Source organism: Pseudopodoces humilis, chromosome 10 (genome assembly GCF_049639895.1).
Source record: "Pseudopodoces humilis isolate 2021_Gansu_Grassland_sample_001 chromosome 10, ASM4963989v1, whole genome shotgun sequence".
NCBI classification, from domain to species: Eukaryota; Metazoa; Chordata; class Aves; order Passeriformes; family Paridae; genus Pseudopodoces; species Pseudopodoces humilis.
Window position 1 is genome coordinate 5,302,694 of NC_142209.1, and position 144,179 is coordinate 5,446,872.

A 144,179-nucleotide genomic window follows, 5' to 3' on the forward strand; every position below is an offset into this window, starting at 1 on the left:
GTATCTTTCATTTTTACATGTGAACTAGTATCTGCAGTAAAGTTTGAAATATTTGAGATTGTTCTTTGCATTTGCATTCTTATTTTAAAAATTATAAAATTCTTTTTTAAAGAAAAATTAGCACAGTAAAATGTGCTGAATTGGAAGGATCCATGAGGATGATATGTTCTCATATGTCCCATATGAATGGGACTGATGACAGTCCCCATTCAGACACCATCTTTAACCTTGGCAAGTGCCTTAGCTCCAGTCCAACAACTCCATTCTCAGTGATCTGTTTTCTGTCCCTGCCTCAGAACCCTTGTGTTGTGCAAACAATCTCAATGTAAATCCAAACCTAAGACAGGAAACTACACAACTGTGATTGAAGTCTGCAGTTGTTCAGCAAAGGAAGCAGAACTGCCACCTCTCAAAAAAATCCATTCGGTTACAAATAAACAACTCAGGGTATGACATTTGGAGATTCCAGTTCATGGTCCATTTTTTCACACATTAGCTGAACTGTAACCTACTTGGCCAGCAGTTTCTTCAGGCAGGGATTTTAATTTTTAATTAACACATTGCTCTAATAAAGTACTTGGCATTAGTTAGGGCTTTTGAACTAAAATGCATTCATGACATTAAATTTTAAAACCACTAAGCCATTAATTTTGATCCCTTTTTTTTTTTTTTTTCTGGTATAGTGTTTGCAAGAATTGGCAACTAAGTGCATATTTCACCAGCAAAAGAATAAAGGCTGTACTAATAAAACTTACTTTTGCCTGTCCCTGTAGAGAATGGCAATATTTTATACACCGACTGCACAGCAAATGAAAGTCAAAAACAAATTTGCTGTTCCAAATTTGCTGTCTAATATAACAGTTTAATGTATGATGAAAGGCAACTTTGCACACAATTTGCTATCTAAATTTTCTTCTGAATTCAGACATAAAAAGGTTTACAGCATTGCAGAATAGTTCCATAAATTGTCTAGCTCAAGCACTGACTTTAGTACCTATTTGTAAAACCATCTTCCTACAAAATTTTCTAGGTAATAGCTACATAACTGAGCCTACTCAGCTGAGGATGCTGATCTGCAATTTCTTCAGGATGCAAGTCCCTGCAGTTGCCCTACTTTACCTTACAAAAAAATTCCCCTTTTGTCTGCTTTGCTCAGACTAACATTCAAAAGCTCAAATAGTATAAATCACAGGTATTTTCTTAATATAAAATAATGACTTCAGGTACAACTACTGGCCCCACCAATCCTGTTACTAAAAGCAATAATCACATGCTGACTCTATGTGAGCCCAATAACAGACTTCAAACCAGTTCTCAACTTACCATGCTTCATCTCATTCATCTGGTAGTTATGAAACAGTGCAGTTATGACACTGAAGGTATAAAATAGGAACAGCCAATCTGATACCTGATTCTCATGCTCGTGTCATTCTATTGTTAATAAACTGCAGTCAGGGGAGTAGCTTAGCTATAGCTGTACATTTTAATTGAATACAATTTGCACACTTTATACACCTCTAAGTAGTGCGTAGAATTTGCTTAGCAATAAGAAAGCAGCTCAGTAAAACAGATGTCTGCTCCTCCAGCTTCCCCACTTCTTAGTATCAGTTTTCTTTATTATTCTACATTAACACGTAGATAAATTAAGCATAAGTGTCTAAAATTCCGCCTGTGTTGCAAAATGCTGCTGCAAGGCTAAATTTTTAAGTCCAAGTAGTTTCATAATCTATATGCAGTTATTTATAAAGGCAGCAGTAATGTTATTCTAACAACCTAACTAAACTTCCAATAATGTCAGCAGGAATCTGATTGCAAAATAGCTCATTTTATAAACATCACTACTTTTATGACTAACAGAAATATATACAATCAGGTGCCAGCTCTTTCACAAATACATACTGTATAACTTGGGTCACAAACTGCTTGCCAGGACAAAATTTTAAAATGTTAAAGGTTTGTCCTCAACCCATAAAAACCAACACAGGTCACACAAAGATTTCATGGATGCTGCTTTTCTGCGCATTCCACATCTGTGTAACTTCAGTAGTTTCAGAGGAGTTAACTGCCAATAAATACATAAATCTACATCTAAATCAAGCCATCTCCTTTCTACAGTACTGGATCTGGGATTACACCTGAAACTTGTGTTGAAAACACAAGTGAAGTGCAGGACATGGAAAAGATAACTGACCCTTGCCTATTGCAAACCTGCTCTGTGGTCTGCATATCACACTGCATGCAAAGCACACACTTCTCAAAGATTTGCTTTTCAAGTTGACTGCCTAGAAGTCTCTTTAAAACAGCATAGGCCATGATGTACTTACTGAGTCTGAAAAAATGACATTTCTAATTGGAAATGTTGAAGTTTAAAAAAGTATACGTGATATCTCACTAAAAGCAGAAATGAACTGTGAATTGAACCATTTGCTTATGGTAGCAGCTGCTGTATTGGAAGAAGCCATTACAGCTTTGCTCCATACAGTACAGGTTAAAACCAAGTACTCAGTGTTTCAGCCAGCTCTAGTATGACATGGACACATTTCTAATAAGCTTAAATACAGGGAAAACATGGTAACTGCACAACTGCCCACACAAACAGGAGACATCCCAGTAGTTCTGTAGAGCCCACTCTCCCCAGTCACCATGCTGAATTCATTCCAAAATCCAGGGTCAGTTGCTTCTAATCTTGGGATTTATGGGGGGTTGTTTTGGTGGTTTGAGTTTTTACATTTCCATTAAGATAATTTGAAAATACAGTCTCAATATAGAAGGGATGGAAGCAAACAAAAGTCAGGCCTCACAGCCCTCATAAACTTAAGACGTAGTTTTAAAAACCTCTTAAGGATATGTGACTTTGGGTTTTATTAAAAATGAAGTAAACATCAAATAAAAACCAAAACAGAATAGGTAGAACACTTTATTTTTTGTCAAACCTTAAATGAAAAGTATATTAAAAAAACATGGTTTTGAATTTTAAGAACAGGAATATAAACATGTATTTCCTATCCAAGAAAAAAATCATGCAGGTGTTACAGTATTTGATCATTCTCTACATTCACTGGTATGCAACATCAACTTAATGTTATTCCATAGATACAGAGATGGTGTAAATACAGCATTTGGTACAAATACCAGGATCTTCTGGCCTCACACTACAGATGAAGCAAATCTGTTCTTTGGTAATTGGAGAAGGCTGATTTTCCATTCCAATGCAGGACTCTTAAGAGGCCATATTAGCCACTCTGCTCAGACAATTACAACTCCTGGAGACAAATATGGGCCACTTTTGTCAAGAGAAAATAGTATTAGAGGTATAAATGCAAAGAAGTTAAAATTATTCGTTCCTTGTGGTGGCTGTTCCAGGAAGAAAAAAATTCCGATTCTCTCCTCCTCTATTCATCATTTAATCTAGGTAACATTTAGACTCATATGAAAAGGTATTTGCTAGATGGGAATGTACACATGCATGCTTTCAGTTTAAAGAAAGAGATGTGTGGTGAATGGCAATTTAAAGTTAACATAACTTGAAGGTACACCTATAATAAAGTTTAAAGATTTAGTAAACTGGGACATTACAAATAAAAAAGAGTGATAATAGATTTTCTGATCTTCCCTTTTTCAACAAAGACTGACAGAATATACATATACAGGCTGACATTTTGATTTATGGAAAACAACTTTCATTTTCCTCAGTTTGCAAGTCCTATTGACTAAAATGTAGTATCATTCACAACAAAATATTTTCAGTAAGTCAAACATTAAGCAAAGAAACCCCAAACTAAGCTGAGAAGCTAAGTGGTTTAGAAAGCCTGGAAATATCTATGTGTATGTCAGTGTGTCTATAACTTTTTTGTACACTATATCTATAGACACACCCACACATTTATTTACACGCATCCATGCACACACGCACACACACATGGGGAACCTGCCGTGGAGATCCAGCTATCATCTATTCAGGAACAAAACACATTATTTAAAAATGTGGCTGATTTAAAACAGAGAAGAAACTGCTGCTATCAAAATATACAATTTGGATTGCAGACTAGAAGGCTAACAACATTAAAAAAATAGTTTTAAGCAAAACCCCTTTGCTTCTGAATAACAGGTATCAACCTGCCACAGCATGAATCATCCAAATAAGATTTTATAAAAAAGTTTAAACTGTGACCCTTCCTCATTTGTAAAGTTCTTGACATATACAGTGCGAGTTCTGGTTTCCAAAGTGGAGCCCCTTCCATTTTTTTCCATCTGTACTTCAGGAAATGAATGGCAGCTGAAGGATTCAGAATCTCAAGTGAGATTTGTGCTTTACCATATACCTGAAAAAAAATTAACAGAAGACAGCATTACTACCCTTGTGGCATTTATAGGAATTTTACTCACAGGTGGAAAATGCACAGGCATTGTTAAAAGAATTCTTAGGGAATTAGAAAGTTGACAAAGAGATGCAATGTGTTATGCACAGGATTTGTCCCACTAAGTAACAGCTGGCTACAGCCTTGCCTAAAAAAAACATGTTTTCCAAGGCATTTCATGAACTCTCACATTGAAAGACTGTTGTAAAGACAGCTAGTTCATTCTGGGAGTTCAGATAGGGTCTGAACCTGGGAGATTGTTCATCTGAGACTTTTAAATAGAAAGCCATGGAAGTTTGGTGATTGGTATTATTTTGACAATTCCTACAGCATTGTTCTTTTTCATTCAATCATTTAAGCAGTTTGCTGTGAATCAACATGAAAAAATTAAACATTCATGAAATGCATGGGCTTCTCCCCTCCCTCAATATTTCTTCAATTGCTTCATGATAATAGTTTCTTCTCTACAATGTGAACAAGGTATTGCAGTGAACTTCCCCTTCAGGAGGGTTCTGTCCCAGAGAATCAGTCAGAAGGTGGGGAATCATGAGACTAATAAATGATTAATGGTAACTACACTTCCTTTAAACCCACACTTTGGAGATTACTTACAGTCTGTAAACATATACCACTACATTTAATTAACTGTATCGTCAGAGAAAATCAAAACAAGCAGTATTTCCAAGCTAAAACATTGTTCAAATGTCTAAGTTGTAAACAATTCCCTGGTTGACGGAACTTCTAATTCCCACCAAAACCATGCAAGCAAGAACATCAAGGACTTTAAGCAGGAAACATACCTGTCCAAAGTTTCCCAGAAGCGTAGGAATACTGGCCTGTCCAAGTGTCTTTTGTGGTAGCTGAGTTCTAATACTGTTACATCCCATTTCTGTACATTGGGATCCAGGCGCACTTCATCATATTTGAGATGAAAAGCTTTAACTACAGCAAACAGGAAAGCATTTGGTACAAACATGAAGACTTTAGTGTTTTTTTATTGGTTAAAGAAAATTCTCCCCCCCTCCCCCCCTTCCTTTTTCAGAATGAAGCCTGAGAGTAAAATTAACAAGCCCATAACCCAAAGAAGTCAACTATTCCACTAAAGGGCACAGTTACATATAGAGGTCAATGGCTCTCAGGCTATTCCAGGGTGAAGGGAAAGGGCAGCCTCTGCTTTTAGATGCACAGATTCCAAAGGAACAGCAGAAAAGCACTGCCAATTCAAGTACATTCTCTTTGAGAAACAAAGTTCTTTCTGAAAATCTCTGAACTGTCAAAGAATTAAAAATAATAATAATAATAAAGGTATTTCTGAGACCTTTGAGTAGGAAGCCTGTCTATCTCCTAAAAGAATCTGAAGAAGACTGATAATAGAATGCCAGTGTAACCCCCAAATGTTACCTAAAACATTCTGAGAAATCTAGTAACTGCCAATTTCCACTGATCTAGTACTCAGGTAAAAATGGCAAAATATTAATGGTAATTTTTCTCTTGGGAACTATTGCCACATATGAATTAGGTAAAGCCTAAGCATTTACACAGTGAACATTAAAACCAACATATTTAAGCCTTGTAAAATTCCTATCTCATAACCCAACCTCCTCATGATTTTAGTATTGGAAAAGTAAAAAAAGCCATCAGTCTTGTGGAAACTCATTATTTTTCATTATATGAGTTGTATCTGCTTCAGATACCACACTCTTAATTTTGTCTTCCACAAAATCAGTTCTCTTTTCCAGATCCATCTGGGAACTTCCTAGAAGGCTGGTATGTGAAATTAGCATTGTTTTTGCTGATAAACTAAAGAAATTATCATCTGACTTGAATCTCTGCCCAATAAATTTCCAAGCTTTGTGATTAAGAATACATATACATTATCTCTGCTATACATTGCTGCATGTATTCACATAACTTCAGAAGAAACAAAGATATACCAAGGCCATGCATTTATAGAAAAGTCCATCAACACCTGACATTCTCTGCATTCAAGTTAAATGTTATTAAGTACAAGAGGGTAGACTTCTGCGCCTGAAACAAATCACTGTTAAAGCTCACTGATGTCCTGTGAGAGGAACACCTTTAAAATGGTAGTCAAAATTAAGTATTTGTTCATGAAACTGACAGCATCCAAAACTTCATTACAAACATTCACTTGTAAATGTGAAATTAGGCTGGTTTGGTACATGAATATGAAACAGTCAGGAGGCCATGCATAAGGAAAACTAAGAAGCACACTTTCAGAGACTCAGCTAAGGAAATGTTCGGTGACAAAGCAATTGATCAAATAACACCAGTTTGGCAGGCTCTGGCTCAGTACACATTTTATTGAGGAGTTCCTTCTGGTAAGCTACCTGCTTCTTTGCCAACAGGACAGTGACAAGCCTGGAATACTTGGTAACCACAACAGACCCAGAGACATAGACATTTCTTCTTTCTAAGAAGAAATGCAAACTGCAGATGAAACAATGAACAGTTGCAAATCCTAGAAACCACATTTGTGAAGACTACTGAGCACTATAAATATGGCAAAACAATAGTTTCAGATAAAAATAGATACATAAAACCAGACTGATACTGTCTGTGCTCCCTTCATTTACATGTTTTCATTTGTGGGGTGAGTAAAGTCATTAGGGAAAGTTCTAGAAACACACTTCATCAGGAAAATATTTTAAAAATATCATGCTTTGAAGGAATGGGATGCATTTCTAAATTGAAGCTCCACTTCAGTGTATGAATTAAGACCAGATATCCCTCTTTCACTTGAAAAACTTATGCCTTCAGCCTGAGCTCGGCAGGCTGATTGTGATCTTTTGGCATGTAGAGACCAAGAAGGTGAAAGCAAGTCAGAACAATTCCTACAGCCCTCCATACATCTATATATAAAAATGATAAAATTAATAGGAAGCAGCATGTAACTGCTAGCTAGACCATCAATATTTAATTTCATTTTTCTTGGCTTTGCTTTTCACAACTGTCACTTTCTCAGTATCTTTATCTTGAAGTTCTATCTCCTTCTTTCATAAGTCTCTTTTGTTCAACTCTCCTGTGGCATAGTTTTACTTTCACAAAGACTTTCAGGCTCTTTCTCTCTTTCCCTGCTCATTCTCAATCCCCCCTTTAAGTAATTCATTCTATTTTCTTGTTCACAGACCCATCCTTAGCTTTTCTGTCCCACCCTTGAGTTTTTTCCTTGCTGTTCACCAAAGCAGCATTCTCTTTCCAGATTCTCTGTCATATACCAAAGAGGGGGATACACAAAACCTGATCAAATCTGTTTCCTCATCACATTGAGTGCATGATGACAGAACTGAACTGAGGTGGGTTTGGGTCTGTTGCCTTTTTTTTTTTTTTTTTTTTTTTTTTGTGTGTGTGTGTGTGTGTGTGTGTGTGTTGGTTTGGTGTTTCTTAAAACAATCTGAAACCACAGGAATCCATCAAAAGGCCTGTTTTCTAAGGCAACTCCAAACTGAAGCAGCTGAGAAGCTGATGGATTCCTTAGGTATTATGATTCACCCCTCTGTCAGAGGGGTGAACTGTGCCAGAGAAGTGCCTCAGAGCACCACAGTTGCGGTGATTCAAAAAACCTATCCAGATATATATACAATGCTAACATCTAGCTCACTTGAAACTAAACTTTTAAAAACTTAAAAGTTTTTGTCGGACACCAGAACATGTTTTCAACGCTTTCTTTGTGGCACACTAGGTGATTAATCCTCTCTTCAAAATACCACTGGAATGTGAAGACAGCCTGTGAACCTTGCTACCTATGAATTGCTGGAATACGCATTGTCTGTTCACCATTTTTTTAGAAGACTCGAAAGCAGATTTGTACACCAGCTATTTGTGACTCTTGCAGCTGACAGCTCTGAGAAGATTTCCATGAGCTTTCACAGATCAGAGCAGAACAACCACAAAGGGCACGGGAATATTTGCCATTGTGAGGAGACTAAAGCCCAAAGTCTTTTCAGCCACCCATGCCAAACGGCACTTTGGCAGCACTGTCATGAGCATAAACACCCTACAAGAAATCCCAAACACAACAGTGAACCCCAAACCAAGGAACAAAATAAAGGCCTTACTTTTTGCAAAGATATCAACAGGAGATCCATCTGGCAGGAGCCAAGGCCAGCCCTTGAACTGCCAAGCGGGCCCTTGGACAAACACGGCCACCACACGGTCCCTGGAACACACAAGAGTGATGGACATGGGCATGGCCTGGAACATTTCAATGACCTGCTGTCCTAAACAGGCAGTGTGCCTTATTGTAGCTGCTTCTTTTATAGAGCAGGACAGCACATTTAACAACCACACCTCCAGCACAATTGCTTTTCCTCTTGAAACAGAAAAAAAAAAAAAATTCCTGTGATTCCTCTGGGCTTTCAGCCCTGTCCCTTTGCAGAAGGCAGCTCAGTTTCTCAGGTTACAATTTTATAAGTCAGGGTTTATTTGTGGTCATCATTACTTTGCTTTTGAAAAGTGCTCCAACATTTTCAGAGACAATCTTCTGCAAATGGCGCTTGAAACTGAGATGTGCAGATTTAAAAGCCTTTATTCTCAACACTGCTGACTTCCAGGCTGAAAATTAATGAGAAGTAACAGCTACTAAATTTCTGCAAAGTGAAATTTCAGATATTTCAGCTATTTTAAGAGTACACAACCATTACCTGTAGTCTAAGAAAATAAATTTGTGATTAAAATTTGCATTTGTAAAATTCTAAAAATCCCACCTTTGAGAATAAATGACCTCCCCACATATGGTCTATCCTTCTCTTAAACATTTACATCATCCAACCACAGTTCCTATCTACCACAACAAATAATTACCTCTCTAATCTAATCCCCAAATTTAATTTATCATTAAATCCACTAAATCCCAAATGAAAAACAATAATCAAGGTGAAGTTTTGTGGCCTGGTTTTTGTTTGGTTTTTTTTTCAGGTTTTATAATGGCTTCCTTGGGTAAAACCAAGATGAAAAAACACACCATTTCATGTCTTCAGTCTGAAGTACTTTAGAAAGTAGTTAAGATGGTTCTTAAAGGTTTGATCATTCAACATTTTAAGTGGTATTTAATATTCAGAATTTAAATCCACTGATTTCTGATTAATTCAAGTTCTAAATACAGAGAATAACTGATTTAGGAACAGAACCTTTTTAAAGTATTCTTATCCATTAAAATCTAATTTGGAAATTACAAAATGACTAAATAACCAAATAACAAATATGTCATTGTCCATGTGCCAGATCTCACTTGTGAGGAAGAAGTAGAAATGCTGCATAATGCACATCCATCAAATTAAAAAAAAGATGTCGAACAACAATCAAAATGCTTCTCCAAAGTTTTTCTGTTCAAAGAGAGCTATTTTTTATAGCCTTGAAGACTGGGCTACAGACCAAATAATCAATTTCCAGCTTTCTCATAAAAGTAAAAACTATCTACGATTCCATTTCTGCAACTAGGGCTTTTCCTTCAGAAGTAAAATTCTAATAGTTCCAATACTGGAATCACAGTTCAGTCTTTACTGTCTGATGAGTCTTTACTGTCTGATGTGTTCTCTTTCTTTAACTATTAAAAAGTTGGAATGTCAGATGCTGACGGCCTGATGGAAGAACTTATTTTCCCAACAGACTGTCCCTCAGAAAGCAGACAGGAGAGGAGGGGTTTTCTTGCAGATCACAGTTCAGTGACTTGCATGTTACACTACCACAAACCAGATCAGTAATACAAACATTTCCCTTGGAATTTCTGGCAAGCCCAATATTAACTGTGCTTCTCACACTGTTAAAATATGAAGTGTTGCAAGCTTTAAAGATCTTCTAGATTAATTTAGTTTCATATTATTTTCAGCTGAAGACTCCTACACAGTTAATAAAATCCCTCCTTATAACTCTATCTTCACTTTTCAGTAGATTTCAGAGCATTTTATTGTTCCCTTCCAAATTCTGCATTATCCTGGGTAAGAAATTGTGTAAAGAAGTGTTCTTACCAGTCTTGTGGCATAAGTTTCAGAGGTTGGTCTACAACTCGGTAAGGGACAGTGACGCTGACTGTGGTTCCCCCTGGCTGCATCTGGTCCTTCCTCCTCTGTATTAGAGTCTCATTCTCTCGTTGACAGCCCTGCTTCTTCTTCTCATCTGATGGTACAAACCTTAGGGAATAACAAACCCGTCAGTAGACAAGGGCAATTTACTTGATGGAATCAGCAGGAAAAGTAACAGCTTTATCAGAACTTGGCATTATTGACAGCAGTCACTGAAGCCACCTCATTCTCACAATGCCAAGTCTCCATCACTACTCATTCAGAACACCAACACTTACAAAAAAACATAAGAATATTCCAGAAGCCCTCTTGATAAAAACAGTCACACTAAAAGGTCTTCTGTGCCTCAAAAATACAGCCTGACCTGTTTTCAGACATTTGGGGCCTTACACAATACATTTGCAAATAAGAAGCCAGACCACAACCTGCAAAGTGACTACAACTCTTCTTTTTAGTGACCAAGGGTAACCTGGGCATTAAAGCAATTGCTTCCTGGAGCAAATTTTAAGAGCTCTTAGAGCCATTAGAATTATGACCAATTAGAATTTTCTCAAGAATGCTGGGATTTTTGGTCAAAAATGGTTTTGATTAAGGTTTTATTGTTTTGGAGGATGGTGATTTTACATTATCAGTGATTCATGTGATTACTATGATGCATGACACTACAGTTCTTTTGTGTTTTTTCCTAAATAGACTCTGTGATGGAATAAGTACTTGTAAAATCCAGATAATGTGGTCCTCATGTCATATATAACCTCCATATGACAAAAATAAATGCTAAGGTGTGACACAGCTTTCCTCCCTTCAATTAATTACAGATCCTTAATCTTTCAGCCCCATCACCTTAAAAAACAAATGCAATTGCATTTCAAGGCCCTCTTCTTTATGGTAATAATACCCAGAACAGGTGTCAAAATTGGAATCATAAATGTGAGAGTAGTGTGGGCCTTTTTACTGATAAATCTCAGTGGATTTTGAGATAGATAAAAGAAAGGTAACAGAGTCATGGCTTTCACAGAACTAGAAGTGTGTCATGGAAAGGGAAGTTGATGTGACCAGCAGCACCTTCCAGGCCAGCACAAGAACAGAGTTCAGGCCTGTGTTCTCCTCATATTCTATTCAGAACCACCCAGCTGCACTACAACCCTATCTGCCACTGACATTTCATTTCCAAAGCTTCTGATAAATATAGAACTGTTCCCCTTAACTGCAGTAGTTAGCAGGAGGATTTGTGGTACATTTTAAAAGCACAGTACATAGTTGGTAACATTTCTCTCCATTACACTGCACATGGTGCTTTTGAGCATTTTACTACATTTTTTTTGATTGCACCATTTCTATTTGTTCTCTTCAATTTATTTCTATTTGAATACTAAAAAACAAATTTGAATGTGCTTTAAGAGGCAGACTGCACTTCCTACTGTTGGATAAACAGGAAAAAAGAATGCAAGATTGAGTATGAGGAAAAGTTTATTATTCAGTCAACTTAAAAACACTAGTCTTCACTACATATCCAATGAGAAAATGGCATTTTTGGGGGCGGGCGGGGGGGAAACCAACAAAAAACCAAGCAAGCACCAGGTGAAAATTGTCAATAAACCTCCAAAACTGTCTACTTTCCCAATGTAAATTAACAGACGATGTCCCCTCATACTCCTCATGATTTAACAGTGTTTCAGAAACAGAAAGTCACGCACAATTTCTGAAATGTGTGTCCAAATGCATTCACTTGATAAAACTGCACTGGAAAGTTTATGAAAGCCCAACACCTGCAAATAACTATGAATGGTCCATTTAAGCTGACTAGTACTGCAAACACAGAAAAAGCATCACAGGTGTTAAATGAGGAGCTATAAATTAAATTATGCTTGTCTGTCTAGTACATGTGAAACACCATCACATTCTAGAAGAAATACAGACAAAAAAGCTGTACAGGACATTGGGAGAAAAGTACACATTGGCCACCTAGAATATATTTTTTTTTAAGTTAAGATAATATTTTCCCTAACAATTAAAGTAATTAGCAAACAGTTAATATTTACATACATTTTATCTATCACAACAGACTGACACATACAATTGCATGCTACACAGAGGCATTCAGCTGAGTTCTGCACTGGAAAAAGCCACCCAATGTGACACCAGAATTTAAGTATTTCTCATCAAATTGCTAATTTAATCCAAAGTGAGGCACACTTTTATCATGAGCACTCCTAATGGCCTGTCCTGCCAAACTGTCAAAGGCTCTGCTTTGCCAATAATTACTGATAGAAAACTCTAACCTAAAATAAGGATTTGCTTGGTGGTCCTTCAGCTTTTAAGAAAACTACTAATGAGTCTCTCATCACCCATTAGAACTAAAGGAATCTGGGCTATAAAGAATGAAGATAAATTAAAAAAAAATAAAAATTAGATAAACAAGCCCTCAAATACCTTTTATCCAACTAGAAGGGTATATAGGAAAAGCCAGGGTCACCCAAAATGGTGGGCAGTTTGAGAATAATTTTGTTATTCTTTGTTTCCTATACTAAACAAGAATAAACTCTTATGGAATATGTAAATAAAAACACATTACAGTGATAATCAAGTATTCATCTGAACAGGGATCTAAAAGGTCACATTTTAAATTAAATTTGTAAATGTGAGGAAGCAAACACATTTTATATGGAAACAGGAAAGCAAAGCAGCCCTGCCAGATGAGAGTACAGTCAATATTGCTGTGCTACAGAGCAACAACTTCACTCAGACTTCTCACATTCTCTGCTTTAAATGTTTCTGTGTTTAAGAATTCATTACAACACCAATTTTTGGCAGTTTCTGCCCATTTTGGCTAGAAACTGTGTTACAGCCATTGAGGCACCATTCACTTGTGCCTCAGTTATGTTCCTTCTAGACAATGGCCTCAGTTATGTTCCTTCTAGACAATGGCCTCAGTTTTATTTCCTGGAAAAAAATCTGAGTTTCTGAGTGCAATTCTCTAGGACACAACACAAAGATACCTTGTTAAGGAAAAACTATCAATGACCAGATTCAAATGGCACAGCAGAGAAGACAAAGCAAGCATTGAAACAAGAACTTACATACAAACAGATGTACTGGAATGCTACAGATAAACACACAGAGTACAGGAATAAAGGACAGCTTACAAAAAGTTTATGGAATATATGCCTGCATTTATGGGAATCATTGACTCAGTAAGCACAGCAAAAGTCATATGCTTAAGAACTGAGAATCAATAGAAATTACTGTATGATTATAAATATATATGGCCAGTGTCATAATTACTCAGACATAAAACACAAGCGTAAGAAAACTGAGTATTAAACACCAAAAATCCCATCTCCTCTTGAAGATTATTTATAATATTACTGTATAATACTATAGCCAGTGGTTTAACTACACATTTGTACTTGACAGCTTTTTATACACCAGAAATGGGTTCTGAAACCTTAGTGTGCAGGAGCTCACAGTTTCTTGCTGCTTCTTGAGATCACTATTCCCTATTTTAAAAAACAAAACAAACAAACAAAAAACACCAAAAAAACCCATATCCACTTAGAATGCGCTTTTATACCCCTAGTAGGGGTAAGAAATTATTAGCTCTCACTGTTAATCGCCAAAATCATTATTCACATGAAAAATGGTGTGTTCTCACTTTGCAAATGCAGCAGGTCCCTTCCTAAGGTAACAAGCAAGCAACTGAACACCATCAGATTGTGGAAGGTAACTGGTAAGACACCATCCACTGAACTGCCTGAGCTACTCCTGCCTCAGCTCTAAACTCACATCCACTGGCAGCAGTGCCTTTAAAACCCTTTCACTGAGGTCAGATCAGCACTTTCTGGCCCCCAGCTCAGGCACACTGAAAAAGGCATGACAGGAGAATAAGGCAACTTACTGAGACCGTCACAATACACATTTGATTGTGTTCAGAACTGGAGACTTATTTTTACCACCCTCTCAGTATTTCTGTTAAATTATAGTCCCAAAAGCTTTAGACACATTTTTGCAAGAGAAGAAAGCGTTTTAGGACTACATCATGCCTGAATCTATCCCAGATACTTTAGTCAGTATCAGAGCTGGATAAATCTCCAGTGAGTTGCCTGGCCACAATTTCGTTAAATGTATCACAAACAAGAGCATCATCATAAAAAAAATAAATAATCACCATTTAATCATTCTCATTCTGCCTGACAGAATTCCTCCTTTGCTTTGGCTCCATGTAAAGCAGAAGCCTTGCCTCTGAAAAGCCTGACTTCAGGTATTCTCAAATACTGAGTCACAATTTCATATAGTAATTGTGATATCCAGTGTTACATTCAGATAGTAAGAATAAAATGTATTATATAAAATACTTTAAAGAAGTATCACAACATATGAGAACGTACTGCAGTTCTGATTATAAATTACATTTTATGTTTTTACTGTTTTAGAAGCTCTTCACTTTATGTTGTACTTGGCTCCTTAGAAAAGTAACCTTTCAAAAAAATGTAGCAAGAATATTTGCATATCATTTAGCAGGTGAATTGTATATATTACAATTACATACAGAAATGGCTTCCTTCAAAATCTAAGTTGCAACAAATACATAGACTAGAAAAATTAGATATCTTAAAAATAAAATCTGAAACCAGTGCCATGCTTTGGGTTTGTCATATATATTTCCTTCTACAAATAATATTTTTCCTGCTTTCCATATTCTCTACCTTAAAAGAGAGCCTTACATAAGTGATAAAGTAAGATGCTAAGCATCTTACAAATGTCAGCCAAGCTTGGTATGAAAACTAATATACTACAGAGCTATGAAAAGGCTTAATAAAAATATTGGTATAATTAATAGGTTTCTCTCAGTTCTTGGGAATTCAATTTAAGTTCTACCACAGAACTGAATGAAGAATCTCCTGTTTATTTTACAACCACCAACCTAAAATATCTGGCAATGGTACCACAAATAATTTTTCTCATATCCAAAGTGACAATGCATTGCAGTCCAGTTCCCAAAAAAAAAAAAAATTAAAAAAATCCAGGACTGTAGACAAAAACTATCCTAAAAGCCAGATTCCCAGCTACGATTGTAAGTTTTCATCTCTGGTTTTGATCTCTATTTTTGATCTTTAATTTCAGCTGAATTTTTTTTTTTTGTTTTAAGAAACATTTAAATGAACAGAATCACAAAAGTTGATTTATGAAACCCAAATTCTCATTCTTTATGATCACACACTTCACAGATTCAGGGATATCCATATCCCAACCACCACGGGGCATCATCCTCTGAGGCTTTTCCTACATTTCTTCACAGTCTCTCCTACAATGGCTCTTAACCCTTACAGCTCAAAAAATGTCTCCTGCTGTATCACCAATCCCCTCTGATGGCAAATACAAGCAGGCTATTTCTAGAAATACAAGAAATGCAAATCTACCTCCATCTTGCAAGGGTAAGGGAAGGAGGATTAATTTAGGTGTCTTTTCTACCTGGACAAAATTTCTTTATCCCGAAACTTGTGGCAATGAAAGGAGTCTCTGAAATCTCTGCTCTTCTGTCAAATTCAACTGCAAGTGGGGAGTGAGTTAAAGAAGGCGCTGACTTAGAGGCAGAAATTAGCTAAGTCTTCTTTCCTTGGAAAATCATCACATATCTATCAATCACACTTTACATCAAGGCTATTCCTACACTCTGCATACCTTAATAGTAAAAACAAACCCTGAAGCCATTCCTAAACAAAGTACTTCCATAAATCTGAATGCAAATACAAGCCAGGTGGCATATTTTCCAGAAGAGTGCTAGACCTGTCATTGTTAAATTAATATTTCACTCTTCTGAATTCTGCTATTGCACTTCTGATTCATTAACATACCTTGCTTCTCCCCTTTCTTTTCCAAGTAGGCTAACCATAAAGTGTCATCCTTTGAAACCTTAAGCTTCCTTTCAGTTTGTTCTGGATCATGTTCATTGCACTCTAAATATGAGCATCCTCTTGGGACAGGCCTTGTCAAGTTGACTGCGACTCTGCCCCAGTGAAGCTGAGAACAGCTGAAAACTCTGACTCCTGACACAGATTCACTTAGACATGACAGACCGACTGTCCCGGATTTGCCTTAATGGTATTTTTGGTGAGGAGGAAAAAGGGTCAGCCACAGAAGTAACTTTCCCCTGTGACAAACTTACAGTTTCCTTTAGCTGACAGAACCAATAGCTATCTGGCTCTGAAAACTGATACACTGCTAAGTCAATTAGAGAAGCTGGACACCCCTCTATAAATCATATTTAAGAAGGAAAAAACCGCGGAAAGCTCTCTCTTGCTTCCCGCTTCCTACAGCAGAGAAGGCCCCACCCCCGGCGCGGCTGCAGGGCTGGGGGAGGGGAAGCCACTGGGCCCAGCGCCGCCGCCGAGATTTCTGCTCCCGGAAAATCATCCTGGCGCCGCAGGACACCATGCAGCTAGGACCGGGAGCTGCCCTAGAACAGAGCCGGCAGGGTGCCGACGGAGACCACATGATTAGCAGCGAGAAGCACAGTAATAATGCGACCAAGATCAACACTAAGAGTAGCTCCTCGTAACCAACAGCGAGAGGAAATTCCCTGATGCAGGGCCCGGGCGAGATTAAGCTTTTCAGCGCTGAAAAATTCCATTTGAGAACAAATAAATCTGTGGACACCAGTCTTCTCCCAAGTCAGAGAAAAGGAAAGGTGAAGGCAGGTGAAGAAAACAACAGCGTGACACCAACGTCATTGAAGAAGGAGGGGCCGAAGCCCAGAGGAAAGAAGGAGAGGAGATGCTCAGGTTTCAGAGCTGAAAACCTTTTGCAAGCCAAGGTGAGAATATAATACACCAAACTATTTCCCTGCAATTCATAAAGTGCATGGGAGGATGCAGCGTTCATCCACAGCTCAGACGAGAACTGGGGAATATAGATGTTGAACAAAGCTTTGATCTGACTTGAACAGAGAGAGCCTTTGCTTCCAGAGACAGAACCTTTGCTTCTATACTAGAACAGCTCATCCTTAAAAAATTGCACTCCATAAGCCAATGACCCATGGAGGCAGTTGTGAGAAGACTGCCAAAACGTGGGAGGGACTTCACGGTTTCAGATTTCTGGGCAGGCTGCTGTTCCTGAAAATTAAAACCACGAGAAATTGTTTCCTGTGGCATGGCAGGAGAGACTCCTCTCCCTAAGCAAAATGAAGAAACATTTATTTTTAGAAGTGCTAAACTGACTCAGAATCCCAGGTTTTGTCTCTTTACATTGTTGGTGAGAAATAGAAAGAACCTTCTAAAAAGAAGGGAGGATGAAAGGTGTTCTAAAGGTTTATTTTAGTTCTTATAATTTCCCTTTTAATTCTGTTAATAAAGTTATCTTTACACCCTTTAAAGTTTTGAGCCTGTTTTTCCCCTAAAGAAGTTTAACTTAATCCTTTTCTCAACCCCAGGAGCTTAAGTTTGCCTGGTTATTTTCACCTCTGTTCCAATTATAACAGAGGAAGATGAGTAGATGATTTTTTGTGAGCGCACTGTCGTTTGGCCAGCAACCCACTGCACAGATGCTTCATTCCTTTCTGGGTACACCTGTGCCAGGGAGTCACAAATTACACAGCTGTAAAAGCCAGGGCTTGTTGTGAGGTTTTTTCCTAAATATAAAAACCCACATAAACAAACAACATCCTCTGTCAACCCAATTAGATCAGTGCTCTAATAGCTTGCATATTAAGTAATATTAAAAACCTGCCTTCTCTCAAAGTATTTCAGGAGGGACACCAAGAGTCCAGTACACTCACTGCATCTTTGATGGCCTGTGGTAGTAAGATAGGAACTGGAACTAGCTGCAGATCAGAAGGCACCTAGTATCCCAGAGCACAGTTTTAAACAGTTCTAGGGCAACTCTAGCAGAAGCTATACCACCACAAAAACCTGGTTTGGACAAAAAGCAGTCTAACAGTGTCACAAAAGATGAGTACTGGAGGTGATAAAAAGATGACCCCCTCCATTTTTTGGACATACCATTGTAGACAACCTACAACAGTGTATTTCTCTGTGAAAATGACTGTTTCCAAAAAATTACCTGATATTTATTGATAGGCAAGTCTAAAAAGCATGATCTGTTGGACAAGCAGAAAGATTCATTCACCCATAATGAATTAAACCTTAGAATGAGATGTGTGATGTGATTAACAAATTTTAGCAACTCACTGAAATTTCCCTGGATGCATTTGCATCAATACTTAATGACAATATGTGAACTTAAGAAAAAATTCTTTATTTGCACAACCAGCTGAGATGCTTGGCTGATAGAGTGCAATACAACCCATCTGGTCACCTTTTCCTTTATAATAGTTGTGGTCCCTTCCCGAAATCTTTTCTGAGCTCCATGAGCTCCCTTGGTCAGCTTATGTCAGCCTTCTTCCATGGGAAGGGTTCACTTGCACATGACTGCACAGATGTTACATCAAAGAAAAGCACTGCACACATTCCAGCTGCTACTGCAAGAGTTTCCTAAATCTGCCCACAGGTCACAATTGAGCCAAAACTGTGAATTAGGTTTTTGCTTTTTTCCTACTGGTCAAGAAGAATTAATTTTATACTCTGGTCTGCAAAACTAGCTTGTCACAAGACAGTAAATGAACCCACTTGCTTAATTACTAATTAGGTGGTAGTATAACTTTATGTCTGAAAACAATTTGTTATACAGTATGTTCTAATCAGCTACTTACTTCAGATCTTGCAAAAGGTCCTTTGCATTAAGCATTGTTATTAAAGAGGTCGTGGCTGCTGGAATAATGATTATGGGAGTTCGAGATCCTGTAGAGATAATAAAGTTAGACTTGCCTGGAGGGGTTTTTTGGTTGTGTTCTGGTTGTTGTTTCCTCCCCTCCCCCCTTTTTACATTAAAGGAACTGTACATAACAAAACTCTTGCTTAAAAGGTCCCAATCATGAAAAAATAGTTAAGGAAAATAGTAGTAAAGCTTTTCTAAAGTCAGGATTTTCATTTACCAAAAAAGCAGATCTCTATGAGTCTCCCAACATGTGGAGGACCCATACATAGCAAAACAGAATGCTGTTATGCTATACAGAATACATGCTATATACTCCACTGCTTGTTTATACTGTTGCTTGTAGTGTCAGAAAAAAATAAAAAAAGGAAAAGTGGGCACAATTCACACAAAAATGATCATGTAACTAAACTTGACTCACCTTTTTTCTGGTTTGGAGGTGGTCTTGCTTGAGAAACTGAGGAAAAAAAACCAAAAAAATACACCAGAATGACTAGGACATATATCCAAATGTCATTGCAAGGCATCAGTTTAACTGCAGGAGTGAATAGGGAAGAGTTACACTACAGTCATTAGATCATTTTTACAGATGCAAGACACTAAGATGAAGAAGGGATTTATAATTTGGGTTTGAGTATTCAGAAAACAAACAGCTTTTGACCAGCTTGAAGCAGATGTTAGGAGAGTTGAGTCAATCTCTCCCAGTTTTACTGAAGCTACTCATCTCCCCTCTATCCTCCAAAAAAGGGCAGGACACAACATCATGGAAAAAAATTCCCAGCAATCTTGAAAAAAGCTGCTTGTATATCTTCAGTAGTGCTGAACCAACAGGAAAGCCTTCACAGCAAACTGATCTCTACACCTCATCTTTTCATTAGTAGTTATTATTGCACATGACATCCATGAGACTTAGCTATCGTAAACATATATAGAACTTTCTACAATCAAAACCTGAATTTCAGGCTTACTCAGGTTAATTGTGGATTGGATTGCAGTTTGAGTTACATGAGGTCTTCCTTCAGGAGCCAGAAACAGTCAAGCTTGACACTCAAGGGGAAAACCACCCAAGCAACCAAAAAAAAAAAAAAAAGAGAGAGCGAGAGAAAAAATTTAAAAAACCAACCCACCCCCAAACAAAATTACCCTCAACCACCAAAGAAACCTGCAAAACCACTGTTGGACTGATAGCAACCAAAGAGCTGCCCCCCACCTCTCCAGTAATATGCTTCACCTTCAGTCTTCTAAGTTGAGACCACCTCAGTACGGGAGACACTGCATTCCAAGAGTGGAAAAGCATCTTTGTTTCTTCACTTTGGTGCTATTACTGACCTGCCTGGCATCCCCAAATCAACATTTCATAATTCAGTTTTCAGAAGCCCTAACTTTAGGAGAGAAGTGTAGCATTTGATAATCATCATCATCCATGTTTATCCTAATTCAGAAAATGGTGAGCAGTAGACAGATTGATGTAGACTAACTCAAGTCTCAACTGCTACTGTGCAGGACAAATTTCATTAATTGACTACCAATTGCTTAGCACCAACTTGCTCTTGTTTATTTATGACGAACTGTTTCAGAAACTTCCTTGAAAAGTATAAATATTCACAGCACATACTTGCCATTATTGAAATATTGAGACCATTTCCTTAATTATCTTTTCCTGACACTGTCAAATGCACAGATATAATTGGCAATGCTATATTGAACTACATTAATTTTACCTACCTATGTTTTTTAATTATTTTTTTTTTAATCTAGGTATCTCCTTGAAGTAAAAATATTCTTGACATTATGGGCAGAGCCAGCTGTCTTAAGGCGAAAAACAACAAAACAAAAAGGGGAGGGAGAATAAGCATCTGTAAGAAATTTAATAGCTGTACAAACACAGGTTAGGAGAAAAGTTGGCAATGCAAAATGGTGCCAAAAATAAAATTTAAGAGCACATCTCAATTATTTTATTCAAATCACTACTGTACAACAGTTTAGCCTAATTTAACTAATGATTCCTATGTGCAAAGCAGCATCCTCCTGGAAACAGCAGGGTTTAGTTGCTTTCACTGCTAAGAACAGAATATCAGAATTCTTAAAATATCCAAATATCAAAATAGAAAAATATCCTAGAACAAACAGAAAAAGAAATCTCTTCTGACTACATCTGTCTTCTTTATTCTCTCTTCAATTTCTAATATAAAGGCAAGATAATGGAGGGCCGGCCTTAGAGCAGGGCAGTATCAGTATCACCTGTATAATGTACAAATGCCACACTGCTGGCAGGAAATGCCCAGGAAGTCACAGCAGGGACTGTGACAACTCAGTCACATTTCCGTTCTTGCCACTTCTACCCTTTTCATACTGCTGTCTGTCAACTCCATTTGCATTAGGATGCTTAACAGGCTAGTGAGATAAGTATGACAGGCAGCATGACCTTTCCAGTTCAAAAATAACCAGCAGAAGAATCTGTGCACAACAGCATTTAGGCATGCTGAGAACATTCAATATTAGAATGGATTCTGGTGGAAGAAGCAGCTTTACAATATTAAGTCTTAGCATTAAATCCTGCAAACAAATCTCAAGGAATTAGCAAGGCACACATTAAAAGCATTTAGAGTCTCAACAAGGATACACAGTATTCCAGCAGTACTTCTAGAAAAAGTATATTCATTTTAACTGGTAGCTTTGCTTCCAAGCCCCCCATAATGTCCCCATGACCTTCATAACATCATTTTGTCCTGAAATAGCACCTTTCACGTGAGACCTTCTTCCACCAAACCACTAAACTCTCAAAGGATGTAAACCAGAGACAAATCTGCACATCAGTTTGCAAACACTGTCCCTCTCATGTACTGGTATTACATACTTCTAAAAACTGATCCTAAGGGTTTCTTATTTAAATAAAGTATATTTATCATACATCACTGATTCAAAACTCAAGATTCAATCTGACAGACAAATGGACTTGGTAGCCGAAATCTACTAAACGGGAATTAAAAGCCCAGTTGAGGATTATGGCCCCATTACAAATACCTTATGTGCTAAGAAGTGTAAAGAAATAATGGTATCACAGTCAGAGAACTACTTATTTTTGATATATTAACCCTAGAAGTAATAATATGTCTCTTTTTGAGATTAGCTATTCTGTTTAAGTTGTTTATCCTTGGAGTATGAACCAGCTCTTGTTAGATATCTGAGTGGGAATTTTGTGAAATTTTAATTGGTGACATACCAAGCCCACGACCAAGAAGTCTGTGACTTTAATTTCAGCAGTCCACCCTTTCCATAGGCTAATTGAGCAAGACACTGAAGAGAATGTGCCCAAGTCCCATGATATAGCATTAAACAAAACGCTATGTTTTTTTCCAATATATGTACAGTTAAAGGCCAAATATAAATGACCCATACTTCATTCTTGAGCTATCTACAGTTTTAAATAGAACTTGTTTGAAACTCACGCATATGTGGGACAGGAGCACATGTGACAGTGGGCCACCTTACCTGGTCGTGGCACAGGCTGTGCTGCTGGAGTTTGTGTTTTTCGAGCAGATGCACCTTCCTTGGAAAAGATAGAAGAAGCAACATTATCAGCTGACCTTTGTCTCAGGTATACAAGTTTTTCAAATGAACACAGAGGTACAGAAAATATCATGATAGGGACAGCAGTATGTTTCCACTAAAGAGATGGAAGAAAATAGAGAAAATATTCCAAACTCTTTATAGAGATCCAGCTTTAGGTTTAGGGAAGACAGACAACCTCAAACTTTTAAAGTCTTACATTTTAACCAATCATACATTTTTTTTACGTATACATTCAAAGAAACCTTTCCTATTTATAGTATTGTTTTATTTTACCTACAATCACTTTCACTGAGGGTTAGTAATGTAAATGTAAGCAATTTGCTGTAGAAATTTCCAAACAAGATCTGCTTATGCTTTAGATGGAAAACCAGAACCAAGAAATTGCAATGCATCCCTGACTTGATGAGCTTTAGTGCCCAGAAATAGCACTCTTAGGATAATTAGTTCTGCTCATGCCTTATCTAATTACCTTAATGTAACACAAAAAAGACCCGCACTACTATTTATTCTTTTTAACTCCCCAGAGTCAACACAGCACCAAAGAAAACAGTGAGGTCACACATCTGCTTCCAAAGCAAAACAATTCCTGCAAGAACAAATTCTGCTCTCAATTACTGCTGTGAAACCTCGCTGAACATAAAACATAGCACCAACATGCTAAAAAGCTGCAGTATATTCCAGCCACTTTTATTTGCAGAGCTGACAGGAAAAAAACCTTTTTAGCATGAAACCATAGATTTTATCTGAAAATTACTTAAACACTATGTAAGGCATCCTAGAAGCATGAGACACTGAGAAAGGTCAGAGATCCCACTCAGAGAAAAATCTGTTGGAAAGGACTCCAGTATGGCATTAACAGATTCCTAAGTCCATGCATAAATAACAGCGTGTTTTGTAATGCAAAATAAATGAAAGCTAATGAGAAGGCTCACATTCCATGATTTAAATAACAATTAGAGGAACTGCTTTACTTTTTCATTATGAAAGTTAGAACGCTTTATCTCATGATCTCTGAAGTACAAATAGAAGCTCCCACACAAGCCCATAGAAAACATAAATTTACTCAAAGCCTCTCTTCCCTGATTATTAGTGAAGCCACCCATGATTAGTTACAATAAACTGGAGCTGTCATGTGGTGCAGTGAGCAGCTTTTGTAACTTTTACAAAGTTACAGTTAATGTAATGTAATGCGAGCAACCTCACATTCATCTTTAGTACAAGGATTTAACCGTGCACTGGGTTAATGTAATGGGTCTATCCCAAATTTTGCTGTACTCTTTTCTGGTTATTAAAACACCAAAATTTATGTAAAAGCAGTTGAGTCAGTACCTGTTATTTTAAGACTTATTTATATAGCAGCAGAGAAAAGGTATTTTTGCCAATGTCCTTTCACAATTACTCAGAAAATTATAAAAATGAAAATACCATTACACTCTAGAGGAAGAGCAGCAGGAAAGGCTGAGTACCTTTGAGACAAGCCTTGCAACTGAGAAACAGCATCTTTCTTTTTACTTCCAGTTGCCCAGAAAGCAAAAATAAAACATTTTGCACCTCTTTCCATAGAAGAGTACCACGTTCTGTGTCAAAAGAATGATTCTGTGCTGCACTAGTTACTCATTTTGAAGAAATCAAGAATTCCTTCATAACACTTCCTTAAATTCACAGTACTTGATGAAATGTGAAGAAAATTATCAAGCTAAAGAAACATCAACTCCTGCAATGCCAAGTTTCAAGTTTCCAAATCCAGTTCAGATGCATAACCATTACTGTGTGCTGTCCCACACCTTCATTCCTCCTTCCACCCCTACAGAATCAGCAGTACAGCATTTCTGCCTCCTCTGCCACTCATCCTGTGCTTCCCATGTCTCAAATGTGCCCTACAGTGAAGGGAGGCAACCAGGAGCTGCTGCAGAGAAACTTGTGAAGAATTATAACCAAATAAGAACCCAAGCCAAACCAGTTGTCATGAATAGAATCTCTCAAGAAATCCACCCTGGTTAAAATACTGTGTTTAGTTGTGTACAGTTAATGTTCTTGTCCCATTTGTAAACCTTGTTTGTTGTGCCCCTTGTTTACTCCGATAGTTGCTAGTTATGTTAATTACTTACCAGTTGTTGAAGTGTTTTAAGAGTTCTTAAAAGACATACCTCTACCCCTTTCCCTTACTTCCCTGGTACTATGTAACAAAGCTGCTCTCATGGGGACTGTGCCACGACGTAACAAAGTTACTCCCAGGGAGCTGTGCGCCTGAGTAATATGCAAACTAAGGCATGCGAGACACCAAAACAACGAGCTAACAAAGGAATAAAAGGACAAAGGAACGTATTCTAGCAAGCTATGATGAAAGATCATCTTCCTGCATCACATAAGCCTGCTTAAAAAAAAAAAACAACAACAACAAAAAAAACCCATCATCTTTCATCACCATGACCTAGAGGACTGGTCTGGAAAGACAAGGAGCCAGAACAAGAAGCCTCCTGGCTATTCTCATGAGGACGGAAGCCCCAGCTTTGCAGTGTGTGCTGCAAAGCTGAATTGTGCCTCCTCCTTGGAGCTGCCAGTGCGGGAGCACCAGTGGTGCAAGTGACTCCTTGGGCCCCCACCCCAGAGCTGAGTCCTAATAAAAGCATAAAACAGGAGTCTGTCTCCTGACCAATTTATTTCACAGTGACTTGAGCCTAATGAAGTAATTGGCAAATCATCTGTTTGGGAGTTCTTTACACTCTCCTCTTCCATCTTCCATGCCTATGACCATTCAATTTTTAAGACCAAATTCTGCAAATCAATAAATTATAGAGGTCACAGCTTCTAGTTGTATAAATTGGTACCTTCATCTGTGATCATCTCAGGAATGAATATTCCTCAGCTCACAACTCCTGATATTGAGATATCCTCAAATCTCAGCTGTCACCTGATTGAAGGTGTACCATCAATCCTTTGGAGGTAATTTACACCCCTTCTCTTTTTACAATTTTCAGTGATCTAACCACTACCTCCTATAATGTAAAAGCTGCAGCCAATGTGCAAAAGAAACTGATTAATACTTCTCCCCCAGATTTGTCAGAAGATTTGTAAGAAGAAATGTATACAACTAAGATGAGGATAAGAAGTGCAGAGCTGTGATGGTTGATAAGACCTGCAAGTGGAGAGGAAAACCTGGTGTCAGTAAGGAAGTCATTATCAGGATAATTTTGTTAGTATTTTCCTTCATCCTGCTAAGTTGGAATTTAAAATTAATGCTTTTCAAAAGCATTCAGATGGAGATATAAGCTTTTCCTACGACAACACACTGATTTAAGACAAGCTCTATTCTTAAGGCAGGTATAACCACAGAGAACTCCATTCTAGGATTTCTCCCAGAGAAAAAGAGCATTTATCTGACAAAATAACCTCTGTAGCTGCTTCATCCAGCTACACAAAGGAGATGCTGCTGGTGATTTGTGGCCTCTCAGCTACTCAGAGGCAACTCCTTGTTTGCATACTCTTACTTCCTTCAAGTTCTCTCACTGAGAACAACGGAAGATATTCCAAATCTTCTAATGAAATTTTTAATCTAAAAGTTACTCTTAAGTGACCAGCACACTGCAAATTCAAACTGCAGCTAAGGGAGCTTTTGTTCATGCAGCTGTACCCTAAGCATCACAAGCAGCAGAAATCACTGTCTAGCTATTTAAAGAACATTCATTTCCTCAGAATTTCTGAATACTTAGACAGTTTTGCTCAAAAATGACATACCGAATTCATATGCTGTTTGACACTGTTAAGGAGCATATTATGAATATTCATAAACTGAAACTAATCTAGTAACAAAACCATATAATTTGAAAAATACAAATCTTCTTTAAGACAACCACTTAACATTATTTTTTAATCAAAAACATATTACTTGATTTACTTCTGCCAATTTACCATAAAAGGTTATATATATATATATATATATATATATAGTTTACTTATGATTTACATTTTCACCATTCAGAAGCAATAACCTGACACAGAATGTGGTTGGCTCCATACTTTCCTGAGCCTCACTGCCTCGTTTCCCTATAGTGCTGGATCTGCATCTCTGTGGGACTCATTTTAGTGCTTATGTTCCCTATCATTTTAGACATTTAAAATATCTCTGCTCAACAATGTGTTTGTATTTAGTGTATTCCTTTGTTGCATCTAAAAATCATTGGTATGTCCCAAGAGAAGAATTCACCCTCAGTTAATCCCTACCTGAAAACCCTTTCCCCTTCCCCTATCCCATTGGCTGTAACACCCCTGTATCTCTGACCACCCCGCTCCCCCTAGTATAAGAGATAAGTCCCAGAGCATTTTTGCCTCTTTCTTGCCCCGGATGGACCACATACAATAAACCCAGGAATACTCCAAGCAGGTCTGAGCCTCCTGTGTCTAAGATACTTTTAGTCCATGTTGTATCCACTCCAGGACCCCCCTCCCCGACTGTGCTCTGTGAAGGCTGGCTCTTCTCCACGGGGGGGTAAGAACGGAGGGGTCTCCCGCAGGGATTATAACATTCCTTCTGCTAATTAGCATTGTTGTACTGTCCTGAGGTGACTTTATGATGCTGAATTGTATCCCCATTCATCTGTTTAGCCTAGAAATAAGTTCTGCACCTTTAAGGCTGGTTCCCAGAGCAAAGAGGAGGAGAAGAAACGCACAGTTTTTTTCCTCTGCATTCCTCTCACAGACTGTGTTGTCTGCAGCATGGATGGACAGCAAGACAGAGTTCTCCTTCACTTTTAGTTAGTCCTTAGCTAGCTGAAGCAGAGAAGTTCCCTGGACCGTGTTTTTCCTTTTTTCTTTGAATTGTTTGAGTCTGCTCTGGACTGAAAAGCCAGAAATACACCAACAGGTCACAACCTGGGGCCCACTGGGGCCCGGGATGCAGCATTTTCCAGCACAGGAGTGACTGATAAGAGACTGAGTGAGCCGAGCTACAATCCACAACAAAGACTTTCTAAATTTGCCATCTCTTCAGAACAGCAAGACATTCCACTGTTTAATATTATTCATTTTTCATGATTGAGAATACCTTGCTGGTTAAATAAACAGGTTTTTTGTACTTTTCTCCAAGGAAATCTTTTCCCGAACCACTAGGGGGAGGGGCCACTTGAACCTGCTCTCTAGAGGGACTCCTTTTAGAGGTTTCCTCCCATAATCTGCCCTAAACTAGGACACGTACCTAAACAGCTAAAAATACTGCGTTCACAAACCAATGCATGAGAAAAAAACCAGATCAGTATATGTGGTTGGTACAGCTATGGTCGCGTTTAAGTTTCTTAAGAGTGAGCGTTGGGGGGTTTGTTTGGTTGGTTTTTTTGCACACCTTTTAAAACCTTTTGGAGTGTTTTTTGACCTTTCTAGAAAAAACAATTTTTAAAAACAACAATTATGCATATTAATTAACAAAAATTACCCATTACCAATATTTTTACCTGACACATGCATCAGGACCAAACTATTATATTCCTGAATTTTAAAAAAATGTCTGTGTTTTAGATACTTAGTGTTTTTCTTAGGTCTAAATGAGCATTAACATCCAGTTAGGTTACCTTCATTTCCAAACTGGAATGAAAAATAGCCTGAACAGTAATTCCTGCTACATTTTAGAAAATAAACCCTCCTGTTTAAAACCAAATTATTAATAATATCTTATGGCAGCTTCACAGGTTAAAATAGTGAAAGGAAAAACTATTTCATGGCATAATCCCTTTCCAATCTGGCTTCTAGGTAGAGACTGATAAAGCCTGTAGTATTTTGACTTTTAAAAAAAAACCAAACTATTAAGAGCAAAGGACAGAGTTGATAATTTGATGCCATCTTGTGGCTTTAATTTGGTAAATTTAATTACTATCTTTTTCCTTAATAATATTTAAATTAGTCCCACAATTTCACCCAAAAATCTGAAAATTTTTGGGTAGCTTGCATGCTCCTGCCCAGAACCAGTAGAAGCAAAAAGTAACATTTGATTCTGCAAGCAGTGTTAGCAACTGCTTGCATGTATAACAGCTTCTAGCTTCACCAGCCATTGTGAGAAATCAGGTTGTGATTCGTGTCAATTGAATAGCACCCACGTATATATGTGTGTCTGCAGGCAATGTGCCCAGAGACCATGGGATTATCAGAAAGAAGAATTTTAAGAATCACCTAAAGTAAGGCATGGAAGTAGGGTTTAACAAGGTAACTATATAACAGTAAACTTTTAGCTAACAGTTTGTTTCAACAACAAAATTGTAATTACTTGCAAGTAATTAATATAAGGTTTAAGCTACCTTGTAGTATAAGTTTCAAACTATCCTTTGTACATGCTATAAATTGTGGTGTTTTTGAGTATGGAAGAATTTGTAATCACTTAAAAAGGGGAAGTAGGACTAACATGAGCTGAGAGGCTCTACAAAGGCATTTTGAAACATGCTGACTTTGAGTTTTGTAATAACTGAGGAAGAGGCCCTATGAAGACATTTTTTAGACATGCTAGTTTTAGGTTGTGAAAGGACTGAAAGAAGTCTTTCAAAATGTATGCTGACTAACAGAATATATATGCTTGCTTAGACAAACTGTATAACCGAAAGTAATGCCAGTGGAAAAAAGATATTTTAAAAGAAGAATGGGAGGCTGGAGAGACATCAGAAGACTATCTCAGACCATCTCCCCAAGAGATTTTCAAAGACCACAACTGCTGATTATGAAGAAAAGCAAGTAGAAAATAATTGAAAATCTGAGGAAGTGAAGTGGCTAGAATGGTATAAGAGACTACCATTCGAGACCTGAATTTGTGCGTTGCTTGGGACAGAGACCTCTGCGCACCCAGCACTGTCATTGCTCACCCTTTTATTGAACAAATTAATAAACTGGCTATATTGCTTGATGTATTGGCAAGTCTAGCTTTTCATTTATAAAACCATGACAGAATTCACCCAAAGACAGCTCAGTTTGTGAAGAGGAGCACAGTAAAACTTTGATTCAAAAGAGAAAGAAAATAAGTACATGTGGATAGAAAGCTTGTAAAATTTATCTTTAAGAACAGACTTCAATGTATCTATTTAATTTAGGGTACAAGAGACTGTAAAGACTCACTTTAATTACCACAACTCTGTTATAATTTCCTGACTTAAAGTACTGAACCTTTAAAAATTTTAGTAAAGCCAGCTTAAAGAACTATGAAACAACTGCACAATTAAAAAGAATACAACTTTTCTATAAATTAAATATTGCATATACCAATGTATGAACAAACAGCCAAAACAAAGGGTTGACTTCAAAGAAGGTATCTAAAAACTGGTCCAGATGCCCTACTTGAAGTCTGATAGAAATACCTGTTTCATATAAATTGGATTCAGGAAACATAGAGTTTTGTTCAAAAAATGCCCCTAGAAGCCTCGGAAAAAAATCCAAGCCTTTCAAAGAGTCATGCAAAATAATCTAACTCAATGGCTCTGCCTCTACAGCCTTCCCAATAATTCTCTGGCTTCTGTTTGCATCCAGAAAATTTTTGTGATATTTTAACTAGTGTTTCACATCGTAATTTTATTTATGCATCAAACTGGTATCGTTTATTTTCATACCTCTATGTACACAGAAATCTACATGCAGTCCCTCAAGGCATACTTAAATAATAAATTGCAAGCTTTTAACTCCCTTCCTAATTTTAAACTATACAGTAAAAAATAAAATTTGATAACAGCATCTAACTATTGTGCAAATACTTCTAATACTATACATTAATATATATTATATATTATATAATATTATAGTCACTTTTGCTTCCATTGTTTGCACTATTAATGAAAAGGTAATTTCTACTGATTATATTGTTTCAACTTCCTTATTTCCTGCAAGGGAGAGTGGGAGTTTAAGCAGAAATAAAGATAGTTTTACAGAACAAATTTTAACTGAAGAAAAGAACTCCTATACCAACTACCTAAAGAAAATAACAGCATATATTCACTTTTTTGTACTTGGACAACTAAAAAAAACCTGATGTAACAAGACAAAGAAGAACTGACAAAAAATATATAGAACTTGTTTATTTCAAAATGCAAAACTCATCATAGAAGGCTTCCAATCCTGAAATTCAGTTTCATGCCAGAAAATTCAACATCAATCTCACAAAGGTAATAGAAGCCTCATTATAGTTTCCAAATATTGAAGTACATAATAACAAATTTCACAGGTGTAAGGAAATCAGAATGAGAACAGCACTACAGGGATGGAGGAGAGGGGGAAAGGAGAACCAGGCGAGGGTAGCATAAATAAAACTGCTCGTGCCACCCAGGGACTACCCTGTGATGGCTACAGCTGGTCTGTAAGCTACATGGATAAAATGGGCCATAACAGATCCGTGCCAGACCAGCACAACCATGCCAGATAAGTACATGCCCTGTCAGTGGCTGGTCCTCTGAACTGTGCCAGCTCACTGCAAAGCATGGACTAGGGTCTCCTGCAGTAGCTAGTCTGCTGTGATTTCTAACTGCAGAAGAAGTAACTCCTGATATTAAGCAGCTCTTCAATTGATACATATCCCAGTCCAACATACGGTATTTGAGTCCACCTGACAACGCAAAGCAGAGGAGCAACAACTATGAAACTTAAGACTTTCACAGCAAGATCCATGTTGGAGTCTGAGATAGAGAGTGTGTGCCCTTGTTTCTAATACTGAGTTCTAGTATCCAAAGAAACACTGAATTTCATATAGCATGAAATTCATGAGCATGTTTTCATGGTGATACATGAGAACAAATGTTAAAGTTAGATAGAAAAAGTATAAGTGTGTAGATTAGAAAGTTTCTTAAATCACTGAGTGAAAAAGTAGTTTAGAGAGCAAAAGACAAGATGGAGGATTTAGGGTGTTGTCTCTTGTCTTTCTTCTTTCTTCTTCATGTTCTTCTCCTAGGGGTTTTTGGGTGGTAGTAAGTGATTGGATAAAAAATGCCACAGTGCAGCACACAGGTGTTGAGTCATTGAGTCACTAAGAAAAATAATTTAATAACATCTGCTGCATCTGTTAATTTGGTAAACAGACATATAAAAGACCTTGAAAAGAATCTTCGTTAGCCATTTTACCCCGTTCTATCATAGTGCACATAGCTCCTTGTACCTTGTAATGCTGATAAGGAAAGAATAAACAACTGAGACTGAACAAGAGAAAACTGCCTCCCTCTCGTCAATCTTCAGTTCAAAGGGAAAAAGAACCTAACCCAAAAGTCCTTAATGGGACAATCCACATATTGGGGCAGGGGTTCCTCAGCTCCTAGGATTGCCACCACTGGGAGACCCACAACTCCAAGCACTATAACATCCATTGGTGCTGGCACAAGTAAAAGACTGGGGGATGCAGGCCCTGTTCAAAGTGGCAAACATGGCTAACTTGACCCAAAGATATTCAAAGATCAAACAAGGGGTCAAAGAACCATACCTGCAATTTATAGAAAGACTGCAGGATGCCATAGAAAAGCAAACTGTAATTATTAAGGCTAGAAATCAATTAATATTACAATTGGCATGGGACAATGCTAATGAAGATTGCAGAAAAATCATAGAACTGTTGCCGAATGGAAATCCATCTTCAGATAAAATGATAAATACCTGTTCTAAAGTTGGATCTGAATCCCATAGCATGTCTTTGTTAGCAGATTTTATTGCAGCTGCTGTAAGACTGCCACCCCATTGCTACAGGTGTGGACAGCAAGGCCACATGAAAGTGAACTGTCCCCACAAACATATTCTACTAGGAACATTTCAAGGACAAAGGAATGTAAACGTAATAGGGAACTGCAACTGATGTGGGAGACCTGGCCATGTGGCCAGGCAATGCAAATCCAGAATTCATGCTAATGGACAACTTCTTAAGGACCTGGGAAACTGGAGACTGAGTGCAAGAGGGGGATGCGCACTGACAGAAGCATCTTCCCGCCTTCCTGTGCAAGCTTATGTGACCAACTCACAGGAACAAAAAGAGGATCAGCTGGAATGGATGTTTCCACCTCAATCCCAACTATAAGCACATTAAAGGTACATAAGGCTTCTCTCAAGGCTCAGGGACCCATAGGGAGAAGATTGAGTGCACTGCTGATCGTAAGATCCAGTGCCACTCTACAAGGTATTTTTGTACATCCAGGTGTAACAGACTGATTATACAGGACAAATACATGCTTCGGTATCAACCCCTACTTCTTCCATGACTATCCCTGCTAAAACCCAAATTACTCCACTCATCCCTTTTAATTCTTCTGTCCCCAAAACAGACTCTAGGGTGCAAGGAGACTGAAGCTTCGTGTCAGCAGAACCCCAGGTGTACTGGACTCAGGTCACATGTGATCAAAGACCTAATATGGTTTGTACCATCATGATGCCTCAGGCAAGTCCCTCGCACATAAAGGTCAGTGGAGTGATTGACACTGGGGCAGACGTTACCATCCTTTCTGCCAACATCTGGCCTCCACAGTGACCTAGCATGGCTGTGGGATCTGCTGTTGCTGGTCTCAGAGGGACCACACAGAGCTGCTTGAGTAACAGACCTATATTGGTCAATAATCCAGAGGGTCAGACAGCCATGATTAGGCAATACACCACCATGGCAGCACTTAATCTGTGGGAGAGGGATGTTCTGTCAGCATGGGAAGTCCGGGTGGGGATGGATTTTTAATGGGGGCCAATGTATTGAAGGGCAGAAAACACCCCACAATTGGCACCCTTATTTAACATCCTTAGAGGTGATCCTGAGCTAATTTCTCCCAGAAAATTAACCCCAGTGGCAAAAGCCACTCTCAGAATAGTAAAGCAGGCCATAATAAATAGACAAGTTCCCTGGATATGTCTAGAGGTGTGCATTATTGTATTTATTTTCATCGTTGATTTTCACCCTACCAGTATTATTGGACAGTCTCACCCATTGCACATTTTAGAGTGGATTCTTCTACCTCATCAGCCTAAAGAGACGGCACCTACCATCTTCGAGTTGATTGCACAATTAATCATCAAATACTATCAGAGATGTTTACAATTAAATGCAAGAGATACTTCCAAATTTATTATACCTGTGCCACAAAAACACTTTGAATGGTGCTTTGCCAACAGCACAGCTTTACAAAGGGCCTTGCAAAATTTCTCAGGACAAATTACTACCATCTACCAAGCCATAGATCACTACAGTTGAGTGGGACCACTGCACTATCTCTAAAGCCACTGAATAGTCACACACCCCTAAAAGGCATTACAGTATTCACAGTGGTTCTGGGAAAATGGGGAAAGCCACTGTAACAAGGAAAGAGGAAAGTGGATGGCAAACTGGAAGGTTGTGAGAATGGATCACCTCAGCTGGAGGAGCTACATGCTGTAGCTATGGCTTTCCAATGTTTTCCCCATATTCCTATTAATATTGTGACTGACTCTGCCTACACTGTTGATATTACACAGAGATTAGACCGAGCACTATTAAGAGAAATTGACAATGCACCACTATTTGACTTACTAAAAACCTTGTTGCACACCATCCAGGCCATAACTTGCCCTTATTATATCTTACACATCGAAAGTCATACAAATTTACCAGGTTTAATTGCAGAGGGCAACGCTCAAGCAGATTAGCTAGCTAGCCCTGCTTGGACAGCACCACAGCCAGACATGCTTGTACAAACAAAGGCATCACACACCTTTTTCCATCAAGGTCTTTGAGCCCTACAACAACAGTTCCTGCTGTCAAACACAGAGGGTTGTAATATAGTTAATACCTGTGCTGACTGCCAAGGTCACACTGCACCACTACAGATGGGAGTTAATCCTCGTGGTCTGCAGGCTTTACAGATCTGGCAAACTGATGTCACATATATCCCTGAATTTGGCCATTTAAACTATGTGCATGTATCGATCGATATCTTTTCATTGGCTATATGGGCTTCAGTACGCACAGGGGAAAGGAGTTCAGATACCACTGCACATTGGTGATCAGCCTTTGCTGCTTTAGGTATTCCCCATACCATTAAAACAGACAATGGCCCTGCATACATCTCATAAAATACAAGACAATTCCTACAGCTCTAGGTGTGTTACACCACACTGGTATTCCCCACTCACCAACAGGACAGGCCATTGTGGAACGTGCCCATGGCACTTTAAAATGTATTCTTGATAAGCAGAAAAGGGGAATGTCTAGTGAGACCTCACAGAGTAAAGTGGCTAAAGCTATCTATACCCTAAACCATTTGACAGTATTAGAAAATTTATATATATATCCCAGTCCAATATATGGTATTTGAGTCCACCTGGCGACACAATTTTGAGAAGCAAGAACTATGAAACTTAAGACTTTCACAACAAGATCCACATACTGCGGCAGGGGCAGGGAATCCAGTCATTTTAAATCACTTTTTATCATTACAATCATCCAGTGATGCTCAGTTGCCCAAACCCAAGGTACTGGTGCGAGACATTATCACCAATAAATGGGAAGGTCATTGGGATCTTATTATTGGGGATGTGGGTACGCTTGTATCTCCATGGCTACCGGAACGCAATGGGTACCTGCCAGGTGCATATGCTGTGCTCTACATCCTGCTCAGGACCACAAGCAACATCTTCCTAATGGCCCCTCAGCAGTTGTCATGGAACAGTGATTGAAAACACTTGAGCACCTACTGCATGGAAATCTGAGACTCCTGAGGTGGCAATTTGTTTAAGAATTTTATCTATTTAAAGATATGAAGATTTAAGGATTTTATCCATTTAAGGCCATGAATCCCAAACCCGAACGAAGACAAATTGTTTCTTCTGTTCCTTGTTTTTTCTGATGGTTCTAAAGTTGAATTTTTTTCTTGTTTGTGAACAACAACAACAAAGTTGTAAAATTGTAACTTCTGAGTAATTAGCCTTTGGCATGCCAGCTTGAAAGATTGTATTACTGGTGATCTCACTTGACAACTCCTAGATGTGAGTGTTACAACTCTGATAATACATGGGATACATCACTGACTGGGGGACTAGCCAGTTAGGCAGAAAGCCTTATTCAAACTAGGCTCATCATTTGTGTCATCATGTCATCCTATTTAGAAGGGGTCCTGCAGAAGATGACAAAGAACACTTTGCATTTTTAAACAGAAAAAGGGGGAACTGTGACAGCTACAGGTGGTGTGTAAGCTGCACAGATAAAATTAGTCATAACGGACCCCAACTTGACCAGCCTAGTTCATTAAAGAGAAGTAAATGAGTCCCTGGGTAAGACAATGATAGGTTGGATTAGAACTTAAACAGTGGACCCCAGCAATCCCATTCAAGACTGAAGGCAGACATCTAATTGGCCAGCAAGCTAGCAGTGTTAAGACCCCAACCAATCAAATGTTTAAGTGTGGGAATTTTGAAGCCCCTATATAAGAGGGTATCCATCAATAAACTTTGGCTGTTGTCGCATGAACTCAGTGTGTTCAGTCATGTGTCTGTCTCCAAAACTACGACACTACCCAAACTTTTAACACTTGTTGTACCTACCACACCATGTAAATTAAACTTTCACTTAAAAATCTGGTCCTTTATTAATCCATTACAGAACTAAAACTGACCAGATTATTCAAATTTGGAAACCCTGACACTCTTAAACATGCCATTAACATAAACAGAACTGATGGGTGTTTTCAGTAGCAGGTTAGACCTGGCAATAAATGTCATTGAATGAAAAATATTCACTGCAATTTCTTGTTCATTACTAGGTTAGAAGAAATTCACTTTAAACTTGACTGAATTAACTGGACTAGTTATTGATATCTTAGGAAATATTCTGGTTCTGAAAAGGAAACAAACCAAATCACAACTGAATCTAAACAAACTGTAGTGATTAGTGAGGAACTAGGGACAAAAGCGTATAAAAAAGCTGCAATAATAACAGTAACAAAAATCACTGAAGAGGCTTTTGAAAATAACTAATCAAAGCCACAACTACTGAGATGCTTTAAAACCATTAGCCCCAAAGTTAAGCTATCCAACCCCTCTGAAGAGTCGTCTCAGAAGTGTTCTTCTGAGCTCTTCCCACCTTTATCATATATCAGAATATATATGCACCACAGAAAATCTGTAAAATTAAGAACTTTGTCTTGAACTTACATGTCACAAATTCAAACTGTTGCTATAGAAATAGCAATGTTTGAGCAGAAGAGGGATACTGGTGATGAAGATTAAATATGTAAGGACTTCCATTTTCCTGGGGATAAGCTGCTTTCATTGAAAACAACTCTAAATCCTGAGAACTCCAGAGGACTTTTTTTGTTTGAAAAATAAAAGCTTGTCTATACCTACCTATGTTCATTTTAATGACTCATTTCCTTGAACTGAGTGGAAAGACAAAGGCAATTATCACTAAAACATTTTCGCTTAGAATTCTTTTTCGTTTGGGTTAGTTATCTAAGCCAGCCTCATACATATTACTTGGCAGCCAGGAAGCGTTTTGAGAAGCACAGTTTGAGTATTAAGGGATTGTTTCATCTTTCTCAAAAGCCAGGTGTAAAGTTTCTATACTACTGGTTTTCTGTGTGCCACAGTCAGCCCAGGACACATCAGTTCAATGGAACTGGAATTTGTATCTAATTGTGAATTTACTGCAATTGGCTGAAGTTTGAGTCTCTAACTTAAAACTTCACATATTCTGGACTATCTAGTTCCAATACTGCCTCTAATAACAGGGACTAGTGCCTCACAGGAAATGTTTTTTATCAGAAATATTAGAATAAGGGGCTCAAGCAATCCATTTGCACAACAGCACAACTGGCCTGCAAATTCCAAACATAGAGAGCAGCACTATTGTTTTTGTGTTCAGATTCAGCTTTGGATATGGGATTCCAGGGAACAGTCACATTTATGTTACAGAAAATGCTGCTCAGTACAGAGCAGCAGGAAGACCCCACCTACACCTGCACTCAGTGAGCAATACATGAACAAAGGTCTAAGTGACCTCAGAAAGGTTCCTTTGCAACTTCTGGAAAAACTCATGAAATGCTTTGTGTGAGAAGAATATTTTTAAAAGCTCTGCAGGTGCCTACACAAATACAGATGGATCCTTGACTTCTGTATGAAAATTTCTCCCCAAAAAAATCCCAAAATGAATCAAGACCCAAATGACTGAATAACTTTGTGGGATGCTGTCAAACATCTCAATGCAACAGAAACTGCTGAGGCTTTTTCCAGTCTTCCCCTGCTTATATTGACTCCCATTGCAAGAATATAAGGGACGCTGGATTAGAAGTCTAATACACGAGCAGCTATTAAAGACCTTGGGTTATTTCATGATTGCTTGTTCAACAAATTTATCCACCACCAGTTGTTCCCAGTTGTACTTCATCCTGATGTGATCTTCTCCTTTCTGTTCACTGAGAAGTAATTTTAATATTATTCTTCTGTACCTCACCAGCTTTAGCAATCCCAGCACTATGCTTATGTATTATATTATGTTACAAGAAAACACAATTATCATGGGTGGTCATGGGAAAAGAGATGAAAGCCATTTTCCAAGTAATCATCCGGCAAGACTTAAAATATCTGGGGACAGTCCTGAAACTGAATTCCTTGAGGAGCCAATGTGCAAAGCTGAACAGTAGAGCAATGAACTCCAAGTTGTTTGTGATGCCTAGAAAAAAACACTGCTGAGTTCAAACATATGTTTTTCAGGATCAAAAGCTTTAGCTGCTGCTATAAAAAAATCTAACAAACAAGCCAAGAGATGAGGGCTTGAGTGATGACAGCAATGGATGTGAGCATTCAAGGGACTGAAACCACTTAGATATGGCTATTTTGAAATGCCACAGGCCAGAAAAAGGACTAAAAAATGTTCAAAATGCAGAGTGCCTTGTACTCCAGGCTTCCTTGATGAACAACAGCTCATACGCTATGCAAATTCAGCTGAAAAAGCAAAGATACTTTTTCTTAAACCCCAAAAAGTGATGATTGTGAGATTTGTTGTAACTCTAATAAACTGCTGGTAATACTAAATGACAGGTTTGCAGTCAGCTGAGCAACACAGGTCATGAAACCTGTGCTATCTCAGATTTTCTTCTCAACTCTTCTTGTACTTTTTTACTTTGTGACTTTTACGCAAACACCCCAAGAGATTCTTGTGGGATGCCCACTGCTTCAACAGCTACAGCAAAGTTAAGTGACAGAACAGTAGGTATAGACAAAAAGGAAAAAAAAAAAAGTATATTTGTAGGAATTGTCTATGTCATTTGCAAACAGAGTAGTGCAACCCTAGCATGACATTGGATAAAGCCCTTGGATGAACAAAGTGTCTTGTTCAGACAGAGCAGATTCACTGTCTTCTGCCTATTTCTTTTATCATCATCTGGTGCTGATGATAAAAACTATTGACAAGATACTGAGACACAAGAGAGACCTGTACAACATGTGACAAGCAAGTTAGAGCAGTAATTCTCTGCAGAAATTTCTGAATTTCAGTCCAGCACAAAAGTGTTAATATTTCTAGACTTGCACATGCTGCAATTATCCATACCGTGTAATTCCCCCAGATGGGGAAAAAACTGGATATTTTAATCTGCTTACAAGATATCCAGAATTCTGTCTCTGAATATTTGTCCTGCCCCAGCTGCCTCAGTTCAGAAGTTCAGTTTTAGTTGTCATATGGGGAAAAAGAAGTTAAAATTAACCAAAGGAACACCACAATTCACAGACCCCCTCAGATCCTGTCCTGGTCCTATTCTACAGCTATTATTTATTTAACTCATTTTAAAAAACAAAAAACCAAACCAGACTGAAAGGAAGAAAATATTTTGTCTACCACGAAGACAGAAAGTAAATCAAATCAGGATGCAAGCCGAGTTTTCTTGAGGATAGGGGTGAGAAGACAAGGGTTGAAAATACTTTTTTTGCTTTATAACACTGTAGCTAAGCACTTCCTGATCACAGTGGCAGCAAAAGGTATCATTTCTCCTTGATAAGAACGCAATTTGGTCATTTCCCCTTTTCTCAGATGCTGAACTTCAGCTTTGCATTTACAGCTTGTTCAACTGGAACAGCCTCTGTGAAATGTTTATCAAGCACATACACACAGCATATGCCAGGTTAAAATGCAGGGGAACAGTAACAAAAGCTTCAAACAAAGCTTTCTGCACCAAACCCACCTCCACCTGGGGATTGGACTTCTCCCATACTGCCAGACTAGACTGTGTTCCCCATCTCCTTCCCTCATGTGCAGCCCCAGAACAGTCCTTGTTAACAGGCTGATAATGTGTTCAGAGGAACTGAGCCAAGATCAGATTTTATCACAAGAACCTGGAAAATTTTACCCCGAACACATAGTTACCGGTCATGTTATGAATGAACTTTTATTTCACTAGAAATACTAAATCAGAGAAACCAGCTGTTGTGAACATAATACTTTACATTTCCAATGGCCAGGCTTGCTAAAAGGTGCCCTATGAAAAAGCCTGATTTTGAAAACTATTATGGTCAGAGCTGACATTTGATTGCAATGTTCCTTTCTGCCCCATGACTTTACACATTTGCATCAAGTAAAACAAAAGATCTCAACTCAAAGAAAACACATCTATTTTTAGATTGAAATGTTTATATTCAGATTCCAACAATATAAACATATCTTTGGAAACATTTTCCCACATTTTCAGACGGGACATGGAGGCAATTTGGGATTCAAAAGAATATACACACAAACTTCAAACAAAAAAACCAAGTTTCTAAGCAATGTATGAATAGTACCTCAATCTTAATATTACACTTTAGGAGTTACCTGCAGCGTCCCATAGGTAAGCATAGATATTTAACATAATAAAACATCATTGAAAAAAAAACTTGTGCCTTCAGTGTCCTCAAATGACTACTCCCACCTAGAGTCAACATCATTAACCTGTTTTTCTCAGTACAATATTCTGAAGTTAGCATTTCCAAAATTTGTAGTAATAGCATTCCTCTTGCACCAGCCACAGCAGCTCTGACAAAAACTGCCTTTTAGACTGCTTCTTCTTTTGCTGCAGGATGTAGAAGTTTCATATGCAGCATCATAATCAGACACCCCAAATAAAAATGCAAAGGGTTTGGTGATGTTATGTGCCATTTATCACCCTGTCCTCCAGTTCTCTCTGCCTCCAGCTTTCCCTGTGAGATCCATCCCAACACATACCTTTCATTGCAGAACTCTCATTCCAGAAGTCTGTTTTAATTAAAATATTCTTTTATTTACAATTAGGAAGGAGCACTCAAATTAGACTAAAACATTTATTATTCCCCCTTCTTCAAGAAATTTCCACTGAGAGCAACTGCGTAACTATATATGGCCTGAAGTTTCCCTCCCTGGGTACAGATTTAAACAGATGGAAATGTTAAAGTAGTTTGCAGGTATCACTACTATGGAGCACAAAATCATACTACTGTACATGCCAGCAGAAAGCCACCTGAACCCAAAATTCTGTATTTCCTCAATTAAGCCTTTATACTTATCCTATAGATTCCAAAATTCAAGAAAATAAAACCCAACCTAATAAACCCCCAAACAAAACAACAAATTTAAACCTTCTGGTTTATACCCAGAGAACAAAGACACAATATACATTAAAGTTTCAGTTGTCTCCATTTCAGGAGAAGAAAGCCTGGTTCTTTGCCAAAAGTAATACAGCCTTTGGACATGGATGATTCCCTTCAAAAAGAAATCACATAGGGAGACCAAGCAACAGAATCACAATATTAATCATCACCTAACAAAGTCACCTGGGACAGAAAAGCATTCTAGTCACACATCACAGATTCATATATTGAGGACAAACAATAGAAGAATATATACTGTATTTGCATCACAGCAACAAAGCCTTCTATTTGTGTGCTTCTTGAGAAATAGAGATGTTTAAAGAAGTGTCTTCAAAGTTCTTAGAGCTAGCATGGCTTCAACAGGATCTGTGTATTATTGCTAAAATACCATACACCAGAGAGATTGTGCAAATGGTTGTTAGTATTGGTATCCTGAAGAAACATATCATTCATACTACCCTGCTGGAGCATATAAAAGCTGATGATACACGCCCATATTAAAAACTAACTAGTAGCAATAAATCATGCATTAAGTTAAAATACAGGAAGGCTTCTGGCTATATCACACAAGAGGAATTTTTCCATTTGGCCTTCTGCCTCTACTTTCAGTTTCATTTGGCATTATATCTAAATTCCCCATTATTCTTCTCTCTTTAGTAAAGAAGATTAAATTAAGCCCTTCTCAAAGCACTAAGATGACAGCATTCAACTTTAATTTTTTTTCATTTTACACACAATCCATACACTAGAGAGACTAATCTCCAAGCTTCTAGCATTGCATTAGGAGAACTGGTTTATCACACAACTGTTCTCAGCTATATTTTTGGTAGTGTAGAAATGCATCCTTTTAAATAAAGGTCAACTGACAAGGTCTCACATAGTCTGGGGCCATCCTATTCAAGATGAGGACAGGATAAGGGATCTACAAAACCAACAGATTTTAGGATCTTTCTATTATGCATCAGGCTTCATCCATCGCTGCAAAAACATGCTTCATCCATCACTGCAAAAAAATAACCTGACTAAATGAGCAGACTCAAAAATGCATTGCAAAATGGGTTCTGAAAGTTTTCAAATGGCTGTGCCCTCTTGCTCTGTAAACACACACATGCACAAATTCATCTTTAAGAACCTCCCACTGTGAATAACCACCAAAGATGACAGACTGCCACTCAGCACATTCACAGGTGAGGTTCACTACAACCACTATTTCTGCTCCTCAAGTGTTAGCAACCATCAGTCATCCATGATGATCCTGGGGATTTCACAGTTTATCTGAAGGAAATTTGCCATAAGCAGCAAGACCTCCTCAGCTCTCCTTCAGCCTTCACATCTGTTCTGGTTCTCCAAATAGCTGTTTCACCTTTGAAAAATCTATGTCAGTGATAAAAATAAGTAAATTATTTTTTTTTTTTTTTTCTACAGTAATGTGTTGCAAAGTAAAATCCCCTCAGTTCAGAAAACTGAACATTTAAGTGGCAGGAAATAAAAATGAGTAAACCACTAAGAGCAGACAATGTTTTGGAAAAGAGTTAGGCTTTCAATGCCAAGACTTCAGTGAGAGAAAAAAAAACCAAAACAACACAAAGTGTAACAAGATTCCTCTGTTATGACACCCTGGAACTTTCTGTACATGCTTAGGATGGCTTTACCAATCAAAACCAGACTCAATTTCATAGAGACTCATCCAGTAAATTCCTTGTCTTAATCAGGTCATGCTCTTCTTTTATGAGAAGAACACCAGAACAAAATAGCAGCACTACGTTTTGAGCAAGGCCAGCAGACAAACTTTACCTGTAACTCAATGGGCTGATAAGACGTATACAGACCAGAGACCTCACACACAGAGACCAGTGCTTCCAAAAAGACATTTTGAAAATGTAAGGAAAAACAACTAATCAAGAGTTAATGCCAGACTACATACTATTTCTTTATTTCACAGGTTCTGCATTGGCATATTCCTGGGGGAATGAATATGTGCCTATTCTGAAGGAGGAGCAAAAATCCTTATCTCCTCCAACAGACATTTCTGTCACTGACTAGCGCCTAGTTTGAAGAAACACATCTGAAGGCACTACCACTATGAAAGCTGTTTTAAAAAAAATCTTATTATTGCCCTCATATCTCAATCTGCTGGGATCAGATACTTCCAGGTAGCATATTTTCCATTCGAGATGATGAAGATGCATCAGATTTCACAATTTCCTTAGCTCAGGGCAGCTTCTCAGAACCATTGCTCGCTTCCTTCCTGGGCCAGCAGGCCTTCAGCCACAGCACTGCTACCCAACATGGACCTGCTATTTATAACTCCTGCAGACATCTCATGGATGCCTCAGCATTGTTCCAAGAATGAGCACGCAATTCTGCACAGAGTCATCACAGCTTAGGAGCTCCAACCACACGGAATCTGAGGGCTGCACCAGCCTGCTCAGAACAGGCTGGTGCATCTATTCCCACACGGTCGACATTCCACAAGGCTCAGGAGATTGTATACATTATCCTGTTCATACACAGATCCAATTTTACTCTGGCACTGGTCCCAACCAACCTGCCAGGGAGAGGAGAACAGAGATTCCACAGAGTTGCTCTAACCTTTCCTGCTGCACCCAATGTTTCCCACTTCACTGACGTATCTCCTTGCTCACTCCCCTCCTCCCATGCACCTCAGATAAGTGACATTTAATTACACAGATTAAAAAACCTCTTCCCCTCTTATCATTGGGAAAACACAGCATAAGAGTACAGATACTGGCACATTGTAAGGAAAAACAGAAGAAGAAAAAACCCAAAGAAAATGGCAAATGTAAATTTTTCACAGTAGGGAAACCTTCTTATGAGGTGACCTAGATTCTCAAACAAAGGGATTCCCTTCCTGTACTGTATCCAGGCCTTATTAAACTAAGAAGGAATTTTTATTCTATTTATTACTTTGCTTGTTCACCTAGGAATGCAATAGAAGGGCTTTTTATATTTGGCAAAATAAGGAACACCAAGGCAAAGACTAGGATGGAGATCCAAAGGTATGAGGGTAACAAAAAAAAAAAAAGACAACAAAACAAAAGAAAACAGAAAGATTTGACCTTATCAACGGTTCAATCTTATGATATGCAGTGCAAACCATAGTACCTGCACATTGATAAAACAAGTATACATTAAGCAAAACTTATAGAAAAAGTAATTGTAGAAGTCTGAACATTTGATTACACAAATCCTCAAAAGGAAAAGACATCAAAGAATCCACAATATGCAATCCATCACCCAAGTTCATGAGATTTTGTGGGGATTTTAAGAGGATGACAGGTTTTTGTATGTTTAAGAAGGGGTGGGTTTTTTTAGATGAAAAATATTCTCTATAAACTTACTATAGCAAGACAGATCAGCAATAGAACTCTTTGCGGATGCTGATTATGAACTGCAAGATTATATACCTATTCTGTATATATATACACACTTCTATATACCTATATTTCTGTTATTATAAAACAGAAAAATATCATCTTGAATTTTACACCTAATTTTATGAATTCAGCATTTTTATATTAAATACAACCAGTATTTTTTCTGTTACAGACACACCTCCCTACAGAATGCATTAATGATTATTAATATTATGTGTTGAGGTGGAAAGAGGCAAGAGAGCTGTCTCTGATTTCTTCTTCTGTTAGAAGCCACTAGATTACAGAAAAGAAACCACCTGGAATTTCAGTTTGAAATATAGATTAAGATAGCAGAAAATAATAAAAGTTCTCTAGTTCTCAATCAATATTCTCTGTCAATTTACATCATACAGACCAGACACTGAGGATTTCTCTAAATCAAGTATTTGAGGTCTAGGAGTCCTAGTTACTGACTCTACATTAGTAATTTATGTGAAAAAAATCCTTAGGCTCATGAAATTAATGTAGAGTTTTACACAGATTACAGAAGGAATTATGAACATTAGGAGTTATTCAGACAAAATCCATGATTTCTTTATCAATTCCTTTTCCTTGGAAACCACTCAATGAATGGTATAATTTAATTTTAATGTAAATTTTAGAAGCGGAAAGTCTACAGCTTAATCTCCACTGACTGGGAACTACAACAAATTGAGGGAAACACGAAAGTGGCACAACATTCGGTAAAACCAGGGACATGTCCCCAGCTGGCCAGTCAGGCTGGTTGATATGCACAGTGTTTGGAGGAATTTTAGTTCCTCCAACATTTCAAAAAAAGGGCAATAGGGAATTTCTCTTTAAAGGGATTTATTCTCCATTTTATGATCCAAGTTTTCTGTTGGCTATGAACAAATATTGCTGAAATTTATTAAATGAATAAGACCTCTTGAGTCACTGGAGAAAGGATTTTTTTCCACAGATTTTGATGGTTTTCCTAGTTTAAGCATCTGTGCTTGAAGAAGAGGATTCAGGCATTTAAGGCACTTGCTAAATCTTTGTTATTTCTGCTGTAAACCTTTCATGTCTCCTAGAATTAGCTGTAAATGAGGATACCTACAGGATGGAGCTGTAGGAATTAACATACTAAAGCTACTGAGGAAATGTGACAGGTGGAAAGAGTCAGTACAGGTCTCAACCCCAAGTCACAGGAAATTCTGATAGCTCTGAAGGTCCAGTTCTCCAATTTCACATTATTTAACATTCACTGAAACAAATGCTTCACCAATTTCAGTACTAAAAATTTTTGAGGCTGACAAAATGCCTTCATATTCCAGAACAAACCATATCCATGAGGAAAAAAATTTAGTGAGAGGAGGAACAGTTGGAGTTGCTAATCTCTTAATTGGTCCCACACAAAAATCTATGTAGCTCCTCCAGCATGGAAGAGTGCTGGGCAGATGTCTGCATCCTTTGCTGAACCTGATGAGCCAAGACTCTAAGTTATGGCAGAGAAGTGTGGGATGCCTCAAGAGCCTGAGGATAGCCTGAGGAAAAAGGGGCAGAATATGAAGGAATCAGGCAGAGAAAAGGCCTGGATAGGTGGCAGCAGCTGGAACAAGACATTTTCCTTCCTCAGCATAAAAGCTGTTGCCTGTTATCTCCAACAGGATTCCATCTTCCTTCATTCCATCTTCCACGCTTTGAAGTTGGATATTGATTACCAGTTCTTCCACGAGAGTCTCACTTTCTTTAAGAACTGGAGTTTTTATTTCTAATTCTCATGCTGGGATTGTGAGGGTGGGTGTTAGGGGTACCTTGATCATACAGTGCAGACCAGTAAATGAAACAAGCCATGAGGTAAGGGGGAAAACATCAGCCCATTTCCCACCGTAAACTGCCTGTGAATTTTTGGTACTTCAGCTGCTTGGCCTCCTCTCCCCTGCTGTGCTGAATCAAAGCTTCATAAAGTTCCTGCTCTTCTCAGAATGCAAAAGCAACACTTTTGACAGGCAGAAAATATTACTGCTGGCACTGTCTTGTCAGTTCATCAGGGGAGAACCACACAACCAAAAATCCTGCACAATACAAATGAAATTATGTCGTCCATCTGCTGGAAGAATAAAATCTGCACTTAGCACTTGAGATCAGCAATAATTGTATGCAACGCCTGGGCAAGATATGAAAAATCAGAATACAGAAGAAAGATATGATAAAGCAAACAACACAGTATTGAAGAAAGAAACACATCTTGAAAGTAGTCCAATATACATTTGCATGATACACAAAATCCAAGCAGACCAAAACTTTGTATTTTGTATTTTGGCTTTTTGAGTGAATTTTGAGGCACTCCAAACCAGTGTTCCTCTAAGAAAGCTGTGATAGGAGAACAGACTGAATTCTAGCTGGACACCTAGAACATCAGTTTACTTAATAAAAAAATACAAGCTTTAAAATTATAGAACATCTCCTTGAAATGCTTCCCAAGAAACACCTTTCTGACTTGAAAACATCACTTGGACTTTTCCCCTTTCTCACAACTTTGTGAAGTTGGGGATGTGCTTATATTCCTTACAGAATAAAACTATAATTATCAACTATATAAAACTTGATGCATGTTTCATAATACTTGGGAACTTTTTCCAGTTCTCTAGATTGACCTATATTGCTGCATTCAAGTTCTAAAGTTATGACACTCAGTAATTAATGAAATCACCAAGTTTATGGCTTGGGTATTATTAGAACAGAGTGCAAAATCTTGACCATTTATAAAAAATGCATGAAGTGTAAAAGCTGGATTTCACTACCAGATAAGCAATGGTGAAAATCTACTAAGCAAAATAAGGCAGCCAATACTGACACTTGTGGTCATTTCTAGATTGTTATTTTTCATTCACTTACAAACATGTCTGGGATAGCTAAGAAACATGTTGGGATATCAGAGTTGCCAAGCAAATTCCAAGTATTTGCCAACCCTGTCTCCACTCTAGATGAACTTTCTGGAGAAGTATTATTTTTGAAGAAAAGAGCAGAATGGCCACTGGCCATATACATAATAATTCTCAACATGGAAAATTAAAACTAAGCATTTATGAAGCTCTGTATCAACACATTTCCAGAAGGTAAAAATAAAGTTTAAAAACAAGAATAACCAACCTTGAAAACGTTGCCATTAATCATTCTGAGCTGTCACTTGAAAGGTTTTCAACACATTACAGTTGATATAATACTCCATTTTACTATGATAAAATTAACTTTGCAAAGTATTCATGGAGTATCCAGAAAGCATGGGTTTCCATAAGGGAAATAGTGATAGGTTACCTGTGGCCTAAGTATTTAAACTCTAAAGGGGCTTGTGCCAGCAGGCAAAGTTACCAAGCAGTATACATGCCTGACTACTGCAATTACTCCAAATTAGCTTGAGGAATTTCTGCCAATGTTGTCAAGACAGAACTTTACTGAATGGCTTAACCTAAGAGTTAATTATAAAACCAGTCAGACAAAACTCTGCTGACACCCTCTAAAAACAACACATAAAGAGTTTTTTAAGTTTTTTAAAGAAAGTATTCCTAACCACCACAAATTTGTTTTGCATTGGTATATTTTGCTCCGTTCCAACTGGTCATGTGCACAGGGTATTGTGAGCAGCCTTCTCCTCTCCCTCCTGATCTGTCTGCAGGACATGCTGAGCAATCTGGTTCCTGGTTACAGTAATTCTGTCTATTCGTCACACAGGCCGTACATCTTTACTTACTCCTTGGACCCTTAATAGGTGGCAGCCTTTCAAACACTAACATTGCAGCTTCTAATTTTGGATGTAACCATAGTAACATTACAGAACACACTACTCCCTGCATTGAGAACAAGCAGTCAACTGACCCTTCGCACTGAAACTGGGCTGAAGAAATGCTCATTCCAACCTCCAACTCAGCAAGATTACCAAAACCTGCAGCTCCTATTTCCAGTCCAAAGCAAGACCAGCCCTCCTGAAATACCCACAAATGCACAGTATCACAGGAAAGTAACAAAGAACAAAGTGCTATAAAAGAAAAGGAAATTCTTCTCAAAACTTTGACTCTAAAGCCAAATCAGTCAGTCCCAGATGGAAAGCAGTACAAAAATAAATGTTTTTTCTTACTTTTCGATAAGATGAGAAAAGAACTGCTCATACTTTATTTGGGAAAAAAAAAAAATAAAGAATGAACAAAAGAAATTGGTCATTAATATTTAAGAATTCAATACTCAATTTGTTCACAATGATGACAATTTTTACACATACCAACAGACAACAGCTCTGCCTGAATTTCACAGGCTACACACAAGGGATATGGCCATTTAATTAAAAGCCAAAGCTGATGTCTGTTCCCTTCTAAATTTTCTTTAAAAAGGATTCTCTTTAGAAAAACAGCCCTTGGGATTTTTGTACCTTTAATATTTACTAATGAGAATTTATAGAAAAATAAAACCAGCTCTTCCAGTATAATACATAAGCATCCTACCTACAGCTCCCAAGCTTTAGGAACCAGGTACAGTGAAAAAATAGCAAATAAATTAAATTTAAACAGCATAGATTTTAATAACCATTCTGTTGAGATTTGAACTTGTTCTTAAAATACAAGGTTACATGTCTTGTCTGAAAATACGTAACTCAGAGGCAGATTTACATGTTTGTGTTTGCCAAAAGCATTATTTCCTTCTGCCTAAGTCCCCATGGATGCATTGACCACATGAATAACACACCTGGTTCCCTACTCATAGCCGAGAGTGAAGCAAACTGGGAGGACTCCTGGCCACACTCTTGCATGCTTCTATGCTTCAGCAACAGACTACACAAAATTCTGGATATTATACAGGGCAGGCATAAAAAAGCTTTGTGTGTTTAGGTGGGAAATTGAGTCGTCTGGGCACATATGGGACATCTCAATGCACCGATTCTCAATTATTGATAAAGGTGCCAGATCAATAAGTGATGCTGGACACAGGCCCTCTTCTCATGCTCCACCCCCCACACTGACCACTCCCCTCCATTTTTTAAACAGTGATTTTTTTAGACTGGAGGAGATACAAAGTCTTTACTGATATGCACTTTATAACTACCATTTAGGAAATATGCTCATGGTCCTAAAATATCCTCAGATAGGATCAAAGGATTTGTAGAAATTGTTATTAGGTTAGGAAATACACACATTACAAACAAGACTAAATTAATAGAGAGAGTTAATATACGTAGATGATTTAGTTAGGAGGATCTAAATCTGATTACGTTTCTAGTAAATTATCATATTATGCATCTAGAATAATAAAACACACTGCTGACTGGGGAAGCCTTATTTTCCAGTAAGGGACATGCCTACACCCAACCCTACAAATCAGACATACCAGATAAATCAGTTTCTTTACTCTTTTGCTAAAAAAAAGTCTGAAGAGCCAGTCATTACCTTTTCAAAACAGAGTGTGCAAACAGTGACTAATAAATACCTGGGAAAGTATGCTACTAGCTCTCTATTTTCTCAGGTATTATGGTATTTTATTTATACAGTAAATACAATAAGATGCTTCAGTACAGAAGGGTCAGTCATTGAAAGGAGAGAAATGAAAGGAACACAGGTTTCCTTAGGACCAAAAGGACAAGTTTTATGACATAGGTATATCTATGACAGACAAAAGACATTCAATAAATGAAATGAAGTGCCCCTGACTTTGCAATGCCAGACCATAGCAGTACCATAGCAGAAAGCTATTAACAGCACAGAGGCAGCTTAACAGCATGTGCTTATACATCGCAGCTCAAATGAATAACCTCAGATAACAAAAAGCAGCTTTTAAAGACTAAGCATGTATAAAGGAAACATGAGCAAAGAAATACATTTCTATCTTTTCTTTGGCATGAAGGCACAGACCATTTATACTCCAAGAGAGTCAAATGGGTTAAATCAAGCTTCAGCATTTAAATGCTAATAATTTCCTTGCACTGCAGAACAGCTTTTGGAATATGGGAATAGAACATCTAGCATTAAAAATCTCCAAGAAAATTGTAAGTTACAATGTCAAGGAAAAGTAAAAACAATCTGTAAAAACCCTCAATTTTTCACTTAATGATCATACAATTTTTATACTAATTTCACCTACCACTGTGCATGAACTGAGTATGTATCATTTATCAAATAAGAGCATGAGCCTGTAAAGCTTCCTGTCTGCCTTCGGATTTAGTCAAAATGAATGCAAACAATCACGTGGGATTCAGCCAAGCAGTGACGTTAAATTCTGCTCTGTCAGAAGACAGCATCTGTCAAAGCCCACATTTAAACTGCTGCCTGCCTGTGCAGCAGCTGAAGAACTACAGAATGGATTTTATACACCACAATTCTGGGTTAAAATAACGCCAAACCATTTCTATTATTGCCTAGCAACAATGAAGGAAGGAACAGAGAGAGATCCTATTACCGAAGACAACTGAGGCACTACGCACTAGCACTCCCTGCTAACATTTCCACCAGAAATATGGATCCTGAGGAGAGGAGAACACAGCCCTGTATTGTCCAGGCTGACAGACACCAGATGTGAGAGCCCCAATGCAGCAGCTGTGAGCGCCAGTCAACCCCGTGCTCCGCAACAACTCCTGTCCTTTTGTCTGCAGCATGAACAAAAAGCCCCAAGACAAGGACACCACTTTGAAGCAAGGAAGGTAACACGGCATCGGGCAGGCAGATGGACAGAGTGGATCCCGAGCAGAGCGGTCGCAGGAAGCAGGGATGATGGGGGATGTGTGCACGGTCGAGAGCATCTTTTTTGCTGAAGTGATGGCGTGCCCAAACTATTTTTTGTGGGTATAATCCTGCACCATAAATGGCCTGACCAAGGAAGGTATGTCAAACCCATGTGTGTGATATTCATACGCTTGTCTGTTACCTTTTCAGCCATTACAGATAATGATTGTTACTAATTTGCAGAGCCCAGAGATAACACTGTCTCTGAGCAAGGAGAAAGAATTCCAGTAGGTTTTTCTCTCCCCCAGCACAATGTCACTCCCTTACACAGACTAAATGCACGGCTCACAGTCTGCCAAGGCTGGTGTGGCTGGAGAGGAAGGATTAAAGGGATAATGGAGTTCTTGTAATGATTGCTTTTAACTGAAAAATTAAAAACTCAAGCCCCTCCAGTACAGAAAAAACAGAAATCCTCTCAAACTAGGTCAGAATTAATCCTTATCTGAAGTAATCTTAAGGCATGATAAAATGGCCATAATGTGACATACTGAGAGCATTGAACCATCAAAACAGACCACACAGTCAAAAGACATTATCTTAAAAGTCCCCTCAGCCCTTTTTACACTTGCTTTTCTGCCCCCCAAACACAAGCAAAATGTCACCAGGGCACTACCAGCCAAGCATAAATTGGGAACGTGCAAAAGACTGGGCATGATTTAAACCATCAGCAGTGCAATCAGGCACAACGATTTACAAGCAACATCAGGCTCCCTGACATCCCAAAAGGAAACCTTCAAACACTACACACTCAAAATGGTAAGCACGTAACTTATCTCCTGCCATCACTGCAATTTCTGTTTAATATGAAAACATGGACTGTTTAACTTGGATTGTAAAATGACATTCCATCTAATTGCCAATCATTTCTATTTTTTTGTTGACATTTAAATATTTTGTCACTAGTGACAAAAAAATAGGTGAATATTTGCAATACAAATTTAAGACCTAAATATATAGCAATTCAATACACCACTGAAAGAAAGTGCTTATGTGCAGAATATACCACTAAGCTATAATAAATCGTTAAATGTCAATATAAATGTGTTTTCTTTGCCCAAGACAATGCCAACATGAAATAAAATAACTGCAGCTAGAAAGAGTTTACAAACCAGGGGATGCAGCATACATCAGACACTGGTTTCAAATCAGTTTTAGGACATTTAGAATATAGTCACTTGACAGAACTTTTAAAACAACAACAACAAAAAATGTACCTTCAGGCAACACTCCAGGAGAAGTACATAATAATGTACTGGCTAATAATGTAAGACATTGGTATCAGGCATTCAAACACTTGCACAGCAAACGTTATCCCAAATACTGTTTTGTGCAAAAGATTAATAGAGTCCGTAAGGGAAGTCAGCCACATTAAATGAGGCCCAATATGCAACTGCTGTTCATCAGAATACAGACTCAGGCTGCCTTTTGAACTCTTCCCTCTAATTTAAGAGTTTGCCCACACAGCTAATCAAAAAATGAAAATCCACAACGTGTGAATAGGAAGTCAAATGCTTCAGTTTTCAAAGCTGTAATTATAGTGCAGAACTGCAAGTACCAGGAACCAAAACATCAGCAGAGCACAGACCATAAATAAAAATTCAAGAGGCATTCACAATTTATGTATTTGGCATTTGATAATGCATCAATGAATGCACTGCCAGGTGCCAAAAATGAAGAAGCATTATCACAAATAATATCTCCAAAATGCAGTTACACACAACAACACACTCTCAGAGGACAAGGTGAGTGTTCTAGAGATCCTCTGCTGTACTTAGGTTTTCTTATCTACTGTCAATAGCTGGTGCTGTTCATAACCTTTCTGCAAAATGGAATTTAAAGTATTTGAGCAAAAAAGGTAATGCTCTAATTAAATTAGAGAAAATAATATTTTTATAATACCATTTGATGGTGGGTTTAATATCTATTAACAGTTTTTTACATTATTTTTAAACAATGCACCCTAACATGTAGTATTTTTTTTCAAAGGCGCAAATGTTGCTGTATTTTCAATGCTTAATAACCACTGTATATTTCACATACATATTTTATACACAACTGCAAAGAAAATGAGCCCAAGATATTTGGTTTTTTTCAGTCAATAGCTCTATGAAGCTGAAATATAGATGTGGGTGCTTCCCCTATTCATAAAATGCCTTTTTAAAGGGCAAACAGAGACAGATTTTCTAAGACACTCCTACCTTGAAAAATCAAGGAAATATGTAAAAAAACAAGGAAATACGCAAAAAAAAAAAAAAAAAATCAAGGAAATATTACTCTCTTAAAACGTCTTCCGATTCTAGTTCTGTCCCTCACTGTAAAACTTATTTTCATATGCATTATGTAAGCATGCAGCCTAATAAAGGCTTCGGCCATTTCAACTGCCTTTGCTGGGACACTTCATCAGTGCATCAGGGAAACACAGCACCTGCAAACCATTTCCTATTTAAACAAATATTTCTGTAACTTAAGATTCTCACTTTTGCCTATTGCCTTATCAAAGTAGGTGTTCATCAAAACACTACCTCAGTTAAAGATTAAAGAAAGATTAGCAGTGCAGTGCACTTTTGCTGAAGTATTTCCATCTACTGACTGTAGTTTTATGAGGGGAACAATTCGGTGTGACAAAATTAATCTGAGTTCTAGCTGCTACTCCACAATCGTGAAATTCTGGCTTTGATTTTCTTCCTAAACTGTGGACACATGCAATGGAACAATAATTAATCAAACGTTCCCACTGCTGCCCTCCAATCTGTTATCAAACAATTAACTTCCCTGAGATCTAGGCTATCCTTTGAAGTGACATTTATGTTTGCTTATACAGAGATATTCCCTGACTTAGTCATTTAGTCACTAAGTTAGTAATTTACAACTCACTGCACACTGCAGACAAACTAAAAGTTACAAGTTTTGAGGGGAAGCTTCTGTTTTTCCAGCAGAGAAAAGCAGGTGCAAATGGTCACATAAACACAAGTCTCGAACATTTAGGGATTATCATCTTTTACAGGAGGACAACACTCGAGTTAAAGCAGCACAAGCGTGGAGTGTCAGGTCGATTCCCGAAGTACACAGTTTTAGGCACAAGCATTTCTGAGTTTTACAGAGGCAACTGAGTCTCCGGGAAGTGGCATGAGCCCCAAATAGTTTAATAAGAAAATCAAAGATACTTTCAGCAAGCTTTAAAACCAAACGCATGAAAACAGCTGAAGGGCACTGAAACGTTCGGGTGTTCCCAGAATGGGCTCGGGTGTTTCCGAAGAATAGAGGTGCACGCGCCCTTCTCGCGACACAATCACCGCGCAGTGTCGCCCCCTGGCGGAGTCGCTGAGGCGGCGGGCCGGCCGTGAGGCACCTCCCGCTTGCTCCGGAGGGTGTTTGTAAAGATACCGGCAGTAAGTAAAACAAAAATCAGTTATACCCCTCTCCCCACCCTTCCGAAATACAAATATTTCTTTCGTGAACAGGCCAGACTGAGTATTGCATGACACACAGACAACTTAGTATCTTACTATTTGATTGATATCTCATCTAAAATTACTCCCTTACAATGTTAAACCCTGTAATTTCCCATGTAAAGTTTTTAAATGCACAAATTAATCAAAATATTGGTTTTATAAGATAGCAAAGCAATTAATAAATTACATATTTCTATTAGAAACAGCATTTTCTATGGAGTCTTGTTCAACTGTCATCCCTTTACCTATACAAAACCCTAGGGCCCAGGAATGAATTAGAGTAAATTGAAAATTACAAACTAATTGCTATTGTACAGTGCAAGTTCATTTACAACATGATGTGATCAGCTTTTAATATGCAGCATCATGAAGCTGCCATATTGACTCTGCTCCTGAATATGAACAAAAATTTAAGAGAAAATTAAGCACAGACTGCTTTGGCACTTTTTTCTACAGCTACAGCTGCTGGTCAGAGTACTTTAAATTTCCAACTGCTATGTACAGTAGTTACATATACTTTTATAGAGGAAAAAAACCAAATCTGGTATCATGATCATCAGATAGTTGTCCAGAAACTTAGTCCTGAGCAATTTTATTTCCAGTTAACATGATCACGACCCAAGATCTCTGTCTACTAAAAACCAAGAACTTAATTTCAATTCAGCTGCCTCTGAACCTGGCACCACAACCCAGTGCTCCATTCTATGTTTTCCTCCAATGCTGAGTAGAAGGTGAAAGGCACCTGAAAGGTGACCAGGAATGTTATCCTGCACTAGCATCTGAGGGCTATGCAGTGAGGTTACTGGACTCTGAAAATTAATTTTGACAGGTGCATCTTCTCATTGACTTTCCTTGCACAGTGGGGGTCAGTAGAGACATGCCAGGCAGTGTCCCGTGACTAACACAGTTCTGCCATTGACAACCCTGCAATGTCTGTCCCACCACCAGGCATGGCTGTTTGCAAAAAGGGCTTTAAAACTCTGAGCCATCCTAGCCTCTGCATGTCAAATCAATTTTTATTAATGCCAATAAACCTTCCATCTGCCAGCAAGGCTTTTTCATTCAGTCCTTCTCAAACACTCTACAAGGATTTCACAGCCATGGATATGAAGCTATTTACATCTACTTCACACTTTTTCCTGCTAATATGATCCATTTTTTATCCTCTTTATCTTTCATATCCAGGATGATTGTCAAAACTTTTACCAGGCAAAAAAGCATTTTTAAAAGCTATCAAATCAAATTAAATCATAAAACAAGGTTAGCCTTTAGCATAAGCCAAATCTTGTTTCCATTGACTTGGGCTGTTCTTTGAAAAAGTAAATTTAACTCAATTTTATATCTAGTTTCTATTTAAAACTGTTTATATTACAAGTATGTAAAATGAAAGATTTCTGATTTATTTTTTTTTATTCTTTGCAGAGTGAGCCATTTGCAGACAATTACTCAACTCAAAGGAAAATGAATACCAAAGAATAGCTGTGGATTCTAAACCAATTGGAAAAGCCTTTTCCTTGAGCATTGTCTCATATCTCACTGGATCCTTACAACATGCTTCAATGGAGAAGACGACACTGCTGCTTGGCAAAGATGACCTGGAATACCAAAAGGTCTCTCTTTCGCACCCATCTCATTGGCCTGGCCTCTCTGGTGTTTCTTTTTGCCATGTTTCTGTTCTTTAACCATCACAACTGGCTGCCAGGCAAGGCTGGATTTAGAGAAAACCCCATGTCTTACACCATACGAGGATTTAGATCTACAAAAAGTGAGACCAACCACAGCTCTCTAAGGAACATGTGGAGAGATGCTGTGCCTCAGACATTTAGGCCTCAGACAGTCACCAACCCTAACAACACAGATCTGTCACCACAGGGAGTAACAGGTTTGGAAAATACCCTCAGCGCCAATGGAAGTATTTACAACGAGAAAGGAACAGGGTATCCTACTTCCTATCATTTCAAATATGTCATAAATGAGCCTGACAAGTGCCAGGAAAAGACCCCTTTTCTAACACTGCTCATAGCCGCAGAGCCAGGCCAGGTGGAGGCCAGACAAGCAATTCGACAGACCTGGGGCAACGAGAGCCTGACACCTGGCATCCAAATTGTGCGGATTTTTTTGTTGGGCTTAAGCACCAAGGTAAATGAATACCTCCAGCAAACCATCCTTGAGGAAAGCAGACAGTACCACGACATCATTCAACAAGAATACTTAGATACCTACTATAATTTAACTATAAAAACTCTGATGGGAATGAACTGGGTTGCAACCTACTGTCCACATGTTCCATATGTTATGAAAACTGATAGTGATATGTTTGTCAATACTGAATATTTAATACACAAGCTTCTGAAACCAGAACTTCCTCCAAGGCACAAGTATTTTACAGGTTATTTAATGAGAGGTTATGCGCCTAATAGGAACAAGGATAGCAAGTGGTATATGCCACCTGATTTGTATCCAAGTGAACGTTATCCTGTATTCTGCTCTGGAACTGGTTATGTTTTTTCTGGAGACTTAGCAGAAAAAATCTTTAAGGTCTCCTTAAGCATCAGACGTTTACATTTAGAGGATGTGTACGTGGGGATCTGTCTCGCCAAGCTGCGGATTGACCCCATGCCCCCACCAAACGAGTTTGTCTTCAATCACTGGCGAGTTTCTTATTCCAGCTGTAAATACAGCCACCTAATTACCTCCCATCAGTTCCAACCTAGTGAACTGATCAAATACTGGAACCACTTACAGCAGAACAAGCACAATGCCTGCACAAATGCGGCCAAAGACAAGGCCGGCAGGTACCGCCACCGCAGACTGCACTGAGGGCCAGTGCTGCTGCCCGGCCCCGCGTGGCATGTGTAAATAAACAGTGCTGAGTGCATGGACAGTGACCATGGAGATGCCCCAGGCAAAGCCCAAACTGAGCCCAGCACACAGTGCAGGCAGGAAATTATTTTTTTAAGTTAAAAAAAAAAGTACAGCTCTTGAATATGACGAAATTATAACCAAAAGCTTTTTCCAGTGAACTCGAGATTAAAAAAAGAATAAAAGAAAAAAGAAAAAAGAAAAAAGAGATGGTATATAAGGATTTATGTGTTAACATGCAATAATAAGCATGCACACTTTGGCGGTACAATTGCTGATTCATATGCCAGTAAAATATAATTGAGCATATTTTCCACACTAAAATTTTATTTTAAGGAGTTCATTCATAGCTCTAGTTCTCTTCCATGTAATGATTTCTTATTATCCAGAACTGCTATAAAATTAAAAATTAAAAATTAAGGAAATGCACAAAGGGCAGATGAGTTTTACCTTCAAATTCCACATGACAATTACTATACACTGCATTAATGTACAACACATTTAACAATGTCACTATTTAGTAAGACACTATCAATAAATCCTAAAGCACTAAGAATGTACTCCCTTGAAGTAGGTCCAGTTTTGAGAAGTTTGCTTATTTGGTTTTGAAGGAGAGATAAACGTAATCAAACTTGCAAAGACTTGCTTTGTACATTGCCTTCAGAAACGCAAGTGGTGTTCTGGATGCAACTTTCAGTCCACAAAAGAGCTAACTGAAAGTTACTTCATTCTCTAGAAGTTAGGGCAAGCTCCTAAGATCTGGTGCCAAGTAATATTCATTCCACTTGGAACCTTTATGCAAATTCACAGGATCTGCTATTAATTTCCCTACGTAACTTCAAGGTAACTCCAAGGCTGATGTGTTGCCTCAGATGAGGCATAGCAACCCGGTTCGTGAGTGACACGACGGCTAACTTACAGGCCTGTCAGGCTAATCACACACGAACACCAATGTGGTGGACAGTGAAGAGCGTTTATTTCTGGTGTGCAAGGTTTTATATGACCCAGTTATGATTATGTCATCACCGTGATATTATGGGTTATAGAACTTTGAAGAAAGAGGGGCCCTATCTTCCCGTACATCGCGAGATCTTCCGATTGGCTTTCCCTATCTAACCACATCACTGATGACAAATGTAAAACATAAGTTCCAGTCTTGCACCATTCTCGACAAAATTTCATTTTGTGCAAAGCGGGAGAAAACTAATCAAATGTATTGTTTTGCTCTTTTCTGTCTGACAAAAAGCAAGGGTCAGCCAAGTGAAAACACATCTGCTGGAGAAAATGAAGCCCACACACGAGTTTATAGGTGGGGAAGACTAAGTCACAAAAAGATTGAGTTCCAGCCATCAATATGGGCAGGAACAAAATCCAAGCAATTTAGTCACAATATGTACCACTGAAAAGAAATTGTGCGAAGTGGGCTAAATCTATTTACAGGTTTGCAATTTTTTAAAGCTTTTTTTCCCAACTGTTACAGCAGAGTTATATCAGATTCAGGTTATTACTGTTTGTCACAGTGCCAGGGTAAGCAATACCCACCTCTGATCATTAGCAAATGATCAAACTGCAATTAGTTTTCTGTTTGACTGGGACTAATTAATTGGATAAAATACAAACATTTGATGTACTTTTATTATTTAATAAAATTGATTATATTTATGGTCTTAAGATTTCACATTTTCTGGGAAAGCTGCTCAGGAAGAAAGAAATTCCTAGCTTTAGCATTACTTGGTTTTTCTAGTGTTCCCACGTCCTTAAAGCCTGTTTTTTGTGCACAATACAGAGATCAGAGCAGGGTTCTCTCCTTTGTAATGAGAAGACAAATCATATTACTGGCCATTCTCAGCAGCTCTCAGGCTGTCTGTCTGCATGAACTCACATCTGAACAGACCACAAGGCACTGGATGCACCTCTGAAGCAATTCCAGCAGGTTCTCTGGAAGGTGCAGAATTTTCTCAACACCGTTTTTTTTGGTGATCCTCTACTAAAGTTTTTACTCTGCTTTATTTGGGGTGTGCTAATTGTACATTTCTGCATTTTCAGCACATCTCAAATCATATCAATATCTGATTTTATCTTGTTGATATCTGAAAGCAAATATCTGTAAAAACAGTAACTCTCTTCTGCAGAGATTTATCCAAATTAGTTGAAAGTTCACACAGTCAGTTTTCATGATGCCTGTTGGCATTCATGTGAGAGAGCTGCCCTGGACAGATGTTTTGGGAGTGTGCTTTCAGCACCTACTGCAGTTTCCCCCACTCAATGTGCTGCTTGCTCCCAGCTAACAGAGGCCACAGCTGACATCCAGCTGAAAGGCACCTGGCTGAAGGTCACTGTAGGCAGGCTCTACACCACAGTGCTAGCTCTAGACCTCCAGAGCAAGTGTGGGAAGCCAACTACCACTGCAGGGGACTGAATTCTGGAAGAGGTCCAATGCCATAAGTGCAAGCAGTGCAGGCCAAGGATGCAATCCAGCCTCCTGGAGAGGACTTACGCACTGCTTCCCAGCCCTTGGGGCTTTCCAGCACCACTGTGAGGTACCCAATTTTACCAACTCTAGTTAGTCCAAAATGCTGTTCCTGGCTCCTGGGTATAGTCCAAGAGGTTAATACTAAACATTAAATAGTTTGGCACTGGAATCATCAAGTTTGGCAGCCAAACCAAACTCATCTTAGGGCTTTGGAGCTCCTGCACAATGCTGATCTGTCCAAGCTTGGCAGAACCACAGCCCAATGCCCATGAGTTTAGCATACCAAACTTCCTGCTACTTACAGGGCTAGTGAGGAGCACCAAAATGATAAATAAAAAGCCATTCTTAATGCCATTTTAAGGGTCCAACGTGATTTTTAAAATTTGCATTAATGTTTGGGTGTAAGCTGAGACTACTCCATAAACATACTTGAATCCTTATCAGTATGGTCAAAGGCTACTAAAAACATTTGCATCCAAGTACTGTTTCCTTGCAGAGTTTGTTACAAAGCTTTCAGAAACAAAAGGGAAACCTTTTGTATGATGAAATATGCAATTACAGAATGAACACTCTACATTTTTTTCGCTGAATGTTTTACTGTTTTCTAGCTTGTGCTTTAACTATCTCACTCTAGTAGAGTATAAAAAAGAGTTCATGTTAAAAATAGTGCAATAATTAATTATATCATTAAAAGTCTGGACAAGTTCTCTCACTTTCCCCATACAGCAAGAAAAAAATGCATTTTTCATTAGCAATATTATACAAACTTGTAGCTAAAACTCTAACGTGTCTGCAATACAGTACAAAAAAAAATATGTATATGTATAACTCATTGAATACAGAATACAATATACAGGATATAATTCATTGAATACAGAAGTACAAGAATTTGTATAATACTTGTTTTAAATGTTTTTACTTCTGTGTCTGCTTCTGGTTGAAAACAAATATAAAAAGTCATAATGGCTCAAAAATTATGAAGGGAGAAAAAAATTGTAACATCATCAGCACCATTATTACGGCAAAGAAAAATCTTACAAAAGTTGGCCTGGTAACAAAGAACAGAAATTGGAATTCCATCATTTCCCCATACTTATTTAACTTTCAACTGAATAAAGATTTACACAATGACGCTACAGGACCAAAATGAAGTCTCACCAAAAAGATGTTGTTATTGAACAACAGAACCGTTCCTTTCAAATCTCCAATTAAATCAGTGGTGTGAGATACCTGCACATCCCATACCAAGAGAATTAAGAAAACAAAACGTGCAACTACAGCTTTTGGTGTAATAGAACAGATCCCATCCCCAGTCACTGAGAGATCTTTCATGGGTAAAGTTCACTATCTGTTCTAAATTTTAAAAATTACATGTCAAGGTAATTCCAAGTGTCAATGGTTGTTCTAAGAGAAAATTCAGTGCCCACTAAGATCTTCGCTTAAATTTATAAACTTAAATTATGGGATAGCAGTGATCTAGAAGAGATGAGACAGACTACTTTTCAGGTTAACCTTACTAGAACAGCAATTTAGAATCTGCTTTTCTTTGCAGTGCAGTAAGATAAGATGTGTCAGTCCTTATTTACAAAATATTTTCAGAATATATCAACATGTTAAGACATGCATTAACTGTCTCCAAGGCTAAATCAGGCACTGGAGGGGAGGGAAGCACCTAAAGGCCATTACTTTAGACTGCCTCCCTCTTCCCACTTATTTTCCTGATATGTTAACTCAGTCCCTAATCACACATCAATCCAAAATACCTACATAATCCCACAGGGCAAGGAAACCTTTTCTCTTAAATGAATGCTCACCGCAATGTGTGGAAACATCCTAGGAGGAAATGAAAGGGAGAGGGAATATGCTAATATAGAAGCTACTACTTCCACTTGTGCTTTTGGGAAGAACATGCTTCTAACTGATTTGCAAAAACATCACTTGTTGCCATATTTTCCTAATTTTAGATGCTATTTCTCGATCCCTCTTTTGCTGTAAAATAGCACAAATAAGTGAATACTGGACAATCACTCAGTTACACTGTGAGAACTGCACTTCAAAATGAAGAGCATTATTGTCCTTTTCACTTCAGATTGTCCTTCCAAAGCAGGATGTGACTTGGGGCACAGTATCACCCCTCCCTTGCTGACATGGCACTGACTGTTATTCCTACACAGATCCCATCTCCAGCCCATCTAGCACTGCCTTCCTTCCCCAGCCCTGCTTCCCAAGCCCAGCCACTCTGTGGGCAGCCCAGGGGAAGGAGGGAGGCAGGGAAGCTGCACTGCCAGCTCTGAAATGCTGCACTGTGCAAACGTAGGTCAGCAAGGACAGAACAGGGGCTCTGCTTTGTACCAAGAGTGAAGGCAAAGGCTTTCTGGGTTAGGAGGAGGGTTCTGGAAACAACTTCTTGCAGCAAATCAGTGAAAAAGGAGCTTGTAGAGTGAAACTAAAAATGCACAGCTGATCAACATCACACAGGCTCAGTGGCAGGGAAAAGTGTTAAAAAAGTAAGGTCAAATGAGAAAGCAGGATCTGGAACTCTTGTCTTAAGTGTTCACACTTCTGCACTTAGAGAAAATAGGAACCTATGAGGTAAATCCATTCTTCTAACAAAATCTGTCGTTTGGGACTGCAGTGCATGTCTTATTAAAGCCAAACCAAATTCCAAGTCATGACACAATGGCATGAACAGCAGATCAGTAACTCCACAGAGAGTGCTTTACACATATTATACAAACAAACCAAGAGCAAAGCAAATTAGATCACCTGTGCCCAGGATTTGTATTTAATCTTCACACAAAGAGTTAATTTCAACCTTCATTTGTTCCAGCTCAAAAGAAACAGAGCCTGGTACAATATGGTACCTCTTCCTTTCACAATTAAAAAGACTGCAAAGGAATTTAGCTGAACATCCATATTCTGGGATATGGATGAACACTACCACTTTGCTTTTCTGATATTGCCATGGCAACAGTACAAGTGCTCTCTTAAGCATTTAAATATGACAGTTTTCCTGATAACACTAACTGAATCATAGTAATGATGCATTTTGGTTCATGAGCTAACTGCTCTATAACCACAGGGTACAAACCGTTCCCTTCACTTTTCTCAAGACTGCTTTTGGTCAAAATGTTCTGACCAAGAAAGTAACCTTGAATTATCACAAAAAAAAAAAAAAAAAAAAAAAAAAAAAAAAAAAAAAAGTCCCTCCAGCTCAGGGAGTATTCATGGCTTAAACCTTTATGTACTCTCAAAGGCTTCCATCTGAATGCTTAAGTTGTGCACCGTGTCCTGGGTGAAGTCAAAACTGCTAAAATCTTTGAGGGATTTTTCTCAAAGGGCTTTCATTTGCCTGGGAAGGCTGGAGGAAAAAACCCACTTTCTGAAGGGTAGATTGAATTGTTGGTGACCTTCAAGATGTCATTTGTTTAAGAAAAGAGAAGGAGGAAGAAACTGGTGTTTTTATACAATCAGTTACACAGTTACAGTTTGTAACCAATATACACTTTTTAACATAACAAAACATTGCAGGCTGTTCTACCTCAGTGGAGGCCAAGGTGCACTGAGGAATACACACTATGCTCTGAGGACAAGGGCATCACAGCAATGCCTCCACCTCCTATTAGCCCATTTAGCTCCAGCTAATAATAAGTGGCATTTCAACTGTTTAATAGGAATATTCTGTGAACCACTCGCTTTGATCTCCCAGATGCTCAGTGTGGGCATTACGGAGAAGTCTCTTTTTCTTTACCTCATTAAAAAGTGAAGTGTGTGAAATATGTTTGTCATCCTAACATTTTAAGGATACCAGCTTTGATAATGCCTTGCAATATATAAAACTAAAAAAGATTAAGATACTGAAAATAGTGTGAAATCTTAAAAAATTTCCCAAGATGACAAAAATTCAGATTTTAGAAGAAACAGTCATGCTTGCAAGGATCTAAGAGAGGAATCTTTTCAATATAAAAAAAGTCTTCAGAAAGTAAATATTCCCAGTTCTTTTGCTGTTAACATTTTTAAAGTTTTATATTAAATTAAAAATTAAAAACATCCATGCAATCCTAAAACCATCAAACCCCACAACACAACCCTGCCACATCTTTTCTTCCACAAAGGCCAAGTGCTCCCACATCACAGTAAGGCTCTAAGTTTAAAATGAGACAAATCAACTGCCACAAGAAATTCTCTGTTAACAAAATACCAGACAAGACATCGAAGGAAACTAAAACCATCCTCACTGCCTTTCCTAAATATTTAACACACCCTGTATTTAAATAAGCTGAAGCCTGAGAAGAGTTGTGAGAATAAGAATAACCTACAATCTTGCATGTTTCATTTAGGATTTGTATCACTGTCATCACTTTCAAAAGAAGCATCCATTTACATCACATTTTAAACCTGTTTTGCCCTATCAACGCATAGGTTGATACAAGATGACAAAAAAAAAAAAAAGAAATAGTGGAGAGTACTATCTGCGACTCAGTCAAAAATTTAGTGCTGCTACTTAATGCAAATGCCAGTCCTTTTATAGGCATTCTTCCAAAGTCCATCTAGACATTGATTTTTGCTGCCATAAAAGTTCAACTCAATTATCCAGTCTTCTGAATGAAGAGAACCAATTTCCCATTGTATCATCTTTAACTAATTTAAAATATTGTATTTTATTGATTGGTTTTTTGTGCAGAAAAGGATAACATTTTTATGTCCCAAAAATGTAAGGAAATTAGACAATTCAGAGGTACTCTTAATGTTACTTGAGACTCTAAAATAAAGGTAAATAACTCATATATACCTGAGGGAACAACTAACACCTCTATTGCTCAAAAATCAAATGACAAAGTTTATGCTGCACCTACAATGAGTCATGCCAAAGGCAAAAAGGAAAAACCAACCAAAATCCCAACAAATCCCCAGAAATCACATTATTCATATATAGATGTATCTCTATTTATGTCATGGCAAAATTTTGTCTTCCAAATCTGAAATTATTTTAAAAACCTGAGGCATCAGTTTGCTTTTATTGTTTGATCACATTTTACATGATTTAACTATTTTGAAAGCTAACCACATTAACTGAAAAATCTAATCTTTTCCCTGAATTCTCAAAATGGTAAAAAAAATAAAAAATAGGGGAACAATGATAGATAATCACAATTATTTTACTTCACAAAAATTAAAATTTATTCAGGGTTAAAAGCTGTAGTCACTACTTCCTCCTATACAGCTGTGAATTATCCCCTTTTTAAAAAGCAGACAAATCTGTGTGCAACTTTCATCAAAGGTATGAATTTTTTCTAACCAAAATTCAGTTGCGAAAGGGATGCTGCAAACAACTTCAGATATCCAGCTTTCATTAATGTTAATAAAGGAATGAGAGCCCCGTAACAATAATTTGGAGGCTCTAAGCCTGAATGAAATATAATGTTGTCCTGGTCATTAAGAAGTGCACTGTCTGGATCCCTCAGTCATTTTAATTTCCTTTTTTTTCCCTTCCACCATCTCCATATTTTCTACTAGTAGAAGTTAAGTAGTTTGAATGAATTATTGTCCAAATTCCATGCTAGCAGAGCAGAATGGAAAAACTAGAATAAACTACACAATGACATTTCTTCCCTACCCCTCTTCCTATTCATTAAAAAAATTTATACCCATGAGCACACCTGTTAAGTAGCATCTTCTGCACACATTCCATAAATTGAGTTTTATGAAACACTACTTTGGTTTTGCATGTAAGATTCCTTTTGACAACCAGTCAAGTATTAATGTTTTACCTTTTCCAGTTCTGTAAGAAAAAAACACCTATGAATCTTGCATTATTTTTTTTTTTCATTGTAAATATTTCACATGGAATGGAGTGGTTTCTTCCCCCATTTCTTATCACAATATTCTCCCAGACTTACAAGTATTAGCATCTGAAGCACTAATATAGTCCTTGAATTCATCAGACCCTGATTTACTCACAGAACAGATAAATCATAGGAACTTCATGACAAAACAAATGATCAGGAACATTAAGTGTTGTTTCTTTTTTCCCACAATAGTGGAATTGCAGCAAGCAGTCCATGCTGACATAACCTGGCTAGGACATAGCAAAGTTCTTCTGCTCCACTTCCAAGTGCAGCTATTTCAGCGTATACAACTAAGACCCAGTTTAAATTTAACTTAATTGAAGTTGGACAATGTTCACACTGAAAGGATGGACACTTACTGTCCTTTTATTTTCTTTTCTGAAAAGCTGCCTGTACTTGGAACCAAACACTGTGAATTATAATCCTTTCAACTACAAATGTGGGTATTAGATAATTTAATAATTTTAAAGAAATAGTACCATAACAGTAATCCATATGCAGGGAACATTTTATAGATGGAATTTTGCACAGAAAATATTTAAAACTATTATTTTATTACTGCTTTATATATAACTGAGATAAATAGAATATAAAAGGTAATAAGTACTTAACATCCTCCAGGTTAAGATCCAGAATGGAATAAACTTAAACACTACAATAGTGTTACTAGTATACTAATATTTGTGAAAGTTCTCAGTTATGAATAAAAATCATACCTTCAAGGAAATAATGTAACTTTTTCTGATGCCTCTCCTAAGTGGAATGGAAGAGATTGATTAACCTGACATTTAATTTTTGGCATGCTTCAGGGAGTTTCTGCCATATGTTCAGTAAAGTAGTGGTTTTTTAGTGAAGACATATTTAAACTATGGTAAAATGCATAGAAAAGTATTGATACTTAATAAATGCGGCATAACTAAAGAGTGTTCATAGCTTATGATTTTTCCCCCTCCTACCCCCTCTTTTTCTTTTTTCTCCTTGAAACAAAAGACTGACTTTGGCTCAAATAGGCTTGGCCAGTTTCCTCTCCCACCACATTCCCCAGAAGGAAGCTAAATTAATTCTGTCCATAAGAAGATTAAAACCTGATGGGTGGGGCAGATGTTTTATTTTCTCAAGGGTGAAGGAAGTAGCATGAGCTTCTCGGATAAGTCTGAAGATAATGGTGATGGGAAGGAATATAAGAGACATACTGAATCTGTGGTTTTGTTGTGAAGTACAATAACAAAAATACGCAAGCTACCTGTATTAAATATTTAGCTCACCTCAGATGAGCACACTGCCTAATTAGGCACTTTCATTATTCTGAATGGGAGCTGCAACAAACCAGCAGAGTTTTCAGAATATTTCAGCTATGAACAAGGAAGTTGATTTACTTATTAAAGCTTCACCTTTGAAATCTGAGCCAGCATTCAGGCAGTTCAGAGTCCCTTTAGATTTTAATTTCTAAGACAGCATTAAAATCCATGTAGTATTTTAACATGCATTTTACTACTTTAATCTGAATATCACCTGCTGATCATGTCCAGATATTTTTGGAAGCTTTTTCTTTACATTATTTTCCAGACATAATTATACAAGTGAAAGCTACTATAAAAAATATTGTTTGCTCCAGCACACAACATCAGCCTAAAACAGAATGGCTTTTATAGATCCATATGAGGTAGCTGCACATGTTCTGTATGTTATAATATACTCTATGTATTATTAGCTGCGAAATATTTGTCTTAAGGCATTATAAAGGCCTCTCTATCTACAAGTCTTTTTTTTTAGTTAGCAATCATGATAAAACACAACTGATCAGGCACATTATCTGCTTTAATGATGACTGTATTCCATTTTTATTTTAGTTATATGTAAATCTGTTTGCCTGATTTACACCAACTGCTCCAAAGGTAACTGGGAAGTAGGGCTGATGGATAGTGCTGCATAATGCACCCTCAAGTCTCCTGTGCTAAAGCAAAAGCAGAGCTGTTTTTTTCCCCACCTCAGGAAATACAGATCTTCTCAGTCTACTTCAGTAACATTCCCTCCCTTCTCCCACAGTATGGTTTGAAACTACTTCCCAATTTCAATAAAACCCGGAGAAAAGTTATTGCCTTTGTCAACTTCTATGAAAATTGCTGGCCAGGGAAATTAAACCCTCAAATTACTGCTCCCAGGGAGCAAAAGGCAGGCAGTGCCTTCTCTGTGTCTCCTCAAAATGGCAGCACCAAGCCACCCAAAATCACGTATCTGTAATTCAGTAGCTGCACTTCTCTCCAGGTGAAGGGAGGGCATGAGGAGACACCCACCTCACTTGGAGGAAGAGAGGCAATTAAAGAGACAAAACCCGTAATTTATATGAAGACTACTAGATTTTTTAAACAATATTCTAAATTTAAAGTACTATGAATTTACAGCCAGTAGACTGACAGTTAACTACAAGCAAACTTATCACATCACTATGTCACTTTGCTTAGTCACACCAAGTTTTCCTTCACACTTGAACTGAATTTTAAAAGCATATATGTTGCTCATGCATAAAACCCACATATATATCTTTATGGAGAGACAGAAAGGAAGAGATTTAAATTCCAAAAATACATCCTAAATTTCTTAAAGCAGCAAATCAGCTGAATAGTTGGACTTCCTAAACCTTAATGTGAATGTGCCAAATGCAATGGAACTGTAAGATGAAATAAAAACATGCTTTGTTAATGGTTCATGTTGTAGAATGTCTAACCAACACTTTTACAGGTGTGAGAAATGAGCTAGTGGGAATTGCCTTTCACAAAGTATTATGTGAATTGATATTATAATATTAAGATAATAATATATGTCATAAAGTGGCTAATGTTGTTACAATAGCCTAGTTGTGAAACTGGATTTCACAAGGATAACATGATATCATGTGTTGTAATGTGGGTTTATGAGTTTGTCTGGGATAGACTGTTGCTAGCCACATTTTTGAGACATGACCTCAAAAGGAGCAAAATTTCATCCAATAACCCTGATGACCACAGTGACAAAATTATGTTGGCACTGAAAAGAGTGACATGGGGCAAGACACTGTAAAACCAAAAATAAATATGCATAAAGGTGATGCAGTATCAGGGGTATAAAAGGCGAACCCACCATTTTGTGCATGAGCCTCTGGCATTTTGTCATGCTTGCAGCACTGTCCCTTTTGCTTTGCTGATTTTGTTTTGTTCTCAATAAAACTTCTATAACTCATTCCCACTTGGGGTCTGGGTTGTTTATAAAAATAGGCCAGCTAATTAAATGATGTATTTGTAAAAAACACAGTTATTCTCAAAGTTATTTATAAATTTCTTTCAATTTACCAACTCCCTTAGATAAATTTGACATTTTAAGTACATTGGACAAACCTTCATCATTTGAAATAGTTAAATACTACAGATGCATAGATCCAAGATTAGCCTTTTACATTTTAAAAGAAAATAAAAATGTGTGTCTTTCAAAAAAATTTGCATTCAGGCTACACATTTATTGATTCACAAAGGTAAGGAACCAGATTTATTTTTGCCAGATCACCTTCTTCAATGTTAAAAGTTCCATTTGCATGAGGGTCATGATACTTAGAAAAATACCAAACCAAAAATCTCCAGAAAATCCCATAAGGCTTTTGGGAACAAAGAAAGTGTTGAATGAGAATTAAACCAGCCAATGCACCATTCAGTACCTGCCTACTTGCACTTGCATAAACACTCATCTCCCCATCAACTCAGATGAGTGAGTTTGAGATGAATAAAGAGCCACGACCCACCCCTGCAGCAGCAGTGATGCAAGTGGTGTCTGCAATAGCATATTGCTCAGTGTAAACACAAATCCAGCTCCAGATGGTGGCTCAGCAGCTCGCAGTCACAGGTATACTCCAGAAGGAATGATCAGTACTGCCCAAATTCCAGGAGAGTGAGCTGTAACTAACGCAGAGTTCATTATATGGCCTTTATAATCATTTACTTAAGAAGAAAGCCTGCACTGAACAGACTGTTATCCAGAAACACCTGGAGCAAACCTGAGTAAATCAGGACTTTGCCTACAGATATCTTAAAAGTGAGGATGCTGATTCAACAGCAACAGTGTGACTGCATAAGACAGAGGCAGATTAACACCTGGATTTAGATGGAACACTAAAATCTCACATATTTTGAGACCTAAATATAGTCATTCTTAATCAATTACCTTCTTAAATGGTGCAAGAAAGAACTTCCAAAAAAGCTTAAAAACATGTACTATTTTGCTACTGTAACTGGATCTTCTCATTAGTTACGTTGCACTACCTGGAAATAGCGCCCAATGACATCACTTATAATCCATCCCTCAAAAGACTAAAAACCAGGGCTCTTGCCTCAGCATTTAATCAATTTCATCATCTGCCTCTAAAGCTTTACCTCAATTCTGAGCTCTGCAGGTTTAATGTGCTTTGAAAAGACTACCTTTTATTGTACATATTCTGACTGAAGAACTAAAGAACACCTGTCCATGCCACACTACTGTAATAACTGTGTATCTACAAACAAAACCTGCCACATTAATATACCCTCTGGTATCACACACTTCCAGCCACATACTGAAAGAATTCAATAGGAGGGGGGAAAAAACCCTCAACTAAACAACAAAATAAATGCACAACTGCAAAAAAAAAGGAAAGGAAGTAGACCTTTAAAAGAACAACACCAGAACAAGGTCCACAAATTGAAACAACCGTCCTTATGTGGGTTCAAACAGGGCAACAAAAAGGACTAAGCACAGAATGTATAAAAAAAGTTATAAACAAATCATAAAGGAGAGAGTGCTCTGGCTTAACTCAAGTAGTAGTAAGTAGCATGAGTAAGATGTACATAAGCCTAGGCTCTGAGGCAGTTCCTATGGATATTGCTAAGGTAACAAGCTATCCTACTTCCCAAGCTCAGAAGAAGGTACGACTATGATACTAAGTCAGGTATAAGCAAGTACTCCAAGCACAAAAAGCAGAAAATTTGTTTCCACAAATAATGAATTCTGCCTTACTCTATTACAAGCAAACAGCTAAGCAGTAAAGTGTCAAAGGGCCTAATGACAATTGTGGAAATGATTTTCTGAGCCTGAGAGAGTTTTCAGCATGTCAGTGGCTGATATGTTTCCCAAGGAAAAGTCTTTTGAGAAACTTTTCTCTCTCAAGGACTGTTTTGTAAATAGGGTTTTGGTTCCCAAAACAGTGATGCACAGATGTTCTCAATGTGTTTTTCTCTTATTCCACCAATGGGACAAGAGAGGTGCTGCTCCTTTTACCAATCATGTTAACCTGTATTTATAAAAGGGGCTGAAAACAGTGAAATAAAGGCTTCTGCCTCCTTGGGATGAAAACCTCGGCTGTTGTGATTGAACCCATGCTTCTATTTTGTGTCCTCTAGTGACAGACAATGGTATAATCTCAAAAACTGACCTGAGAAGGAAATCTTGACTCAGTTCTCTCACATCAGCTACATGAATTACTCAGATGATCATTAAATTCTTTAATTGTAATTTTGACTTAATTACTGTATCGTGAACTGCAAAGTGTGCTAGAAGCCTTCTAAACTTTGTTAAAACGTGAATTCTGAGACAAGAGGATGGCTACCCATAACCTGCAGGGAGAAAAAGGTATGTTAAAGTGCATTATTTTTTGATCCTCCATCTGACACATGCTCATTTCTACTGGGTCTGCAAGAACTTTACACCACCTTCAGCAGCTATGAATAAATTACAACCCTACATAACAGCAGAGTTGTTCTTTCCCCAGAAGAGTCAGGTGAAGATGCAGCTATTAGACATTCATTAGATGTTTGGAGATAATTTGTAGAGAGAAAGGTGTTGACCCAGTTGTTTAAAATAAGTTTGTGTAGTGCATGATGTCTGATTGTTCAGAACTATTAGGATAAAATATAAAAATCTGTAGCTCAGGTTAAGCTAGAATCACTGAGCAGCACCCTATAAAACTTTGAATACACACAAACCCAAAGACCTGTGAAATACAAATGAATCTAAGCAGAATCCTATACAGGACTCGAGTAAAGGTGGACATCTAACTCAAAGAACACAAAATGTCCTACACAGTTTTATTTGGCGCTATGCTTCCAAATGAGAGTGACTCCTGAAACATTCATAAAGGATCCCAGTCCTAGTGCACAGCAGATGAGTTTCTCAGGTGATACCCCTAGGGCTGGCAAATACACTCCTGTCATGCAGGTTTGGATCAAGACAGGTCTAGGAGGTCATCTCAGAACTCATACCAAGCATGTCTGAAGCTCTCAAGCATTTTTAAGTAAAGCTTCCTGGATCTCTAAAGCTCTAATTGAATGTATACTCGGAAATGCTTTGGGTTCTCATGTTTGGCACTCCTCCATTCAAACCACTCAAGGATCTGCCAGACATGCCACAAACACACTCAGTACTAACACAGTTGAGTTTTACACAAGGCGGTAACACCAGGCACACTCATTCAGGGACAAAGCTGCACAGCTCCAGGTCTTGCTCCCTCTTGTTCAGCAGCACACTGGTGCCACACAGCAATGCCTAACTCCCTGAGGCATGACTGATTATACAACATCCCTGTCTTTACTTGAATTTGCAGTTCTTAGCCTCAACATAAAACCTATTACATGGAACAAAACAGGCAGTTCTATTGTGTAATGCAGTACAACAGTCAGATATCTTGGCATAAACGTACACGATTTACAATCCCAAAGAAAACGAGTGCACCATTGTTCAACCTAACATTTTCTTGAAAGCAGCATTTGTATGTGATTTTTCTTGGTCTGTATCAGCTTCACTATTTACACTAAAACTCTTTAAGGAAAGCAGTTTAATATTTGAAATACAACTGAGGGAATGAAATACCAACCACTGAAACTGTCGTGTGGGCCTAAAAATATAAAATACAGTAATAGCTCTTAGGAAGCTTGCATTTTATCCACTCTCATTAAAGTAATACAGACACACAAAGTCTTCTTCTCAGCTGATCCAGAGGAGTGTAAGGTTGTTGGCAGACTATTCTGAAGAAATATCAATTTCTCCAGCTAAAGGATTTTTTGATTTCATGGTCATGTCCTGGCCCTTAACGCTAATGGACCAAGGACCTCATGAGTATGTCTGAATTAGTTATAGAGAAGTATACTTACGGTGAAAAATAATTTGCAATCCCAGTCGAAACAATTATCTACCTCATGTATCATCTATGGAAAAAACATCTGCCCTCTGTGCAAATCTACGTAACTTTATGATTCTATATTATTACAGTTTTCCTCACCTCCTCTTGCTGGTTAAAAACTGAACAGGATGCACAGAGAGAATTCACAGTATGCTGCTCAGCCTGCAGACGAGAGTGGGGGTGTAGGCAGGCTGGTGTTGCACTCACATTGGGAATAATGACCACCTTATGCACAGGCTGCACAAAAATTATAAGGCACTTCAGAGCCTGTTTCTAACATTTCAAAGAGTCCATTGTTTTGCTGACTCCTCCCTCAATCCCATTGTTCAACACTTTAATGAGATTAGGACATGACACAGAAAAATGCTGATGTGGGTAAGTAGGTATCTCTCTTCCATCTCTCATACTAAAGATGTATTATGTTTTATTTCTTTTTTAAAGTACTATTTATCTGACCACTGAGAGACAACGTCCAACTCCACGATATGCTTCAAAACAGTCATTTTGAATTTTGGCAATGAATCACAAATGCCTCACAATCAATTGTGATTGATTGACACATAGGATCCTGTAGATTTACCTACTCACACAGAAGCATATCAATTTTCTTAAGTCTTTCATATAAAATACATGCACACACCATGTTAATTTTTTCTGCCCCAAATGCTCCCTCTCCAATGGCTCAGTCTGTAAAGCGCCATAATTTAGTAATCCTGTTTGTTTATACTACACACTATTCCTTTGGAAATATACCAGAGGTGGTTAAACAACCTCTCAGTTAAAAAAAAAAATAAAAATTACAGAGATTCTACCCAGCTCAAAAGATTTTGAGGGCAATAACAGTAACATCCTTTGATTAATTAATTCCCCAAACCTGATACTGACCGAAAAATGGTGTTGACCTTAGGGGTGCTGAACCAGTCTCCAGTTCTGAAATTAGACCTGCTTGTACTCTGGTTTATATAGGGACTCCTTTTTAATTACTTGGCTTCTGTTAGGATTATGAAATGTACTTGTCGTAACTGAAATGTAATGCATTTTCTTTAATTATTGATATACTCATATGTTTACTCAGGGCACTTTTACCCAGAGATTGCTGTAAAGCCTGGCAGCGTACAATGGTAAGAGAGATGTCACTTTTGTCAGTTCGGAGGAAAAATATCGCTCAACTCAGAAGCACTGAAATTTACACAGAATTTCTTACTTACAAAGTTTGAATACACCACAGAAAATTGCATTTGAATTTGTTATAAGTGCCTCCAGTGAAGTCCACAATAACTACACCGATCATCCAGATATAGCTCCAGACACTCTGGGAAGGCCATCAGCTCAATCCTAGAAGAGCTCTTGCACCTACCTGTTTACTGAACAGGAAAAGAAAGAAATGCCAACAGTAGTTCTGGCTGCTTATGTGTGTAGATGATCCATAACACATTCCATTACTAGCAGCAAAAACCAAACACAAAGGAAGAAGCTCCCAAGCTTCAGCAGCCCTGAATGCTAAAAGAAACCCCAAGTTGAAAACATGAGAGCTTTCCAGCAATTAGGAAAGACAAAAAAATAATTTCTACAAGGGCCTACTGCAGTGCTATGCAATTCTTGTTCACTTGAACACAAGTTTCCAGCACCCTGAATCATAGCTCCTGATTGGCCAAGGGCACTCAGAACTTGGGGAAAATGAACCTACAGAACTCCACAGCCTTTCATGCTGTTTCCTTCTTTTGTATTAAAGCCATGAGAACTCCAGGATGAAAGCACAAAGATGAATAAAACCAGCATCACCACTACTAATACTGCAATGGATAAACAAGTGTTTGCAAGTGCACACAGTCAATACAAAGCATGCCCTCAGCTTGGAAGAGTTTAGCTTGGAAGTTGCCCACAGCCAGCTTTATCAGGTGCTCACAGAACAAGCAACTTCTTCCTATCCTGCCCTAGGTGCAGGTAACTGGTCTGATCTTTACATCTTGAGCTACACTAACAGTTAAATGATTCACAGAGCCTAGTTACAGAAATGAATAGTCCAAAATTCAATTTCATTGTAAGTAAAAGGTAAGACCCACCTTCTAGGCTTCCACCAGATGACACTGGCCTCCAAGTTAACATCACACTTTAGAAAAGCGGGAGACTAAAGCCACAAACACGTCAAATTTACACAACAAAGAATGTTGAGAGTATCAGCTTGAGATTCTCTCTCAGCATTACCTCACACCCTGTGTGGTACAGAAATACAAACATACTTCTCAACAAAGATTGATCCACCTCAAACACCAAACTTTCCTAGGTAAAAGAACAGAAGTTGTTCTGCTACACAGGGGATTATGCTTGGAAATGAAGCCTGCAGGGAGACCTGCAGATTTTGAAAAGTCATGCTGAATGGTTTGCTACATGAACTGCTGGGGAACCAGACAGCAAGAGCTACGATAACTAGCTGACTTAATAATTTTCCAAAACACCATCAAGCCAGGCAAATAGAACATGCCACAGGTATTAAAAAAAGGAAAAAAAAATTAAAAATCTTTCTGGGGAAAATGCCTATAAACAATTCCAGGTCCAGAATAATGAGATCATGCCTTCACAATAAAAATTCAATAAATAAGTAAGTTTTTCCTAAGAGACAGGGTGGCAATCAAGCAAAAACCCTGTTACAGGGAAGAACTGCCAGCAGCACAAGTTATTTTAGCTGACATTACTTCAGAAAAAGCCCACCATTCACCATCTGCTCTGGCACAAATTCTGAATGCTAAGAAAGTTTCCAACATCACTGATGAAAAGAAAGCAGTCAAGATGAAGTTTTTGTTTTGCTGTTAAAAAGAACAAGCATCTAGGACAGCTCACGTTTCAGCAAGAACATACACAAAACTGAAGTTGTGCACATTTCATAAAAATCATTACAGAGAATTACAATAAGGCAGAGTGCAAGTGTAAGGAATATAACACAAAACAAGAAACTTTTTATACATTTTGTATGAGAAACAGTTGTGCAACTCCAAACAGTGGATCACTTTACACTGGAGGTAACAACTGTAAGTTTTAAGGGAATCTGACCACACTCCAGAAATACATTAATGGAAGCAAACACCACAGAAAAAAATGGAGCAGCCATCATGTCAAGGAGAACAATGGCATAAAAAAAGAAGCTTTCAAATGTGAGCATCCATCTGGAAATCAGAGGTCTGAAGTTTGAATAGTGTCTCTAACCAGGAGCTACCTAGCACTCTAATTCCTTTGAAATGTTTGATGAGTTCCTACAGGGATTAAACCAATACTATGAGGACAGCAGATGAGCTCATGCAGGCGGAATGAATTCCAGTGCTATGCTCCATATTCCTATGATTTAGCCAATGAGTATAATATACTTTCACATTAAACACCTAGGGGAAGCAATTACTTTCCCATTTCCTCCCTAATTTCGTGTAGCATAAAAAAGCCCTAATAAACCACAAGAAACCTCGAGTAAAAGCAAAATATGAAACTTGCCAAGTGGCAGGAGATTAACTATTCTCCACAAAAATACAATCTAATATTAAGGGTTAGAATTCTGTGGTTCATCACTATGACAAAGTTTAGACAAAAACAGATTAACATAATTAACCAATTATTTCTCCCCCATCTGAAACACAAAGCTAGGATGTCACTGCAATTTACGAATGAGCTAAATATTGAGGGCACCTCTTTAATAGTGTGGAAATAAGGCTCCAAAAATGCCTCATCAGTTCTTTCTTAGACAAAAGCTAAGTGACAGATGGAGTTTTAATATTTCTTATGATACCAGATGATGCTTTATGTGCAGTCATGCACTCTTAAACAGTTATTTCAAAAAATTCTGGTTTATGTTAAAAAAAGGTTTACTTGTAACTTAATATATATTATATTTTCTTCCTAAATGGAAGAAACCAACAAGGACAGTTTAATAACCTCAAAACTCTTAAAAAAACCCAACCTTTTATGACCTTAAAAAAAACATATAATTTTTAGAGTTACTGTACATCCCTTCACTTTTACAGATTTTACACTGATTAAGCTTAAAACATTTCAACATTTCTGCTTTAGTATAATCTTGCTTTTTTTTCTTTCTCCTGTCTTTTTTCTCCCCACAGAGCAATTTAAACAGAACCTATTTATTAACCCATTTCTAATCACTACCTCTTGAAGCAGATACGCTATCTCATAGAAACCTGGGTTTGGTATAACAACACTTTGGCTCCTCATAAAGCAGCCCAAAATGCAAAGTTTGAGAACAAATCTTCAGACATAATAAGTTATCTTTTTTCTTCATCCTATCAATTTCTGAATTCATCTAGAAATTACACTACTTACTGCTAAATAGATTCTTTCCTTAAATATTCCCTTCCATTTTTATTTTTTTTTACACTATCCTAAGTCAAGAGGAGTTAAAAAAGGAGTTGGGAAAGGACTTTTATTTAAAAAAAAACAACATTTGAATGTTTTTCAGAAATTTCTACTCAAGATCCTATTTTATATTCAAATGAGAAGTGCAAGCTAGAAGCAGTGCATGGTTTTAGGAGAGTGTTTAGTGCTGTCTGTTCATCACATTTACATAGGTATGCAGCTGGCAAAAACCTTAATGAGAGAACTACAGCAGTTTTGCAGCATCTGTTATACTTACCAGCAGATCAAAACAGCATTTATTTGAGAGCATTCAACTCACTTCCACAAAAGCAGACAAACATTGGCCAAAGCAAGAAAAGGGAATCTGTTTGACGGTCTCTCTTTCTCATCTGTGAATGGTTCAATTCCAGCTGACAGCATTGTACAGCCATACAACAGAAGTCCATCTCACCAGGCTAGAAAGCTTTAACAGTAATGCTGAGGTCAAACCCTTCCACCACCAAAAAATTTTATTTTATTAAATGCTGAATGGGAAACAGAGCAATACTCCAAAACTCGGGTTTACTACTTCAGTTTTCTGAGTATAGTTTTATCAGTTATGATTATGATCACTTATGGCCTTTCCAGATACACCTATGGTCAGTAAAAACCTGGGTATGTTAAGTATAACAGAAAAAAGCTGCATGTCAAGAAGCCTTCCCAGCACACCTTTTTACTGCAAACAAATCCCTGGGGCACAGACCTCTAAAACAATCAGATACATTTTGTATTTACATAGACAAGAATGTTCACCGATTGTTACCTAGCCTATGTAACCTTCCGGAGCCTAAGTCAGGAAGATAAGATATCTCTATCTCTAAACATATATTGCATATATGTTTACAATCATGTCTATAAAACATATTTAAGCAAAACTTTCCACTCACCGTCACAGACTTCAGAGTCATCCCATGGTAAGTGCCCATGGTATCAATCTTGAAGCCTTCCGTTTCTGCAAAGAAAAAGAAGCCTTCTGTAAATCCTTGTGAACATAGCAGTGTCATGTCTAAATGGACAACACTGGAGATTTCTCTACAGTTATTTTGTAAAAGAACACATCTTGCTGCTGCTGCTGCTGGTAGGTTCTTTTCCCAGTACAAAACTTGGGTAGCCACTAGGAAATCTGCTTTCTTTAGACAGAGGTCAGTTTGATTTTGCTGATTTCTGTAACCAGAGCAAGCTTTTCCTGCTTATTATGGAAGCTTATTCCTTCTGAATAATTGAAGGCACTTCAGAGAAAGGCTATAAACCTAAATCTTTGTGAGATTATGTTAAAACTTGCATGCGGTCTCAGAAATTCTCACTATGAGACTGAGAAGCCCCATTCATATTCCCAGAATATGTTATAATGCAACATATTCAACTTGTATTAATGGGAAAATATACCTAAAAAACCAATTTACATGACAACTATAAAAGTGTGGTCATTATGTGAGATGTTACATAGAGATTCGTGTCATTATGGAAACACACCATGGGATCAGTATAAACAGCAATACTGATCTTAAAGTAAAACATGGACATGAGACAAAGGAAAATACAATGATTTCATTATTTTTGTTTAAATCCCTTTGCTGTGAATTGGTAGCTTTTGCTGTTATGTATTTTTGTCATGTATGTAATTGCTTTAATTATGAATTGTACCCACTCTTCATGTATAAAGAGACAGTGGGCTTGTGTGAACATGTAAAAACTTGTTACTGCTGTTACCTGCTTGCTAAGAGTGCAAGCTGGCCACATGTTGGAGCTTTGTCCAGACCTGGTGGGGGGCTTCCAGCTACTGCTGCTTGGGAGATAGCCAACATGTTCGGGCTTGCCCGGACTTCTACCCCAGCATAGAAGGCATGACACAGCCCAACTGCCTATAAAAGAGCCAGTGACCAGGGGTAAAGTCAGCGTGTTGGTGAAGCAGAGACTCTCTCTGTCCTCAGCACTACTTGCTTGTCCTTTATTAACAAATTAATAAATTGCCTTATTGATTGACCAACCCGATTGTGGTGAGCTATTTATAACAATTATACTTGATAAATTCACTTCTGGTGTGCTGAAGCGCAACATCATCATTGTCATATGATACAGAGGACAGAATCTGCGTAAATACACAGTACCACATTAAAAGTTATAAAAAGGGAAGTTCTTGGGGTAGGTTTTTTAATTAGTTTTAATTCGACTGAATTTATGCTAAGTGCCAGCAGCCTGCAACTGCCCAATGACTAAACCTGCAGTCAGTAGCCTATTTGCTTTTGAATACTCCTTCGCTGTCTCAGCCCTTTAAGATCAAAGTAATCTCCTGAACAGTGCCACCAGGACTCACCAGAAAACCTTTTTCAGTTTGTAAATTCCCTAGCCTCATGCATCTACCATCAACTGACCCCATCACCCAAGCATCCAAACAATTCCTACCTAAAATGGCATGATAATCATCACTCAAACCATGATAAACAAGCATTTGTCTACATCTAAGCAACTTCTGGGCTATTTCAGCTGGACTTGGGTAAAGGTTACTGATGCTGTGCAGAAAACTGCTACTTGGAACTGGTACGTTTTTGTCATTTCTTATGCCCCCTTCATTTTGTGCACCAGCACAAAATCAAGATAGACAAAGAAATAAGGCAGAACTAAAGCACGGCTCCTACCCAAACCTAAAAAAAGTCCAAGAAAAATATTTAATGTTCAAAACTGTTAGAGCTTCTTGTTCTCATCATGAGTAAATTAACTTAAACTGAAACCTAGAAAACACTGAAAGCAGTGCACATGCTTTGGGAAACACCTGTGGCTGCTCATCCTTTCTTCCTTAGATGAGGATCATCAGGCACTCAAAGGAAAGAAGGCTGAAAAGTTTCACAGACTTAAGAACTCTCCAGTGCCGAAAAAAGATACTCCAGTGCTGGAACTTATCATACTCACCTCATCACAGAGACAGCTATCTACTTACTGAACAGTTTCACCTTTTCACCTTTTCCCCCTCACTCCCTCAATTATGCCACCAGACCTGCCACTCACTTCCAAGTCAAGATGCCCAGTGTCACTGACCATGTTTTGTTTTACAGTCAGCTCAGTTCCAGATCTTCAGCTTCACTTCTCAAGGCCACCCCTCCCCTTCTGCCAGATTTAACATTTCTGAACGACAGATACGACTGTTAGAAAGTAAAATGCAGGTAGAGACAAATATGAATCCAGTCCTTCCTACTTAAAACAAACAAACAAAAAACAACCAAAAAAATGCAAAGAAAGCAGCCTAGCCTCCCTTTATAAATTGACAGGCCTTCCCACCTTTCCCCTCAACCCCAAGCTATAACTATGCCTTGAGTCTTCGCTCAAGAGGTCACACCACTGAACTTGGGCTGAGGATGGTCAAGATGTGACTACACAAACACTTCCATGAAGAACAGTTTGTTCTGTGACTATATAGGTCACTGCTGCAGTTCAGGGAGCATGTTAATATTTCAGGTGGTGCCTGAAGCCTTGTAGAATACTTGGTGGAACTCCCTAAATTGAAGGGATACTTTTGATCACTTGGAGTGACATAAATCAGAGGCATCCAATCTAGGCTAATAGTTGTTTGTGAATTTCAGAACATCATCACCAGGAGAACCTCTATCCTTTCCAAACTGACCTATTAGGGGATCCTCATGCCTGTGACATATATTTCCAACTGTTTTGGTTAGATGGTCTTTCCAAAGAATACAGACCCCCCATAGCAAGACCAGCACAGCACCATCCTCTGTTGTGCCTGGCCTGCTGTGGCTTCTTTCCTCTCAGCACAAATCCTGACTTTGTAATTAGTTCTCCATGTTTGTTCCATGTCTCCATCAGCATTGCAAAGGGAATAAAGGCCCACAGAGCCAGCATCACAGCTAGAAAGTAAATCAAAGGAGAGAGGCACCTGGCAAGGAACAAATCTCTGCTCAACTGCCACTGGCTTCACCTTCTGCAAAAGTCTTCCCAAATCTCTCATAAAATCTTTCCTGGTTCATTTAATGAGCCACGAGAGCCACAAACCACAGCTCTGGTGCTTATCAGCTTCCTGCTTCCAGCCTTGTCCTGACCCTTCTTTCTAGCAGAAGATGTAAATAACTTGGATGAAAAGCCACTTCTTGCCTCTAGCAAACTACAGTTTCCTGCCTGATGAATGTTCCCAGTAGCTACACAGGGGTCCCAGTAGTATTTAGAAGCTACTCGGGTAGCAAATAAAACAGTTCTGAGAATTAGCAAATAATGGCATAGTAGCTTTCTGTAATAATTCAAATGTAAGACATGTTAAATGGTCAATGTAGGTACCCACATACATTCTTGCAGACAGTTGCTGCAGCCTCTACAAGAGCTACTGCAGGGCCCATGCTCTGCCATCTGCAGTAGGGTGGGATCAGTAGAAGAAACCACCTCCCAAACTGCCCACCAGCTCTCCAATTTTCTGCCTCAAACTCTCAAGAATCTGGTGAATTAGAGTTAAGCATCTTCTGCTTCCAGAGGTCCATAGCAAACTCCCCTGAAGCAGTAACAGCACTGATACATTTCCCAAAACACAGGTTTATTGATTTGATCCTCTCACATGCACCATGTGAAACTGTGCCTGCCAGCCAATCACTTCTCTTACAGAAATAAACAGAATCAAGACTCCTGCCCCTTGCATGTCTGTATCATTTTATAAGGTCCCAATAGTTTGTATACTTGGGCACATCCAGCAGCACCCTTAGCTCCACTCACTGTGCACAGCCTGGGCAAAGCAGGAAACAAATGTTTCCACATCAGGGACTCGACAATTCCAGTTTCATTCCCACTTCAAAAATTGCTGAGGGTGTCAGCCAGGTTGGTATAAAAGATATTCAAGGACCAGGCTAGAAACCAAAGGCACTTCTTCCAGATTATTCTCCAAGGCCAGAGTCTGACCCTGATACAGCTGCTCAAAAGTAGACCTGCATACAAGAGGAATCACAGGCCAGAGTAAGAAGAGCAGAAGAGAGAGACTGGGAGCCCCTGGGCCATGCCCTCAGCACAAATGCTGCACCACACCCTCCAAGAACACAAAAGCAACACCTCTTCCCTCCCTCCCAAAGCAGCTCCAGCCTGTGCTGCTGAATCATGCACCAGCACTGAGATGAAAAGGTAATAGTTGACCAAGAATTAGTATATACCTCCAGCTTCAAAATTCCAGCTTCACTGCCGGTAGCAGAAGCAGCTAAAGTGATAAACCGCCTATTAAGAAAAGGTTATTTAAGAAAAAAGAGCCTCATAAATAAAGGTACCATGATGGTAAGACTTCAGACCTTTGTTTTTAAGCTTAGAATTAGATGCAGAACAACTATTAAAAAACTTGAGGGGATTCAATATACGGTGAATTTTCAGTATAATTACTACAAAGTTATAACCCACATTTCCTTTAGGCAAAGGGCAGTCCATATTAAACGTTTCAATCACAGGTCAAACACTAAGGACTAAAGAATGCAAGCAAAGCCCAACAATAATTTTGTCATGAAAAACTGTACTGCAACCTTTTATTTGCCAAATATAGGCAGATTTTAGAAATATATGTACTGTTAAAAACACCAACATCAAGAGATGCCTTAAAACTACATCCTGAGAGACTAAACATAATAACTAGAACTGAATAAACAACTTTAATGCTTCAAAAACATAACCTATCACCAGTTTGGTTTTTTTCTTCTTCAGTCACTGCATGTACTATGGTCATAGTTTCTCATTTCTGTGGCCCAAAGACTGGTAAAAGAACCATAAACATTTCCAGTGTGCTTCATCACTAGTTACCTTTCTAGCATCCCCATGTGTTGCACTGTGCTTTTTGTTAATGGTATGTTCTGTTATTGCCCAAGTTGATGGTTTGGTCCAAATTACCCTCCCACCCCACGTTGTCAGTCTACCCTGAGTTCCCTGTCAGGGGGGGTACCTTAAGCCCACCACATGCCTGGAATTCCTCTTCAGAAATCCCCTAAATTTCAACATTTGACTAGTCCATGTGACCCAATTCCCCCCCCACCCCCCCACTTCCCTCACTGGACAATGATTTTATGAACCCTGCCTTTTACCCCTCCCCAGGATATCTCCAATTAGCTGATGCTTTGTACCCTCCCTTTGAACCACCTCCATATTTCAGCTGTTGCACACTCGCATTTTCTGTCTTTTGCCCCCAAGATTCCCCAGAGCAATAAATCCTCTATTATCCCATGCAAAAGACCTCCCTCTCATCCTTGCCTCCTCAGAGCCCAGACTGACAGCCAAAAAGCTGTAGAGTAAGTGCTCTAGCGGCACCTCGGGTCATCCTGCTCCTGGGGTGTGACCCACTCCTGGCATGGGCCAAAGTGATAGAGCCAGATAAGCTCCAGTCCATGCATTAGCTGGCGCCCAATGTGGGGCCCTGTGAATGGACCCCACAGACAAACTGTGGATTTTATCCAAGAAGTTCTGGCCATCAGTTGCCTCCAATTGCAGCAAATCAGTTTTTCTCTGGTGGCTCTTGGTGGGAGGAAGCGATAACCCTCTAGCATCCAGGGGACCACTTCCCTGAGGAGGACTTCCCTGTGGCCCCTGTCCAGCAGGCCAAAGGAAGGTGAGCATACCCCAAGTTAGGCTGAGGGTGTTCACAAGTTGTGGGAAGGGTTAATTTCCTCCCAGGGGTGGTGGAGGGGGGCCACTATTCTACAGGCCACAATAGTTGGCAGCAGAAACCACCCTGTCCCTGAGACTGGCCCTGGAACTCTTATGTTTAGTTTGTTGTTTCTTTTGCTGCAGGGGAGGGTGGATTTTTGCTGCACCAACGCAGCTTAAAATCAAGGAAAATGAGTGCAAAATTGTCAGCACAGCAGAGAGGGATTTATTTTCAAATTGTGGGTACCCTGGAGGGTGGGAAAAAAAGTTTTCAAAGGAGTTCTTAAAGCAGTTTGTTCAATGGCTTTTCCTCCACTTTCCAAGGGAAATACCAACCATCCCCTTCTGGGATGTAGTTGAGAGCAAACTGACAGCCTTGACAAATAAAGAGGATGTCTTGGTTGCTGAATTGTTTTCATTGTTTCTGCTAATTCAGTCAGTGATAGTTGAGGAAAGTGGAGGAAAGCGCTCGAACTAACACCCCCAGCTCCCCCATCCCCTGATCCAAAATCCTTGTCCCCTGAACCAGGAAGTCTGTGCCAGGCAAACTGCAATGAAGTGCAGGAGAGCCACCAACTCCTTGGCTTCCCACAGCAGTCTTGGGACCATTGCCTTGAGAGCAATGGCCATGCTATCAGGGACCCTTTCCTAAACCCCTCTTTCCCAGTTGTTAATCCTCCAGTTCAAGTTAATGCCCCTCACATTAAAATCATTAAATCACATTAAAATCACATCTAAAGGAGACTCACAAGTTTTCCCTGAGTCCTCCCTTGCCCCACAGAATGACCCTCAAGAGACACAGGATGGTGAAAGCCACATGGCTCAGCCCCCACCTTGTGCTTCTTTTTCCCACAATCCTTTCACTCTGTTCCTTCCAACCCCTTCCTATCCCCTGACCCCACCCCTACTCATGCCCCTCCTTCTCCTCCCCTCTCCCCAAACTCCACCCCTTCCCCAGGTAATCCCCCTTCCTTTCCACCAGCTATGCCTCCCATTGCCATGACATCATCTGTTCCCATTATGTCACCTGTGGACAGCAACTCCCATTCCAATTGCTGTCCCACCCCTGTTCCCTCCTCCTTCTCTGGCAGCTCTCATCCTCTTCCAGCTTCAGGTTCCCACGATGGGAACTGGAAGCCAAGAGCCCAAAAAACAGAACCCGGAACAGGAGACCAACCCCTTTGCTGCACCTGTTACCTATACCCAAACAAGAGGAACCCCTAAGTGGCAACCTTCTGATTATCAGCATAAAAAGGAGCTTTGCAAGGCTCAGAAGGAGTCTGAGAGAAAAAGTGAATATTTTAAAGGCCACCTTTTCCTCAAACACTCTAGTTCCTGACGGTATCAGGGATTTGTTTGCATGTCTTCTAACCCAAACAGAATATCTGTTATGGGAGAGGACATGGAAGAGATTATTACAGGAGCTCCTTGAGCTCTTGCAAAAAACCCTGACTGTGCCATTGATGCAGATAACAACATCTCAATGGACCACTTAAGTGGTGAAGGGGATTGGTCACAAGCTAGAATACAAGCTGAAAAAATACGACAACTTGAGTAAGAACAGGTACAGAGCTGCAGAGAAGGCCTTTATCCTTATGCCCACAAAAGAACCTAAGCAAAATTATGTGAATATCAGACAGTCTCCCTTTGAGGCTTTTACAGATTTTGTCAAAAGGCTCCAAATCAAGGTGGAGAGACAGGTTGGGAGTCAGCCATTACAGGAACAGATAATAATAGAGGTGGCCCAAGCAAATGCTAATGACATCTGCAAGAAGATCATCCTACGCCTGCCCTTTGAACTGCCTCCAACCCTTGAGTTGATCATCCTACGCCTGCACCAAGAGAGCCACCATCCCAGAGCCTTGAGGAAAAAGAGACAGAGTGGAGAGAACAGCTGCTGCTGCTGCTACTCCAAAAACACACCAACAGCCTTTTCAGTGTTTTAACTGTGGGCAGGAGGGACACATAGCACAGTTTGCTCAAAGGGGCAGCTTCTGCAAAATAAACCAGTAAGTTCTCAGGGGGGGACAGGGACAACCACTTCCAAAAAAATAGACAGGAAGTGCAGGCCTGCTTTGTGTGGAGACAAAAATGAAGCATGTCAGAGTGGGGACCCAGAGAAGGTTTGGAAGCCACAAGCTCCCTTTAAGCTAGTTGTTACACAAAACAGATTCTTTAATACAGACAACTGGCAGGTTGTGTCAGTTGACCCATTTGACAAGGACTTATTTGCCAGACTGGACTGTAAATATGTCATTATTGGGGACACCGAGCACACACCCCAAGAGATTGAAATCTCTCTGGCAATCATTAGCATTAGAGCCGGAGGCACTCATTCTCATGGTGCGTTGTGTCCACCCACCTTTCTTTATGCCACAGGGCCAAATCATCGCCCAGGCTATTCTGATGCCAAATGAATTGCCAATGGATGATTCTTCACCTGGTGTCTACTGGACAGAAGTCATTGGAGAAGACAAGCCTTGGATAGGGTGTGGACTCCAGCAAGGTGAAGATTACCTTCACCTCGATGCAGTGTTGGACACAGGGGCAGATGTGACAATCATCCCAACCACCAAATGGCCGCCACATTGGGAATTTCAACCCATGATAGGTAAAGTAAAGGGCATTGGGAGTACCCAAATAGCCAAACAATCTAAAAGTGTCATCCAAATTGAAGGGCCGGATGGGCAATTGGCCAGTTTACACCCATTCATTTTAGATTATAAGGTTGTGGGGCACAGATGCCATGTCCCAGTGGGGAGTGAAAACTGAAATCCCAAAAACCCCCCAGGATTTTTCATAGCAGCCACTGATGAGCACCATGCCCAGAAGCTGAACTGTAAAACAGAACAGCCAGTATGGGTAGATCAGTGTCTGCTGAATAAACAAAAATTGAAGGCACTCAATGAACTTGCAGAAGAACAGTAAGCAAAAGGCAACATTCTGTCAAACACCAGCCCTTGGAATTCCCCAGTCTTTGTTACCAGGAAGCCAGGAAAGGACAAGTGGTGACTCATCCACAACCTCAGAGAAATTAACAAAGTCATTGAAGACATGGGGTCTCTTCAACCAGGAATACCCTTCCCGTCAATGCTCCCCCAAAACTGGAATTTGGCAGTTATTGATATAAAAGACTGTTTCTTCCAGATTCCCCTTGGCCCTGCTGATGCCCCACGGTTTGCCTTCTCAGTTCCCTCCATCAATCAAGAAGCACCAATGAAGCTCTACCATTGGCGAACCTTGCTGCAATGCATGAAACAGTCCCAGTATTTGCCAGTGATACGTTGCTTCATTACTGTCCCCAGTGCATGCCAAAGCAAGAGAAACCATCAAACTTCACTGTATGGATGATGTGCTTGTGTGTGCCCCAAATGACAATATACTACAGCAGGTGCTTGATCTAGTTGTCAATGTTTTGATTGCTGCAGGATTCAAACTCCAAAAGGACAAAGTTCAACGGATGGCCCCTTGGAGGTATCTGGAGCTCCAAATTAGCAAGAGGACCGTTACTCCTCAAATACTATCAGAAACAACACAAAAACCTGAGCCGATCTCCACCAGCTGTGTGGGTCCTTAAACTGAGTCAGACCCTGGCTGGTCTTAACAACAGAAGACCTAGCCCACCTTTTCAATTTATTGAAAGGGGGAGAGGAGCTGAGTTCTCCCAGGGTCCTAACCCAAAAGGCCAAGCTAGGTCTGGAGAAAGCTCAAGAGGCGATGGCAACACAACAAGCTCATCTCTGCCTGCCAGACTTGCCGTTTATTTTTTTGGGAAGACTGCCACACCTCCATGGCCTGATTTTCCAGTGGGACCAGGGCCAGAGGGATCTATTCTTGATCACAGAGTGGGTATTCTTCAGTCACCAGCAGTCCAAAAGTATCACCAGGCCACAAGAGTTAATGGCTCAACTGATCTGGAAAGCCAGGGCAAGAATGCAAGAACTGGCGGGGTGTGACTTTGCATGCGTCCATCTACCACTTACCCTAACATCAGGTAAGCTGACAAAAGTGGTTCTGGGGCAGTTGCTTTGGGAAAATGAAATACTCCAATTTGCTCGAGATAGCTACCCAGGACAAATTTCAATTAATAATAATAATAATAATAATAATAATAATAATAATAATAATAATAATAATAATAGTAGTAGTAGTAGTAATAATAATAATAATAATAATAATAATAATAAATTATTTAATTTGGCATTCAGATTAGTCCCCAAAGAAAAACCAAGTTGGAGGCCACTCAATGATCTGACAGTTTTCACAGATGCATCCGAAGCATCCCACAAGTCAGTGATGACCTTGGAAGGATTCTCAAACTCAGAAATGGGAGACAGATGTTAAAGAGGTTGAGGGCTCCCCTCAAATTACTGAGTTAGACACAGTCGTCAGAGCATTTGAGACGTTTCCTGAACCTTTTAATCTAGTCATCAATTCAGCTTATGTTGCAGGGGTAGTATCTAGAGCTGAGAACACTTTTAAGGGAGGTCTCTGATTCTAACCTCTTTAGGTTACTCTCAAAATTAATTATGTTTGCCACCGAGAGCAACCTTTCTATGTGATGCATGTGAGGTCACACACTGACCTGCCAGGTTTCATCATGGAGGGGAACAGAAGAGCACACGCCCTGGCTGCCCCAGATGAGATGGTCAACCTGCCAGACATCTTTCAGCAGGCAAAGTTGAGCCATCGACAACTCCATCAGAATGTGCCTGACCTGGTACACCAATTCCATCTAAAGCAGGACCAAGCCAAGGCCATTGTAGCTGCATGTCCCAGTTGCCAAAGGTATGCAGTACCAACCTTGAGTGCCAGTGTAAATTCAAGAGGCCTCAACAGCTGTGAGGTGTGGCAGATGGATGTGATTCATGTCCCGCAGTTCAGCAGGCTGAAATATGTCCATGTTTCAGTGGATACTTTCTCCAGAGCGGTCTATGTTTCTGCCCACACAGGGGAGAAGACCACAGATGCGCAAAGACACCTAGTGCAGGCCTCTTCTGTGTTGGGGCTCCCTAAAGAGATTAAAATGGATAATGGTCCCACATATACCTCCAAGGCCCTCCAGGAGTTCCTGCAGAAATGGGGAGTAAACCTTAAAACGGGCATCCTGTACTCCCCCACAGGTCAAGCCATCATTGAGCAAATACATCGGTCATTCAAGAGAGTCCTAGAGCAGCAGCAGAGCAATACCAGCAGCAATCCACCACAGATTAAGCTCTGTAAGGCACTGCTTACCATCAATTTTTTAAACTGCTCCTTTGAGCACCTGAACCCATCTGTTGTCAGGCATTTCAGCAGTAACACACACCTGAAATTGAGAGAACACCCCCCCAGTTTTAATGAAGAGTCCTGAGACAGCGAAAGTAGAGGGCCCATTTGAGTTAATCAGTTAGGGTCAGGGATATGCTTGCATCTCCACGCCCTCTGGGTTAAGATGGGTTCCTCAAAAGTGGGTCAAACCACACATCCCTAAGCCCATACCAGGATTGGGCCACTCCACCAAAGATGATGTAGCTGTGGCTTCCCTCTGCAGGTGCCAGTGTTGAGGAACCGGAAAACCGAATCCCCTAATTGTCCATGACAAATTGTCCCTAACTGTTCCTTTTCCCAATGATATGTCAGATGTTTTTAGTTAATGTTTACCTGTCTCTGATTTCCTCCCCCCAGAAGAATGCCATCCTGTTCCCTTGTTTGGCGTACTTGCCCTAGAATGTTCTCTGGGTCAGAGAATATGTTCTTAAATGCCATTTAAATCCTGACTCTCCTGTGCTAGTCCTCAGAAACATGGATCATCCCTCAACCAAGAAAGAATGTACGGATCACCCTGACCCAGGCACTGAAGTAAGATCACATGTGCCTGTTGATGGCAGCTGCTGATGATCCATTATCAACCTGCCTGATGGGAATTCCATTTAAGCCTAACAAATACCCAGAAAGTTTAAAAACCCTACACACAGAGATCAACACCCAAAAACCCCACCAAACTTCTGCTGAACTTTCTCGTTCCTATGGTAGTATTTATACTGTAAAAGTACTTGTTACAAACCCTCTTGTTTAATGGAGAAATTGGATTAAGAAATTACCTGTAGCTAAGGAAAAACCCCAAGAGTTTGAAACCTTGGGATCCTCCTTTTCCCCTTATTGCATTCAGTTTGTGTATCAGCCACCCCACAAAAAAGAACAATTTGTTTCAGTTATTCAGTATAAGAAAGAATACACTGTTTCAAATTGATGCCGATCAATCAGCCATATAAAAATTGCTTCAACTGAAAATTACCGTCCCCTGAAGTTAGACAAAAGCACCTTCTTGATTTGCAGTCATCAGTTGTGGGCGGAAATCCCCTCTCGCCTTCTTGGAGGCCTCTGTACTTTGGGGCGGCTGTCGCTGTTTTCTCCCAACAAAACCCAAATTATGAATTGGCAAAGCAAAAAGAATGTTTCAGTCATCCAAAAGTGAAGTATTAAGGATGTGGACGAAGACTGCGATTCCAATATTTTTCACTGGTCACATCTCAAAAGGTATGCTATCACCATCTTTTTGCCCTGGGTAGCCTCAGCAAAAGCTCTATGTGAATTGGGCCACTTAGAGTGTTGGGCTGCAAAAGAAGCAAATTTGTTTTGGCTCTCAGTGGCCTAGTAGATGACGAGGAGATAACCAGGAAAGCAACCTTACAAAATCGCACTGCCATTGACTTTCTGCTTCTTGCATATGGCCATGGGTGTGTCAACTTTGAAGGGCTCTGTTGCTTTAACTTAACATCCAAAAGCGTCCACACTTCCATCAATAAGATGCAAGAACTCCTCGGAGACAACAAGAAACTGAGGACTTCCTGAGTTCCATCTTTAAAGGATGGGGACTAACAGGATGGCTAGCTTGTATTGTCCAGGACCATTCTGTTGATTTGCTTAGCTCTATTTCTTATTCTAATTGCCTTTTCCATTTTAAAGAGACCTGTCTTAAAGACGATCCAAGATACCGTCTCTCCCACCACCGAGGTCAATCATGTAGCAGTATCCACACAGCAATCCTGGTGGAGAAATGTGTACCCCTAATCAGAATCTACTCCTCAACACCAAAACTCTCCTTCTTAAATAGAAAATGAGGAGATATTGCAGTACATTTCTTCATGTTCTGTTATTGCCCAAGTTGATGGTTTGGTCCAAATTAGACCCCCCCACTTCATGCTGTCAGTCTACCCTGAGTCTCCTGTCAATCCTACCTTAAACCCACCACATGCCTGGAATTCCTCTTCAGAAATCCCCTAAATTTCAACATTTGACTAGTCCATGTGACCCAATTTCCCCCCCCACTTCCCTCATTGGATGATGATTTTATGAACCCCGCCTTTTACCCTCCCCAGGATATCTCTGATTAGCTGTTGCTTTGTACCCTCCCTTTGAACCACCTCCATATTTCAGCTGTTGCACACTCGCATTTTCTGTCTTTTGCCCCCAAGATTCCCCAGAGCAATAAATCCTCTATTATCCCATGCAAAAGACCTCCCTCTCATCCTTGCCTCCTCAGAGCCCAGACTGACAGCCAAAAAGCTGTAGAGTAAGTGCTCTAGCAGCACCTCGGGTCATCCTGCTCCTGGGGTGTGACCCACTCCTGGCATGGGCCAAAGTGATAGAGCCAGATAAGCTCCAGTCCATACATTACCCATGCATCAATCTGAGTGACTTTACTTAAAATAATTAGACATGCAAATGAAAATATGCACCCTAATGCATCAGCTTTTTGGACTGATTCTCCGTCAGCATTTAGGTGCATGTTCCATTTCTTTGCATTTGCATCTTTGTATTAAGGCTCAGAATGCCTTCCATTCGCTTAAAACCACTGCTACCATCCATCTAGGTCACTCTGCACTTTGATTCTGCACCTTTTGTAGCTCAAGTCATCCAATTGAACAAACTTGAGCTCTGATACATTACCAAAATAATTAAAGCTTGAAAAAGACTCAAATCAACCTGAATTTCTGGAAGGAAGTCAAGGGAAATAAAGACAGAACAATGGAGCAAGTCTCAGACACTGACGAGCTCAGGTTAAAGACTTGGTTTGAACTGTGGATAAGTAAAACTGAATAACCACTTCTTTTTTCAGGTGTATACTCTTCAGGCCCCAGAAATCAACACTGCAGACTGCCTGGAAATGATCCAATACCCCACTTCACAGCCCCAGTAATTTAATCCCTGACACCAAATGTCACTCTGAATGAGAGTTTACTGAGCACTCCTTTACAGTACTGTACCCTGAACAAGTAAAAGTTTCACACATAAGTTTCCAAGCTACACTGATTACTTTACAAATTCATAATTTACTTTACAGTTCACATATAACAGCTCTGTAATAATCTTACCAGTAATTAACACCAACATCTTAAATTTCTCACAATGAAAAGCAATTTATGCTTGTTTTCCAGAACAGAAGTGAATGTATAGTGCTGAAATTTTTTAAGTGGTTGGTCACACCAAGCCAGAAATACAGATAGACCACATTCTTTTTCCTAATGTGCATCTCTTGCAAATATTCTGTTAGGGAAAAAAAGGAAGAATCACATACATTTTAAAGTGAATGCAATAAATAAAAGTTTAACAGGTCAAACTAAGTCTGACCAGTAAAACTTCAGAACCTTCTATCTCCTGCTACCAATTCTATTCTCCCTTTGTAGAAGGATATCACACAATTTAAAACAACGTATAATGAGAAATGCTTTATAAAGAAATTTTCATATAACAATGTATATGAGAGAGCATCAAAATGTTATAGTCCAGCTATATAGAATAGAATATATAGCATATCTATATATAGATATAGAATCACCTCAAATATAATAACTTCACAGTCTGCTGTTGCCTGGGCTTAGCACTTAGGACTAACTGAAAGCCAGACAAACTTCTGGAAAATGGCAGCTGTGTCTGAAAATCCAATAAAGTTATAAATAAAACATAAAACAACAATAGCAGAAAGTCAACAGTAAACTTTCCTGAAGGAAACACTTGAAATCACACAGCAAGACTCTCTGATTTACACTAAATAGGACTGAATATTGGTGGAGGTTTTGGGGGTTTTTTGCTTTATTTTGTGGGGAGTAGTAACAATTGGCTTCTACTATGTTGAAACTTTGAGAAAAACTTCTGGAATAAGCTTTAAACACATAACCTTGGAGCAGCACAGGGAAACTTGACTTTGCCATCGATACTTAAGAGATGCACTCAATGGGTCACAAAAATGTTACATCTTCAAGACTACCATCCCAACACTACTGTACACTTTGAAATTACAGAACAAGAATGTGAAAAAGATCTTCTGAGGTAAAGCCACCCAAGAAAATAGGGGGGAAAACAAGGTATAGCATCCAAAACATATATATCAATAATGTGTATTTAAATATCAAACATTAAGGCACACAGGAGAAGACACAAAATAAGCTCCTAAAGCATCAAATGGCATTTGAGCACAGGATTTTTAAATGCTGAAAAAGATTTTAAAATTATGTTGCTCAAGAAGGTATGATAAACTGCAGTTTAAAAAAATATCCCCAATTGTAAAGATGCACATTAATAAAGTATTAAAAAAAACACTCAAGCGACTAATATGAAGGAAAGGACTAGGACTACACCAAGGTAAAAGCAGAGGACGTTTAGCACAGGATGGAGCTCTGTGTTGTTCAAGAGAAGATACCATCACTAACAGCCTGCATGAAAGAAACCAAAGCAACTTGGAGGAAACAGCACCAAAGGAAAGTGATTACAAGCAGTTCACCACCTCAAAAACAGTTGAGCAGTTGGGCAGGATGGGTGCACTGCCAAGCAACATGTTCTTCCCCTTTCCATATGGAAATAATCCAGGATGTGCAATTCCTACTGCAGACAACATTCTAATGCATCACAGAACTTGAAGAACATCAGAGAAAGAGTTTCTCTGTTCTGCCTAACCAAAGGTGCAGGAACAAGACCCTCACTGGACAAAAGGTGACCAAGCCTTGCCCCCTGGGCTGCTGAGCAATTCCACTCATTGTTTGCTCTTCAAGAACAGCACAATTACCACCCCCTCACACTGACTATTAAACCACTGTAGCAGCAAAGCCTGTCCCATCTGGCATGAAAATTTTCAGCTAGACTACCAGAGAGGCATCCTGATACACCACATCAGAAATAATGATCCATCACAAGAAGAAGAGAAATTTGGCTGCAACTCAAGAGTTTACTTAATACATGTTAAAATTCCTAAATTTACTCTCTTAGCACTACAAGCTTTGAACTTCTTATGCTAAGGACAAGGCAGCTAATGGAAAAACTCTATTAAAGCACACAAATATTAAAAAAAAAAAAACAGTTCACCTCTTTGCTGCCCAAACTTTAAATACTGTAGTATCATACAAAACAGAATATTGGCAATATTCCACAACCCTGCTGCAACTAGAAGAGGACTACTGTGAATCCCTCCTAAGATTTCAATACCTATGAGGAAAGAGTAAACAGGTGAGACACAAAGAAAAAGGCATAAAGACACTGCCTTTTGGCTTTGTTTTAATCTTTAGCCAAACCCACCACTGCCCCTATTATAATAAGCATCACACCACCCTGCCTTCCACAATTTGTAGCCAACCACAGGAAGCCATAGAGGGCAAGGTGTGGATACCCTTCAGAATGGCAGTAATCTGTAGGATTCAACTTTATTGTAGGTGTTATCCACCATTACTAAATAACTGTGGATACAATGGCATAAAGACTGCAAGTTATTACCCTTTGAACTTAATTATCTTCTTTTCCTTCGGAATTCTTTCCCAAAAGTCCCAATACCACAGCCTTTCCATAAACATGTGTAATTCCAAGTTCTTACTAGACTTATTGTAAAAAAAGTTTAATGAAAAAAAATGCCTTATTTTATTTTTATTGATGACTATTTCTGCTAGTAGTCTCACTTCTACACTGAATATTTGGGAGTCACAGCTTCATTTTGAGGGCAAACAAATTAAAAATCCCCTAAGGAATGAGTTCACTTGTGACAGAACTGCAAATGATGTGCATCATTCAGTTTTAAGCAAATGACATTATCAGTGCATTAGTGACTAATTATGACAGGAAAACCACCTGTACTCAGAGTTCCTGTTAGATTACAATTTAAAAGTTTTACAATAGAATACCCTAGAAGTAAATGAGATATCTGCTATTTTCTGAAATTAATTTGAAGCCAAAGAAGATCTCAAATATCTCTAGGTCCTCTCCTAAGAAATCCAGATGTTAATTAATAATTCTATGTAACTTCCATGTGATGTACCACTTCCTTTCACAAGTCAATCTCATATTCAAAATACTTACTTTCCAACACCTCATTTTTATTTCCAATGCTACCCTACACTTAGTTAACTTAGTATTCTTAACCTATGTACTTCTTTAAATATACTTAGAAAGCTGAAATACAAAATTAACTTTGTGTGACTACACCAAATATAAGTAACCAGAAAGTTAAGGCAGATAAACATACCCTAGAATGGAGTGTGACAGTGAGTTAGGCAGGTAGAATAGGACCACATCACAAAGTAATCTTTGAACTGGAAGAATTGCTGCAGTCCAGTCAATCCCATTTCAGCACCAAGAGAAACTCCAACACCACATTCTCGAAATGATTGAAATGGATTTTTCACCGTTGTTAATTACATACAAACTTTTTTCCCCTGTCAGTTACCTGATCTCATCTCTGCTTTTTGCTTTTTTCTACAATAAGCTCACACTCATGAGCTCCTCCACAAACTCTTCTGGGTTCCTCTTTCCCGCCATGCAAAACTTGTTATTACCTGTTCCCTCCTGAACCACACACGGTAAAAGACAAAAAATCCACCCACCTGTTAAGGACAGATATTGTCTGCAGGGCTCCTGACCTGTCATTTGGCAGCTAGGAAGACTCAGACCTCCTAGTACCCTCGTACCATCCCTGTACCTGAGCTTCTTATAAATGAGACCACAATGAATTTTGGTATATTTGAACTGTTACACTTAACCATTAATTTCTTGCTCTGCCTTTTTAATTTCACACTGTCCAGTTTAGATATTTACTACTTTTAAATCTTAACAAGAAATGGTATTAAAAGAAAAACAACTTGGCAGATAGATGAGTTTTGAAGGTTTAAGATATTAACAGAAGGAAACTGAGCAAGGACTAGTAAAAATATTCATGGAAGGATTGGTTTAGCTTTTTTTTTTGTTCCTTTCAAAAATTTCCTTGGCTTTTCTTGTAACAATTCAATCTTCATAGAAACTACTTTAGATTATTTTTCAGTGCTGAAAAAGCTACCAAGCATCCTGCTTTGGCTTTTTTCTCCATCCCACCATGCAATTGACAATGAGCAATAGCAAATAAGACCACTGCACTGAAATATAAGTATATTGATGCCAATAGGGAATAGACTTCCAGAGTATATAATACAATATCTGACCAAATTTCCCATAGGAAGTTACATACACAAACAAACACCCCCATAAAGATAAAGAATGTATTCACATGTAAATGCATCTTTACAAAACTTTTTTCATTATTATTTATTTAAATAATTTCAGAGATGAGTTTGCTACAGTTTCCCTGGACAAAAAAATGGTAATAACTTGGACAAAGCCAAATATTCTAAAAAAATGCAAGCTGAATTGCTCACCTACAGTTTAAAATGGCATTTAGCAGGATAGAAGTCCTTGCAGCCAGAAGAGAAAGCTATTAAAAACATTAAGCCCTTAAAAACATGGGAAGTTTCATTAAAGAGGAAAATTATTTTGTTTGAGAACTGGGAGGAAGAGGCAATTCAGAAGTGTAACAAAATTTGCATGATTTTCTGCAAGAAGCACAAAACCATCCAAGCACAAGAAACACAAGACTGCAAAATAAAACCACAGCAAGACATGAAAGTGAAGTAACTGAACTTGTGCTAAAAACAAGATTAAAAAAAAAGCAATGGGGACAGGAGAAAAATTACATTAGAAAGACAAATCATCATTCAAGTTCAATGTTCACCATGTTTTAAAACTGGTGAGAATTGTTCAATACTGTAATTGTTTCCATCCCCTCTCCAGAAGGACGCTTGTGTTTTACACTGCTGTTCCCAGTTTCTTTTTAATTTAAATAGATACAACTAGATAATATTTACTTGGAACTACTGGAGGCAACTTTTAGAGTAACTGTGATTGAGGATTGGGAACCTATTACATGTTATGCACCTGACAGTTGTCCTTGCATTTGTGTTTTTTATTAATTGCACAGGACCCTCCCCAAACAAATTACTTCTCCCCAAAGAAGTTCTGGCTTTAAGCTTTCAGTTTGCTTCTTAAGAGGTAGAAATCATTTCTATGAAATAATACTTGTGGATTTTATTACTTGGAAAGCTATCTTTAGGCATAGTTATGGCTCTTTTTCTGTCTTTTCATAGGTTTATGAAATAATAGCAGAGAAAATCCCCTAGTATGAGCTTTATGACTTGTCAGTTTTGGTTATCAGTTTTTTTTTCTTTAGAGAAAAGCATTGCAATCAACTTACCCTCTTTGCCTTTAAACCTTTCCTGATCATATCTGTTGTAGGCAGCTGGAATAGGTTGCTTATTTCGTAAAGTGGGATCCTAAAACAGGTTAAATAACATTTGTAAAACATACTAAAAGGTATTTGATGGTTTTTGAATTTCATGAAGAGTTACTTAGAACTACTCAAGAGTATAAAACCAGTTCATTTTCATAGGAGTTTCAATGCATTTGAAAACTTCTGATGTTTCCATTCAATATCCACTTATACTCTTACAGAAACAGAGTTTAGTACTGAATGCAAAGAGAACAACCTGAGGCAAAACTAAAACAACAAACAGTAACAAATTACTACTAAAATCTCTACTGAGTTGTTGTTATACCTAAAGAATTAGCGAGGAAAAAAGCATCAACTGACAATTTATGATTAAGGCTTCAGCCACACAAAATTTCCCTTGTCAGTCTGATTAAGATAAAATTTTGTCAAATAAAATAAATAAAAACAAATTTTGAGGAGAAGATGCATTCTGGAAAAGAAGTTTTTTAAAAGCACCAATCTAGAGGCACACTCAATACCAATTCAATCCTTTATATGTACGGCTTAGTTATGTGTTCACACCTATTCTGAGTGGGACATTTGAATAATGCCATGCATAATTTAAGAAATTCAACACAAATCAAATATTTACATGTTGTAAATAGCAGTCATCTTGCTATTTAAATTTAATTCTTTGTCAAATGCAGTAGCAGCAAAAACAAAACACAGTATGATTAAACAGCTTTTAGAGCATACTATCACCATATTCAAAGATTTATTAGTTTTAATAGAACACAATAGTAAACAACACAATTCTTAACAAATCCTGTCGAATACTTAGATAGAAGTAAACAATGCAGTTCTAAGTCTGTCCTGGTTTATTACAGGCAAAAGAAAGCTGGTTCGAGCTGTTCCCACTCATGAGTCATGCTCCGGATTCTTAAACATTTGCTACCGTATCTGTCAGAAAAGCAGCAAAACATTTAATCTGAAATGGCAGTACTCTCATCGAATATATTTTTTGCAAATAGATGCAGCATGTGGCTAATGCTTGATAGATGCAGAAGCTGGCACTAGCAGCTTAATCTCTCAGTAAAAAGAGCATATTGAACTAATATAGTAAATCCTTTAAATATCAATAAATGCAACTTAAGTCAAAGAATTGCTGTGAAGTTATGCTTGAAAAATGTGCATTTTTCAGAAGTAAACCAAAACAAATTGTGTATGTCATACTGAGAAGACCCTGTACTCTCACTTCTGGTGTCCCAGCCTTCGTGTTCAGACAAACACTGATCTTACCGTTGGTGCTGTGTTTGGTGCAGGTCTTTGCTCAGGTGCTCGGCCTTCTTCTCTGGCTTTAACTGATTGAAGAATTGCAAAAATATTCTTGGCAAAGTTCTGAAAAATACATCAGGTACCTGTGAACCTTTCTGACCATCTGCATTTCACATAACAACCATCCAGGTAGAAGGCACCATTTGGTTAACTTACATTTCACTGAAAACCAAAACTGGTGCACCAATTTTCTAAATAGTTGATTTCTGACCCCTTTTCCGTGACAGTATCCAAACATTAACGGGGCATTTAAGGCATCACTGCTATCCCCCTACTCTTTAAGGCCCACACCTGCTAAATCTAACTGGCTTCATTACACCACAAGGTTAACCAAATTCCCCTCAAAGCACTTGTGAACTATAAGCTATAGAGTTAAGTGTACACAATGTTTCTTACTAATGCAAATTTTCAGTAATGACTCATCAGTAAAAGAAGCCTTTTATCAATTAGGGAAAACAACTTCTTTTTTTTTTCCTGGTTCAGAATAATATAAAGTACTCACAAAATGCTAATACTGTTCCAGAATATTGTATATTAACACTTAAGTGGTATTAACACCACTGGCATCATGAAACAAACACAAGAATTACAAAAAGATTTATGGGATGAATTTTGTAGAAATCACTTAAAGAGTTGTACTGCAAAGCTTCCCTAAGCCTCCTCACTTGACCTCAGTGAACTTCTCGTCAAGCCACTGCAAGCCACCAAAGACAGGAATTGGAAGACCACCAGAAACCACTTATAAAGGCAAAGCCATTCCCTGAGCAAACCCAGTTCTTTTGACAAAGTCTGAAAGAATTCACACAAAACTGTATTTAAAGTTCTTTTCAGTCAAAAAATCCAGGAGGAAAAGCCTTTCAAAAGCTGCAAGCCATGCACATATCAGTTATATGAGGATACTCAAAGTCTAAACTACAGGCATTTTTATTGAAAATTCAGATTTCTCCCAAACTGTGGCCTGGGCGTCATATCAATCACAATTCTTGCAATTGCTGTGCTTTATCACACTGTCTCTAGGAAACAAGGCTCATTTTCTGAAACTCACAAAGAGGAACTAATTAACAACAGGAGCAATATTGTAAGAGTCATTGTCCATGCAGAAGCCAAATCTCCCAGTCACAAGGAAGTTACAACCAACATTCACATCTGTATTTTACTCATAAAACCTACAGTTAACATAGTTTTAAAGGGAGTTTGAACTTCAAATGATGAATTTTTCAAAGGCCTTGTCTTAGTTTAGGGCAAATTAGGAAGGAAAACTCCAAATGGGAATTTCCCCAGGGAAATGCCCCTCCCCACTAACTGGTCCGGGAAAAGAAAAAATTCCTTAGAGAGAAGTGGAAAAAGCTGTTTATTTAACAGAAATTGAGTAATATTAAATAATAAAACTTCTTGCTGTTCGATGGGATGGCAAATCTAGGAGGAAAAAAGTCCTTTTCATGTGGTGTAGCTCGGCTCGCTCAGGTTCTTATCAGTCCCTCCGTCACTGGAAAGTGCTGAGGCCCAAGCCCCGGTGGGCCACAGGCGTGAGCTCCCGGGGTTTGGCTGGGTGTTCAGTCCAGAGCAGGCTTGCACAGATCCAAGAAAATTGGAAAAAAACAAACAAAGGTCCAGGGAACTCCTCTGCCTCAGCTAGCTAGAACTAACTAAAAGCCAGAGAGAAGCTCTATCCCGCTGTCTGTCCGTGCTGCAGACACCATAGTCCAGGAGCGGGATGTGTGGGAGTGATGTTTTTCCTTAACACAAACTGCGCGCTGCTTCTTCCCCCTCTCTTGCTCTCAAAGCCAGTCTTAAAGGTGCAGAACTTAATATATAACATAAACCAGACGATTGGGGATACCAGTATCATAAAGTCACCCCAGGACAGGCCTTTAAACATATGGGATTTTAATAACCTTAAATTGCACATCCTGGATAAAACTCATAAAAAAACACAGAAGATTCCTTCTCCCATTTGCTGAAAACAAGCAACTAATAAGCATGGAATTAGAAGTGTTCTTGCTGATGTCTTTTTTCCACAGCATGAAAATGCAAGTCCTCTAGGACCAAAACTAATGGCTGTTTGGAAGGGAAGAAACCAGCAGTGTTTTAATAAGCACAAGCACTCAAACTAACATCATCTTCTTGCTGGTCACTGGCTTGGTCAGGACGGAATTATATTACTGTGACAGAAAAATGATTGAGCAGGAAGTTCACTGCATGTACCAGCTGATTTGTAAAGCCCTGCAGAGCTGAAGACTGCTAAGTTGTCATTGTTCATCCCTTCAGAGAACAGAATATGGATATCCATTAGCTTCTACCCTAGATTTAGTTAAACTTAATAATCAAGTGCAATATTTTTACTACCAAAAACTTCTGATCTGGGGGACAGAGAAGAAAAGAAGAGGGGAAAAAAAACCCTGAACATCAAAATATTTGTCTCTCTGCACAGATGCTCTACCCCTTGCCAACACAGTGACTAGCACAGAACCAAATCAAATTATTATCACTAGTGGTAATTTAATGCCAGGATGCTTGTGGAGAAATCCCAGAGCCAGTCAGATCAGACTGCTCTAATGAGGAAGGCTTAATGAAGCCACATCACTAACCGAATTTCTTTTGTAATAAAAATACTTCCATTGCAATATATCACAGTTTATTCTAAAAAACTGCAGTCTTTAATTCCTGTAGCTCACCATAACCCTAGTTCTCATTAACAAAGAGTCTCTCTCATTAACTTCTAGTCTCTTCAGCAGCTTTATCATGCTAGCAAAAGTAAATATATAAATATTTTTCTAATAGTTATCATCAATCATAAACATTGGTTTCAGCTTCACTGAAAATAATTCTAGATGGAAGATAATTTGAAGAAAAGTATACTTCATCTCAATCATCTGACACAAATAAAACCTTAAATCTAACATGTAAAACTAGAAGTATATACCCAATATGCCTTACAGTGCTTCAAAACTTTCCTAAGCCTAAGTTGCAACCAATTTTTAATCAGATTTACATGCTGGTGTTTCACTGCAGAGAAAGAGGAGCCTAAGAAAAAACATAAAGAATTCAAAAAAACTCTTATTTGAACTGACAGTAAGGACTTCTTGGACATGTGTTGCAGGAAAATCAAGAGCTGCAGAATGCTGTAAACATTGACCAGACTTAAAAGTAGGGCTGGAGAAGGAATAATTGAGCCCCACTACATTTCTTTACTACGCTGAGACATACTGCTAAATCCTTTACAGCCATTGGCAGACTGAAAGGCATGATGCTGTACCAAAAAGGCAATATTCCCATCACACATTTTCAGTAATTCCTATATATAAGAAAAATGAAAACAGCATTGAGATGGCCTCATATAAGTACAGCAGAAATTAAAACACTGCTCATAAGAAACATGAAGTGATAAACTGTATATTTAAAATAAAATATCTTGTACATCTAAAATCAAAGCACATATTTAAATCTGGAATCCAAATCAAAAGTAAAAAAAATATTTACAGCATCACTCTCCTGTGCCTCAGAATATGTATCTTTAATTTGCAAATTGTTCACCAACTTTGAAGTTGATTTTCTCACCTCCCTGCTCTTGTCATTCCCACCTAGAGGAACTCACAGTACCCCTCAAACTGTTCTCTGCACACTTCTGAGCTAGACAGGCCATTCTGGAGCACACAACAAGCACACTAACACACAGGAGATTGTAGATTAACCACCTGAATAAATAGGTGTTTGTAATCCTGCTTTCAGGGCGATGGTAGTTTTAACCAATTCTCACATTACACTACTGAAATTAATATTGCTAAATAACTGAAAGCAGAGCACATGATGATGTTGTCGAGCTTTAGGTTAGGGAGCCTATAAAAAATGTTGATAAAATTGAACTTGTTACTAACTGTCAGAGGGGAAAAAATAAAAATCAGACACTCCTTTCACAAAAAAATTAATCTGGGGATTTCTTTGTGTTCCACTCAAAAAGTTAACTGTGTATTACTAAAGCTGAACTGAAAACAGAGCTGTGACTATATCTGCTCCCTGTATAGTTGTACAGCTCCCTGTATATTTGTGGACTATGTTTTCAATAAAAAGGTGCAATTTTCACTTCTTCTGTGCTATCTTCACTATATTTTTATAGGCAGACTATTATATGAAAGACAACTGAAACATTTTACTTGAAATGATAATTCAGAAGTGTGAAAGAGCAGCAATACTGTAACAGCCTGAAGATACAGTATAGCATAAAATCTCAAAAATTCCAATCCCTTTGTTACATAATCCTAGTTTATTTTTCCTATGAATGCAGCATATGGAAATACATATTTTTTTAATAGTTATGTTAGAGTAATGTATAAGGAATTACTTTATAGCTGACCTAAATATTCTTTCAGGAAACATAATGCTTTATTCTACAGATTCCTTAGTTGAATTCAAGGCACATACAGACAAAACAAGATTTATTATTGCTCAATATAAATACAGTTTTTAAAATCTGACCCGTCTTTCCTTTAAGTGCTACATTCAAAATGTTTGCCATAGTGCCTGGCAGCAATAAAAGAGTCTGTCTAATTTTACTAAGAAAGCCAGTCTTGCAGAAGTTTGAGCACTCAAACTGTACCATGATATTTGTGCACAACCACTCCAAACCCACCCTCCCACGCCACCTGAAGGATTAATAAGGACACCAGATGCTTGGCACACCTTTCCTTTTTCAATTTGCTACTAAAGTTGCTTTGAATTTCATGAACATGAGACAATTCTGCCATCTAGAGCCCACACAGGAAGATGCTTTTACAATCAATTTATTTTAAAATATCCAAAATTTTACTCTCAGACCTCTTAGTTGTCTCAAGTGATTAAAATACTATTAGTCTTTCTTCAAAATGTTTTTTCCAGCTAAATTACTAAAACTTATAACTTTTATATAGCTGTGGTATTAACCTCCTGACAGGTGACTTCCCTAGTAAGAATGGTCAAGAGTCATCAGAACAAAAATGAGAACTGAAAGTAACTGAAAACATGATTCAGATATGGTAGTTACTGTGAAAAGGATCAAACCTACAAAGAAAATATATAATTTTAAAAATAAAATATGCAAGTTACTGTGAAAAGGATCAAACCTATAAAGAAAATATATAATTTTAAAAATAAAATATGCAAGTACTAACTGCAGTAGCAATATTTTGCAGGCAGTAACACAAAACGAAAAATCATGACACCACAAAGATCAGCTACACATGCAGAAAAAAAACAGTTCTGCTCTTTAATACTTGTGTACAAGAATACAGAAGACCACAAAAAAAACAACATTCTGGAATAGTTCAGATGCTGTATTAGAAAAATTTGCAATTGTGGGTTACATCCAAGGTAAATGCCACATAGCAGGAAAATGTCAATCCCTTTAGCTAGGTAAACTATAAACTCCAATCATCCTATTCAGTTCTGGTCTTCTCTCACCATGCACACAAAAATACTGAGAAGCTGGGGATAGCACAGTGGGGAAGTACAAATCAAGATTATGAAATTTAATACATAAAACACACATTCAAGAGCTATGAAATTAAAGAGAAGGCAAATAGCATCCTGGCCTGTATCAGGAACAGTGTGGCCAGCAGAAGCAGGAAGGTCATTCTTCCCCTGTACTCGGCACTGGTGAGGTTGAACCTTGAGTGCTGTGTCCTCACAGAACCTTGAGTTCTGGGCCCCTCAGTTTAGGAAGAACATTGAGACTCTTGAGCGCGTCCAGAGGAGGGCAACAAAGCTGGCGAGGGGCTTGGAACACAAGCCCTATGAGGAACAACTGAGGCAGCTGGGGCTGTTTAGTCTGGAGAAAAGGAAACTCAGATGTGACCTTATCACTCTCTACAACTTCCTCAAAGGTGGTTGTAGGCAGTTGAAAATTGGTCTCTTTCTCCAGGCAGCAGCTGACAGAATGAAAGGACAGTCTTAAGCTGCACCAAAGGAAATATAGGTTGGATATTAGGAAAACGTTTTTTACAGAAAGGGTAAAAAGTATATAAAATACTGGAATAGTTTGTCTGGGGAAGTGGTGGAGTTACCATCCTTGGATGTGTTTAAAAAAAGACTGGATGTGGCACTTGGTGCCATGGATTAGTTGAGGTACTAGGGCATGGGTTGGACTCAATGATCCTGGAGGTCTCTTCCAACCTAGTGATTCTGTAAATTGAAGCTTGAAGTCTATTCCCTTCAGTATTAACATCTTGTGTCATGGATAAGAATATATTGGACATCAAGTAACTTCTCCAAAGAAAAGTACAGATAACTAGTACATTAGAACAGGGCTGCAATAACTAAAGATATAAAAGCTGAAAAACTATGAAGACTTAAAAAACATTTGTTAAAAAACAAAGTTATTTATTTAATCAAATTACTTGTTTTACATAAATAAATAAATATAAAGTATAAGGTTTCCATGCTTTCAAAACAAAACTTAAGAAAATGTGCTGGATAGCCCAGTCTAAGTCTTTCACATAAGACCAGAGGATATATAAATATAAGCATTAAGGCAGGAAAATATTTTATTTGAATCAGGCTCAGTTCCTACCTTATTAGAAAGAAAAAAGAATATTTCATACTAAAAAAGCTGTAATTTATAATATTTTCTTATTTTTTTGTATATATTAAGCAGGGAAAGTATAACTACACATACTGCAAGAGAATCAAATTCACCCATCTGCAGCAGTGAAGCAACTGCAAGAAAAAAAACAGACCATTGCTTCAACATTTTAACCTTGACCTTGTAAGTAATATACATTTAAAGGTTACACTTTCAAAAAGATACAATTTCATAATGTATAGGTTATGAAACTACAGAGACTCAGCTCCACCTAACTCTGATCCCATACATCTTAATAGTTTTTCCATCATAAACCTGCAGAAAGAGCCCACATCCCATCATTCCTAGATTTTATACACACCTAACTCCATTAGAAATACGTATACCTCAAATGCTAATTTCTCCTGTCCAACTTACATGGCTCTACTTCAGTGCTTTTCTCCTTGGACTGTCTCCAGGCAGGCAGTAATGTTAAGATGCCATATAGGTCACTCTAGACTCCCAGTGCCTGGCAACGTCTTCAAAAAGATTTACACAAGGCTCAGGGAGGAGAAAATATTTACAGATATGCTAAAAGCTGAGAAATGCACCAAAGCAGCAGTTGGGCCAGCTGCTCACAGATGTGCAAATGTGCCTGCCTGGACAATGCACCTACATCAGGAGTGTGTAGCTACTGTTCAACTTCACAGCTGAACAGATTTAGAAAGGTTATGTGCTATAACCTATAAGACTTCCCACATCTTTGACTGGCTGGATTATGTTATTTCATTGTACACAGGGTTAGCATTCACTTGAGAAAAATCTAATATACATAATACATATAATTATATACACAATATATAATTATTATATATTATGTATATATAGTATACATACATCATATATATAATTCCAATATACTTGTAACTGTGAGAAAAGATAACTGAAGAGTGCTGGCTGAAATTTAAAGTTTTGGCGATAATCAGTAGCATTTTCACATGAACTGGGTCTGGCTGAGGTAGAGTTAATTCCTAGCTGCCCTGGTAGTACAGCACTGTGTCCTGGTAGCCAGAAAGGTGTTGACAACAGCCCAGTGTTTTGACTGCTGCTGAGCAGTACTGGCCCAGCACCAAGGCTGTCTCCAGCACCTCCTCCTCACCAGTCAGCTGAGCAGGATCTTGAGAGGACAGACAGCCAGGACAGCTGACTCCAGGGATATTCCCCATCACATGACATCTGCTCAGCAGTAGAAGCTAAGAGAGAGAAGGAGGAGAGGCATTTCTTGTTACAATATTTGTCTTATAGAGCAACTGCTAAATGCACCCAAGCCCTGCTCCCCAGGAAGTGGCTAGAGACTTCCTGCTGATGGGAAGTGGAGAATACATCTTTTGTCCTCCTTTGCTTCCCCACACATCCTTTGTTTTTATTAAACTGCCTTTATCTTAACCTACACATTTTTTCACATTTTTTTCCCAGACATCTTGCTGAGGAGGGAAGCATCATGGTGGGCACCTGTCTATCATCCATCCAACCAAGGTCAACCCACCACACCCTACAAAGACAAGAATGATATAATTTTTTTTAAAGAATATCTGAAATGCTCAGAGCTGCTCATATCAGAACACTGGTTCATTTCAAAAAGTTACAAATTCACAAGGCCAGTATTAGTGCATTTCCAAGATTCCAGCTTTAAGATTTCTCTACACACAAGTAGAGCATGTTCAACACAGCCCACCCAGTTACGTTGCTGCTTATCTAAGATATAGTTCTGAGCAATCTGGGAGAGTAAAAATAAATAACAAAATACAAATCAAGTACAGCAGCAGTCTCAGGCAAAAACACACTCTCCAATCACATCTGTGAATGTTGAAACTCCTGCTTAGTCTACTTTAACTTGTATCCACAGGAAAAATTCAAATGCCAAATACATTTACAGTAGCGATGAAATGAGGAGGTTTCTCCTTCAGAAAAGATTGTTGTTGCCTGCTACAGAAGATCACAGTAACAAAAGGATTTTTAGGAAAGAAAGCTAAAGGAGGGATATGAAAGGAAATAATCAATTTCAGTATAAACACAGGGTTTTTTCTGTGTTCAATGGTTTGTTTTACAAAACAGCCTCACATTTATGTAAGAACATGCACACAGCTGAAACCTGTGCTGAGCACTGATGCAAAATTTAACATTTCAAACACTTATGATAGTAAATAGTCTATGTATGAATTCAAAACTCTTCCTGAAATTAAATACCTTTAAACAATATAAATTCCTTTAAACAATATAATCTGTCAAAGAGTTGTAAAATTAAGTTACTATGAGAGAAAAAAAAAAAACCACTTAACAAATGCAATTCGGCTCTGAAAAGTGATCACAAAAATGCCACATTATTCATAAAAATCTAGAAGACTACACTACAGACTTGGGGAAAGCCAACAAATATTTAAAACAGGCAGAGTAGGATGACTTATCTACTAGGAATTAACTCAAACACTGACTTTCCAAAAGAGGTAGAATTGCATGATAATCATACAGAAAACTATGAAAAATAACAAAAAGTTTTAAGCAAAACATAACAATAAGCAAGCAGATAAATGCAAATGTAGAAATCTTAAAACCAAAAGAGAACAGGTAACTGAAATGTCTGATTTTACAAGCAATAAGAACCTCACAGAAATCAGTAAAAAGACATCCAGGGATCAGTGCAACATATGATTAAAAGAGGGTAACAGAGGCCATACAAAGGACCTGTGTGACGCATTACAGAAATCTTAAGAGCCAAATAAACTGGGAATGACACGGCTGCTGAAGCATTTTCTACAACAGGAGCATCAATGCACTCAAATTACGCATTCTCATAAACCAAAATAAAAAAACCACCACAGCCAGGAAAAAAAAATCTATCACTGTAATTTCAGCAAGGGGAGATTTGTGACAATGAACATGCTGGCAATAAAAGCAGCAGGTAAAAGGACAGAATGCATGAAACTTTTTAAAGTATTAAAAAAAGAACATTACATCACTGGAGACTTAAAAAAATCCTGGACCAGTTCTATAAAGCAAACTTAAGAATTGGGAAGTGTGTCCAAAAGTAGAAACTAAATGCTTCAGAAATACAGTTAACATTATTGCCATCTATGAAGAATTTGGAGGAGCATATTGCCGTAAGAATCAATATTTTCTTCAAACATATGAAAACCAGAGGAAACCTGTCATTAAGTTGAAATGGTCAAGGGATTTTTTTTCTTTTGTACTGTGGCCTGATCTTCCTAGTGTTTCCTTTTTGCATCTTAAGCTATTTCTGCATCTCAGTTTACTACAGAGAACAATGGGAAAACTTACACATACAGGAGGGGTTCTCTGTGGAAAAGAGCTTGAGAAGCAGCCTTGGACTGAAGCGATTTTTGCAAAGGAACAACAAACTTTAGATTTAGGAGTTCTCACTGTTTTTTACCATTTACCCAGGAGTTCCAAAGGAATTCAGATATTAAAAAGGTATGCGCTTCTAAAGTCAATTTTGGTTTTAAATACTCTAGGAGGATTCAAAAGACTGAAGATAAACTCCTAACAAGCAGATAGCAAAAATTTACAATAAAAATAATTATCAGGCACATCAGCAGTTCAAGTACCATACAGAAGACTCAAAACAGCATTTGCAGAGCAGTATCATGCTTCCCTAATCAAAATTCTTAAAAGGAGCAGGGGAGAAAAGGAAGAAATTATTTTCCCGAGACAACATATCTTTTCTTCACAACTTTCAAGAAGGTCTTCACAAAGGTTCAAGAAAAACAAAAAAAAAAACAAAAACAAGAAAATACAAACAAAACAAAACAAAACCAAACCCACCAAAAAAACCAAACCCACACCAAAAGCCCTCCCAACCAATGTAAAACCTGAGCTGCTATGGGATAAATCACAGCCCTCAGTAACATGTGATGTTTCCCCATCTACTTACTCTCACTGCTACTTGGAAAATATAAACATTAACACTCAGGTGATTTGTGTCCAAGCTATCAAGAATGTTCCTGCAATTCTGCATAAACCGAAATAGAAGATTTGCTGTTATGCCCATACACTCATCAGGCTGCTCACAGTAACTGCATGCTAGAGTCCACGAACAAACTTCATCTCTTGTTTCTTGTCTTTCTCCCTGTGTCATATTTTGCTTAAAATCACTACCTCATCTCATTTACTACAGAGATACTACAACAACAACATCCATCTCTTCCCTACTATCTTTGCAATTTCACTTGGAAGAAAAGTAGATAGGAATGCCATGAATGATTCACAAAAGGAAGAAAAGCTATGCAGATTCCTTCATTACAAACCTTTCCAATGACTAAAACATCAAAGCTTTTACCGATTTATCAGCTCCTCAGCAGTGAGGCTGCTACAAATCTCTCAGATTCAAAGAACCAACACTCACTCTGTAGATAGCACACAGGGATGTGCCACATACCCAGTAATTACCCCCTAATTCATTAATTAAATTATTCTACCACTAATGCCCTGGGACAATACTGGGAAACTGAGAGCAATGTAAAATACCGTTAAAAATAAGACAAATGAAGACTGAGAGCTCATTTACTTCTAAATGTTGTTTTCCTGTGACGATACTTAAAAGAAGTAGTGAAGGCAAAGGATGCAGTTTAACAATAACCTCAGGAAAACAGACCCTTGAAATCTTTTAGGAATTAACTTACTGCTTTCTTGAGAAACTTAGTGCCAAGCAGTTCTGCAATAAAGAAAGCTTTTCTGTCCAAAGAGAGCAAGCTGTCAGCTGTGCTTGCAACCATGTTCAGAATAGTACATAACCAAGTGCAGCCAAAAGTAGCATTGTAAAGGGACAAAAACCTCTTCATAGTAACACTTTCTGGTTTTGTTCATTCCAGCATTTTTCCTCCTTACTTCTTTGGTGTTTTCCACAATGTAGAGGCCTTTGGGCTTTCAATGTACATGTGCTGCTCATTCTATCAGTTACTCCCCACTTTGGTCTGTTTCCAATCCACCAGTACTTTCATGGAGCCCTCCTCACTGCAGGGCTCAAGCCAGCTTTGGTTAACAGCAATTAAGTGATTACTTAGTATCTTTTAATGGCTGAAGCAAGTAATTGGAGACACAATTTAGATTTACTGCAATGTGATAACTACAAACTTTTCTGTCACTGCGGCAACTGCCCTGCAAGTCCACCTTCACATGGAACACAGAGTATAATACGCCTGTCATCTCTGATTAACAAATTAGATACAGAAAATAAAAATGCAGTTTGTCATAAGGATCATAAAATCCAGCTTCATATCCAGAGCATTACCTTGCCTGTGCTTTGTAAGATTGTAGTTCTTGTCCTCCATACTCTTTCCCTGCTGACAATATCTCTAGTTACATCCACTTCAGCATCAACAAAACTTCTTTGTTTAAGAGCGGTTATGTCATCATCCAGATCAGTTTTGATAGTTGATCTTTTCTTTGCCATGATTTTGGCTTTGATAGCAGCAATTTTTTCCACTGACATAGCTTCAGACAAGGACCTAAATGAGCAAAAGTAACAGTAGAGACTAAATAATTGCACAAACAATTCTGAAAGAATTTCTGAATGAGTAACTTCAACCTGCCAAAGTTTAAGGCTATGCTATATACACCACAAAATAGTCACCTTATATAGACACTGAAATATTATATGGGCTTGGCATGGCTGTTTTGGGCATGCAAATCCAGTTTGTGACAGGACTCACATTATTAACACAAATACCATCCAAAAATCCCAACTATACCAAATAAAAATAAAGAATCCAAATGTAAAGTGTGAGGACCAACACCTTTGTTTTATAACAACATTCAAATGTCAGTTCCCTGTTATTTTTAGTGGATTACAATTTTGTGTCCAGTCAACCAACCCCTGGCTGCTCTGAGCCTTTCAAAGCACTACTCTAAATCTTGGCTGAGGTGCAGTTATGTGGACTTGGTCCCTTGGAAGTTGTGGTACCTTCTTAGACCATGCAGGCCAGCAAACAACAGATGGTGGTGATCTTGTCCACAATAATCTGGGTTTAAGAGAGCTCAGAGTCCAAGAGAGCAACACCTATGCGTGTTTGCTTTTAATTGTAAACACAGAATTGGGCTGTCAGTGAGCCCTACTGTTTTGCAGGTGAGCTGAAGAAAAAAGATAAAGACTGACTTGCACAATTCTAACTGTCTATACCAAATTCACTATTACATGGGGTTGTTTTTTCTTTGAGAATACATGAAAAGATAATGCAAGTACTGGTTGTGAAGCATTCTCCTTTATAACTATGTTATTGGAAAGGGAACTTCCTTGTGTTGCTACTTGTTTCACAGCAGGGTCAAGCATGGAGTTGAAACTCACCACCTGTAAATATTTTTATCTTTTTAAAGGGGCAGTCTTTTACATTCAGCATTAAAAGAACTCGTAACTAGAGAACACAAACTAATTCAAACAATACCTAGTAATCCTCACTGTAGCACTGCAAAGTTGTGATACACTCAAGGTAGCATCCAAATTACTAGTTTGTACAAAATCACATGTATTTTCTGATTTTTTTTATTCTTATGCTTTCTAATCATGCCACAATCAGATTTTTTTTCCCTACAGTTTCCTTTTAAGTACACCTATATAAGAGATAGGAAGAAGTTGTTCAAAATACATATTTTTCATGTGATTAGCTATAATTATGGATTTCATAAATGCCTGAAATCTGCACTGTCATAACTGTTTCAAGGTCTGGCTCCTTCAACATTACTGAAAGTATCAAAGAGAGGAAAATTTTCACTGAGAGCTGCTGGACAGAAGTAAAACTGGCTGCTTTTAACAGCACAAGAATGTTCTCCATCCTGTAATTAAGCATTAGGCATAAGGAAAAGTAATCCCACCTGATCTGCTCTGTTTGCACGATGCCCTCTTTATGTCCTTCCAGCCGAGCTGCCAAGCGCTCCTTGTCAAGGCGCACACACTCCTCATCCTGCAAGGAACCACCATGTTTAAGTCCTTGTGCATTCTCTTTTCAAATATAAATACAACTAGAAGTAAAGCTCATCAGAAGTATTTTCTTCACATTTGCAAGGACAACCTTTATTTCAAATGATTTTTAATCTAGGCACTAACATTAAGCACAGAGCTATTGTAAGTTTCCTCTCAAGAACCACAATTCTTCAAGTCTAATGTCTAACCCCTTCCAGTTCCCATTCACATGAACAGAAGCACTCTGTACACCAAAGGACAGCTATTCCAATGGAATTCCTACAAAAACATATAAACACCGTAATTTACCTCCACCTTCAATTTGTATTGATGACAGTCACTGTCATTACCTCTATTCTTGGTTTCTTTGCTTCTGCTAATATTTCATCTGCTGCTCTTTTAACTGCAAGAAAAAGAGGACATTAAAAATGCAAGACTGTAGTAGATTTTTTTAAAATAAACCTCAAAGTTATTTTTTAGTTAAATCATACCTTGAGTGGATCGTTGAAGACCAATTTCAAGTGGAGCACTTCTGTCTATGCTTGATGAGGTTGCTGCACTCAAACAGAACATTCAGTTTAAATAGAAAACATCTGCAATAATATTTGGGTATAAAAGAAAGAAGGGCAACAGATGAACTGCAACAATGGAAACTCTATGTATTAGGTAGCAAAGGGGGTCAAACAGTAGAGGAGTGGAGATATTCAGAACTTTACTGAATGTAAAGCTAAATTGTGTTGCTCAGGGTCATTTGGCCCTTCTTTGAAAACGGGATTGAACCAGGTGACCTCTTCTGGTCCATTCCAACATAAATTAATCAATGATTGCATGATCTCTATATACAACTCATAAAAGAAAACAGAGTCACAATGAGAATTAGAACCTAGAATCAAGATCTACTGGGTTTGTCTAGAATTTTTTTTAAAAACGACAACCTGCTGATCTGTTTAAAATATATATATAAAGTCATTTTACCCATCATATTACAGAATAATCTCATACTCCAAGATACTTCAAATTTGAAGACCACCTATGAAACAGAGCATCTTACAAAGGTGATACACCTGTTTTTCTTAGAGAAAACTCTTTTATCTAACTATTGTTAACAAAAAAATTAAGATGAAATGCTAGGCAAATCTGCCAGGCTGACAGAGCAGTGATTTATTATATTTTATTAAACTGAAGATTTCATCCCACGTATTTCTTGCATTCAAGATCAATGTACTACTAAAAGCTTCTCATAGTCTAGAGAAGGAAAAAACATACATGCTAAGCATTCTAACACATAATTATTAACCAAAGTAGGCTAATAGTAACAATAATAATAACGTTCACCTTTAAAAATGCATGTAGGAATGCAGCTCCTATCTAAGCAAAACAGGTAATTTAAGAATACAATTAAAAACGCAAGAAATAATAACTTTGTTTGAGAAGTTTCAGCACATTCAGTAAAGATGCAAACTGCCTATTCTTACCCAATCTACCCCTCACTTGTGCCAAAAATATGAAGCAGTAAAGAGTACTGTGTGTCCAAGTCAAAAGAACGTATCACTCACATGTTTCCCCATTTAGGTATGCAAGCAAATCTTTCCTATCAGGTCTTCTTACCACAGGAATGTTTTCAGTCTGAAAAGACAGCAGATGTGACATTAAACCGTTCTTCACCCACAGAGACTCTTGTTAAAGATTTTTCACTTTTACTGAAAACTACTCCTTCACACAAAAAAAATGACCACATGTCCTGCCACCCAAAGAAGCTTAACTATCAAAGCCCTAAAGTGCAACCACATCCTAGAGGATGTTCAGCTACACAAAATTAAACATACAGCCTGCTACGAAACTGAAAGAGAGGGCAGCCATTTTCCTCCTTCCCTTGAAACTTGCAAATAAGATTAAGAACTAGCTTTTATCACACACACACACACTTCTCTGCCAGGAGGACTGTGTTGCTATATAGAACTCATGTATCTCAATGGTGTTGTCCCAACACAGCACTGCTGTCTCAGGTAACAACAAAGCACAAGGAAAGATAAAGAGTGGCCTCATAGAAAGCAGTCAAATGAAAATCAAAAGGACTTTTAAAGAATTTCTGTACCTTTACTGGTAGGGCTTACCAACAATTTTTTTTAATTGTATTGCTTACTTCCAAGTCCACTCCAAAGCTGTTTGCTTTTCTCCATTCTGTAGATCCCTGCTATCTAAGGAACTAAAGGATCATTTAGATTGGGATCACTCCACACAACAGATGGACAAAAGCACTCCTGAAATAGTTCAGTGCTTGAAACTAATGTGTCCATAGAATATCGAGATAAATGCTGCCATTGCTATTAATAATCGGTTGACAAACTCTTGCTGTAAACACAATTTGGTGGTTTGAAGGGATAATGTTAGGAAGTGAATTGTCAAGAAAAATACTCCACCGTGATAGGACCTGTCATGTGGTCCTTCTGCAGAGGTGATTTTAATTGTTTTTAAACAATTGCATATTGTTATAGATACATATTATATTATTGGCTTTTCACAAATATTAAAATGAATGTTATATGTATAAGGTTAGAAAACTTTGTTGTATTAATATAGTCCCTTCTATTTCTATAAGTTATTGATGAAACTTAAAAATAGTGGTATAATACATGTATGTTAGACTGCGGCATAGTATTAAAGCAAAAACTATTTTCGTTTATATAACCTAGAGACTGAAAAAGATAGTCAGAACCCCCACTCCCCTCCCCCCACCCCCGCCGCATTTTTAGATTATCTTATCCAGATGAGGACAGCAGTGACCAGACCTCCAAGGGAAGAATTTATTGACCCTCTGTCATCAGGGAGTGTGAAACTCAGCGGAGCCAAGAAGATTGATCTATTGGGGAGGGGGCAAGTTAAAACTAAACAAAAGAACATCTAAAACTTACGAGGAATGTTTGAATCATGTATGAGAATTTCTGAATATGTAATAGGGTTCTGTTTTTAAAGGACAATCCTTTGTTAGTAAAATGTGCTCTCTTAGCTGAATGCTGAGGCACCCAGCCGTACTTGTATACTTCATTTCTATCTCCTAATTGTCTTTCTATTAAACTTTTTAAATTTTATATAAAATATATGTGAACCTCATTTTTCACAGTATCATCTTTGCTTTCTCCAGCCAAATTCATACACACAAGTGCTATTATCATTCACTGAAAATAACTACACACATGTTCATTATCACAAGACAAAAATCACATTTTGTACGGTCTACTTACTGCAGCACGACGGACATACACAGGATGGGAAAGGTGCACATTATTGAGCAGGAACAAGATAGAATCCAAAGTGTAGTATTCCCTGGGCTGGCCCTCTTTCCCTGTCCTGTAACACAGGAAAACATTGTGACATTTAACTTCTCCATCTCTGTCTCAAGCACACCCTCTTTTAAAAAAGGTCTCTTTTCTTTCCAGATGACAGTTGTAAGTACACATTCCCCCTCATTCACACTATTTATTCTGATTATCAAAGGAACTGTCTATACTATGTGAGATAGCCAGAGAGACAGAACTGAACTGCAAACAAAAATAAAGTATTGCATCATCTTCAGATACAACAGGCCAGAATTGGCAGCACTAGAGAAAGCACAGTGAGAACTTAATACATAAATTCCACAAAGTCTGGGGAGCAAAGGGTTCAAAATGGTGCCAAAAGATCAAAGTAAGTAGTGACTACAAACTAATTGCACACAAAACCAGCAAAACCCTGAAGGATACAAAATCACAGTGAACTCCCGTACTGAAGTCAGACTACATCAGAGCAAGACAACAGCATCAAGTTCAATCTCAGCTTCCAAAGAGCTTGTTTCAAAGATACAGCTTTTAAGTGTAAAAGGGAAGTTGTTCTGTGCAACTATTCACAAAAAAAACCCAAACAAGGCAAAATAAGTCCCTGTCTCAACTTGGCTCCATGTACATTGAACATAATTTCTCCCTCTCACACACTCACACATTATGCTGTTACTACAAGATTTTGTAGGGGAAGCAATACCTGTCCTTCTTTCAATGAACCCAGCTCCCTAAACACTTCAGCTGCTCTGAGGAACAGACCTGGCAGTCAGGGAAGCAGCAAGAATAGCAATTCCACTACCCACCCCCACTTTGGGACCTGTCAAACCCCAGCTGCAAGGCAGGACAGGGCTCCTCCACGTTGCCCAGTCACTGTGCCCAACCAGATGGCTCACCTTAAAGCCTGAGAAAGAGAAGCCACTACAGAACCAGCCCAAAGCCATAAATTTAAGACTGGTAGAGAATTGTCAACAAACAAGATATTTCAGGAAGAAACCGTTTCATTAAAAGAGTTTTCCCTTTAAGTACAGTGGCCTCACTCATCAGCACCAAAACACACACCACAGAAGTGCCAACCTCACTGGGGGAAGGGAGAAGAAATAAAAAATACTCAGTCACAGCTTTATGGAGCCTGAAAGAGCTACACAAAAATCTACGAAACCAACAGAAACATGTCTATTTTCTCAGTACCATAGATTTAATGCCACCTACTGCTTTGCTTGTCATTACTCTTCTGGAATTACCTAAGAGTGCCCAATAACCCATTTAGAACTTATTATTAGCAGTAAAGTTCAAAACCTCACCTTCCTAATGATGCCTGAGAAAACCAATATAAGAATAACATGCAAGGGATTCAGGATACCAGAACCGTAGAATAAAGGGAATAAAGGGTCTCTCCTACCACTGTCCCTTCTTTCCAAAAACTTGGTCTGCATGACGTGGAGGCTGCCTGTACATTTTGTTGCTGTAGAGGAAAGGGAATAGACACAGGATCTTTCTTTCAACTGCTTAGAAGCCAAAACTTGGCTTCACAACTACAGGCAACCACCAGAACTGGATACCTCAGCAAGGAATTGTTTGAACAAGTAGCAAAGCAGTAACGATCTTTGATAAGGCGGTACCTAAATATACTGGAAGCACTAGCAGAAACAAAAGCTTCCTCCACACAGGCTTGGCTCCGAAGCAAAGCTATGATTTCATGTGATACCATTGTCACTTCATTTTGAAACAAACACTTTAGATTGTCTTAGTTCAGAAAAACTCATTATTTCTTTGAAGTGTGTCATATGCACTGAGCATGATATAAAAGTCCAGCTGGTCATCTACTCAAGCTTTAACAATATTTAGCAATAAATGACAAAATATAAAAGCAAAAAAATACTGAACCATTATCTATTAATTGAAAAAATACAATATTACAAAGCCACAGGCATTGCCAAAACTCAGCAGGACACAGCTGGTACTTCATCACTTCAACCACACACACAAGAATTCCCTGTGCTCCTTATGGGTCTAAGAGGATGTTTTATTAGGACAAGATATTGCACATCAATTGGAAATCATCAGATAACAAGCAGTTAGGAGAAAACCTAAGCTTAAACTGACATTTCAACATCAGTGTGTGCTCCTGCTAAATAAACAGAGAACTAAAACCAGGCAGATCTGAGGGTATCTTGCCTCATTCAATTTACAAACATCCAAGGTAGAAATAGAAATTAATTCTATTATTTCCCAAATTCAGTTACAGCATCAATTACTTAAAAAAATTAAAATCTGGGGAGGCAGACTTCAACAAACCCAGTGAAAATCATTAAAGCAAAAACAGAAGGAAGAGTTGCACCTCTTACAAAATAAACTTATATAAATGGAGAAAATGTTTATATAATAGGAGAGAGCAAGTTTCATCTGCTCATTTTTAACACCAGCAACTTACTTCTTTCTCATTCATTCACCTTCCACCTGTGGGCATCAGGAATTTATTCATTTTTAACAGCTTTATTTCCTCTTTCCTGTTTCAATGCCTGAAGTTTTACAGAGGTACTAAGGACCTGTGTCACATCCACAAAACAAAGCAGAAATCTTTAAACACACAAGAAAAAGCACACTGAGTATCACACAACTGACAATACCCAGGGCCAGCTGCTCACTGTTTAAAAACTCAGCTGCATATCCAAGCCCCTTGACTAGGCAAACAAAGCAATACATTTCTCTGGTAGACTGAATCTTTCCTTTGGTTTTGAAACAGATTCATTAATCACTCTTCAGGGCCCATAGGTTAAAATACACAAACCACTTCATCTCAGACCACCTAGCTTTTTTCACGTGCCAGCAGGAGCATTCCTATAATTATTACCTAGAAGCTAAACTGGATTAAAGTTGCTTTTTCCCCCAATTTTTTTTTTTTGCCTCCAAGTTACCTTTAATTTGGCTTGATTCCTCAAACCAGTTCCCTCTTTGGGTGACACTTGTGCTAGCAGAGAGAGAAGGCAATGCAGGGCAGCACTGCCAACTTCTGCAGGTTAAGCTGCTCAAAGAGCCAGAGCTAAGTGTCTCATGGGACTACTTCTAATTCTAGCAGGGACAAATGCCACTGCTGCTCTTCAGCCTAGCATTACTCTCCTCAGGCTGGAGATGCAATTACAGCAACCGTGCTGTGGACACCCAAAACAAAACTCAAGGTTTGTTCTGTGCAAGACTAAGCCACCAACATCTGCTCAGTGCAAGCATAATTTGGACCCTTTCAAGTGACCTGAATATAAAAAGATTTGAACTTTTATTAAAGTTTCTGAAAATGTCCCTCCTGAGTGTGGCAATTACCTGAATTAGCAGCTCCTAAAGTATAGTGCTCAAGCTACTGAGCATGGTTTGCAGAACTGGTCTCATTTTTACAGTGTCTTCAATTTAAAGCTGACATGCAAAATGTCACAGTGGTTGACAAGAAATGCTATGAACTTAGAGTAGTCTGATCCTATGAAAAGTTCAGGAGCCACTGGTCTAAACCAAGATTAACTAACTCACCCCAAACAAACCAAAAAACAAAACCCCTCAAATTTCACCACACATCTACCCCAGGAGGTGAGCACTCACAGCTCTGACAAGAAGCTGTTGCTGTTGTGCTCAGAGAATCCTCTGTTCACCCACACATCTTTCTTGACCAGGAAGATAAATCTGCCTAGCCCTACGTTGCAAAGGTTGCCCTCCAGCTGATTTTAGGCTTTTGGTAACAATTTCTGGGTCTAATCCAAGCTCTCCTGAGCAACAAAATAGGGCTGGCATATCAGTTTCTTGTTCCCTGCAGAAGTGAAATGAAACTAGTTTGTTCACTTAACACTACTTGTTACCACTCGGGGAAAGCAACTTGTAGCAAGGAAACCACCACAACTGTTTATACCTTGCCCAGCAAAAATACAGCCAAGACTTTCAACTGCTTATCCATATATTTTTCTTCCTCTTCTGAGTGCATACCAGTATCCCACACTCAGCCAGGAAGCACAAATAACTCCAAAATCAGTTTCTGAAAGCTTGAACCCGTTAATGAAAAAGCACATTTCTAGTAATACATAACATATAAAGTAAAATCAGCTGCAAAAAGTCCACCTACAACTGAAGATAAGCAAGTATACTTTTTTCCTTTCTCTCTCTCCATCTAGTTAGTTATAGTTAGTAATAGTCATATCATAATTATGAGAACAAAAAATAGTTTCTGGTCAGACTCAACTACAAGTTTGGGTTTTTTTGAGAAATCTGCAGGTACTTCTACTTTTCCACAAAGGTTCAGAGGATAACATGTCCTCTTTGATCAGCACCTGAGCTTTAACAAGAAGCATTTTTCCCTCTCAAGTTTGAAAAAGACTCACTGGAACCCTTCTAGTGAGGACATTAGGAAGCAAGAGGCTACTAAATTCTGGGGAAAGGCAAATGGAAAACTACGTTGCAATGCAAGCTATATTAGAGAATTCAACAGGTAAAACCCCTCATTTTCTAGAAGTTTTCTAAAACCAAGCATTTTATCTAACACAATCATTTAACCCATTCTCTCTACTTGTTTATTACGATAAGACCAACTAGGAAACAGCCTGCACTAGGTCCTGCACAGGAAAAGGCCTCAGGTGGGGGCAGAGCACCTGCACAACTCATCAGAGGGAGCGCTGGTCTGGACCTCGCTGGCATTGTCCTGATGCATCAAAGCTCCAGGAGACGAGAAGCAGCCCTGACAAGCCAAGACAGCAGAATCATAGACTATGCTGAGTGGGAAGGGATCCATCAGGATCACCAACTGCAACTCCTAACCCTGCGAGGAATACTCCAAGAATCCCACCATGCGCCTGAGAGCATTCTCCAAACAACAACCTAATGGCTCTTTTTCACCAAACACCCGTAAAAATTTGGGAGAAGCTGCCTCCTGATACCTCATCGCATAAATCTGCAGGAAGCGGCCCTGCTGGGCGGCACGGACAGGAGCGCCGAGAGACAAGGAACAGCCCGGCCCGGGCTCTCCTGGCCCAGGGCAGGACTTGGGAACGTTCCCGAAGAGAGCGGCGAGTGCTCCCTACCCGGCCGTGCTGCCAGTGGACAGGAATCGCCCACAGGACACCCGCGCAGGGTGCCGGGGCCCCGAGGCCCTGCAGGAGGCGGCACCAGTCTGTCCAACCCCGTCCGCCTCGCTACCTGCAGGGCACCGGGTGGGCCAAAGACGGCAGGACCCCGTCCCCGCGCGCAACTTCGGGACAACTTCTCCCCCAACCCGCCCATTCCCCGGCCGTGTCGCTCACCCCCAGATGACATAGTTGGTCTTGACGTTCTTGGGCCAGGAGAACTCTCCGAAGATCACCTCGTCGCCCTTCACCACGATCTCCTTCTTCTGCGTGTTGTACTGCCGCAGCACGCTCAGCACGTCCGCCATCTTCGCCCGGCTGCCAGCACTCCAGCCGCCGCCGCCCGCCGCAGGACCCCGCCGGCGCGCCCCGGGCTGCCCGCCGTGAATGCCTGAGCCAACGCCGCCGCGCCGCCTACTAGGGGCGACGCCGGACGCGTTGCCATGGGAGCGACGTTTCCCAGCCCCCCCCCCTCCCCCCGCCGAGAGGAGGCGGGGCGGGAGGCCACGCTCCCTTCGCCCTTACGGCGGCCCCGCCCCCGCTGCCGCCCACCTGGTGGCCCGGGCGGGATTAGGTGTGTTGTCGCGGCTTTCTCCGTCCTGAGCACACAGAGATTTCTTATGTTATATGTGAAAATAGAGCCTTTACACAAGCACTGCCAAAGTTTCTCGGCGCTGCTCCTCTTCTCTGGAGCTTTGATGCTCCAGGGTGTCCGCCCAGTCACGGCGCGGAGCTGCGCCGCGCTCCCCGGGCGCCCTGAGATGCTTTATGTGGGGGTAACGAGGTGGTGCTGAAGAGGTTTTAAAGGGTGCTGGAAGGGGGTTGGGGGTGCTAATGGGATTTTAGAGGGTGCTGGGATGGAATTGAAGGTGCTAATGGAGTTTTACAGAGTGTTGGCAGGGATTTGGGGATGCTAAGCCACAACTAAACATGGTTTCGGGCGTGTTGAGGTTTGAAGGGGGACTGGGGATGCTAGGATAGTAAGGACACTGGGAGGAGTTCTGGTGGAGCTAAAGAGGTTTTACAGTGTACTCAAAGGGATTTGGAGTGCTAATGGGGCTTTAGGGCGTGTTGGGAGGGGTCTGACAGAGCTAAAATGGATTTGGGGGTGCTTAGGAGGTTTGGGAGAAGTTGAGGGTGGTAGGATATGTTTATTTACTAGGAGAGGTTTTAGTGACACTAAAGAGGTTTTAAAGGGCCCTGAGAGGGGGTTGGGGGTGTTTAAGGGGGGTTTATGTCATCACTCCTAACCATGTCCCTCGCAGCACGGGGTTGGTATCGGCTGGGACAGCACGGGCACAGGAATACCTCAAGAAAACAGTGTAAAAGGACCGCAGGGAGCAGTATTAGTGAAGTTTAAGCTGGGCATTAGAAAAAGGTTCTTCACCCAGAGGGTGGTCAGGCTCCCCCAGGGCAGTAGTCATGGTCCTGTTATAAATGCCTATTACAATATTGGCTTTTTGCAAGTATTAAGATTAATGCTATATGTATAATGTTAAACTGTCTTTGCTGTAATAGTCGATATAGTATGTTTGAACTGTCTGTTTGAACTGTCCGACATTCAATGAACAGATGATGGGGGCGCTGCTGATTATCAACACTCACCATCTGTGGAAAGAGGAAGCCAAGGCCCAAATTAAAATATGATAAGAACAGAATTAAACTCACTAACCAAGAAACATGCATGCTCTAAAAAGGTGGACCCAAGGAGTGGCCATGCTAAAAAGTTCCTGGAAAATGTAAACTAGTTAATAGAAAAAATTGAATATGCATAAAGTCTATGAATATGCATCATGTTGACTCAATAGAAATGGTATATAAAGGGTGTTTCCAAAACACCAGGTGTGCTCTTGTCAGAGTGCCAAGCACCCGACCATTTTAACACTTTGCTTTATTGTCTTTGTCTTCTATTGCCTTTTTTATTAAACCTTTTAAAATTTGCCAGAAAAGTGAATGTGGTTTTTCATAGTCCAAATTATTAAAAACGAGATTCACTTAATAAATTATAAAAATAATTTAATATAAACAAAAAGACAATTAGAAGACAAAAGAAATAAAGCAAAGGGTTAAAACGGCCGGGTGCCCTGGCGGGTTGCCAGGAACACCCCTGCTATCTTGGGAACACTCCCTTTTTATCCCCTCCTGCTGCAAGGATTCTATGCATATTCAAAAACATGTCCCCTCCCTAGTTCCACCTTCTTAGATTATGCTTTTGCACAATTTTATTTTCTGCTGGTCAGTGTATTTTTTTTGCTGGTCATCATTATTCTAGCTGGTCAGCATTATTTGAAGTTTGGTTTCCTTTCTTTTGTAAATGGTCACTGTTGATAACCATCTGGGCCTCTCATCCTTCCTTTTGAGGACAGCTGGGCTTCATATCTTCCGCTGATAACAGTTTGGCCTCTATTGTTCTCTTGATAACAGCTTGGGCCCCACTGTCCTTGCCCTCTGGGGTTTCCTTGCCTTGTACCTAGGGAATTCTTTTAAGCTTAAGACTTGTTAGCAAGAAAAAAGTACATACATAGCTAAAAAGTATTTAACATATAATATTCATCTGCGAAAGCCAATATCACAATACAAATTTATAACACAAGCCTGCCAGAGTTCCAGAAGCTTTTGGGCAATGTTTTCAGACACATGGTGGGATTATTGGGGCGTCCTGTGCAGAAACAGGAGTTCAGCTCAGTGATCCTTCTGGGTCCTGTGAGATGTTACATAGTGATTCATGTCCTTATGGAAACACACTGTGAAAAACGAGGTTCACTGTTCTGGTAAATTTTAAAAGGTTTAATAAAAAACAAAAAGACAATAGGAGACAACAGCAATAAAGCAAAGGGTTAAAATGGCCGGGTGCTTGGCTCTCTGCCAAGAGCACACCTGGTGTTTTGGAAACACCCTTTATATACCATTTCTATTGCATAGACTTTATGCATATTCAAACTTTTCCAGGAACTATTTTGCATGGTTGTTACTATGGGGTTAAATATTTCTGAAAATCATGTAGAAGTAGGCCACAAGGATGCTTGGTATTAGGGATGGTTTAGCAAGCTAAAATGTTTACGGTAGTGGGAACTGGTACTTGGGGTCTCTAAGATAGCCAGAGATAAGATTCATACATATTCGTACAAGGATGAGCTAACTCTAATGAAGTAATATTTATAAGGTTGTTATAGTGATTACTGCTACAGCTGAAATTGTATAAATATGTGCACTTTGAACAAAGACGATGGAGCTAGATTTGGGTTGCTGATACCCCTAGTTCCCATGTGCTTCAATAAAACACCTGCGTATAATCAATCCATGATTATGCGTGTTCTTGAACGTTAACATTTTGGCGACCCAGATGGGACCCTGTGTGTGCTGCTGAGCAAGTTTGCAACCCGATCATGCTCCAGCCAGCACCAAGGGATTCTCAGGGAGCCCATCCAGCTGCGACCATCTCCACAACTCACAACATCCCTCTGAGAGAGGTAAGGTGCTTTTCAATCTGGTCTGGTGCCTGCCAATAAGACGCAGCAAAACCTCTGCACGGTTGGGCTAAAGGAATTCCTGGTATTGCCTAGGCACCATCCATCAGACAACTGTGAAAGTGTTGCAGGTTCAGCATCAGTGGTGTATTGTAGCTGTAATATGGAGAAGCTTAAAGGGATTTTAGGCGGCAATGCCCCTAAAATACTGTGTACTTCTCCTTTGGGGTGCTTATTAGCACATTGGAAACAGGGTAACTTTGGGCAAGATTTTTGTAAAGTTGATTGATTATTGTGATACATGGTGGCCAGGATATTACCTGGACAGTGGGGAAAAGTGGCTGAGAAATGGATCTTTGCAGTATAACACTATTTTACAGTTGATGTTGTTCTGTAAGCGAGGGGGAAAGTGGGATGAAGTTCCATACGTTGATTTGTTTTCCTGTTTTCAAGATAAGCCAGAATGGCAGACTGAGTGTGGACTGATGGTGGTTAAGGCATGTGTGAGTGATAAATATGAAGTTTGTGTAAAAGGAAAATGTTGTTTAGAACACCTGGCATTAAAAGAAAGTTTGTGTCAGGGGAATGATATGGATGTTGATTTACAAGTGGCTTTAGCAGAACCAAAATGTTATAAATGCAAAGGCAAATTTGGGTTAAATAAAAGAACAATTTATTATAAAACAATTTTTATAAAAAAATAAACAATGAGGAAAAACCACAATAAAATAAACAGCGCAGCGCTGGGTGGACAGGGGTCTATACCCAAAGGTATAGGTGTTCCCAAATCCACAAAGGAGGGTAGACTGTCCGGGGTTTTTATAGGGATTTTGTGTCCTGAGGCCAAATTCCAGGCAGGCACCATTCACCAAGGGTCCTTGATTGTTGGATGAATTGATTTCCTGGCGTTGGAGAATAGAGTCAAATAGACGTCCGGGCAGAGTCTCCTCATATGTAAAGAAGTTCTGAGTGTTCCTTGATTTCATTTTGGTTCAGGCCATCTGGATGGGATGGTTGGATCCGGTTGGAGCTGATGGATATCTCGGCTGGACTTTTTTTCCCTTTGTCTGCCTGATTGCTTCCCCAACAGTGGCCTGCAAGGCGGGGTGTTCAGGTCTGGTGATGAGTATCTGGTCTGAGCCCTTCCCTGTCAGCCTGATGGCCCATGTCCTGTTCATTCTTTTCCGTTGATGGGCGCCGGCTAGGATCCTTATCTCTCGAGTGGGAATTCGCGACTAGATCTGGGAAGGACTTGTGGGCCACACTGTACTTTATATTTTATATTATTATCGCTACAAATATATTTATTTAGATCTCTACGAATTTTTATAAGTTCATTTATCACACAAAAGAACCTGATTCTATTTCGTCTTCCCCCACTTCACCCAATCCCATTTCACCTAACCCTATTTCACTTAATCCTACTTCACCCTTCCGTCTTTACCCTCCTCTCCCGCCTACACCTGATCCTTCTTCTCCGGGAAATGATCAAAATCTAACTGTGATACAAGGAAATGTGAAAAATTCTGGGGGAGAAGATAGCAGTAGCAGGGGTGATGATGTTATAAATTTGTATTGTGATATTGGCTTTCACAGATGAGTATTATATGTTAAATACTTTTTAGCTATGTATGTACTTTTTTCTTGCTAACAAGTCTTAAGCTTAAAAGAATTCCCTAGGTTCAAGGCAAGGAAACCCCAGAGGGCAAGGACAGTGGGGCCCAAGCTGTTATCAAGAGAACAATAGAGGCCAAACTGTTATCAGCGGAAGATATGAAGCCCAGCTGTCCTCAGGGGAAGGATGATGGCCCCGGACTGTTATCTGCCCTAACCATTTGCAAAAAGAAAGGAAACCAAACTCCAGAAAAATGCTGACCAGCAAGAATAATGATGACCAGCAAAAAATATATGCTGACCAGCAGAAAATAAAACTGTGAAAAGCATGATCCAAGAAGGCGGAACCAGGGAGGGGACATGCTTGAATATGCATTAACCCCTCACAGCAAGGAGGGGATAAAAAGGAGATCCCTGAGATACCAGGTGTGCTCTTGGCAGCGCGCCAAGGCACCCGGCCATTTTAACCCTTTGCTTTATTTCTTATGTCTCCTAATTGTCTTTTATTTATATTAAATTCTTTTTATAATTTATTAAGTGAATCTCGTTTTTAAGAATTTTGGGGGCTCTTTCTGGGATAAGCACCTCACCTCTAGGACCACCGGAGATCCAGAATGGGGAAACAGGCGCGCCCCTGCTGAGTTCAGCAGACCCCGCTCCATTTCTCCTAGTGTGGGCCAAGCGGCTGCAGGTCAAAACCCCGAGGACAAGAAGGAGAGGAATAAAGCAAAGGAAAGGGGAAAAGGCTCCCTAAAAAAAAAAAACCGCGGTATTTTTGCTCCATAATTCTTGTGCACGAAAACCCAAAGAAGAAAACGGATTGTAAGTAATCTTTGGGGGAGCGGGAAGCGGGGGTTGCAAGATACCCCCGGGGTTACTGGGACTGGGTCTCAGGGGAGGGGTTAGCCCCTCGGGAAAGGGAGCCCAAGGTTTTCCTGGCACAATCCACTGGGAAAACAGAGTAAAATGTGGATTCTCTAAAACTTTGTCAAGTTGAGGATTAAATCCAAGAAATTTGGACTTAAAACTGCCAAATTGAGGAATAATCCAAGAAACTTGAGATATTTGACATATTACAGTGCCCATGGGCGTATATTAACAAGTAACTGGGAAGTAAAGAGCACCTTATTGTCTTGCTGTGACTGGGTGGAGTTGAATGAACAGATGTGAGAATGCGTAAATAGGTGTGATTGTTGTGTTAAAGTTTGTTTGTTTTTTTTCGGAATTGTGTTGCTAAAGAGGAAAGGTTTCCTGTGCTGTGCTGGAGTAAGAGTGAACACTGGTCGATGTTTCCACAGGGACTGGATCACGATGGGGACACATGGAGTGATTCGCTTCCTCCCTGCGAGCTCCTGTCATGGAGCCCCGGGGGGGGGGACAAACCAAAACTGGGATTTGTAGCCCAGGAGCCGCGGGGGTGCTGTATCAAATCTGTTCTCAGCGGGTCTGGTCTCAGAGCAAAGCCAAGGTTATCTTTTGTGGTGATGGTCCCTCCGCACCTTTCTTCCCCCCCCCGGGCAACAAGAGCTGCTTGCGGGGGAGGGATCGCTTTGGTGAGCTGGTATGTGATTCAGCGTTTGAAGTTGTTTGTTTTTTGGTTTTTTTAGAAGCTTTTTTTGCCCCACTGTGGCGGCGGTGAAAGGTTTTCCTGGGAGATGGTGCTCCCAGAGCTACTCCCTGCCGAGCTATTGGGACGGAGGGGCGGGTCAGACTCGGGAGTGCAAGGGAACTCCTGGAGCTCTGGCCGGCGGTGAGTCGGGCCGAACCCTGATAAGATCAGGCACGGAGGGTGCCCTGAGGGGATGAATTCAGCTCATCCCTTTTCAGTAAAGTGAGGGCAGGGGGCCGTCTAAGTCTTGGTGCCCCTGGATTGTTTAAACTTATTTTGGAGCTCTCAAGCCGCAGAGCTGTGTTTAGGTGGCTGCCGGCAGGCTGGATTGAACCACAGATGCTGGTTCGGGTTCCCTGCTCCAGGCACAGGGGGATCGGAGGAGCTCTCAGTGACTCCTGGAACCTTCTGAAGCTGTGAAACAGGCCGGGAACATGCCCAATGGTGAGAGAGCCAGGCGAGTCCCTCTGGGACCCAGGTTTTCTATGCCGGGGTCTTATGAGACCTTAGGCACATTAAGTTCTGTGATTCCGAGAGTAAGGACTGGTGTCAAACTGTCTCAGAGAGCTTTTTCTTAGCCAGATGTGTGAGTGAGATATGGAGCAGTCCTGGCGTATGGTATCAGCTCCAAACCAAGGGAGCTGCAAGTTGCAAGCCTTTGTTTTCCCGGGTTCTGAGAGAATTCCGTGTATGATAGTGCTGTAAGCTTCTGCAGCAGTAAGCTGTGTCGGTGATTAAAATTTAAGATTTCAGGAAGAGCAGAGAAGTTTTGGAGAGAAGCTTAGAAAAATTCCAAGAAATGCATCCTGGGAGAAAGTGGAAAAAGAAGTAAGCTCTGTTTGTTTTTTTTCTTGAGTGACTGCAATATTTATTTTGTAGAGAAACAAACCCATTTCTTAGTATGCCTTCTAATTTCTTTACTTTAGTAAATATCGTAAAATTTTGTAGTTGATTTTAATTTTAAAGGCAAGTTACAGTAATTTGCATAGTAGTCACTTCTTAAGGTGAAAACTTATCAGGTTGTCAATAAGTGTGAGAGCTGTTAGCCCTAATGTTGTTTGTGTCCCGTGCTCATGGGCGCAGCCCATGGTTCTTAACAGCAGAACGTGGTACCAGCCAAAAGCAAAATCCTGTGGATTGTTGTAAATCTTTTTAACTGCTGCTGAAAATTATTTTATCTCTCTTTTCACAATATGAAATGCTGATCATCTCTCTGATGATTTCTAAAAAGAGTTATTGTGATGGTGTGTTTAAGTGAAGATCAGGCTCAGAACTGCCATGATTTCTTGTTCTTTTGAATTTGCCAAGAAAGTGCACATGTCTCTAGGAGTGCTTGTGTTGTTTTGCAGCTGTGCTTATTACAGAAGCAGAAGTGGACCCAGTTAAAAAAAAAATTAGAATTAAGATTGTTGGTGTTTCGAATTGAGAAGAGAATTGTGAAGACTCTAAACTTGGTCTATTTTAATAAGTACATGTGTTTTTAGAGATGAGTCTTATTTTGTGAAAGAAGAGTTTGAAAACAATTGTAAGACTGGTTCTTGCTATAGATTGTTCATAGTATATAAGCTGCAAGTACTGTTGAAACATAAAGGTATTGTCAGAAACTTGTCAATGTATCTAAATGCCTATAAGAATAAAAGACCTGATCATATCTTGTCATGAGAAAAGTTACACTAGAGATTATTCACATTAAGCAGCTGTGTGAGGATAGACTCCTTTGTACCTGTAGAAGAAAATTTGGAGAAGAATGATGTCTGTCTTCATTTCTAGCTTGACTGAAGATCTGTTCAAGGCAGTAGAAATAGTAATTGCAGGTTTGTTTTAGTTGGTAAAAGTAGCTGGCTTAGCTGACTGGTCTCTGTGTCTAGCGCCTTTGGGGTTTTGGGGAGGATCCCCAAAAAGGAGGTGTTAGGATTTTGTAGTTGATTCTGAAGCAAAGTAATTTGTGTAGTGGAGATTCTGGAGAGATGTGGTGTAAAGAGTGCGAGATGATAGTGGCAGAGAGAGAGAGAGAGGTTTGCGATGCCTTTCATTAGAGTTGTAAAGATTTTTAGAAAGAGAGTGAGGAGTGTCTTGTTGGCTCCGAAGAGTGTGCACTGGCTTGTGAGGAGAAAAAACTTTCAAGCGCGATTAGAGGTGAGAATTGTGCCCAAAATAGGAAATGTTAGGAGTATCTGGAGTGCTGGGTTAGGAGTTGCTAGGTTTAGGTGTTGTTTTATTGCTTTTATGTAAAGCGGCTGCAGCAGGACCCGGTCCCTGTGAGTGGCGAACAGCGGGGCCCGGTGTGGCGGCTCCCGGTCCTCTCCCACCCGATGTGAAGGGTGCAGAGCGTGGTTCGTGAGGGGCGCTGCTGGAGCGGGACCCGCCGTGTCTGTGCCGGGGTCTCGAGGGGTGCGGGGTGCCGGGAGTGCTCGCCGGCCCGGCAGCGGTGCTGGGTGAGGTCTGGTGCTGAGGAGCGAGCTGGCCCAGCAGAGGAGCCCCAGACCAGAGCACTGTGGACTCCGGGCTCTGCCCCTCAGCTGTGGTAAGAGCTGAGTGTGTTTGAACATGCCAGTCCTGTGTGTGAAGGGACAGCACAGCAGGGAAAGAGGGGACACGAGCTTTGCCCCAGGGTCAGCATGCAAGTGACAGCCTATGGGCCCTCCCTGCAGAGCGAGCTGCTGAAACAGCCTGCTCGGCCCAGAGCTGCAGCAGCAGGAGGGGGAGAGAGAAATAGCCTGAAAAACTGCTGTGAATGGGAAAGAAGGAACGGAACAAAGGACGAAGAAACAGACTGGTGTATGATGAGACCAAAGCAAAAGTAGTCTAGCGCGTTAGGTTCTGAAAACCTCATCAAAGTGTTTAATTTCTTGAAATAAGATCTCTTTTTCTCTTATTTTTTTTTTCCCTTTCTTTCTTTTACTCTTGTTGTTAAAAGGAAGGGGTTTGTTCTAAGAAACCGATAAAAGAAATTTGTGAAGCTAAACAAGTAAATATTAACCAAAGGGTAAAAAGGTAATGAATGTCATTTATTTGAAGTCAAAACTAACCTAGCCTTTCTTGTTTAACTAATTTGAACGCACAGAAAGAGATTGGCTCCTATGTTAACTGTTAAATTTCGCTTAACCCAAGAATTTTAAAGAATACTGATGGAAAATTTTGATGTGATGTTTTCATTCTCCCTGTGTTATTAAGAAATTGTTTTCAGGTACTACTGATAATTAAGGCAGAGAAGCTGCAATCTGGACCAAAGAGTGAAGTTGGATTCACACCAATAAGATCAAAAGACCTGAGGACTGGACTGTAACACCCAAACAGAGTGATACAAACTGGACTCTTGGATAGAGGCCGGCGGTAATGAACTGAAACAATCCAAATGACCCAAGGAATGAGCTAAGAATCACGCCTAACTGAGAAGTAAGACCAAGCCTGTATCAGTAGTTTCAAGTCCTGCCTGGACAAGTTCTGGGACACTTTCAATATCCACCTTGGGGAGGAAAAATCCCACTCCAAACAGGAGGACTGGGGCTGTTTTGGTTGGGAAATCCTCATATATTTTTGCTTTTGCCTGTGATTTGTATAAAGGAGGGGGGGAGAACCACAACTTCCATCAGTGCCACATCATATACCTTGTCTAAATCATCCCAATACGGGACATGCTATCTGGATTAAATATAAGTGTTTAAATTAGAGAATAATAGGTATTATGGTTCACAAAGTTAAGCCTCTCGTTGCAGGAAGTGTTCGGTGCCAAATCTATTAAGAATAACTTAAATGATAACTTTTTTTACAGATGGGAAATTACTAGTACGTGTTGAGTGGGAAGTACCTGAGGAACGGTGGGAAACTGCTGTTAAAAGGTGTCAAAAGAAATTTGCTTGGAAATTACAAAAGAGGAAGTGACAAGGAAATAGGGGGCAAGACCAGACTGACCACTACAACTCGCCACCGAGAAGAATATAAAACACCTGCTGTGAGCTGCAACCTCATAGGCAGGATTGGTGGGGGTGTAAGTCATACTGGACCCCTATTATTCCTTCTTCTGTCACTTATCCTTTTCCCTTTTGGGACACCAGCAAAGCCATGTTACAAATGCTATCAAAAGCTCTACATGGAATGACACCGGGTTTTCTTTCTTATTACCCACACCAATATCAATAGTCACTGCTATAACCCATCCAATTTAAGTGCCCGTATACATAAATGGGAAAAATATTGGATCACAGAAAACTTAGGAGTCAGTGGTGCTAGACTGGGAAGCACTTGCCCAAAAGGGGAAAAATGGATTTGCTTCACGGGCGCGGTCAAGGGAAAGACCCAAGATTTAATAAAAGAGCAAGTGATAAGAAAAAAGATAAAACCAACACAGAAACCTAAACCTAACTTAACCTCACGTCAGGACCTGTATGCAAGGCTCAAACAGCAATTAAAAGGGGAAATAGATATCTCAAGACTAGGGAAAAACCTGTTTGTGGATTTAGGGGAGAGGATAAGTAAAGAACTTAACATAACAAACTGCTGGGTCTGTGGAGGAGCCTTGATGACGGAGGAATGGCCATGGAAAGGTAGTAGCATAGGCCCGGTGGAACTCCTTAAGTGGAACCGGACCAATATAAGAGGGGGGACTCGACCAGAAGGATGGATTCTAAGTTCAACAGTGATAGGGGAAGAATGTTTATGGCGAACTGGTAAGGAATTTATTAAAGAAATAGGGAAAACTCCCTGTAAAAGGTATAAGGTTAGCAATGGAACTTCTACATGGTGGATCCCAGAGGAACCAACTCTGTATTGGACTCAAGGAAAAGTAAAAGAAAAGAATTGTGTGTATGATAATCAAACCAGACTCTTCAGATGTAATGGTAAAGGGAAAAATCCTTACTCTGGAATCCCAGAAATATCTAAATTTTGGGAAAATATAAATCAACAGAAAAATGACTATTGGAAGGCACCAGATGGCTTATTTTGGATATGTGAGAAAAGTGCATACCCAAAGCTCCCTTCGCAATGGAAGGGGAGTTGTACTCTGACGAGACAGAAGTCAGTTGGGGGTGTTAGTTTTGGAGGTCCTAAAAAGAAATAAAAGAGAATGGTTTTGAGCACCTCAAAAATGGGGAGATGAGAAATGGCCCCTGAACGCATATTGGAAACATTCTTGGGCACAAGATGGAAGTTGGGGATATCGAACCCCAATTTTTGCATTATGAAACTCCAAGCTGTTGGAGAAATCATAACCAATAAAACAGCTGGGGCTATGGAACTAATAGCCAGTCAGAGATGAAAAGCCAGAGCTGCAATATATCAGAGTAAGGTGGCTTTAGACTATTTATTAGCTAAAAGAAGGGGTGTTCTGTGAAAAAAATTAATACATAAGATTGTTGTTTTCAATGACAATAAAAATGCCATTCTAGATATCGCCAAAGATATCAGAAAAATGGCCCATGTGCCGGTTCAAAAATGAAAATCAGTAATGACCACTAATTGATGGGATAATGTATTGGGGATAAGAGTAGTAGAAGAAGTTAAGTTTCTTCCCCTTGTAGCAGTGCTACAGCTGGTTTAATAGTTCTTCTTTGTTTAATCCCCTGTTTAATTTGGCTGATCACCAATATAGTTCAAAGCATAGCAAATGCCTATAGACCTGAAATTAGCTACATCTAGAATGGCAAAAACAAAAACAAAAAAAAATCATAGTATTAAGAAAACAAAATAATGTGAAAAATCTGTTGGAAGAAGCTAAATTGATTTGTGAATAAATGAACGAGTGCTAGAAGCTAGAAAACAAGAATTATTGCTCAAGCCAAATGACTTATAAAAAAAAGAAGAGGAGGGGTTTATTATAAATTTGTATTGTGATATTGGCTTTCGCAGATGAATATTATATGTTAAATACTTTTTAGCTATGTATGTACTTTTTTCTTGCTAACAAGTCTTAAGCTTAAAAGAATTCCCTAGGTACAAGGCAAGGAAACCCCAGAGGGCAAGGACAGTGGGGCCCAAGCTGTTATCAAGAGAACAATAGAGGCCAAACTGTTATCAGCGGAAGATATGAAGCCCAGCTGTCCTCAGGGGAAGGATGATGGCCCCGGACTGTTATCTGCCCTAACCATTTGCAAAAAGAAAGGAAACCAAACTCCAGAAAAATGCTGACCAGCAAGAATAATGATGACCAGCAAAAAATATATGCTGACCAGCAGAAAATAAAACTGTGAAAAGCATGATCCAAGAAGGCGGAACCAGGGAGGGGACATGCTTGAATATGCATTAACCCCTCACAGCAAGGAGGGGATAAAAAGGAGATCCCTGGGATACCAGGTGTGCTCTTGGCAGCGCGCCAAGGCACCCGGCCATTTTAACCCTTTGCTTTATTTCTTATGTCTCCTAATTGTCTTTTATTTATATTAAATTCTTTTTATAATTTATTAAGTGAATCTCGTTTTTAAGAATTTCAATAAATCAGCGACACTGGTGTGATAAATGTAACCTTGGATAAAAATTCGTGAAAGAATAAATAAGTATATAACTGGATTTGTAACAATGTAAAAATTATATAAAATATAGTGTGGCCTAAGAATTTCCCCAAACCCAGCAGTAACTACCCATTCAGGTGGTAACGGCCCTAGGCGACGTTCATCAGCCTAAAAGAAAGAGCAGGACACGAACAATTAAGCTAAACAAAGAAAGGAGGCAGGCCGAGATGCCCATCGACTCCACACTGCACCGGGGCACCCCTCCCTGCAAGCCCCGACTGAAGATGCAATCAGGCCAGACAATAAGTGGAAGCCCAGCCGAGATATCCATCGACTCCGCACCGGACTTGGACACTTCACCCTGACAGTCCAAGCGAAGATACAATCAAGAAGCACTCAGAACCTTTCACATGCCAGCGGACTCTGCCCAGTCGTCTATTGATTCAGTTCCACGGTTCCAGGAAATTCATTCAACCAGCCATCTAAACTCTTTGTTGAACAGTAACTGCTCGGAGTTTTGGCCTCAGGACACAAAATCCCTATAAAAACCCCGGACAGTCTACCCTCCTTCGTGGATTTGGGTAAATCTGTACCTCCGGGTATAGACGTCTCCCTATCCACCCAGCGCTGCGCTGATTTATTGTGGTTTTTTTCTCTCGTTGTTTGTGATTGAAATTGTTTTATAATAAATCGCTTTTTATATTAACCCTATTTTGCCGTTGCATTTATAACACCGGTATCCCATTGGACTCGGTCAAAGCTTGCCCCGGACCTGTGTAAAACGGGAAAAGATCTGGGCAGACAAAAGCGGACTGTGATTGCCCCCTTGAGAAAAGGAGTAGGAGTGGAGAAGCCAGTGTTTGTAAAAGTGCCTTTTTCCCCTGCAGATTTAGTAATTTAGAAACAATCAGCTGGGACTTATAGAGAAAATCCTGATAAAGAAGCAGGGGTGGTAAAAATGATTATGAAAACTCAGAATCCAGATTGGGATGATATACAAGTAATATTGAATAATTTAATGGACTCTACTGAGAAAGTGTTGAGGGTTAGGTGTCCTTTTTGTTGTTCTGGCCTGCCCCTGGAATTTTTACCCATTAGCTGCGGAGACAACCTAACTTTGGATATTTAGTGGGTGCTCGACAAAGGACAAAGAGTGGCCTTGGCTGGCTTTCTTCGGCTTCGGGGAAAGACATTCGTTTGCTCGGTCGCGGAGCTGCTGTGGGAAAGAGAAGGGAATTTCGCCATCACCCAGATGGAGCTGCTGCTTCTTCTCCTTCCCTCTTTGTTGGTGGCCTCTCACCCCCTGTCCTGCCGGGACGTGTGGCAGCCACCACCGCGGAGCTGCTGATACACCTCATCCACCAGCCCAGGATCTCAGCTCATTCCTGCTGTTTCCAGCCGACTGTTCCTCAGAGCCCTGCAGGAGCACCGGGACTGCCCCCCCGAGGGGGTTTGTGAAAACAAAGCCCCTCCTCCATCCCGTCTCAGCCAAGAAAGCTGTCACGGGGCCCCTGGTTCTGTTTTCTTGTTAATGCTGTAGTTATTGTTGTTTGTTTGCCTGGTTATACTAGTAAAGAACTGTTATTCCTATCCCCAGATCTCTGCCTGAAAGCTCCTTGATTTCAAAATTATAATAATTCAGAGGGAGGGAGGTCTACATGCTTTCATCCCAAGGGAGGCTCCTGCTCTCCCTAGCAGACACCTGTCTTCTAGAACCAAGACAGAAAGAAATGGAACTTAGAGCAGCCAAGGAGAGAGTGAGAGAAGATCTCAGAACTGGGCTGGTGACAGGGAATTTAGATGAGAACTTTCCGACCAAGGATCCAGGATGGTATCCCAATGCTTTTGGGGATCTGCAGAGGCTGAAGTGATATCAAGAGTGGGTACAGATAGGGGTTCAGAATGCTATGCCGAAGACTATGAATTGGTCTAAATTGTATGAGATAAGACAGGAAAAGAAATAATCCCCTGCTGCATTTTTTGAAAGTCTTAAAGAGGCAGCAAGAAAATATACAGATCTCCAATAAGAAACAGAACAAGTGAAAGTTCAGCTTGCTCTCGTTTTCCTTGGGCAGTCACAGGATGATGTTAGGAGAAAATTGCAGAAATTAGAAGGAGAAGAATTAAAGAATTTGAATCAATTACTTGAAGTGGCTTGGAAAGTATACAATAACAGGAAAAAAGAAGCTAGTAAAAAGCAGCAGCAAAATCTTTTGGCAGTGATACAAGGAAGAGAGAATCCAGGTTTCAGAGGATGCGGCAGAGGTGGTCGTGGACTGGGGAGGGGCGGACTTGGCAGAGGATGAGGGGGATCGGTTTTGCCAAGATTAGGGTTAAATCAATGTGCTTATTGTAGACAAGAGGGGCACTGGAAAAATGAATGCCCAAATCGGTTTAACCAGGGCAATCAGTTCAATCAGAATCAAGACGCTTCAAAATTAATGGTGTTGGGAGAATACAGCAGCTGACTAGAATTGGAACAAAAAACCAACACAGGAACCTTTAGTAATGATATAATTAGGAGATAAAGAAGTAAAATTCCTGGTGGATATGGAGGCTACGTATTCTGTACTAAATGATCTGAAAGGGCAAATTGAAGACAAAACAACAACAATAGTTAGAGCCACAGAGAAGAAGGAAAATTGGCCATTCCTGCAACACCTAGATTTGTGTTTTGGAAACAAAGTTTTAACACATGAATTTTTATATATGCCTGAGTGTCCAACTCCACTTTTAGGAAGAGATTTATTAGCAAAACTGGATGCAGTAATAACTTTTGAAAATGAGGAACTTTTTGAGAACAAGGAATCAAAGACAGGACAAATTTTAATAATAAAAGAAAAAACAGTCCTTACTATCCCTAGGGAAGTAGAGGATGAAGTAATTCCCTCTGTATGGGAAACAGACATACCAGGAAAATCTAAACTGGCACAACTGGTACATGTGGAATTAAAAGAAGGGGGAAAAGCTGTACAGGTTAAACAGTATCCCATAAAGCCAGAAGTGCAGCAAGGAATAGTAAAGATTATTGATAAATTTTTGAAATACCAAATTCTAGAAGAATGTGAATCAAAATTTAATACACCAGTATTTCCAGTGAAGAAACCAAATGGCGACTACAGACAAGTACAGGATTTGAGAGCAATAAATGGAATAACTAAAGATATTTACCCAGTAGTTGCTAATCCTTACACGTTGTTGACATCCATAAAAAAGAAATATAAATGGCTTACTGTAATTTATTTAAAAGATGCCTTTTTCTGCATACCCCTTGACAAAGAAAGTAGGAAACTGTTTGCTTTTGAGTGGGAAAATCCAGAAAATGGAAGGAAAACTCAGCTCACCTGGACATGACTTCCACAAGGATACAAGAACAGTCCAACCCTATTGGGAAGCCAGCTGGCTAAAGAGCTGGAGATTTGGACTGAAAACAGGCAAGTTCCAAGAGAACAATACCTGCTGTTACAGTATGTATATGATATACTGATAGATAAAATATGTCAAGAGGCTAAATTGCAGTGGCCACAAGCTTTACCAATAGCACTGTTTAGGATTTGGATAAAGCCTAGAAGTGGAATGTCAGCCAGTCCTTATGAGATATTGTATGGGAAACCATATGAATCCCCTGAACCTAATCTAAATGTACATGCTACAGGGAAGCAAGAGGTATCAAATTATGTTCTGTCTCTTGGAAAAACTCTAGCTCGACTTTGGAGCACCGTTGTGTGGAATAAGCCGCTGACTCTTGAGAATCCAGTTCATGACATACACCTGGGAGATAAGTGTACGTTAAAACCTGGAACGAGGAACCATTAAAAGAAAGATGGAATGGACCCTATCAGGTACTGTTAACTACCTTTACAGCAGTCAAAGTAGCTGGACTGGATCCCTGGATACACTACACCAAAGTGAAGAAGGTTTCTCCTGCACTGTTGACTGCACAAACTGTATGACCAACAAAGCTGCAGATAAAACATGTTTAATTGTTTCAAATGTCTAAGTTGTTAGTGACTGTAATGGTGATCATTTTCAGCTGACAATGCTTCATTTTAGAATGAAGAAAGATGTGGAGGTACAGCCAGAAACACATGTGATAAAAGTCTCTAATACCATTCAGGCAGAAAATGTGATGATTGGATTAGTTAAAGATTTTGCCAATATGCAAAACACCAGCAGAATAACTGCTTGTCTTCCAATACCAAAGGCAGCAGGAGATCAAATAAATTGGGGAATCATAACATTGAAATTACCTGAAATACAAAAGAACATAAATGAGAATATAAGCCTTATATTGCAAATAGATTACGAGTACCGAAATAAGACAGTGTTTGAAAATGCTGTGAAGCCAAAGTATTTATCTGTATGGGATTGTCATCAGAATGGAGGAAAGTATGAACCAAAACCAAGCTAGTATGGGGGATCAGAAAATTATGGGTGGTGTTATGAAAAGTTAACAAAGGTTATTAAAGAAAAGATTCCAGTATCGAAATGGAAGTGTGAAGGGCAGGAAGAGAAAGATCGAGCTGAGGCTTGAGACAGCGCATGGTCAATGAGTGGGCTTCAGAAGTTCCAATATATGGCAGATACTCCTTGGTGCATTAAGTGGAAAGGCTTTGAAAATGAAACAGATCCAGGAGTATGAAACACTGCAACCAGTAGTAGAACAGAGGCAGATGAAGTGAATTGGTGGACATGTAACAAAACTTATGACTGTACTTCTGATGATGAAGAAATCAAACAAATGCCACCACTGGTAGTAACTCTGCAAGTTGGATGTGCCTGCAGAGGAATCAAACATAAACAATGTGAAATAAATTATAAGATAGGACAAGTGATTCAAAAAATAGTATGTAGTAGAAGTACAATTCAGAGTCCGGGTCAGTTTGCATGGGCAGCAAGCAATGGCACCTGGACAACACATCTGCCTGTAAATAGAAAAGTAAAAGAGATTACTTTAAGCCTCCCCGCCTTATGCCCAATTTGGAAAAGGTCCCCATGTAAAGGAAAATATGAACTTCTGCAAATAAGGACAAGATGGGAAGTTCAGGAAAACGAAATCAAAGATGAAGAAAGATGGCAAGAACTCTCCAGTGTAAAATTTGAGTGAGCTCTGAAATCCTTGTTTGGTCCAATAGCAAATTACAACAATAGGAAAATGTCGTACAAACTTACAGGTCAAGTTGAAAGATTCACAAGAGTTACCAAAGAGGAATTTAGAGAACTAAATGTACAATTACAAGCCACAACCAAAATGACTTTGCAAAACAGATTTGCTTTAGATTTGCAACTTTTAAAAGAACACAGAGTATGCAGATACCTAAAAAGACAAATTGATCGCTGCTGCATCCACATCCCAAATGTAACTGCAGACGTAGAACATGACATTAATCATTTAAAACAAATAGAACATGAAGCACAGAAAAAACAAGAACTGACCACAAGTTGGTTAGATAAAATCTTTGAAGGGTTAGGATAGAATGTGAGTTCTTGGATCAAATCTGTTATTGAGTTTGATAATTCTACTGATTGTGTTCTTAGGAATTTGGTTAATCTATGCAGTTCTGAAAGGAGAGATAAAGAGTATCCTGGAACCAGAAGATAATAAAGGCACGGACACGAGACAGAGATCCACATCTGCATTTGTCATTTTCAAGTCTTCCAGTGTGCAACAACACTTAGAACAACGGTGGATTTGAAGATGAACATCAAGTATAAACTCAGAAGCCAAAAAGACTGCATATAGTGGAAGCATTACACTTATAGTAAAGTGAAATATTTTCAAAGGGGGGAAATATGTTACTATGGGGTTAAATGTTTCTGAAAATCATGTAGAAGTAGGCCACAAGAATGCTTGGTATTAGGGATGGTTTAGCAAGCTAAAATGTTTATGGTAACGGGAACTGGTACTTGGGGTCTCTAAGATAGCCAGAGATAAGATTCATACATATTTGTACAAGGATGAGTTAACTCTAATGAAGTAATATTGCTAAGGTTGTTATAGTAATTACTGCTAGAGCTGAAATTGTATAAATATGTGCACTTTGAACAAAGACGATGGAGCTAGATTTGGGTTGCTGATACCCCTAGTTCCCACGTGCTTCAATAAAACACCTGCATATAACCATTCTGTGATTATGTGTGTTCTTGAATGCTAACATGGCCACTCCTTGGATCCACCTTTTTAGAGCATGTGCACTTCTTGGCTTGAGATTTTAATTCCTTTCTTATCATCTTTTGATTTGGGCTTTGGCTCCTTCTTTCCACAGGTGGTGAGCCTTGATAGCAGCCTGGGCCCCATCATCTGTTCACTAGAGGTTATCCTGCCCGTTCAAGCAGTTAGAACACACTATATTGACCTACGCCTAAATTCTTGCTAATAGCAGGAGAAAAAGAAAAAAAACTACATTCACACAGCAAAAGCCATTCTAACATTATACATATAACATTCATCTTAATACTTGCAAAAAGCCAATATCAAAATATGGATTTATAACAACAACATGGGATCAGTATAAACAGGAATACTGACCTTAAAGTAAAACATGGACACGAGACAAAGGAAAATACAATGATTTCATTATTTTTGTTTAAATCCCTTTGCTGTGAATTGGTAGCTTTTGCTGTTATGTATTTTTGTCATGTATGTAATTGCTTTAATTATGAATTGTACCCACTCTTCATGTATAAAGAGACAGCAGGCTTGTGTGAACATGTAAAAACTTGTTACTGCTGTTACCTGCTTGCTAAGAGTGCAAGCTGGCCACATGTTAGAGCTTTGTCCAGACCTGGTGGGGGGCTTCCAGCCACTGCTGCTTGGGAGATAGCCAACATGTTCGGGCTTGCCCGGACTTCTACCCCAGCACAGAAGGCATGACACAGCCCAACAAGAAACTGCCTATAAAAGAGCCAGCGACCAGGTGTTAAGTCTAATCTTAAGGCAGGAATCAGACAGCACACTAATGTGATGTGGAACTGAGAACTTTATTTTTTGCTCTTGCATTACTTATATAGTTTAAGCCAAGCATCTAAAAATAGAATACAAACTTATAGCTCTATTTTATAACACTGTTTTCATTCTTCTCTAAACACGTTACTATCCTTATCTTAAAGCAAATTACTAGATGCTTGCAGACCTTTGTTTGATCCTTGTTCTTGCTCAACAAGCAGGAATATTTATCACCTTGTTTTCTTTGGCAGTCTACTGTTAGGGTCAGCATGCTCTCTAAAGAGGCTGTAAGCCAAGCACACCTGCAAAAGCCTCAACAACCAGGGGTAAAGTGGGCGTGTTGGTGGAGCAGAGACTCCCTCTGTCCCCAGTGCTGCTTGCTTGTCCCTTACCAACAAATTAATAAATTGCCTTATTGATTGACTGTTATAAATCTGTATTGTGATATTGACTTTTCGCAAGTATTAAGATGAATGTTATATGCTTTTGTTATGTCTTTTTCTTTTTTCTCCTGCTAGCAGCTAAAAGGCTTTAGGCATAGGTCTAGAAGAATTTTGAATGTTAGGGCTATGTCCTGTCTGTACAAAGCAAGATAACCTCCAGTGAACAGATGATGGGCCCAGGCTGATATCAACACTGACTGCCGGTAGAAGGAACCCCAGCCCAAATAAAAAGATGATAAAAAGAAATTAAACCTCTATGATGCATGCTCTAAAAAGGCGGACCCAAGGCATGGCCATGCAAAATACTTCTTGGAAAAGTTTGAACATGCATTAAACCCCTACAGCAGAATGGGATAAAAGTAGTGTTCCAAAGATACCAGGTGTGCCTTTGGCAGAGAGCCAAGCACTTGGCTGTTTTAACCCTTTGCTTTATTATCTTTGTCTTCTAATTGTCTTTTTGTTTATATTAAACCTCTTAAAATTTATTAGGTGAATAAACCTTGTTTTTTACTTTGACCAACCCGATTGTGGTGAGCTATTTATAACAGTCCATTCCAACCCAAGATATTCTGTGACTGATTCTCTCAGACACTCTGCATGCATCTCATTCTGAAGGCTGGAGAGAAAATCTCCTGGATCCTGGACATAAAGCTGGGCTAAAAAAAAAAAGAGATAGAAAAGTCTCTGCTTTATCAATCACAAAAATGTCCTTTAAGTCTTATACAAATAAGACATCAAAAGACCATAGCAAAAAAACAAGGTCATTAAGAAAATGTTTCCTGTAAATCTGAAGATGGATGAACAGTAATGCCATGGAGCACATCCTGTGTTACCTTGCAGAATTTGGGATCTCAGCTCTGTTTGCTCTGTTTGCTCACCTAAGCAACTGCACAGCTGCAGCTGGCACATTCTCTCTCCGTGTTCCAGATTAATTTCTTCTGCTCAAACATGTTGTGAATTCATGTTGTAAATATTGGCTTTTCACAATTATTCTGATAAATGTTATATGCTATATGCTTTTGCTATATTCTTTTCTCTCTTAGCAAGTTATAGGCTTAGATAAGAATTCTGAATGGTAAGGATATGTTTCATCCAGACAAGGCAAGATAACTCCAACAGGCAAGACAGTGGGAGGACCAAGCTGTTTCCAACAGAAGGACAGTGGAAAACAGGCTATTATCAGCAGCAGAAAATGGAGAGCAAACTGTTATCAAAAAGCCGGTACCAGGACGTTGGCAGGGTGGAAAGATATGAAGCCCAGCTGCCCTCAAAGGAAGGATGAGGGGCCCGGACTGTTATCAACACTGACCATTTGCAGAAGAAAGGAAACCAAACTTCAAATAATGCTGACCAGCTAGAATAATGATGACCAGCAAAAAAAATGCTGGCCAGCAGAAAATAAAACTGTACAAGATCATGTTCTAAGAAGGCGGAACCAGGGAGGGGACATGCTTTGAATATGTATTAAATCCTCACAGCAGGATGGGATAAAAAGGGTATTCCCAAGATACCAGGTGTGCTCTTGGCAGCGCGCCAAGGCACCCGGCCGTAACTCTTTGCTTTATTTTATGTCTCTTATTGTCTTTATTAAACCTTTTTAAAATTTTACAGGAGTGAGCTTCGTTTTTCACAAACAAACAAAAACTGGGAGAATTGCATTCCCAGCAGAACGAGACTGGTACTCCCTGGGGAATACTGATTGCAGGATTTGAAGCCCCGAAGCATGCTCTCTCTTGGGGGTTAGGTGTCTTTCCTTTTGCTCCTTCTCACCTATAGAATTTTCCCCATTAGTTGCAGGGAAATCTGATTGCTGGTACTTACTGGGTGCTTGAGAAGAAAAAGAGTTTGGCTAGACCTAGGGGGAAGGGGGGCAGGAAAAAGGGAGGGCGTGCTGCTGCTGCTGGTGATCTCGTTTCTTCGGCTTCAGAGCAAGACACTCTCTTGGAGCTGTTGTGGCTTGGAGAAGGGAATTCGCCATCACCCAGATGGAGCTGCTGCTTCTTCTTCTGTGGGCCCTGCACCCCCTGCCCTGCTGGGATGTCCTGCAGTGCCAGCCACCGCCACAGAGCTTCTGATACATCTCATCCACCAGCCCGGGATTTCTGCTCATTCCTACTATTCCAGCTGGGTGTTCCTCAGAGTCCTGCTGGGGTACAGGGATCGACTGCCCACAAGGTGTTTGTGAATCAAAGCCTCTCCTCCATCCTTTCCCATCAGGGGCGAGAAGGTTGTCATGGGGTCCCTGGTTCTGTTTTGTTGTTAATGCTGTAGTTATTGTTTGTTTGCCTTGTTATACATACTAGAAAAGAACTGTCATTCCTATCCCCAGATCTCTGCCTGAGAGCCCCTTAATTTCAAAATTATAATAATTCAGAGGGAAGGGGTTTACATTTTTCATTCCAAGGGAGGCTCCTGCCTTTCCTAGCAGACACCTGTTTTTCAAATGAAAACACTCTCATCATGACTTATTCTAACCTGTGATGCTCAGAATTTTCTTAACACTCTCCAACACTGGCAGAAAACATTATTCTTAAATTAAATCTTAAAATTACATTATTATTAAATTATTAAATCTTAAATTTACAAAAGGCAGAGTTGGGTCATTTTTCTTCCTGTAAGTAACATGTGCTGACACTGACAAAACAGACT

At 39.2% G+C, this 144,179-nt stretch overlaps 2 protein-coding genes across 2 annotated transcripts; one reads left to right on the plus strand and one right to left on the minus strand.

Moving 5' to 3' along the window:
- Positions 1-2,887: 2,887 nt before the first annotated feature.
- CDC73 (cell division cycle 73) lies at positions 2,888-121,345 on the minus strand. Its single transcript, XM_005533506.2, has 17 exons — positions 121,183-121,345; positions 115,841-115,946; positions 114,155-114,224; positions 113,090-113,152; positions 112,949-113,001; positions 112,511-112,599; positions 110,934-111,150; positions 99,061-99,159; positions 97,747-97,825; positions 78,509-78,573; positions 22,661-22,718; positions 19,590-19,625; positions 19,107-19,194; positions 10,346-10,507; positions 8,438-8,538; positions 5,159-5,300; positions 2,888-4,322 (listed from the first exon to the last, which is right to left on the minus strand). The coding sequence occupies exons 1-17, from the start codon at positions 121,311-121,313 to the stop codon at positions 4,286-4,288; spliced, it is 1,596 nt and encodes a 531-aa protein (XP_005533563.1). The 5' UTR covers positions 121,314-121,345; the 3' UTR covers positions 2,888-4,285.
- B3GALT2 (beta-1,3-galactosyltransferase 2) lies at positions 50,959-59,323 on the plus strand. Its single transcript, XM_005533505.3, has 2 exons — positions 50,959-51,516; positions 56,294-59,323. The coding sequence occupies exon 2, from the start codon at positions 56,423-56,425 to the stop codon at positions 57,689-57,691; it is 1,269 nt and encodes a 422-aa protein (XP_005533562.1). The 5' UTR covers positions 50,959-51,516; positions 56,294-56,422; the 3' UTR covers positions 57,692-59,323.
- Positions 121,346-144,179: the final 22,834 nt, after the last annotated feature.

Bases quoted from the DNA above. Each gene is read 5' to 3' on its own strand.
- B3GALT2 (XM_005533505.3), top strand. From the start codon at position 56,423: ATGCTTCAATGGAGAAGACGACACTGCTGCTTGGCAAAGATGACCTGG.
- CDC73 (XM_005533506.2), bottom strand. From the start codon at position 121,313: ATGGCGGACGTGCTGAGCGTGCTGCGGCAGTACAACACGCAGAAGAAG. The intron at 114,225-115,840 runs GTAAGTAGACCG...CTGTCTTTTCAG, and splicing joins TGTATGTCCGTCGTGCTGCA to ACTGAAAACATTCCTGTGGT. The intron at 19,195-19,589 runs GTGAGTCAAGTT...TTATCTCTACAG, and splicing joins ACCTCCAAACCAGAAAAAAG to GATCTCGAACTCCCATAATC.